General features: G+C 43.6%; 4 protein-coding genes across 9 annotated transcripts; 3 read left to right on the plus strand and 1 right to left on the minus strand.

Annotated features, from left to right (window-relative positions):
- The first annotated feature begins 19,888 nt into the window (after positions 1 to 19,888).
- fastkd5 (FASTK mitochondrial RNA regulator 5) lies at positions 19,889 to 33,313 on the plus strand. Of its 3 annotated transcripts, none has more exons than XM_087991400.1 (2): positions 19,889 to 20,022; positions 30,504 to 33,313. In XM_087991400.1, the coding sequence occupies exon 2, from the start codon at positions 30,542 to 30,544 to the stop codon at positions 33,053 to 33,055; it is 2,514 nt and encodes an 837-aa protein (XP_087847526.1). In that variant the 5' UTR covers positions 19,889 to 20,022; positions 30,504 to 30,541; the 3' UTR covers positions 33,056 to 33,313. The 3 variants fall into 3 exon arrangements, with proteins under 3 accessions (XP_087847526.1, XP_043557319.2, XP_087847521.1); XM_043701384.2 differs by lacking the exon at positions 19,889 to 20,022 and adding an exon at positions 20,052 to 20,184; XM_087991395.1 differs by lacking the exon at positions 19,889 to 20,022 and adding an exon at positions 25,992 to 26,101.
- ubox5 (U-box domain containing 5) lies at positions 20,046 to 67,304 on the plus strand. Of its 4 annotated transcripts, none has more exons than XM_043701621.2 (5): positions 20,046 to 20,184; positions 45,470 to 45,566; positions 48,853 to 50,020; positions 59,176 to 59,319; positions 64,887 to 67,301. In XM_043701621.2, the coding sequence occupies exons 2-5, from the start codon at positions 45,513 to 45,515 to the stop codon at positions 65,093 to 65,095; spliced, it is 1,575 nt and encodes a 524-aa protein (XP_043557556.1). In that variant the 5' UTR covers positions 20,046 to 20,184; positions 45,470 to 45,512; the 3' UTR covers positions 65,096 to 67,301. The 4 variants fall into 4 exon arrangements, with proteins under 4 accessions (XP_043557556.1, XP_087847535.1, XP_043557436.2 ...); XM_087991409.1 differs by lacking the exons at positions 20,046 to 20,184; positions 45,470 to 45,566 and adding exons at positions 46,233 to 47,329; positions 59,944 to 60,074 and having other exon boundaries at positions 64,887 to 67,304; XM_087991426.1 differs by lacking the exons at positions 20,046 to 20,184; positions 45,470 to 45,566 and adding exons at positions 48,430 to 48,764; positions 59,944 to 60,074 and having other exon boundaries at positions 64,887 to 67,304.
- Positions 67,305 to 98,012: 30,708 nt separating this feature from the next.
- Positions 98,013 to 108,659, plus strand: LOC122555282 (vasotocin-neurophysin VT-like). Its single transcript, XM_043701121.2, has 3 exons — positions 98,013 to 98,133; positions 103,886 to 104,090; positions 108,119 to 108,659. The coding sequence occupies exons 1-3, from the start codon at positions 98,014 to 98,016 to the stop codon at positions 108,280 to 108,282; spliced, it is 489 nt and encodes a 162-aa protein (XP_043557056.2). The 5' UTR covers position 98,013; the 3' UTR covers positions 108,283 to 108,659.
- A 10,083-nt stretch (positions 108,660 to 118,742) lies between these two features.
- LOC122555273 (neurophysin 1-like) lies at positions 118,743 to 126,999 on the minus strand. Its single transcript, XM_043701108.2, has 3 exons — positions 126,865 to 126,999; positions 123,340 to 123,544; positions 118,743 to 119,016 (listed from the first exon to the last, which is right to left on the minus strand). Exons 1-3 carry the CDS (start codon positions 126,982 to 126,984, stop codon positions 118,961 to 118,963), a joined length of 381 nt encoding a protein of 126 aa, XP_043557043.2. The 5' UTR covers positions 126,985 to 126,999; the 3' UTR covers positions 118,743 to 118,960.
- Positions 127,000 to 135,648: the final 8,649 nt, after the last annotated feature.

Raw genomic sequence — 135,648 nt, forward strand, 5'->3', positions numbered from 1 at the left:
TGGATAATTATCAGTCTAGGAGAATCAATGGCTGCTAATGGGGTCTATTAATGCCCGAATTAATGCCCGTCGATTCTCCTACTCCTCGGATGCTGCCTGGCCTGCTGTGTTTTTCCAGCACCACATTTTTCAACTCTGGTCTCCAGCATCTGCAGTCCTCACTTTCTCCTCTATTAATGGCTAACAATATAGAACATAGAACATAGAACATAGAACAATACAGCACAGAACAGGCCCTTCGGCCCACGATGTTGTGCCGAACTTCTAACCTAGATTAAGTACCCATCCATGTACCTATCCAAATGCTGCTTAAAGGTCGCCAATGATTCCGACTCTACCACTCCCACGGGCAGCGCATTCCATGCCCCCACCACTCTCTGGGTAAAGAACCCACCCCTGACATCTCCCCTATACCTTCCACCCTTCACCTTAAATTTATGTCCCCTTGTAACACTCTGTTGTACCCGGGGAAAAAGTTTCTGACTGTCTACTCTATCTATTCCTCTGATCATCTTATAAACCTCTATCAAGTCACCCCTCATCCTTCGCCGTTCCAACGAGAAAAGGCCGAGAACTCTCAACCTATCCTCGTACGACTTCCTCTCCATTCCAGGCAACATCCTGGTAAATCTTCTCTGCACCCTCTCCAAAGCTTCCACATCTTTCCTAAAGTGAGGCGACCAGAACTGCACACAGTACTCCAACTGTGGCCTAACCAAAGTCCTGTACAGCTGCAACATCACTTCACGACTCTTGAATTCAATCCCTCTGCTAATGAACGATAATACTCCATAGGCCTTCTTACAAACTCTATCCACCTGAGTGGCAACCTTCAAAGATCTATGTACATAGACCCCAAGATCCCTCTGTTCCTCCACCTGACTAAGAACCCTACCATTAGCCCTGTATTCCGCATTCTTATTTGTTCTTCCAAAATGGACAACCTCACACTTGGCAGGGTTGAACTCCATCTGCCACTCCTCAGCCCAGCTCTGCATCATATCTAAGTCCCTCTGCAGCCGACAACAGCCCTCCTCACTGTCCACAACTCCACCTATCTTCGTATCATCTGCAAATTAACTGACCCACCCTTCGACTCCCTCATCTAAGTCATTAATAAAAATTACAAACAGCAGAGGACCCAGAACTGATCCCTGCGGAACTCCACTTGTAACTGGGCTCCAGGCTGAATATTTACCATCTACCACCACTCTCTGCCTTCGACCGGTTAGCCAGTTTTCTATCCAATAGGCCAAATTTCCCTCTATCCCATGCCTCCTGACTTTCCGCATAAGCCTACCATGGGGAACCTTATCAAATGCCTTACTAAAATCCATGTACACTACATCCACTGCTCTACCCTCATCCACATGCATGGTCACCTCCTCGAAGAATTCAATAAGACTTGTAAGGCAAGACCTACCCTTCACAAATCCGTGCTGGCTGTCCCTAATCAAGCAGTGTCTTTCCAGATACTCATAAATCCTATCCCTCAGTACCCTTTCCATTACTTTGCCTACCACAGAAGTAAGACTAACAGGCCTGTAATTCCCGGGGTTATCCCTATTCCCTTTTTTGATCAGGGGCACAACATTCGCTACTCTCCAGTCCCCTGGTACCACCCCCGTTGCCAGTGAAGACGAGAAGATCATTGCCAACGGTACTGCAATTTCCTCTCTTGCTTCCCACATAATCCTAGGATATATCCCGTCAGGCCCGGGGGACTTGTCTATCCTCAAGTTGTTCAAAATGTCCAACACATCTTCCTTCCTAACAGGTATCTCTTCTAGCTTACCAGTCCATTTCACACTCTCCTCTTCTATAATGCGGTCCCTCTCGTTCGTAAATACTGAAGAGAAGTACTTGTTCAAGACCTCTCCTATCTCTTCCGACTCAATACACAGTCTCCCACTACTGTCCTTGATCGGACCTACCCTCGTTCTCGTCATTCTCAGGTTTCTCACATACGCATAAAATGCCTTGGGGTTATCCTTGATCCTATCCGCCAACGATTTTTCATGCCCTCTCTTAGCTCTCCTAATCCCTTTCTTCAGGTCCCTTCTGGCTATCCTGTATCCCTCCACTGCTCTGTCTGAATCCTGTTTCCTCAACCTTATGTAAGCCTCCTTCTTCCTCTTTACCAGACATTCAACCTCTCTCGTCAACCAAGGCTCCTTCACACGACCATTTCTTTCCTGCCTGATAGGTACATACATATCATGGACACGTCGTATCTGCTCTTTGAAAAGGTTCCACATTTCCACCACATCCTTCCCTGACAGCCTATGCTCCCAATGTATGCTCCTCAAATCCTGCCTTACAGCATCGTAATTTCCCTTCTCCCAATTATAAAATCTACCTTGTTGTGCGCACCTATCTCCCTCCATAACCAAGGTGAAAGTCACAAAATTATGGTCACCATCACCAAAATGTTCACCCACTAACAAGCCCACCACTTGTCCCGGTTCATTACCGAGTACCAAATCCAATATGGCCTCCCCTCTGGTTGGACAATCTACATACTGCGTTAGAAAAGCTTCCTGGACACACTGCACAAACACCGCCCCATCCAATCTACTTGATCTAAAGAGCTTCCAATCAATATTTGGGAAGTTGAAGTCGCCCATGACTACGACCCTGTGGCTTCTGCACCTTTCCAAAATCTGTTTCCCAATCTGTTTCTCCACATCTCTGCTGCTATTGGGGGGCCTATAGTAAACACCCAACAAGGTGACTGCACCTTTCCTATTTCTGACTTCAGCCCATACTACCTCCAGAGGCAGATCCCCCTCAAACTTCCTTTCTGCAGCCGTTATACCATTTCTAATTAGCAATGCCACCCCCCCCTCCTTTTTTCCCACCCTCCCTAATCTTACTGAAACACCTGTAACCAGGAACCTCCAACAGCCATTCCTGTCCCTCATCTATCCACGTTTCCGTGATGGCCACAACATCATAGTCCCAGGTACCGATCCACGCCTTAAGTTCACCCACCTTATTTCTGATACTCCTTGCGTTGAAGTATACGCACTTGAGCCCATCTCTGTGTCCGCAAGTAGTCCCTGTCAGTGCTACCTTCTCCACAGCCTCCCTACAGTCTTGGGCATCCTGACACACAGCTAGCTTACTTGCTGGACTACAAGTCCGGATCCCATCCCCCTGCCAAATTAGTTTAAACCCCCCCGAAGAGTGCTAGCAAACCTACCCCCCAGGATATTGGTGCCCTTCTGGTTCAGGTGCAACCCGTCCTGTTTGTACAGGTCCCACCTTCCCCAGAATGCAGTCCAATTGTCCAAATATCTGAAGCCCTCCCTCCTACACCAGCCTTGCAGCCACGTGTTCAACTGCACTCTCTCCCTATTCTTTGCCTCACTGTCACGTGGCACCGGCAACAACCCAGAGATGACGACTCTGTCTGTCCTAGCTTTTAGCTTCCAGCCTACCACCTTCCAGAGGATAGTGTTGTGTTTAATAGCAGACCATGTGATAACAAGGCTTGGTGCGTGAGGACATGGGAGAAGGTGCCCCAAGCCCTAGCATTGATTGATTGATTTATTGTCACAAGTACCTAAGTACAGTGAAAAGCTTTGTTTGCAAGTAGTACAGGCAGATCATAGTAAGCAAGGACACACAGATCACAGGGTGAAAACAATCTTTGTCAGAGTAAGGCATGCAGGTTACACCACACAGGATGTGCGCTCGGCAAGATCAACATTAAAAAGTTCAGTATTATTTGAAGTTAGAGAGTCCATTCATCAGTATAATAACAGCAGGGAAGAAGCTGTTCCTGAACCTGCTGGTGCATGTGTTCAAGCTTCTGTATCTTCTGCCTTGGAGATTGGGGTGGGGATGGGGTCTTTGATGTTTTTGGCAGCCTTTCCACAGCAACGGAATATGCACATGGAGTCCATGGATGGAAGGTTGGCTTCTGTGATGGTCTGGACTGTGCACATAACCTTCTGCATTTTTTTATGGGCCTGGGAAGAGCAGTTGCTGTAAAAGGCCGTTATGCACCCAGACAATATGTTTTCCATGGTGCATCAATAAATGTTGGTGAATGTCCTTAGGACATGCCAAATTCGCTGAGCTGCCTGAGGAATAAGAAGCATTGTTGTGCTTTCATGACCATTGCATTTACGTGGAAAGTCCAGGACAGGTTGTTGGTTATCGTCATTCTTAGGAACTTGACTCTCTCAACCTCTACTCAATTGATGTAGATGGCGGGGGGCGGGGGGGGGGGGGTGTTCTATTCCTTTCTTTCTGAGGTCAATGGCCAGTTCTTTAGTTTTGCCAACATTGAGAGAGAGATTGTTCTCATTGCACCACGCCACCAAGCCCTCTATCTCCTTTCTGCAGTCTAACTCAGAATATTCTTGAACTCGATATTGAGTCTAGAAGACTGTAGAGTTCCTAAACAGAAAATAAGGTGCTGTTCAGCTTGAGACAGAGATGTTAACCAGGGAACATGGTGGTGTGTTGAAGTAACAGGCAAATGGAAGTTCAGGGTCTTTTTTGTGAAAAGAATGGTAGTAATCTGCGAAGCAGCTGTCCAGTCTATGCTGCATTTCTCCAATGTAGAGGATACCACGTTATGAGCAGCAAATGCAGTAAACTAGCGAGAAGTGCAGCTTCACCTGGAAGGTATGTTTGGGCCCTTGGACACTGAGGAGGAGGAAGCAAATGGAAAGTCTTACACCTTCTGTGGTTGCAGGGGAACGTGCTATAAGGCTATCGGGATGTGTTGAGAGTGAAGGAGGAGTAGACCAGGGTTCCGGAAAGAATAGTCCTTATGGAAGGCTGACAAGGAAGGGGAGTTGAGAAGTGTGGTGCTGGAAAAACACAGCAGGTAAGGCAGCATCTGAGGAGCAGGAGAGTCGACGTTTCAGGCATAAGTCTTTCATCAGGAATGCGGTGTGGGATGGTGGTGTTGGAAGGGGGCTGAGAGATAAATAGTAGGGTGGGGGTGGGGGTGAGGTACCTGGGAAGATGATAGGTAGATGCAGGTGGGGGTGATGGTGATAGGTCATGAGGAGCGTGAAGGATAGGTGGGGAGGAAGATGGACAGGTAGGACAGTTCAAAGGGCAGTGCTGATTTGGAGGGTTGGATCTGGGATGAGTGGGTGGAGGGGAGATGAGGAAATTGGTGAAGTTGACAAGGGAGGGGAAAGGAATATGTGTCTGGTGATAACATCCATCTGGATCCATATGCTGATGGGATGATAGCTGAGGATAAGGGAGACCATATCGCTGTTGTGGGAGGGGATAGAGCGGGGCTGAGGGCTAATGTGCAGGAAATGTGCAGGTTGGACTGGCTGAGGGCCCCGTTAACTACGGTGCTGGGGAATCCTTGGTTGAGGAAGAAGGTGGATATTTCGGAGGCCCCCTTGTCAAAGTTGGCATCATCAGGACAAATGTGACAGACATGGCAGTCTGGGAAAATGGAATTAAGTCTTACAGGGAGCAGGGTGTGAGAGTATATGGTTAAGGTGACTGTAGGAGTTGTTGGGTTTATAGTGGATTTTGATGACCAGCCTATCCCAAGGAATGGAAACAGAGATGTCGTGGAAGGGACGGAAGAAGTCAGAGATGGACCAGGCAAAGGTGAGAGCAGGGTGAAAACTGGAAGCAAAGTTGATAAATCTTTCCAATTCTCGATGAGAGAGGGAAGCAGCACTGATGATATCATTGATATACCGGAGAAAGAGGTGTGGATGAGACCTGGAATAGGACTGGAACAAGGAATTTCCACATACCTCACAAAGAGACAGGCATAACTAGGGCCCACACAGGTACCTTTGGCCACCCCTGTGACCTGAAGAAAGCGAGAGGAATTAAAACAGAAGTTATTCAGAATGAAGACGAGCTTGGCCAGGTGGAGGAAAGTGGTAGGGGAGAGAGTTCAGGACCCTTTTTCCCAGGAAGAAACTGACAGTCTTGAGACCATCCTGGTGGAAGGTGGATGTGTAAAGGGATTGTATTCCTGTGGTTAAAGAGGAGAAGGTTAGAGTCTGCAAACTAGAAATTCTGAAACTGATGTAACGTGTCAGAGGACGTAATGGATGTAAGTGGGCAGGGACTGGACAGTGGGAGAAAAAAAACCAAGTGAAGGGAGGAAGGGATGAGTTCTGTAGGTCAGGAACTGACAGAAACGATGGGTCTGCTTGGGCAGTCCTGTTTGTGGATTTTGGGAAGGAGGTAGAAGTGAGCTGTGCAGGGTTGGGATACTATCAGCTTGGAGGCAGTGGTTGGAGGGCGGAGAGGATCGCCAGTTGAAATGAGGTTAGTGACAGTTGTGGACACAGTAGCCTTATGTTCCATGGTGGAGTCATGGCCCAGGGGAGATAGTCAGGTATCTAAGAGCTGGCACCTAGCCTCTGCAACGTAGACCACCACCCTTAACTGCAGGCTTAATTACAAAGGAGAAAGTGACGACTGCAGATGCTGGAGATCAGAGTCGAAGTGTAGTGCTGGAAAAGCACAGCAGGTCAGGCAGCATCCGAGGAGCAGGAGAATCGACATTTTGGGCATAAGCCCTTCATTAGGAATGAGGCTTAATTAGGGTTAAAGTCAGGGTTGGATCTGAGAGCACTGAGTACAGTCAGGGCAGGGGGAGATAGGTTGGAATCGGTAAGGAAGGCAAAGAAATTGAGGCAATTGATGTCACGTTGACAATTCTTGATGAACAGGTCAAGTGCAGGTAACTGGCCAGAAGGAGGGGTCCAGGTGAAGGGAAAGTGTTGGAGGTAGGCGAAAGGGGTCTGTGGGATGGGGAGACAATTGTTATTCAAAGAAGTGGGCACGGAGGCGAAGAAAACTGGAGAAGAGTTCAATGTCATGTCGTGCCCGAAATTCATTAAGGTGGGGACGCAGAGGGATTAAATGATGATTGTTGCAGTCTGATTCTGGTGAAGTGTCCAGATGACAGTAACGTCCTTCCACTGGGAAGTACAGACTATTTGGGATTGGGGATGTAATGCTTCTTAATAACTAATTACCAATATCCATCAGAAACTGCATTCATACAGTACTTTTCACATCACCCCAAAACATTTTTCAGCCAATTATGTGTTTTTGAAATGCAGCCACTGTTGTATTGGAAGAAATGCAGCTGCCACTTTGACGCAGCAAGGTCCCACAAACAGCAGGATTGCAGTGATGCCAATTCAGATTCAAGGACTCTTCTTCAGAACTGACAGCAATACTGATTTCAATGGAAATAAATATCAGGCAAGATGAATGGTGGATGACAGATCTTGCCCAGTTTAAGCTCTCATCTGTAACAAGACTATAAATAATCCGGATCACTCCTGATATTTTGCGTTCCAGGATACATACTTAATTTTTAAAAATGATTCGCAACATTAAGCCACTGGCAGAGATCTTTGCTTCCTCAGTTTCCACGGGAGTCGTGCCAGACGATTGGAGAGAGGCGAATGTTGTTCCTCTTTTCAAGAAGGGTAATAAGGAAATTCCTGGCAATTGCAGACCAGTCAGTCTTACGTCTGTGATCAGCAAGGTTTTGGAAAGAATTCTGAGGGATAGGATTTATGACTATTTGGAAAAGCATAGTGTGATTAAAGGCAGTCAGCATGGCTTTGTGAGGGGCAGGTCATGCCTCACAAATCTTATTGAATTCTTTGAGCAGGTGACGAGACAGGTTGATGAAGGTCAAGCAGTGGATGTAGAATATATGGACTTTAGCAAGGCATTTGATAAGGTTCCCCATGGTAGGCTCATTCATAAAGTCTTGAGGTATGGGATACAGGGACACTTGGCTGTCTGGATTCAGAATTGGTTGGCTGACAGAAGGCAGAGAGTGGTTGTAAATGAAAAGTATTCTGCCTGGAGGTCAGTGGTGAGTGGTTCCCCACTGGGCTCTGTTCCTGGGCCTCTGCTCTTTGTAGTTTTTATAAATGACTTGAATGAGGAGGTTGAGGGTGGGTTAGTAAATTTGCCAATGACACAAAGGTAGGAGGTGCCGTTTATAATATCGAGGGCTATTGTTGCAGGCTGCAGCACGACATAAACAAGTTGCAGAGCTGGGCTGAGAAATGGCACTTGGAGTTCAACCTGGATAAATGCAAAGTGATGCATTTTGGAAGGTCAAATTTGAATGCTGAATATAGGATTAAAGACAGGATTCTTGGCAGTGTGGAGGAACAGAGGGATCTTGGTGTTCAAATGCATAGATCCTTCAAAGTTGCCACCCAAGTGGATAGGGTTGTTAAGAAAGATTATAGTGTTTTGGCTTTCATTAACAGGGGTTTTGAGTTTAAGAGCCGTGAGGTTTTGCTGCAGCTCTACAAGTCCCTGATGAGACCACACTTGAAATATTGTGTCCAGTTCTGGTCGCCTTATTATAGGAAAGATGTGTAGGCTTTGGAGAGGGTGCAAAGAAGGTTTACCAGGATGCTGCCTGGACTGGAGGGCTTGTCTTATGAAGAGAGGTTGACTAAGCTCTGACTTTTCTCTCTGGAGAGGAGGAAGAGGGGTGACCTGATCGAGACTTTTCCCCAGAGCAGGATTGACTGCCACAAGGGGTCATAGCTTTAAGATATAAGGAGGAAGGTATAGAGGAGACGTCAGAGGTAGGTTCTTTATGCAGAGAGTTGTGAATGCATGGAATGCGTTGCCAGCTGTGGTGGTGGAAGCAGAGTCATTGGGGACATTTAAGTGACTGCTGGACATGCACATGGATAGCAGTGAATTGAGGGGTATGTAGATTAGGTTATTTTATCTTAGATTAGGAATAATCCTTGGCACAACATCGTGGGCCATTTGGCCTGTTCTGTGCTGTACTTTTCTATGTTCTATGTAACCTGCTGAGGTTCTCCAGCAATTTCAGTCTTAATTACTATCACGGTATCACTTCCTCGAAATGTTGATTTCCCTATTGCCACCACATTTCTGGCTGTCCTGTTAATCCCTTTCCTGCAGTCATTACTTGTTTGGTACAGACACGGATTTTTATTTCATGGTCATGCCCAGTGTCCCTATTTCCACTGCAGCTACAACTTCGATAGCTGAATGGCTTTGCTAACTTTGAGCTCTTCTCACATTGAGAATCAGTGTCAACTGGTGGTTCTATGATGAGATTACAAGTGTGCTATTTATGCCCACACGATAATCTTCTTTTTAAGTATATATTTATTGAAAGATTTTCCCTTTCTTTTACAAAAACACAAACCAAAAAAATAAAATTAAAGAAGTACAAAAGTACAGAAAAGTAGAAATGATATCATTCTATATTATATTACAGTAACGTTAACAATAAATTGCCTATTATTCTCCAAGATACAGTCGACTCATATTTACTTAAACCAAATTAGCACAGACTCAAATTACATAAAATAACATTAAATTAAATTACAATCCACTAAAATTAAATTACAGTACATTGTACTAGATTACATTACTCCACTCGTTGCACCTCCATCAAGGCCCCCGTCCACAGGACCAACAGTAATTATACCCGTATTTACTAGTCCTCTCCCCACCCAGGTGCCCGGACTGCCATATACAGCCCTCATGGCTTAATAAAGGCCCTAATCAGTACCGCCGACAGATCCATGTCTGTATAATTTAGAAAGAGCTGCCATGTCTTATAAAATTGCTCCACCCCATGGTGCACCATACTTGTCAGGTAATCCTGAGGGACGTGCTCCACCACATGTCTACGCCACCCTGCAAGATCTGGAGGCTTTTTTGATATCCAGTTCATTAGGATGTTCTTCCTCATATGGTACGTTAGGATATTAAACCACATCTTCCCATGCTTATCCAGAGAGGGAAAATTCAGTAGTCCCAAGAGAAAGGACACCGGATCCCCCTAACTTCCACTCCCAGGAACCCCTCCAGCTCATTCACTGAGGCCCCGCCAGTATCTGGGGATCTTGTAACAGGACCGGAAACAACGTATAAGGTGCCAACACTGTTTTTACACTTGGGACATTTCGGGAAGGACCCTTTCTTAAATTTTGCTAATCTCTCTGGCGTCATATGGGCCCTCTGGAAGATCTTCAATTTCATCACTTACGCCTATTGCACATTGAAATCTTCTTTACATTCCCCCATATATCCTCCCATGTTTCTGATGAGATTTCTTCTCCTAACTCCTGATTCCAAATGTCATGGAGTCTCTCCGTATCCCCAAAGACATTCCCTCTCTGCAGATGGTATATGTAATAACTGAGAGAGCGCCCTGACATTGGAGCACTCTACATTCTATATCCAACTTGTAGGGCTGAGTCAACAGCATGGTTTTCTTCTGTATATAGTCCCTGACTTGGAAATGTTGGAAAAGGTCCCTATTAGGGATTCTGTATTTCTGACCTAATTCACTAAACGACATCAAGACCGCTCTCTCAAATAGATCTCCCAGACACGAGATTCCTTTGCCCTCCCAAGCTCTGAAGCTGGAGTCCGTTGACCCTGGCCTAAATCCTGGGGCTCCCACTAACGGGGTAAACGGCGATGTCTTAAGCAAATTGCCCTTACCCTGCCGCATTATCCTCCATGCTTTTACCGTATTTATGATAATCGGACTCTCACAGTGCTCAACTACCGACCTCATCTTGTCCATAAACAGTAAGCTTATGAGGGGACACTTTGCCTGTGAGACCTCCACATCAAGCCATATTGATTTCGGGTCATTGTGCACCCATTCGCCCCCATATGATGTCAGAGTGCATATTTGATATTTCTTCAGGCCTGGGAGGTCCACCCACCCCAATATCTTGCAGAAGTTGCAACTTGGTAAATTTAATTAAGGGGTGCCTATGTCACCAAATAAATGATTCAAGCCATCCCACAAGCCTCCGCTGTACCTGTTTGGGTCGTAATAGCGGGAGCATCCTCACAGGATATAGCAACCGAGGGAGAACATTTATTTTAATCAAGGCTATATGGCCCAGCCATGACATGCAAGTCCTGCTTTACCCTCTCAAACAGCTACACAAAGTTAGCTCCGTACAGCTGCTGGAAGTCGAGGGGTAATAAAAATTCCCAGATACAGAGAACCTTTCTGTGATCATCTAAAGGGAAATTCCACTCCACCTTCCAGCTTCAGTACCTCCACCAACCCCCGCCACAGGCATGACTTCCGATTTTGTGAAATTTATCTCGTATACTGTAAAGCTACCGAATAATTAAACATTTTGTATTGACTGGGGTATGGATTTTTTGGGGATAGCTAAAAACAAAAGGACATCATCTGCATAGAGAGTGATTTGTGTTCCACAACTCCCACTTCCGGTACTATTATTTCAGGGTCTTTTCAGATAGCCTTCGCCAGTGGTTCAAGTACCAAGGTAAACAGTAGTGGCAACAGGGGACTTGCTGTCAGTTGCCCCTCTCCACACCAAGATTGCTCAACTTAACCCCATTCGTAATAACCAGCGCCTTAGGGTTTTTATATAACACTGCCACCCACCTGGCGAAGGCCCCTCCCAGACCAAAACGATTTAGAATGGCAAAGAGATATGACCATTCCACCCAATCAAAAACCTTTTCTGCATCCAGGGAGACCACCAAATCGCTCTCTGTTGACATATTTGCACTAAATTCAACATTCTTCGAGGAGCTGCGACCCTTGATAAAACCCATTTGGTCCTCTTATATAATAATGGGCAGCACCTTCTCCAATCTCAGAGCCAACACATTTGATAAGATTTAAAAATCAACATTCAGCAACAAGACGGGCCTATATGATGTGCAATCTTCGAAGTCTTTCCCTTTTTTTAAGATAAGGGAGATATTAGCCTCCCTAAGAGAGTGCGGAAGACAGTCTTGGTTATATAGATCAGAGTGGTGCTGGAAAAACACAGCAGGTCAGGCAGTATCCAAGGAGCAGGAAAATCCTGCTCTTCAGATGCTGCCTGACCTGCTGTGCTTTTCCAGTACCACTCGGATCTAAACTCTGGTTTCCAGCATCTGCAGTCTTCATTTTTGCCTAGTCCTATTTATATAAGTGACTATACATCCCCAGTAATGGATCAGCCAACTTGTGTATGAACTCCTTGTAAAATTCACAAGGGAATCCATCAGGACTGGATGCCTTACCACTTTAGAGCTGTCTTACCACCTTTTGCACCACCTATGCTGTTACAGGTGCATTTAAAAGGAAGGCCTGATCTGCATTTATTTAGATTTAGATTAGATTACAGTGTGGAAACAGGCCCTTCGGCCCAACAAGTCCACACCGACCCGCCGAAGCGAAACCCACCCATACCCCTACATTTACCCCTTACCTTACACTACAGGCAATTTAGTATGGCCAATTCACCTGACCCTGCACATCTTTGGAAGGTGGGAGGAAACCGGAGCACCCGGAGGAAACCCACACAGACACAGGGAGAACGTGCAAACTCCATACAGTCAGTTGCCTGAGGCGGGAATTGAACCCGGGTCTCTGGCGCTGTGCGGCAGCAGTGCTAACCACTGTGCCACCGTGCCGCCCACTGAGGTCCAGGGAGGTCCAAGTTTTCAAAAAAGGATTCCATTCTCGCTTCTCATCCCCACAGCCCTCTGACCGGTATAACTCTGCATGGAACTCCCAGAATCTGACATTGATCTTCCTCAGTTCACAAGTGACATTGCCAGTTCTCTCCCTGATAGACACAATGGACTGTGGCGTACTTTTCTTCCTAGCCAGGTAAGCCAGGGATCTACCTGGCTTATCCCCATGTTCAAACAGCCTTTGCTTTGTAACAGAGACCCCTCTCTTTGCCACTTGTGTGAGCACTGAGTCCAGAGCAGCCCAGAGAGCCATGACCCGTTGCAATTTGACCACGGATGGTCTGGTATAATATGCCGATTCAGCTGCCTTCAGCCGGGCCTCAAGCATCCACTGCTGCTCTCCTCTCTGCCTCCTTCTCGTTGTCGAATATGAAATAATCAGACCCCTTAAGAATGCTTTGGTGGTCTCCCAGAGCACTGATGAATTACTAGGCGTATCCCGATTGATGTCCAAAAAAGCCCTGAACTCCCTTGATATACGATACAAAGTTGTAAAAACAATGACTGCAGATGCTGGAAACCAGATTCTGGATTAGTGGTGCTGGAAGAGCACAGCAGTTCAGGCAGCATCCAAGGAGCAGCGAAATCGACGTTTCGGGCAAAAGTGCTTCATCAGGAATAAAGGCAGAGAGCCTGAAGCGTGGAGAGATAAGCTAGAGGAGGGTGGGGGTGGGGAGAAAGTAGCATAGAGTACAATAGGTGAGTGGGGGACGGGATGAAGGTGATAGGTCAGGGAGGAGAGGGTGGAGTCTTTAGGTGGAAAAGGAGATAGGCCACGCCCCCCTACAACCCACCCTCCCATCCTGGCACTTTCCCCTGCCACTGCAGGAACTGTAAAACCTGCGCTCACACCTCCTCCCTCACCTCTATCCAAGGCCCTAAAGGAGCCTTCCACATCCATCAACGTTTTACCTGCACATCCACTAATATCATTTATTGTATCCGTTGCTCCCAATGCGGTCTCCTCTACATTGGGGAGACTGGGCGCTTCCTAGTAGAGCGCTTTAGGGAACATCTCCGGGACACCCGCACCAATCAGCCACACCGCCCCGTGGCCCAACATTTCAACTCCCCCTCCCACTCTGCCGAAGACATGGAAGTCCTGGGCCTCCTTCACCGCCGCTCCTTAACCACCAGACGCCTGGAGAAAGAACGCCTCATCTTCCGCCTCAGAACACTTCAACCCCAGGGCATCAATGTGGACTTCAACAGCTTCCTCATTTCCCCTTCCCCCACCTCACCCTAGTTCCAAACTTCCAGCTCAGCACTGTCCCCATGACTTGTCCGGACTGGTCCTACCTGCCTATCTCCTTTTCCACCTAAAGACTCCACCCTCTCCTCCCTGACCTATCACCTTCATCCCCTGCCCCACTCACCTATTGTACTCTATGCTACTTTCTCCCCACCCCCACCCTCCTACTTTACAAAGTTGTCATCCTTCAGCCTACTCCACTACCTTTGGTCTTAACATCTTAATATACTGCCGCATGGTCCAAAATAGTTGCGGTCCCAATTCTGCAGGCCAACGCCAAATCCAAACAAACCGACGGAACAAAGAACATATCAATTCTTGTGTGGCACTTGTGTGGGTTAGAGTAAAAGGTAAAGTCCCTCCCATTCGCATGGAGGCACCTCCACACATCCACTAACGCCAGCTCCTCACACAAGTCCAACTAACTGGGTGGACTGCCGAGATGTACCCGACAACCCTCTTGGCATTCTGTCTACGCCTGGGCCCATGAGACAATTAAAGTCTCCTCCTGTAATCGTACGGTGCACCCCAAGAGCCATTAACTTAGAGACTGCGTTAATTAAAAATTTGAGAGGGTGCGCCGGGGGACAGCAAACGTTCAGGATGCCATACTCTTCTCTGTGTATCAGCACCTTGCACATGACGAACCGTCCATACCCATCCTTGATTTGCTCTATCACCTGAAATGGGAGGTTCTTTCGTACCAGTATGGCCATTCCTCTGCTTTTGGAGTTAAAGGAGGAAAAGAATACCCTATTGTATCCCCCCTGCTGTAACTTCAGGTGTTCCCTATCAGTCAAATGTGTCTCTTTCAACAGCGCAATGCCAACCCTTTCCTTCTTAAGATTTGAAAGCACCTTTTCCCTTTTAATTGGAGAGTGGTTTCCCTTTATATTCCAGGTGCACCACCTGAACAGATCGCTAGCCATGATTGCACACTACAGCCTGCAGTCGCCTGAGAAGTAGAAGCTCAGTCAATGTGCGACGAATGGAGAAAAAGCAGACTTTATCAAATCTGAAAATTATTCCGACAAGGACTACCAAAACTAAAAAAAAACTAATCTCTACCCCAAACTAAAAAAAAATACAGCACAAATTTACAGAGCTCCCACCCCTGACCTTGCCCATAGGGGGCATTCACTCCCATCCTCATAACCATCCTACCAGTTAAAGCCATGCCCCAAACCCAAGCAATGGAAAAAACATTATTATTTACACTCCTACCAGTTAACAATGGATGCCCAACCCTCCGCCCTTCATCTCAACCCCACACATCTTTATATCAAAGGAGTAACCACCCCTCACCCAGCAAAACAGAACAATAGAATAACTAATAACCTCAAAACAGATATAATATAAAACATACCGGATTTTACACCTGAGCAATATCAAGCCTATAGAGCCTGAAACCCTAAAAGAGCAAAGAATAAAGAGAAAGAAGATATTTTTAAAAAGTTCTATTATGCCATTGTCCGCACACGTCTTTTCTTCTTTCCTTCTCAGCCAAAATCTATCATTTCAGTGAGTCCAAAAATTCTTTTACTTTTTCTGCTGAGTTGAAGTAGTAGACAGTTCCCCCATAACTGAAATGTAACACTTTTGGGTGCCTCAGAGAGTACTGAATGTTTAAATCTCTCAGTTTTTCTTTACATCATCAAAGGCCTTCCTTTTCTTAATTATAGTCCCCAGAAAAGTAACGAAAAAACATTATTTTCGAGCCTTTATAAGCCAAAGCCTGTGGATCTTTTCCCAAAGTCTTCTGGCTGTTTCTATTATTAATTGCTTTTCCCTGTAATGCTGGGGTACCACTAGGACTAGGAGGGGGCACTGGACTGGCCCGGACATGCGCATTGCAATCCGGTAGGCCCGCTCTACACTGACCCGACCCGATGCGACCCGATCTCCAGGCCCAGCAGCTCTGGAGGCCATCCTTTGAGGAGGTCAGCTAGGCTTTCACCTTCTTCATGCTCAGGTAAGCCCAAGATCCGGAGATTTTCTTCTCCAACCTCAATTTTCGAGGTCATCTACTTGTTCCTGCAGGGCCCAAACCTGGCCTTCCAAAGTTTGGACCTGCCCCCTCTCCCCATTCCCACCCCCCTTCCCTCTCCCCCCTCCCCATTACCCTCTCCTCCTCTCTCCCCCTCCCCATTCCCCCCTCCATCCCCATTCCCCCTCCTCCTCTCTCCCCCCTCCCTCCCCATCCCCCCTCTCCCCCATTCCCCCTCCCCATCCCATTCCCCCATCCCCCTCCCCATTCCCCCACCCCCTCCCCATTCCCCCACCCTCTCCCCTCCCCATTCCCCCCTCCATCTCCATCCCTACACCCCCACCCCCTACCCTCCCCCACCCCCCTTCCTTCCACTAACCTCCTTCTCCCCAACCCCCCTACCACCACCCTCCCTCCCCCCAGCACCCCCCCTTCCCCCACCACCCCACCCCTTCCCACCACCACCCCACCCCTTCCCCCCCCACCACCTCCCCCTTCCTTCCACCACCCCTCCCTTCCCCCCACCACTAAGCTCATCCTTGTCAATTTGAGAATATAGGTCCAATATACTCAACATTTCTTCATAGATCAATCCTCACATCCTCAGATATCGAGTTCAAAACTGCATACAATGCACCAGGTATGGTCTCACGTACTGTAGTTCTATATAATTTGAGCAAGACTCCTCTATTCTTGTACCCGTCTTGGGATAAAGACCAACAAACTATTTGCCTTCTTAACTGCATGCTGTAACTGCATGCTAACTCTCTGCATTTCCTTTACAAGTACACACAAGTTCCTTTGAACATCAACATTTAGAAACTCTGTGCCTTAAAATAATTCTGCTTTCATCCAAAGTGAATAACCACATACTTTCTTATACTCCCATCTGTCTCCTTCTTGTCCATATGGGTGGCATAGTGATTAGCACTGCTGCCTCACAGCAGTGGAGACCCGGGTTCAATTCCTGCCACAGGCAACTGTCTGTGTGGAGTTTGCACATTCTCCCCATGTCTGTGCGGGTTTGCTCTAGTTTCTTCCCACAGTCCAAAAATGTGTAGGTTAGGTGAATTGGCCATGCTATATTGCCCCTAGTATTAGGGGAATGGGTCTGGTGGGTTGCTCTTTGGAGGGTCAGTGGAGACTTGTTGGGCCGAAGGGCCTATTTCCACACTGTAAGTAATCTAATCACTGAACTGCAAATGTCTCTTTTGTTCCTTGTCAGCATTTATGTTCTGTTCTTTTCATTCCAATTGAAAACTTCCCTTATTTTGTCCATGTAGCTCTCTCTTTTTCCTTGCACTTGCTTAAAAAACTGTAATAATTTAGTGTTGATGGATGATTATTCACAAGATTATCACCTCCTATTGGAGGTGCAAATCAGATTGTAGACTACTGAATTTAGCTGAAATGCTGAACAATATCTCTGTGCCTTCCTGACTCCACACCACTTCCACGTGGCCTTTTCTTAGGTTGGGAAAACCTTTGGTACAAAAATCCACAAGCAACTTTCTGAGGTAGGGACTCCCATTGTGAGGACCACACGAAAATAGTATGACGACTGATAGAAAAATTAAAGGGAACCTGACAAAAAGCGTTTTCACCCAGAGAGTGTTGACATTCGCTGCGTGGTTAGTGGTAGAGGCAGAAACCCTCAAATTGTTTAAGAGAAACATGGATCAGCATGCGAAGGTGAGATCACATGGAATACAGGGAGAACTAGCTTTCTGGATACAGAACTGACTCAAAGGTAGGAACAGAGGATGGTGTTAGAGGTTTGCCTTTCAGACTGAAGGCCTGTGGATTCACTGATTTTTGTCATTTATACAAATGAATTGGATGTGAACATTGGAGGTATAGTTAGTAAGTTTGCAGATAACACCACAATTTGGGGTGTTGTGGATAGTGAAGAAGATTACCTCAGAGTACAAAGGAACCTTGATCAGATGGGCCAATGGGCTGAGGAGTGGCACATGAAGTTTTAATTTAGATAAATGTGAGATGGTAAGACAAATCAGGGCAGGACTTATACTCCTAATGGTAAGGTCCTGGAGAGTGTTGCTGAACAAAGAGATGTGCAGGTTCATTATTCATTCTAAGTAGAGTTGCAGATTAACATGACAGTGAAGGAGGTGTTTGGAAGGCTTGCTTTTATTGGTCAATTAGATTAGATTACTTACAGTGTGGAAACAGGCCCTTCGGCCCTACAAGTCCACACCGCCCCGCCGAAGCGCAACCCACCCACACCCCTACATTTACCCCATACCTAACACTACGGGCAATTTAGCATGGCCAATTCACCTGACCTGCACATCTTTGGACTGTGGGAGGAAACCGGAGCACCCAGAGGAAACCCACGCAGACACGGGGAGAACGTGCAAACTCCACACAGTCAGTCGCCTGAGGCGGGAATTGAACCCGGGTCTCTGGCGCTGTGAAGCTGCAGTGCTAACCACTGTGCCACCGTGCCACCCACATGCATTGAGCATAGCAGTTGGGAGGTCATGTTGCAGCTGTACAGGATATTGGTTTGGCCACTTTTGCAATATTGTGCACGATTCAGGTCTCCCTCCTATAGGAAGGATGTTGTGAAACTTGAAAGCGTTAAGAAATGATTTACAAGGACATTCCCAGGGTTGGAGGGGTTAAACTATAGGGAGAGGCTGAACAGACTGGGGATATTTTCCCTGGAGTGTTGCAGTCTGAGGAGTGACCTTGTAAATATTTATAAGATCATGAGGGGCATGGATAGGGTAAATAGACAAGGTCTTTTCACTGGGGTAGGGGAGTCCAAAACTAGAGGGCATAGGTTTAGGGTGAGAGGGGAAAGATATAAATGAGACCTAAGGGGGCAACATTTTCATGCAGTGTATGGTACATGTATGGAATGAGCTGCCAGAGGAAGTGGTGGAGGCTGGTACAACTGCAACATTTAAAAGTCATCTTGATGTGTACATGAACAGGAAGGGTTTAGAGAGGTATAGGTCAAGTGCTGGCAAATGTGACTAGATCTATTTAGGATATCTGGTTGGTATGGACAAGTTGGACCAAAGGGTCTGTTTGGTGCTGTACATCTCTGTGACTATTTGCTGTATATGTACACTAATCAGTAGATCTATTTAAAAAGCAAAACCTACATTTCCTGTTGGGAGCACAGAAAACATTTTTCTCATCTTGTTTCCTTCCTCCTCCTCGGGCGGAATATTGTGAATTCTCATTTGCTCTCTTTGACCATGCTACTGTTTCATAGAACATAGTACGGTCGATATTACACCTCGATATTGCGCCGCCCTGTCATACCAATCTGAAGCCCATCTAACCTACACTATTCCATGTACGTCCATATGCTTGTCCAATGACGACTTAAATGTACTTAAAGTTGGCGAATCTACTACCGTTGCAGGCAAAGCATTCCATACCCCTACTACTCTTTGAGTAAAGAAACTACCTCTGACATCTGTCCTATATCTATCACCCCTCAATTTAAAGCTATGTCCCCTCGTGCTCGCAGTCACCATACTTGGATCCATTTGGATCATCCCGCCCTTCACCGGGAACTCTAGCGGAATGAGGCGGCAGCAGCAGTCAGAGTACCACAGACTACAGGAGAGGGGAGGGAAGGGGGAGACAGGACTGTATTAAATGTGTCTGCTCCTCGGATGCTGCCTGAATTGCTGTGCTCTTCCAGCACCACTAATCCAGCATCTGCAGTCATTGTTTTTACTGCAGTCATTGTTTTTACCCTGTATTAAATATGTATGGATCCCGATAGCCGCAGCCAGATCCCTTAATAAAAAGCACCCAGGAGAAAGGGAGACATCTATTCGCACTTGCAGAAGGCGATCCAATTGTGGCAGTTGCGCGCATGAGCAGAAGGTGCCGTCCTTTTGGGCAGCAGTGCGCATGTGCAGAAGGTGCCGTCCGTTTCGGTAGCTGTGCGCATAAGCAGAAGGTGCCGTCCGTTTGGGCAGCTGTGCGCATGAGCAGAAGGTGCCGTCCGTTTGGGCAGCTGTGCGCATGAGCAGAAGGTGCCGTCCGTTTGGGCAGCTTTGCGCGTGAGTAGAAGGTGTAGTCTGATTGGGGCAGCTGTGCGCATGTGTGACATGCGCTCTCTGGTATGCGCTGTGTGTGGGACGGGGCCTAGTGCAGTCTGAGGAATCAGTCCTGACTGAGCTCTCAAGTTACCTGTAGTAACTATTTCAGGGCCTTACAGAATGCTCTCCTTGAAATATTTACTCGTTTAGTTTTGCTTTCATCCATAAATCAGGTGGGTTTTTTTTCTGCTTATGATCCTCCCTGGTCTTTCATAGTCCAGGATGCCGGGGATATTAGCAACCAGCTCCTGATAGATAACCGCCCTGGGACTGACTGGGATAAGGTGGAGCCAACCTTTCTGTTCCTAATCACTTGGCTGACGATTAAGGGGAAGGTAAGAACTGTGTGTATGACACAGAGCAAGCTTGAATAGTACATGGATAGCTGGCTGGAAAGAGCAGGTTCAGCCAAAAATGTGCATTTTTATAAAGGGAGAACAAAACTACATACAGTGCTTCAAGTGTGGACTCGTCCAAGGCCTTGTGTAATTACAGTAAGACATCCTGATTCTGAACTCAGATTCACTTACGATGAAGGGCAGTACACCATTTGCCATCCTAATTGCTTGCTGTACCTGTCTTTCTACTTTCATTGACCAGTATACAAGTACACCTAGATCCCTCTGTACATTCACACTTCCCAATGTACCATCATTTGATGATCTTTCTTTCTGTTTTTCGCATATAAGCAGATAACTTCAGATTTAGCCACATCATGCTGTGACTACTGTGCTTTGCCCACTCTCTCATCTTGAACCCTCCTTGTGTCTTCCTCATAAGCCTGAATCCTCCCAGATTTGTGTCATCCACAAACTTGAAAATGTTGCATTTGGTTCCCTCATGCAGGTGTGGCTAGGGCACAAGCACTGATTCTTGTGGCACTCTACTCCTTCCCACTTGAATAGAACTGTTTATTCCCACCCTGATTTCTGTTCGTCAAACAATTATTGACCCATGCCATTATATTAACCCATATCCCACGTGTTTAATAAAAACAAAGAATAGAGACGTTGGAAATCCGAAATTGTTGCAAAAACCTAGCAGGTCTGACAATATCTCTGGAGAGAAAGCAGAGTTAATGTTTTGGGTCCAGAGAAGTTTTGGTCCCATGATGAAGAAGAATCACTGGACCTGAAACATTAACCTTGCTTTCTCTTCAGAGATATTGTCAGACCTGTTGGGTTTTTGTAGCAATTTCTGATTTGTCTGTGCGCTTTAATTTTGCTCACTAACTTTATTTGAAGCCTTGTGAAAATCCCAATACACCACATCCACTGGTTCTCCCCTATCCCACTAGTTATGTTCTCAAAAACCTCAGTAGACTTGTTAAGCATGACTTACCTTTTGTAAATCCTTGCTGACTTTATCCAGTCCCAGTGATGCTTTCCAAATGTTCTTTTTTTTATTTATTTAATCTCAAGATTCTCTCACAGATGTTAGACAAACTGATCTTTAATTCTCTTTGTTTTTCTCTACCTCCCTTTTTAAATAGTGCTACCCTCAAAAGTGTAGGAACTTGTCCAGAATCTATACAGTTTTGTACGATCACCACTAATGTATTTAGTATTTCCTGGGCCATGTCTGTTGGTACTTTGGGATGTAGACTATCATGCTGTGAGCATCAGTCTTTAACCCCATTAATTTCCAAACACCACTTTCTCACTAATCTTGATTTCCTTCAGTTCTATCCCCTCACTGCATCCTCTGTCCCTAATATTTCTGGGAGGTTATTTTGTTGTCTTGTATGTAAACAGAATTAAAGAATCAAATGTGTTTATTCTTCTCCCATTTCTTTGTTTTCCCATTATAATATCCCTGGTTTCTAACTGAAAGGGACCCTTATTTTTACTAAGCTTTGTCACCTCATATTTATGGAAGCTTTTATAGTCCGTTTCTATGTTCCCTGAAATTTTACACTCAAACTTCACCATGATCAAATTTTTTGCTGAATAATGAAATTCTCCCAATCTTTAGGCATGTTTTTTTATTTCTGGAATTTTTTATGTCTGCACTTTGGATCTAATACAGTCCATAATTTATTTTGGAAGCTACTGTTGATCTACGTTTCCTCTGTTATTTCTGCGCCGGTCAGGAATGAACATTTCTTATATTTCATAAACACGTTGTTCCAATATGAACCACTACCTATCCACCATCAAGTAAGGTTCCTCAATCTATCATTGCCAATGCATACCTGGTACCCTCATGGTTCCTGAATCTAAATAAAAGTTTCTGACTTGATTACTTCACTCTCTGTCTCAGTGAAGAACTCTTGCTTATTATGGTCACTCTTCCTCAAGGGACCCCTCATTAATAAGATTATTCATTTTTCTTTACTCGTTGTACAATACCCAGTCTAGAATAATCTGTTCTCCAGTTGGTCCCTCAATGTATTGGTTTGCAAAACAATTGTGAATGCACTCCAAGAAATCCTCCTCCACAGTACAATCTTTCTGTAAATTAAAGTCATCCATGATTACTGTGGTACTCTATTGTATATCTTTATTTCTTCAAAGTTTGTGAGAAGATTTGTAGCTCGGGTGCTCGTTGTTGTGGTTCTGTTCGCCAGCTCAGTGAACAGAACCACAACATCTTTAGTTCTTGTTTAATGCCTTCCCTTTCATTTTCATGACTTTTTGGGGGCCCGTAGACAACACCCAACAACATTTTGTGCTCCTTAATGTTTCTTGTCTCTACTCATACTCTATATGACTCATATAGAGTCATAAAGATGTACAGCATGGAAACAGACCCTTTGGTTCAACTCATACATGCCAACTAGATATCCTAAATTAATATATTTGCATTTGCCACCACTTGGCTCATATCCATCAAAACCTTTCCTATTCATGTACCCATCCAGATGCCTTTTAAATGTTGCAATTGTACCAGCCTCCACCACTACTAGCAGCTGATTCCATACACCACTGTCTCGTGAAAAAATTGACCCTTGGGTCCCTTTTAAATCTTTCCCCCCTCACCCTAAACCTATTTCCTCTAGTTCTGAACTGTTCCACCCTCAGGAAAGACCTAGTCTATCTACCTCTCCATGTCCCTCATGATTTTATAAACCTCTATAAGGCCATCCCTCAGCTTCTGACACTCCAAAGAAAATAGAGGACGATTCAGCCTCTCCTGTAGGTCAAACCCTCCAACCCTGGCAACGTCCTTGTAAATCTTTTCTGAACCCTTTCGGGTTTCACAACATCCTTCCTATAGGAGGGAGACCAGAATTGCACACAATATTCCAAAAATGCCCTAACCAATGTCCTATGCAGCTGCAGCATACCTCCCAATTGCTATTCTCAATACTCTGACCAATAAAGGAAAGCATACTAAACACCTTCTTCATTATCCTATCTACCTGCGACTCAATTTTCAAGGAACTATGAACTTGCACTGTCTACATCATTATTTTCTCTGTCTATATGCTTTCTCGCTATGACATTGATTTATCCTTTACTAACAATGTCATCTCGCCTCCTTTTCCTTTTGGCTGTCTTCCTAAATAATAAGTACTCCTGGATGTTCATTTCCTGTCCTTCGTAATCCTGGTACCATGTCTCTGTAATTTCAACTCTATCATAACTGCTTAAATTAATTTGCCATTCTAATTCCCCAAGTTTTGCAAATGCTCCACACCTTAACACACAAAGGCTTTAGACTTGTCTTTTTAACCCTTGGCTTTGTGTTGCAGTATGGTCCCATTTGTTTTTCATTTTTGTTTCTGCCTTCTACTTTAGCACGTTACATTTCTGTCTTTTGTTTCTATCCTTATTTTTCCTTGCTGAAGTTTCCATTTCCCACCATTCTAGTTTAGATGTACTTTTGAGATGTGTGGTTTGTAACAAATATCTGCAAACATAAGGTGGGACTGCACCGAGCCTATAATTTAACTTGTAATATTTTTCTAACACTTTCACAGATTAGCAAGTTTTGAGAAGATTTGTACCTGGTTGAGGTCCTGTTTGTAAGTTTTCTCGCTGAGCTGGAAAGTTCATTTTCAGATGTTTTGACACCATACTAGGTACCATCATCAGTGAGCCTCCATTGAAGCATTGGTGTTAGTAACCCGCTTTGTGTGTTTAGATTTCCTTTGGCTGGTGATGTCAGTTCCTGTGGTGATGTCATTTCCTGTTGTTTTTCTCAGAAAGTGGTAAATGGGCCCAAGTCGATGTGTTTGTTGAGACAATGGGCATCAACTAGCCACAAAAAGACATGACCCATTCTCACTAGTGTCCTTACATACAGATGACGAAGGGCACCACTTCGACTGGGACAACACATCCATCCTAGGGAAAGTCAAACAGAGGCGTGCCCAAGAATTACTAGCAGCATGGCATTCCAACCAGAACTGTCTCAACAAACGCATCAACTTGGACCCCATTTACCACCCTCTGAGAAAAAGAACAGGAACTGACGTCATCACAGAAAATGGCATCACCAGCCAAGGCAACCTAAACACATAAATAGAAAGCGGATCACTAAGTGCTTCACCGGAGGCTCACTGATGATGTTACCTAGTATGGTGATGAAACGGCTGAAAATGAACTTTCCAGCTCAGCGAGCAAACTTACATACAAAGCTTTCACAGGTTCTTATAAAAGAATAAGGAATCTCAATGTACACTTAACGCATCATTGAAGTTTTAAAAGTAATGTTTTATCAATCTGTTAACTTACTGTAGCCTCTATAGAATTTTACCTTATAATAAACCAGGTCAGTTTTCAATCTGTTTTATGTAATCAATTTTTGGAATATTTTAAAGTGATTCTGAGCTCAAGAATGGATTGAGAATATTCAGTACTACTTTGGACTGAACATTAATTCCAATAATTAGTTATTGGAATTTTCATCCATGTATTACAGCTCAGTAGCTGTTTGCAGGAAGTGATGGTTTCCCTGAGGAGCAAAATGTCTACAGAAAATATAGAGAAAATAGTCAGACTATGACCTGTTCTTCCCAGTATGTAGGGTTGCAACGTCTAGTGGCAGTGTTAGTTCCAGTGTATAAAATATGAATGCTGGCATTTAGTTGAGACTGGACGATGCTTGAAGTTTAGTGATACGTTGAAGGTGGACAGGTTCATGATATGAAATGGGAAAGATTGTCACACCTCTGAGAACGGTCAGATATATAACACTTCATTCCCTTGAAACTCCTGTGATATTAAATGAAGATTCAAAGCTGAAAAGAAAGTTCAGAACTTTTAAAAGTTTACCTAATATTAGAAGAATTTCTACCTATTTGTATTTACAAAGCAGTAATGATATAATGTGAGATCAACATACTGTATTTTCAGAACAGTGATGTGAATGTCAAGCAAGAACCTACCATGATACCCATCCCAAACAAAATCTATCGCGCTGTGTCTTGAAAATTACAATTGCCTCAGCAAACAAATGTGTTACAATGTTTTTCCAAATTGTACAATTTTGTCAGTCATCTAGGAGGAAGGTAGTAATGGTAATATCACCAGACTAGCAATCCTGAACCCCAGCCAAGTATTCTTGATGATCTTGGTTCGATTCCCACCATGACAGATAGGTGATTCTGAATTCAATAAAAATCTGGAATCAAAACTTAGTCTAGTGGTGACCATTTAACCACTGTCGATTGTTATAATAAAAAATCCTTTAGAAAGGGAAATCTGCCATATTTGGTCTACACTACGTGTAACTCCAGACCCACAGCAATGTGTTTTTTTTTATTCACTTGTGGGACAAGGGCATTGCTGGCTGGCCAGCATTTATTACCAGTCTTTGTTTGCCTTTGGGAAGGTAGTGGTGAGCTGCCTTGGGGAACTGCTGCAGTCTATATTCTATAGGAAGACACACAATGATCTGAGGGAGGGAATTCCAGGATTTTGACTCGTGACAGTGAAGGAACAGAGATATATTTCCAAGTCAGGATGGTGAGTGGCTTTGAGAGAAGTTGCACATGGTGGTGTTCCCATATATCTGCAGCCCTTGTCCTTCTAGATGGAAGTGGTCGTGAGTTTGGAAGGAACTGTCTAAGGATCTTTGGTGAATTTCTTGTAGATAGTACAAACCGCTGGGCTAGTGAGCATCTGTGGTGGTTCGAGTGGATGCTTGTGGATGTAATGGCAATCAAGCGAGCTGCTTTGTCCTGGATGGTGTCAAGCTTCTTGTGTTGTTGGAACTGCACTCCGGCAGGCAAGTGCGGAGTATGCCATCACACTCCTGACCTGTGCCTTGTCAATGGTGGACAAATTCTAGGGGAGTCTGGAGGTGAGTTACTCACTGCCGTAGTCCTAGCCTCTGTCCTGCTATGGTAGCCACTGTGTTTATGTGGCGAGTCCAGTTGAGTTTCTGGTCAATGGTAACCTGAGAATGTTGATAGTTGGGGATTCAGTGGTAATGCCATTGAGTGTTCAATGATGATTGCCTGGTATTAGTGTGACACAAATGTTACTTGCTACTTGTTAGCTCAAGCCTGGATGTCATCCAGATCTTGTTGCATTTGAACATGAACTGCTTCAGCATCTGAGGAGTCTGAAATGGTGCTGAACACTGTGCAATCTTTGAACGTCCACATTTCTGACCTTATGAAGGGAAGATCATTGAAGCAGCTCAAGATGCCTGGGCCTAGGACACTGCCCTGAGGAACCCCTCAGATGTCAAATGTCCTTGATGATGACATCTGCTGGAAGTTTGTCTGATTTCAGGTCCTGTCAAACTGTATGAATTGGATGGAACAGTGGATGAATACAGTAGGAACATGCAGGAGGCAGAAAGCAACTTAGGCAGGAAATGTAGAGATGTAGTCACACGCAAGGTTCAGGATGATAAATAGATGACCACTAGAAAGGCAGGCAAGCAGTGTAGGAGTCTCCTGTGGCTATCCCCCTCTTTAAAAAGTAAACAGCTTTGGATACTGTTGGAGGGGTATGGCCACATCAGCAGCCAGGATGGGTGCACCACCTCTGTAAGGTGGGTGAAAGTGCAGAAGAGTGGTAGTAATAGGAATTCTATAGTCAGGGGCACAGATAGGCACTTCTGTGGCTGGAAAAGAGACTGCAGGACGGAGTGTCGCTTCTCTGATGTGAGGACCAAAGATGCCTCTGAGCAGATGTGGGGCATTCTCAAAAGGGAGGATGAGCAGCCAGAGGTTGTGGCACATACTGGTATGAATGACATAGGCAGGAAGAATGACAAGATCCTGCAAAGTGAGTTCAGTGAGTTAGGTAGTAAGCTGAAAAGCAGGACCTCTAGGGTTGTAATCTTGGGATTCTCCCTGTGTCATATTTCAGTAAGGACAGACAGGAAGATAGTGCAGCTGAATGTGGCTGAACAGCTAGTGCAGGAGGGAGGGCCTCAGCTATGTGGATCTTTGGGAGTCTTCCAGAGTAGGTGGGATCTGTACAAGAAGGAAGGGTTGCACCTAAACTGGTGGGGCAGCAATATCCTGGCAGGGAGGTTTGATAATGTCACTCGGGAGAATTTATTGTTGAGCAGATGCTACTTAATAGCATTGTCAATGACACCTTCCATCACTTTACTGATGATTGAGGCTAGACTAATGGGGCAGTAATTGGTTAATTTGGATTTGCCCTGCTTTTTGTATAAGAACACCTGGGCAATTTTCCATAATGTTGGGTAGATGGCAGCGTGGGAAGATCTTGGCTGGGGGTATGGCAAGTTATGAAGCACAAGGTTTCAGTACTATTGCTGGAATGTTGTCAGGGCCCATAGCTTTTGCAGTATCCAGTGCCTCCAACCATTTCTTGATAACACGTGGAGTGAACTGCAATGGCTGAAGACTTGTATCAATCATGCTGTGGGCCACTGGAAGTGCTGAAGTTGGATCATCCACTGAGCATTTCTGGCTGAACATTATTGCGAATTTACAGTGATGTGCTCGGGTCTCCCATCATTAAGGAAAGAATATTTGACTCTTTACTCTTAACGGTTTACTCTTAAATGTCCTCTGGACAATCAAGGTGAGCAATAAATGCTGGCCTCACTTGCAACACCAATAATGCATTTGAAATTTAAAAACAGAATCTCTATACAGGTGTTCTTGATTTACATACGTCCAACTTACGAACATGATCTATACAGGGGTGTGATATTACAGGTTGGCATACAGATATTTCCTCATACTTATGAGGAAATATCTGTATGTTGCATATTGTCCTGTGTTGTGTTCCAACTTATGTGCAAATCGACTTGCAAACGACCTCAAACAGAACCCATTCACAACCCGAGGACTGCCTGTAATACCCACAACTCTCCGAGATATCAGGGTTCCTCCAATTCTAAACACTTCCACATTCTCAATTTTAATTCCCCCACTACTGGGGTCCTTGTCTTTGGTGCCGAAACCCTAGGCTTTGGAATCCTTTCCCTGCAATTCTCTGTCTCTCTACCCCACTTCCCTCTTTAAGACACTCCTTAATACCTACCTGTTTGACCATCTGAACTAAGATATTCTACATTATAAAGTCATTTTACTTTATAATGTTTCTCTCAAGCAATTTAGTACATTTCATTACGTTGAAGGTGGTATTTAAAAGTAAGTAGTTGTCATTTCCCAACACATCAACATCAAGCTGAAGGTGTTAATTTCTACATCCTGAGCACACTCAACGACATTCAAATTGTCTCCAACTAATCTCATGCACATGGCTGTCAGGGTGAGCTGAATGGAGTTCTTTGGATACAGTTATCAATGCAGTGCTTGGTGACAGCAGCTATTATGGGAGTAGACAGTATCTTTAGCTCTCAAAGACACAGTAACTGCTCCAAGATCAGCTTTTTTTTCTTGGGTTCCTCCTCTAACAGGAAGCAGATACATTTCACATGCCTGCTCTTCCAGTGTTTGAGTAAGTGAGGGATCATTAGAAGAAGCAAGTTACCATTTGTTACTTTTTGAGAGATGTCTTGAAGTTGAGGTTTGGTCCATTATTTTGCCTCCTATTTTTTTGCCTATTAGTCCCCAGGTCTTGACAGTGTTGTCAGAAATGAAGTGGATTCCAGGGATCTCCTTGCTCGCAGAGAGGGAGGAGGTGAAACTAATAGGGCAGGTTAGCTCTGGAAATACTCAGGTGTACAAAGTTAAAGTATTCAAATTAAAACAGCTTTGTCTTGATTGTTACAGTAAAAGCTTCTTAGTAAACTTTCTTGATCCTTCTGCAGATGTTCGCAGCCAAATGCTCTCGAATCAAATCAAATCTAATCTAATGACTATTGGAATATCTCAATTCCAGTGAGTTGCTGAGCTGGATCACTGAGATGTGTAGAATGGGTGCTGGTCAATGGATTTTAAAAAAAGAAAAAAGGATGGCATGGTGGCTCAGTGGTTAGCACTGCTACCTCACAGCGCCAGGGATCCAGGTTCAATTCCCGCCTCGGATGACTGTCTGTGTGGAGTTTGCACATTCTCCCCGTGTCTGCGTGGGTTTCCTCTGGGTGCTCCGGTTTACTCCCACAATTGAAAGATGTGCAGGTCAGGTGAATTGGCCATGCTCAATTACCCGTAGTGTTAGTTGCATTAGTTAGTGGTAAATATGGGGAATGGGTCTGGATGGGTTACTCTTCGGAGGGTCGGTGTGGACTTGTTAGACCGAAGGGCATGTTTTCATCCTGTAGGGAATGGAATGGAATCGAATGTTTATCAATAATTGAATTGCTTATTTCTGTTCCATCGGAATGGCAATTGTGAATAAGGGATCCCAGCTATGCAGGATTTTTAAAAATGTTGCACTCTGAAAGTGCTATTGTGTGAATGTCTTAAACCTTACTGTTTGTTGTAGTGTCCCTGAATGCTTCGACTAGGTTATTCTGGAGAGAATTACTGTGGCTAGTGTTCTATATTAAGTGTAAATAGCTGGTACATTTCAATGACATTGTTGCTGTGGGTAGTTCAGTGTCCTTTCATTTGAAGCCTCCATTGAAAGCTTGTACCGTGTGTCATTTTAAAATTAGTTCTCTTGGATGTTGTTTGATAGGCAGATAATTAGCTTATTTAGATTTTTTTCAATGTAACACAGTAATAGACTAATCTTTATTAGGTTTGACCTGTGCAGAAGGCCGAACTGTCTTTGATATCTTCCTTTGTACAGACGTTGACAGTCACATAGTCATTCACGACTGAAAGAGAGAAAATTTCACTGGCATTATTTGGTCGTTGATATTTTCATACACTATCCATATAATTCCCTGTGATGGAAGCGGGGAGGCTCTACAGTCTCTCCACTCTCTGGGTAAAGAGATTCCTTCTGAATACACTGTTGGATTTCTTGGTGACTGTCTTATATTGCTACCTTCACACTTCCCCATGGCAAATCGTGTTAGTTAGTGGCAAGGATAGTGGGCTAGTTAAGTGTTCTGGTGATAAGTGCTAAATGAGGAAAATTTTATCCATTTTCACAGCCCATAGGACCAAGGATGGTGTACCACACTGGGAAGGTGGTATCCTACTAGAACTTTGTCCAAAATAAATTGTGTAGATTTTGAGTGTGAATTTTAACTCCATTTGTTCTACAGAAACAACTTCATTGTGTGTCTTGACTTTACCAAACCTGTTGGATGTGAACTGTGGTTGCCAATCCACCATTGAATAATAAATGCAGATGATCTTGAAAACTCTCTAGGCATCAAAGTTACTTGTTCTTCTACCCTTTTTCAGTACCAGATACAATCTTGAGTCCTGCACGTTCGGTGAACATGGCTGCTGTCATCTGGCGTAAGCTGCGCAGAAGACTCTGCGACTGCCGAGCATATTTAAAACCCAGTGGGTGTGGTGAAGTGAGAAATCCTGAAGAAAGGATCAAGGGAGTTAACAACAAGCAAGATGCAAGGTATGGGCAGACCACCTTCTGCTTGTCCAAGGATGCCTCTGTGTTAGTGGACTATAAAGTGAATTCTGACCCAGCAGCTTACAGCAGCACCAAAAGGAGGCCAAAGCAGAGTGTTCCCAGTGAGGTGGATGATTACAGTGATGCTTTCTCCCTTTTACTGGAAAACATTCCATCCAACGTGGGAATCAAACAAGTGCGTAATGCTTACACAGTGATATGCTCTCGCCGCCTGTCCAGTGTGAGGAACACTCTGCTGGAGCTGGTCTATAATAAATCTGATGAGGTGCAGTACACTGCTGGTCACTGGCCTGCCAGCTCAAAGCAGAAGCTGGATACTGACATTGTAGAGATCTATGACACGAAAGAAGACCCTCGGGGCTTTCAGAAACTTAGGGATGCTTACAGGGATCTCTGTTTCGACAGCTCAGAGCAGGGGGAGCCACTGTCTGTGGAAGAGGGCCAGAAGATTCTGCGTGATGTCTCCTTCCTGAAGAGCAGCCTGACCCCAGAGAACATTGTGGATTTTTTTTGCCGGCTCAGCCGGCTGTCGGGTGAGCAGCATGCAGCAGTAAAGGCCGATTCTCGGTTTGCAATGCTCTGCCGGTACAGCGTCGACAATCAGGCTGCATTCACGCTGCAGCAGCTCCTCCAGCTTTTTGATGCAGTGGTCCGCCTCCAGGTTTCCTCATCCCAGGCGCTGCTGAAGAGCTACGAGTCGGAGTTTTGCCGCCGTGTGTGGGACATGGGGTTCAGCCAGCTCCTGTTGGTGGCTGACCTGTGGCGCTGCCTGGGGCGTGGAGCACCGCACTATGTGGAGATCCTGTTGAGCTACACGGCACTGCGGTGGAGGGAGCTGACCATGCCCCAACTGGTGCAGCTTCTGTACGTGATCGGGGAGAACCGCCGGGCCCCTCCCGAGCTGATGCAGAAGCTGGAGATGCTGCTGTCCACACATTTGGAGCAGATGAACCTGGAGGAAGTGGGAGCAGTCTGCCTGGGCTTCTTCAAGTCCAAGAGCGGGTTTTCTGAGCAGCTAATGAAACGGATTGGAGACAAGGTGGCAGCAAGGATGGGGAATGTTAGCAATTACAGCTTGGTGAATGTGATGAAAATGTTCCGTTACACCCACGTGGATCACTTACCTTTCCTACAGCAGCTGGGAGAGGTGGTGCCACAGAGGATTCCCAGTATTGGTACACAGGGGGTCATGCACATTGTGCTGGCATGTGCATCCCTACACTTCCGGGATGAGCGTCTCCTGGAGGCCGCCGCCTCTAAGTTCCCTTCCAAGGTGCACTACTGCAGGAGCAAAGATGTTGCCAAGTACCTGTGGTCTTTCTCCAGTTTGAACTATGAGCCTGAGAATGCTGAGGTCGTCTTCTCCAGCCTGACCGAACAGATGCAGCGCAAAATGCATGAGTTCCAGCGCTTCCCGGAGCACCTCCTCACTGGCCTGCTGGCCCTGGCGTTTACCGGGAGGTTCCCCCACCATCTCATTGACATCGCTCTGAGCCCACCCTTTGTCCAGTTGGCGACCGAAGAGAGTCCCTTTGAATTGAAGAAAGATCTCTTCACGCTGGACGGCTCAGTGGCCATCGAGTGCCCCGATTACAGCGGGCACCGCCTCCCCCTGCAACTGCAGCAAGAGGTGGCACAGATGCTGTGGGATTTTGCCAGGCAGGACATCTGTGTGAAGCCGGAGGTGCTGGAAGCCGCTGGTTTGCTGCAGGTCATGCTGGGCGGCCCTCAGTTTGTCAAGAACCACCTGATACTGCCTCACACCAGGTCGGCCGACCTCGAGGTGCACTTTGACACCTCTGGTCAGCCACTGCCATTTAACCCGGAGGCACTGAATGAAAAGGCACAGAAACCCGAGTTCAAATTCAGTGGGATCCCTGTCACAGACCAATTAATATCCCAACTCGCAAAATGCAGAGCTGGCGGCTCGACATTAAAAAGTCAGCCTGACCTTGTGACTGAGGCAGAAGGTGAAAGGACCACTCAAAATGTGCTCAGAACTGGGGTCGAAGGTGGTGTTCGAACAGGGTTGAATCTAAAGCTGTTTCGAAGTGGAGTGCCCCTAACAGACAGTCTCTTAAACTCATTAACTAATACAAAAATTCCAATAGAAAGAGCTACCACCCAGCCTCAGGGCACATCAGAGATTCGAAAACTCGCTATTCAGATAACCAACCGCAATCAATACTGCTATGGTACCCACATCCTCCTGGGGTTGCATAGTATGAAGAGGAGACAGCTAGTTAAAGCTGGCTATGTGGTAGTAGAGCTGCCCCACTGGGAATGGTTTCCTTTACTCAAACGAACTCGGTCTGAGAAACTCTCCTATTTGCATCAGAAACTCTACAATTCACTGGATTGAATTAGAGGGGGTGCCTTCCAGAGAGTGGACATGTCTTTTTTCTTTAAAAGCTAAATTTAATTACTGAATTTAATACAATAAAAACAGCTTGTTTTTCATCAAACTCATTTCACTGATTTATAGTGAAATATTTGTTTTTTGGGAGATGCTGCCAGAACATGTATTTGAATTGCACAATGTAATTTAGCCTGTCTGCCAATTGAGTCTTGGATGCAAATAATTAGCTGTTCGGTTCCAATAAAAAAGGCATTAAGACTTTTTTTTAAAAGTTTTTGTTTTCTTTTCTGCATACGTTTTACAATGCTTGGTTTACTTCTCTCCTATCTCGAAGGAGGCTATATCTGTTCATTTAGACTGTTTGAACCGTGGGCAGCACAGTGACACATTGGCACTGTGAGGCAGCAGTGCTAACCAAAGACCCGGGTTCAATTCCCGCCTCAGCTAACTGTATGGAGTTTGCACATTCTCCCAGTGTCGTGTCTGCGTGGGTTTCCTCCGGGTACTCCGGTTTCCTCCCACAGTCCAAATTCACAGCTTAGGTGAATTGGCCATGCTAAATTGCCTGTAGTGTTAGGTGAACGGTAAATGTCGGGGAATGGGTCTGGGTGGGTTGCTCTTCGGAGGGTCGGTGTGGACTTGTTGGGCCGAAGGGCCTGTTTCTACGCTGTAAGTAATCTAAGGAGAAAGTGAGGACTGCAGATGCTGGAGATCAGAGCTGAATAATGTGTTGCTGGAAAAACGCAGCAGGTCAGGCAGCATCCAAGGAGCAGGCGAATCGATGTTTCGGGCATACGCCCTTCTTTAGGCTGAAGAAGGGCTTATGCAAGAAATGTCGATTCTCCTCCTTGGATGCTGCCTGACCTGCTGCGCTTTTCCAGCAACACATTTTTCAGTTGTAAGTAATCTAATCCAATCTTAACCCTAACCAGTGTGTTGCTGAAGTATTTGTTCTTCCAATGTGAAATTGAGTTTAGAGTGCGATTCTATCAAGAAGGTGGAAATGTCCTGTTAACGTTGGAACTTTAAAAACAGAACAGGAGTAGACTGCATTGTCCATTGAGTCTGCCACACTGTTTCCGGGCTTCAACTTCACTTTCCTGACTTCTATCCAGTTTCCCTTGATTCCAAGAGGCACAAAAATCATCTGTCTTATCTCAACCTTAAGTTTATCCTAATGATGGAGGAACCAAACTACTCGGAGGCAAAAATTTCAAAGATTTTTGGGTACCTTTTGAGAGAATGTATTTTTCCTCCGCATAGTTCTTGTTTATTGTCCACATACATGCAGATACAAATGTTCCTGAGAGACACGGGACAGCAATTGGGAGCAGGAACACTGGCTACTTTCTTTCCCTTTCCCAGCTAAGAAATATTGTGGTGGTTCATGCAATCCTGTTGCTGCCTGATTGTGCTCAGCAGGACTTGCGTTTTGAAAACAATTCCCTTTTCAATCTTGGCAATAGCCTTGTACAGTCAGTCATTATTTTTAGTACCAACAACTTTTGTGAAACAAAACTAATAAATGTCATACTACAAATATAGTACATGTCCATTAAATCATCGACACCTGAATTATTATGGAGGGTATACATGTAATGTTATAGCATGCTAAGTAGCTTAGATGATAGTATTTGCACATGTGACCTCAAGGTTGCATTGTCAGCTCAATCTGGAGACGTGAGCACAGGAATCTAATTCAACTCTCCTGGTGCAGCCCTGAGGGACTGCTACGTTGATCACTGTCATTCTAACAGAGCATTAAACTGAAACTTTGTCTGTTTCTCAGGTGGGTGTAAAATATCTCCGAAACTACTTCAAAGCAGCATATGGAAGTTTTTCTATCTTGGTCAATATTTATCTTAAGAGCAATGTCAATAGAAATTCTATCCCAGGTGACCAGGGAATATGTGAGTAGTGAGGACTGAAGACAGTAGTTTTGGCCTTGCCATTATTTAGTTGGAGGAAACCTGTGCTCAGCCAATACCCGATGTTGATCAAGCAGTGTGACTAATCTAAGATCATAATAATGTCAAGAGAGATGGCATTGGCTTAGTCCTGAGTGCTACTAGTGTATTTGTGTTGTACATGCTGTGCTTTTGGGGGATTTTGCTGCAAGACACACATTGGACAGGGCTAAGGGTCTCTCCTGGGTATTGGTGCAACAATGGGAAGATAATGTAACCAGGCCAAGACACCCCCAACCTACTGAATGATGGAGGTGAGAGGCATTGGAGGTAGGTAGTGTGGTCAGCTTTGTTAAAGATTACTGACTGTGATGAGATAAGATTACAAGACAATAAGAATTAGAAACAGGAGTAGACTATTTGACCCTGAAGCCTGCTTTGCATTCAGTAGGATCTTAGCTGATCTGACATTCCTCATTTCTACTTTCCTGCCTTTTCCCTGTAAGTCTTTATTCCTAGACTGAGCAAGAAAATCAATCTCAGCTTTAAATTTATCCAAGGACTCTGTCCCACAACCCCCAATGGCATCCAAAGACTGTCAACCCTCAGAAAAATTCCTACACAGCATGGAATAATTTATTTTAGTTACACTCTCATACCATGTTGCATTTGTAACATTGAGAACTGACTGGAGTGATTCAAATATGAAGTTGAGAGAAAGAAGGACATGGATTTGGAAAACCTGATAGAAGTAACCCTCGATGTAGTGTGATAATGCTGCTCCTTTAACAAGGTTATGTTGTCCTTGGTTTTATTCTAGGAGGTCGTAAAAGCACAGACTGGGCAATCTAGGTTTGAAGGGTTTTAAGGCCAATTTGATTAAATATAACAGATACTGCCTCAGGCAAAAGGCTTAAAATAAACATTTGTATAATGAAAGGGCAGTAGACAGTTCTCCCAGCTCAGCTTTTCTTTGGTTTGATTTTAGCAGTCTGGCTGTTCAGTGAAAGCAGTTGGTCAGTTTTGAGGCTGCTGGTCTTAGAAACAGCTACATGGAAGAAGGTGTTCCATGCTAAATCTCTCTCTCGCGATTGTTGCAAGTGTTTGGAATAGCACCATTAAGTTGGGATAATCAGTAGGGGTTTCAGATAGGTTACGTTTTTTTCTATATTCTGTTCAACTTTTGTGTTTAATTCGGTAGTCTGTAAATCAATTGTAGTTTGACTGGCTGCAGCCCTCCTGGAATGTCCACTGTACACCAGCTTAAAACAAGTAGCAAAGTTAGATTCCAGGCTACTTTCTTGCAATGTTTTGAGGGGGTCTAGTCTGGTCCGTAACACTAGAGGCTTGTTCAGGATTTGTTCCATAGTTCCAAATTGGGATTAGGGTTGTTGGACTCAAACCTGCAAGAGTGGTAGGTATTAGTGTATTTTGTTCTGGGTGTTGAATTTGGTTGGTTTGAACAGTGCTTGGGATAGCAATGGCTCTTTCAGTCACTAAGTTTCCTGGGAGTGGAAGAAGTGACTTCCACCGTTTTGCAAAAGGTGATTAAGGCCAAGCTGTTGGAATTAGCTGGAGGAAAGGAGAGATAGTTTAGCATTTATATTTGTTGGGCCGAAGGGCCTGTTTTCACACTGCAAGTAATCTAATCTAATCTAATCCACAAAAAAAGAATCTTTGGAGATGGCTAAAATTCAACAGAAAATGAAGCAGCTTGAGTGAGAGGCAAAAGACAAGGAAAGAGCAATAGAAATGAAACGGTTTGAATTCCAATTAAAAGCGGAGAGAGAGAGGGAGTTTGAACATCAGAAATTGGCAGTTAGAAAAGTCAGCTTAAAAGGATGGCAATGAAAGCTGAAGGTAAGTTTAATGGAGGGTGAGCAAACTTATAGTAGCCAAAGGCCCGGTACAAAACTGTTTACATGTATCCAAGCATTGCCTAAATTTGAGGAGAAGAATGTGGAAGCCTTCATCTCACTTGAAAAGGTGGCTAAACAAATGCGGTGGCCAGTGACGGTGTGGGTTTTGTTGATCCAGGTAGTGAGGTCTCTGGGTGTGTGAGGAGGTGAAGAAAGCCATCGTAAGTGCATATGTGCTTGTGCCAGAAGCTCGCAGACAACGTTTCAGGAATCTAAAGAGAGACCCTGGTCAAACCTACATTGAGTTTGAAAGGATCAAGCAGAGTAATTTTGATAGGTGGATAAGGGCATTAAAAATAGAACAAAACTGTGATGCTGTTAGAAAATTATTTTGGAGGAGATCAAAAATTTGCTTCCTGTAGTTATGAGAACTTATGTGGAAGAGCTAAGAGTTAAAATGGCATGATTAGCAGCTGAAATGGCTGATGATTGAGTTGATCCATAAATCAAAGTTTGGATTCCAATATCAGTTGCAATCCGTGAGGGATAGAAATTGGCGAAAAGAGAAATCCTCATGTGGAAAGGGAAAGGTAGATCTCGGTGAGGGTCATAAGGATAACTTACCACAGAGTGAAAAGGGAATGAAAAAGCTCCGGTGTTTTCACTATAATAAAGTAGGCCACATGAAATCAGCAGTGGGTTAGGAAAAGCACTGGGAAGCCAGATGGAAGAAAACAGGATAAGGCAATGAATTTTGTTGGAGTGGTAACAGGAAGCACAGTAGAGGCTAGAAAGCTGCATCAGAATGTACAACCTGGCCAGAGGTTGGTTAAGGAGGAAGTGCCAGATCTTCTTAAACCATATACCTGTGAAGGTAAAGTTTACTTGCCTAGGCCAGGAGCAACAGGTAAAGAGGTTACAATATTAAGAGATACAGAGTGTCCAGTGAAAAGTGGGGAAGTTGTGATAGGAATACTGGACAAACCGTCAGCTCCAGGAATACAATTTGTCCTTGCTAACAGTATTGCTGATATAACAGGTAGAAGTGCTATCGACTGTGGTTGAAAGGCCAGTGGAAACTCGGGCAAATGAACTATTGCAGGACACACATTCTGGGATTTTTCCCGACTGTGTGGTAACGAGGTCACAAAGTCACTTGTTGAAACAGATTAAAGAGTACAAATAAGAATGTTGAAGTGCGATTAGCCGAGATCCTATTTGATTAGATGGTTGACACAAACCAGGAGCAAATAGATGACAAAGCAGACATCTTTGGCTCAGATAAATTAACTGAGTTACAGCAGAAAGATGAAAACTTTAAAGCGTTGTATCAAAAGGCATACATGGAAAAAGAATCCGATGCATCCCTGAATACTACTGTCTTAAAAATGATGACTTAATGAGGAAATGGAGACAGATGAGAAATGGGCAGAAGTTCATCAAGTCGTATTGCCAGTGGGTTTTAGAAAGGAGTTGTTGCGAGTGGCAACGCCCAAGGATGTAATTGTGTTCTGCCAGACATATCATACGTGAGGTAATTGGAAACCCACAGGCGGTAATAAAACCCACACCTTTAATACCTATTTCTACATTTGAGGAACCTTTTACAAATGTCCCTACCTAAAACAAAGAGTGGGAATCTGTATTTGTTAACGATAACGAATATGTCTACTGGACTTCCAGAGGCTTTTCCATTACGCTGTACCACAGTTAAAAGGATTGTAGACGAATTACTCAAGTTTTTCACTAGGTACGGACTACCCACAGAGATACAATCAAATCAAGGGTCAAATTTCACATCAAAGTTATTCAAGGAGATTATGGACAGTTTAAGAATAAAGCATTTCAAATCTACTGCGTACTATCCCGAATCCCAGGGAGGGCTAGAAAGGTGGCATCAGACATTAAAGACCATGTTGAGGGCTTCTAGTGAAGACTATCCAGATAAGGGAATTCTGTCTGTACTTTTTGCGATCAGATTGAACAAATTCAGTCTGTTTGAATTAGTTTTATGGGCATGAAGTGAGAGGACAGTTAAAATTGATTAAGGAGAAATTGGTAAGTCAGAATTCAGGGACCACAGATTTGGACTGTGTGTTAAATTTTCGGGAACAATTAAATAGAATGGGAGAATTGGCTAGACAGCTTTTAAAAGTATCACAACATACAATGAAACAGACAAGAAATCAAAACCTTGCAATTTTGCTGTCAGAAATATGGTGTTAGTGTTACTTCCAGTGATTAGATTAGATTACTTTACAGTGTGGAAACAGGCCCTTCGGCCCAACAAGTCCACACTGACCCGCCGAAGCGCAAACCACCCATACCCCTACATTTACCCCTTACCTAATACTACGGGCAATTTAGCATGGCCAATTCACCTGACCTGCACATCTTTGGACTGTGGGAGGAAACCGGAGCACCCGGAGGAAACCCACGCAGACACGGGGAGAATGTGCAAACTCCACACAGTCAGTCGCCTGAGGCGGGAATTGAACCCGGGTCGCTGGCACTGTGAGGCAGCAGTGCTAACCAATTTCTCCTTAATCAATTTTAACTGTCCTCTCACTTCATGATAGGTGAACCTTTAAAAGTAAGATTTAGCGAACCTTATCAAATCAAAAGGAAATTGAGTGAGCTCTACTATTTGATGAGGACTCCAGATAGAAAGAAATCTCACAAGAGTGTGTCATATGAATGTGCTCAAAAGGTAAGAAAGCCAAACGTTTTTATTGGTTACAACACAGAAGGAAGAACCGAGTTCAGAGCATTCCTCAAATTAAATTGGCCAATGAGTAAGTTGCTGAAAATGTGTTGCTGGAAAAGCGCAGCAGGTCAGCAACACATTTCCAGCAACACATTTTCAGCTCTGATCTCCAGCAGCTGCAGTCCTCACTTTCTCCAATGAGTAAGTTGTCAAAACTTAGGATAAATTATTGAGTTACCTTTTAGAGTAAAATCGAAATGACCCGAAAAATTTATTACTATTGGATGGGGAGAAATGTGGAAATAAACTGGGAAGTACTTACCTAATTATGCATGATGTAGATATAGGAGACACTGTTCCAAATAAGCAACATGCTCATAGGCATAACCCTCTAAAGTTGGCACAAGTTCAGAAGGAGATTGTACACATGCTCCAAAACAACATAATTGAAGTAAGTTAGTGACTGGAGCACACCCATAAACCAGATGGCATGCAGTGGTTATGTGTGGACTATAGCAAAATCAATGCTGTTACAAAGACTGATGTATATCTGATTCCGCATTTGGAACATTATGTTGAAAAGATGTGACAAGTTTATATTTCTAAGTTGGACTTGCTTAGAGGGTACTGGCAGGTACCTTTGTCAGAAAGAACAAAGATAATTTCAGCTTTTGTAATGCCAAATGGACTGTATTAGTTTAAAGTCATGCTGTTTGGTATGAAAAATACGCCAGCCACATTTCAGAGACTAACCAATATGGTCTTCTCCGAATTACCCAATTGTGTAATTACCAGATGACCTGGTAATTTATGCCCGAAACGTCGATTCTCCTGTTCCTTGGATGCTGCCTGACCTGCTGCGCTTTTCCAGCAACACATTTTCAGACCTGGTAATCTTCTCAGTCACACGAGGAAGGAACATTTGCAACTTTTTGCAGATTTGTTTGATCAACTTCAGAAAGCAGGCTTGGTGATAAACCTGGCTAAAAGTGAATTTGCCAAAACCCAAGTCACCGTCCTGGGCCATGCTATTGGGCGTGGACAAATGGCCCCAAGGAATGCAAGAACAAAGGTATTTGGGGAGTTTCCCACACAATTGAGAAAAAGAACAGTACCACAGTTCCTGGGATTGATTGGACTTTATCGAAAATTCGGACCAAATTTTAGCAGCATGGCTGCTGCACTGACTGAATCGCTAAACAACAGCAAGACGTTTCGGTGGACTGTCAGAAGGCAATTGGCAACCTGAAAGCTGTATTAACTACTGCCCCAGTGTTAGCCGCACCTAAGTTTGCAAAACCATTCAAGGTAGCTACAGGTGCAAGTGATGTGTGGGTGTTGGTGCTGTGCTCTTACAGGAAGATGACAAGATGATAGAATTACCTATCATGTATTTCTCCAGGAAATTCATTGGCAGAAGTATTCAGCGTTTGAGATGGAGACTTTGAGCTTGGTGTTGGCATTACAACATTTCACTGTTTGTTACCAGTAATGTATCTGAGGCAATCATATACACTGATCATAACCTATTGAAATTTGTGGAGAAGTTTAAGGATAAAAATTTAGATATAGCTTGTTGTTACAGCCATTCATTTAAATAAAATTGTGCATGTGGCAGGATGAGAATGCGTGATTGCCAACACATTATTGAGACTTGAACGAGAAATGGAGGCATTTGGTGGCAGGAGTAAAACAGTTTGAAACAGAATGTGATAGTGCATGTTTGCATGATTATTGTCAATGTAATGTGTATTGGAGTTGTGGAATACTATCAGTTGAAGATTAAGTTGAAGATTAAAATGAAGCCATCTTTGGATATTGATGATTCTTTTTTTAAGGGGGTAGGTGTGATGCTGCTGCTCCTTTTAGCAAGGTTATGTTGTCCTTGGTTTTTGTTTTCAGAGGCTATAAAGACACAGGCTCTGGGAGGTATAGGTTTGAAGGGTTTTAGGGTCAGTTTGATTTTAGCTAACAGGTACTGCCTCAGGCAAAAGGCTTTCAAGTTTAAAATAAAACTTGTGCAATGAAAGGGGAGTGGCCAGTTCTCCCAGCTCAGCTTTTCTCAGCTTTTCTCTGCTTTGGTTTGGTTGTTATCAGTCTGGCTGTTCAGTGAAAGCAATTGGTCAGTTTTAAGGCTGCTGGTCCAAGAGAAACAGCTACATGGAAGAAGGTGTTCCATGTTGAATCTCTCTGCCATCGCTCTCTCTCTCACTCCATTCTTCAGGAATGGAGGATTCCTGAAAAGGGCTTATGCCCGAAACGTCGATTATCCTGTTCCCTGGATGCTGCCTGTCCTGCTGCGCTTTTCCAGCAGCACATTTTCAGCTCTGATCTCCAGCATCTGCAGACCTCACTTTCTCCCCATGTTACCATGTGATATGGTTTGTTTTCAGCCCAGACTGTTCATTCTCTGCTACCCTCAACTCTCATCATTTAATCAGCTACTCTGTCCTGGCCTGCCATCCATATCCCTTCATTTACATTCTTCTTTCATAGCTCTTGTGCCAGCTCTCTGTTTGGAGATGCCGGTGTTGGACTGGGGTGTACAAAGTTAAAAATCACAGGTTATAGTCCAACAGGTTTAATTGGAAGCACTAGCTTTTGGAGCGCCGCTCCTTCATCAGTGGTTGATTTTGAGATGCTTCTTTGATCATTCTTTCAAAGGAGCAATTTGCTATCACTCTGAACTCAAATGACATATTTTTCATGAAGGGGAAAGAGATCGGCTGGGCAACTTGTTCTTGGCAGGCTTTCCACCAACAGCACCAGATAAAACAAGTATCTCTCTAAGCCAGTCTCTATTCAAAACAGCTTGAGGAGGGGTTTTTGGAAAAGCAAACAAATCCATCAGTCTTGTGATTTCTAGGAAGTCTTGTTTATTTTGCCTTAATGATCTCTTTCAATAAATTTCTTCAGGTATTTCCACAAAACTTGAAATAAATCAATTTTCCACAATCATCAAAATCTAAGCAATATTGAACATAAAGGAACTTCATAACACCTGTGTGACCATCTTCTGAAATATATTTGATGTATTGTTGTCACGTGTGGAGAGAGTGAAAAGTTGTTTTGCATGTTATACAGGCAGATTGTACCATACAGAGTGCAGCATATATAGTGTTACACCTACAGAGATAGAAATCAATATTTATATTCGAGAGATCCATTCAAAAGTCTGATAACAGTGGGGAAAAAGCTGTTCTTGAATCTATTATTTCTTTGATATCTTCTTCCTGGTGGAAGAGAGTATAACTGAAGTAGGAGGGGTCTTTGATTGTGTTGATTGCTTTCCCAAGGCAGTGGGAAGTGTAAATGGAGCCAATGGATGGAAGGCTGGTTTGCGTGATGGTCCACGTGGTGTTCATAACTCTCTGTAGTTTCTTGCGGCCTTCAGAAGAGCAGTTTCCATACTAAGCTGTGAAGCATCCAGATAGGGTGTTTTCTATGGTGCGGCTAGAAAAATTGGTAAGAGTCATTGTGGGCGTGCGGAATTTCCCCGCCCTCCCTGAGGAAGTTGTGCTTTCTTGACCACCGGGTGGACGTGGGTGAACCAGGACAGATTGTTTTGATTTCACTTACTTTCTTGAAATTCGAAAACTCAAATTTATCCCTGTTAATTTAAACTGCCCTTTCTAACCAAATAAACTAACCATTCATTCCCCTACTTTTTTTCTCATGATTTCAGGTCTTCTCGCTCTTGACCTAAGTAGGGTAACACCACTTGCCTTGACCAACTGAGTTTCCATTTTAAAAAAAAATTCGATCCATGTTTCTCGATGGAAAGCTAATATCCCTATCTTGTTCCCTGGGGTAAAATTTATTCCCCTGAAAATTAGCCACTCACCCACCCCAACCTGATAACATTGTGTTTTGTCATGTTCCTATAAATTCGACCAAAAAATAGTCACTTGTGGCACAAAAGGAATCCATTTGGCCCACTGAGCTTGCTGGCTCTCTGCAGAGAAATCCCCCAATCAATTCCACTCTTGTTCTCCAAGCTCTGAAAGTTTATTTCACTCCTACCTTGTCTAGACCTGTCATAATATTTCCACTTCTATCAAATATCACCTTAATCTCTTTTACTTGACACCATCTTTTTCAACCTAACCTTGTAGCTAAAATCCTTCATTGCTTGAAGTAATCTAGTAAATGTCCTTTACACTCAAGGGCCTTCACACCTTTCTTAAAGTGTGACCAGAACTGGATGCCATCATCTGGTTAGGGCCAAACCAGAAGTTCATAAAGATTAAGTAAAAATTCACAGCTTTTGGTCCATATCCCCTGTTTGGTGATATTTAAAATCCCATTTGTTTTGCTAACCATGTTTTCAATGTCAATTTGCCCTCTTCCAATCTAGATGCTATGCTTTAAATTGTTCCTTGCTCATCTGTGCTAGTATACTGAAACTTATGATCACCTGTACCAAGTATCCCCTACACACAATCCATGTGGTCCATCTCATTTCCCAGTCTCAGATCCAGTAATGTTTCCTTTGAGTTGGGCTATGAACATTCCTGAAGAAGGGCCTGTGCCCGAAACGTCGAATCTCCTGTTCCCTGGATGCTGCCTGACCTGCTGTGCTGTTCCAGCAATAAAGTTTCAACTATGAACATCCTAACCTAGAAAGCTCCCCTGTCACTGTAGTGACTGTAAAAAGGTCAGCTAACTAGACCTCATAGAATAGGAGTTCCCTGATTGGGGCTGTTAATTTGGTCCAATGAGGAGCCCTGACTGACATATAAAAAGGGTGAGTTCAGAGGCACTGACACTCTGTTACCTGACTAAATGAGGCAGTTCTGAAATCAAGGGCTATTCATGTGTAAATAAAGGGTGACTTGTTGACAGATACCAGCCTCTGAAATTATTTCAGTCACCTTCAAAGGTCAGTCCATGTACATCCCAAATTCCTTTTCTTCACATGCATTTTGAACTGTCATGAAGTTGCCTCATTGTGTTCCTTCTGCCAAACTGCATCACCTCACCCTTCTCTGTATTAAGTTCCATCTACCACTTGTCTGCCCATTAACCTAGCCTATCAATATCTAGTTGCAGATAATTCATATCCACCTTTCTGTTTGCTACTCGACTATGTTTGGTATCATCTCCACCACTTGCATATACTTCCAGATGCTTTTCTTTCAGCAAGTTTTCAATAAATAGGTTGGCTTTTGACTATATGTTTGAATGCTTTCCATTGGTTGAGACAGAGTCAATACAAAATGCAGGTATGTTACAATTAAGTCCTAAGTGGTTTCAGTAAAGAAACTTGGCAGGTTCAGTGTGGCTCACATTAGGACATACAGTACAACCACCCAATGTAAACTTCACAAAATGTCTAGATTTATCAAGCAATTTTGTACCAGATGTTATGGAAGCACCAAGGTATGATTTTTCTGTGTAAATCTGAGCAACAGCCAATCGTTGTTGCAACAAATTCACTTGACCTGGTTATTGTACAGATCCCTGCTTTAGGTTTACCACAATGTAGGGATAAAATGTCATTTCCTGGAAGGTTATATGTGAAGATCAAGAACTGCAAGGTGTAGGAGCAGAAGTAAGCCATTCAGGCTGCCATAGAGTCTACTTTGCCATTCAAACAATCAAGGCTAATTTGATCATCCTGAACTTTACTTTGCTGCTGTTTTCCTCATAAACCTTAACTCCCATACTAATTAATCTATCTGTCTCAACCCAGTCTCAACAGGCCTCTGTGGTAAAGAATTCTACAGATTCACCACCTTCTAAGAGAAGAAATTCCTCCTCATCCTTGTCTTAAATGTGTGACCTCTATTGTGTGATTATGCTGTCTGGTCCTAGATTCTCCCACAAGAATAGGGAAAATCTGTCACATCTTCTAAGAACCTGCACTTAGCTCATTCAATACTGTTGTGCACACAATTATACGACTGCAGCTAACTTACTGATGTACTTTCCCCTGTTACAGAAGAATCTTCGGTTAGAACTTGCTCTTGCTTCAAGTATAAGGAATGGCATTAAACTTCTGTCTCCCGCACTTCAGCCCAAGGGTTCAGTGCAATAAGGTAAAGAGTTATTTTGATCTGTAATCAGCTCAATTTGCAAAGAAAAGTAGAACCCTTCTTCCTAATAGCTTGTAAAACAGCTCTGCTTATCTGAGGATTTTTTTCTTAAGTTAACAGGATGGGAAGGGGAATGGTGTTTGAGGAACAGCCAGTTTCCCTGACTGAATTTCCAAAATAATTCATTCATTTACAAAGTAATTATTTTCTCCTCCATGACCACAGATTAAAGCACTGGTTAATTTGACCCCAGCATGTAACTCAGTCCTTTGTTTTGAGTGGAAGTGGAATATGCTGTAATATTTTTCAAACTGGAGCACAGATTAGAGATCTACCAAAGGGAATGGCTAAGGAAAACAACTAAGATAAAGCTAACTAAACCCATGAGGGAGAAAGTCATAAAATATGCCAATAGGATGAAGATGACAGGGAACTCATGCAGAACATAAGTTGTGGCATGGAGAAATTGGGCTAATTGGTCTGTTCAGGTACTCTCGATGGTATTTAACTCTATGTTCCAATGTAACTGTGTTTTCAGAAACAAAAGGACATGATCCCAGCACTGATACACATCACATTTACCATGTAAATTACGACTGGAGAACAAAGCAGATCACATTTTCTTGTCTCATCTTCAGGAGAAGATGCATCAGTCATCCAGGTGTATGCTGCTTGAGAGAGATTACCAAATTAATATCAGTTGTGCTGAATTGATTGCCGCCAAGCATCCGTTCCCTCCACCACTGATGCTCAGTAGCAGCAGTGTGTATGACCTACAAGATGCACTGCAGAATTTCACCAAAGATCTTTTGACAGCACCTTCCAAACCCATGACCACTTCTATCTAGAAGGACAAGAGCAGCAGATACATGGGAACACCACCCTGTGCACATTCCCCTCCAAATCACTCACCATCCTGATTTGGAAATATATCTTTGTTCCTTCACTGTCAATGGGTCAAAATCAGTTTACTGCTCAACTGAGGCATTATAAACACATTGTTTTGTATAGCCTTTCTGTTTCCAATTATCGCATGAACTGGAAACCTGAGCAAACTGATATTATAAAAATCACTCAGTAATTTAACTGTCTCCCCACCCTGATTCAACTTCTAGCGAGGCAGGGTAGATAGGTAAAGTGAGGGCTAGGGGTATGTAGAGTAAGCCGTTTGTACCAGAGTTTTGTGCCATTTATCACATCAATTTTTATTTTAAATATTTATCTGTTTCCCTTAAAGCTGTTCCCACACTGTGTACGGGAAGGTCTTGCATTGCATTCCATTACACAGTACCAGACCACAGCATTTAAACAACATTGTTTCTCCCTCCGTTCTTTTCAACTTTGTTCCCCAGTCACTGAATCACCAATCAGTTGGAAGTTGTTACTCTCGTGATTCTTTGCAAATCTATTGTTGCTTTGGACACTTGAGCTTGTTCACCACGAGGTGGGGCATTTGGAACAGTGAAGCACTCTTGTCAAAGTGGAGCCCACCAGCTGAGAGCTCAGTGTCACAAAGTTGTGGTGATCAGGCTCTCTGATTCAGCAAGAAGCAGTGTACCAAAAGCTGGGAAGACAAACTGGTATTGAAATGGAAGTTCATTCAATCAATATTTCTGACTATGTAGTAAATGTTTTTGGCTTCACAAATTACATTGAATGTACAGCACAAAAATAGGAGATTCGGGGGTAGGAGAGTTGATGGATTAACTACCAGGAGGACGTTTCACTTTATGAGGGCATCAGTAACTACGGGCACAGTTGATTCAGTACGTTGAGTATAAACATGGTTGATCCTCTGTCTCGATACCATATTCTCACACTCCATCCATGCCCCTTGATGCCTTTAATATCTAAAAATATGTCTCTTTCTTGATAGCTTTCTATGATAGTTAATTCCACAGGTTCTGTCCTCTTTGAATGAAGAAATATTCTCATCTGAGTCTCAAATGGTGTACCCTGTCTCCAGAGAGTGTCGCCCACCTCTGTCCTTGATTCCCCAGTGAATAGACAACAGCTGTATCCCTTGGACAAATGGGTCAATAATAAAGGGACATAACTTTGTAGTGAAAGCTAGAGGTTTAGATGGGATCTGAGGAAATACCTTTTTTACGCAAAGGGTGGTGGGAATCTGGAATGCACTACCTGAGAGGGGAGTCAAGGCAGGAAACCTTACAACCTTTAAAAAGTACTTGGATGACTACTTAAAAGTGTCACAACGTTCAAGGCTATATGCCTAGTGCGGGAAAGTGGGACTAATGATATCCAGTCATGCCCCCGTACCCACGGCGGATACATTCTATGACCCGAAACTGTGGATAGGAGTGAACCAAATAATTTAAATGGGAAACACACCTTTCCGGCAGCCCCGGGTCCCTGGTTCTGGAACATTCCCTGTAATATTTTCGGGCCATGGAAACCGGACCTGTGGATTCCGAGGTCAGCCTGTGTAGTCATAGGAGTTATATAATTTTAGTAGTACAGGCTTGAGGGGCCTCTCCTAGACCATATAATTCTATGATTCAGGGAAAGCATTTTCTCTGCATCTACTATGTTCAACCCTGTTAGAATTTTGTGTGTTTCAATCAGATTCACTATCTGGGGTGGCACCCGGGTTCGATCCTAGCCTCAGGTGACTGTGTGGAATTTGCACATTCTTTCTGTGTCTGCATGGGTTTCCTTCCACAATCCAAAGATGAGCAGATTAGGTGAATTGGCCATGCTCAATTACCCATAGTGTTCAGGGATGTGTAGATTAGGTGCATTTGTCAGTGATAAATATAGGATAATAGGGTAGGGGAATGGGTCTGGGTGGGTTACTCTTTGGAATGTCGGTGTGGACTTGATGGGCCGAAGGTCCTGTTTCCACACTGTAGGGATTCTATGATTCTCCTCCTTCGATGTTCCAGTGAATATGAGTCAAGTCTGTCTTCATAGGATAGTGTTGCCATTCCTGATAGCCTAGTGAACCTCCACTATATTCCCCCTGTCAGAAGTATATCCTTGGCACCTGGGCAGTCCATTTCTATAGCTCCCCCAGTGGTTTCTTTGGAAGACAGCTAGGAAGCAAGAATGGAGACCTAATAACTTCTCTCCCTTTACAGAGAGAAGTTGCAGCTATTGTCCAGTTCCTACCTGTCCAGTGCTGCTCGAATGAGCAATTAGATCTGACCCTTCATGCTGCTTGGCCCAACAACTCTGATGGTGATTTAACTGAAAGAGGTTTTTTTTTAAATATGTCAGATGCGCAGTGACAAAAAATGCTCCATCTTTTATCATCATTTTTGCCCAGGTCTGTGCTGACGGCTATGAAGTGAGCAATCTGATATCTGCGGACCCTGTGAAAAGAAAATGTGGCTTCCGTGCTGAATACTTCATCAAGCCTCCTGTACATGTTACCATTTCATTCCCATTTAACGTGGAACTATGTAAGATTGACATAGATGTGTCGGCCAGCTTACAAAACTCTTCAAGGTTGGATATTTATACATGTACCACACACAGTAAGGATATGACATGGAATGGAGCTCCCTCACACAGCTCTCCATCAGCAGACCACGCCTTTTCTGACAGTGATGTTTTCACATTGGTGGGGAAGGCCATGTTGAAAAACCAAAACAAAGTGTCCTTCAGACATAAAGCCTTTAAAGCCAGGGCTCCTTTTCGTGAATTTACTGAGCATTCTGTTGTTGCTGATGGTACCTTTGTGCAGGATTTGTGGAATAAGGGTCAGTTTTCACTGACAAATATAAATCACCTCAGGATCTCCATTGCTTATGTGTCAGGTGGCAGTTTGCCGTGCTTAAGGAAGGTTGACATCTGGGGCCAACCATCGTGGTCTTGCCCTCGTAATATCATAGAATGTGCCTTCAGAGTTTATCAGAAATACAAAGCTGAACCATCAATTCCAATACTCACTCAGGAAAATGTTTCTGTCACCCAGTCTAGTAATGCACCGAGAGACGGCCTGCACCCAGATGTTAGCAGCTCTTCAGTGACCAGTGGGAATGTTCCAGAAGAATTTCTGGACCCCATCACTTCTGAGATCATGATCCTCCCAATGTTGCTTCCCTGTGGGAAAGTGATTGATCAGAGTACTCTGGACAAATACAATCAGTGTGAAGCCACATGGGGCAGAGTGCCAAACGACCCCTTCACAAATGTTCCCTTCAGCCGGAATTCCAAACCAGTCCCACACTCAACTCTGAAAGCAAGGCTGGATTATTTCCTGCTGCGGACCTCGATACCGGATCGTGCCGTTGTGGGGAGGACTCATGTTGGATTTGTTGCCTCATCTGCAGTGAAGAGAAAGTCAGACTCCCCACAGGGCGTAGTCACAAATCCTATCTTGGAAGGACTAAATGCTGGCATTAGTGGGAACTCCACTGCTGTGCTAGACTGTGGTGAAAAGCGATTCAAAACAGGAATGAGAAAACCGCAAGAGCCTGTACAAGATTTGGGTATAACTGTCTTTCATTTTCTCCTTTTGTCACTTATAGAAATAGGATAGCACAACACAGCAATAAGGAATTTAGCAGAAAATTATTTATTTGTTGAGTTGTCAGATATGGAACTCAGAGGTCATTGAACAATTAGATTAGATTAGATTCCCTACAGTATGGAAACAAGCCCTCAGGCTCAACAAGTCCCCACTGACCCTCCGAAGAGTAACCCACCCAGACTAATTTCCCTACCCCATATTTACCCCTGACTAGAGGTATTTAGATAAATACAAGGGGAAAAGGAATAGAATGACAGGTTAAGATGAAATAAGCTGGAGGAGATTCATGAGGAGCATTGACACTGCCGTAGACAAATTGGACTGAATTCCCTGTTTCTGTGCTGTAAAATGCTATGTAATTAATCTCCAACAGAGCCAGAAGGGAAATGAGGGAAACCCTAAGGGATTGAGAGATTGGAAGCCAAATTCTTTCCAAGCTTGCTCCAATTACTGTATGTCATGTCAACATAGTTGGATAATATCTTTCTTAATTTGAATTGGATCAAACTGTCACCTCCACTCGGGTACAGTTTCCAGCAGGGACAATGAACTGAAATCAGGAATTGTAACCTGAGTTGATTTTTCATTTCTCTTCTCAGATGGTATGTAATATCCATACCACCACCCCAACTAAAATTAGGTCACACAAGTGGGGAATTGTATCTTGTCTCTCTAGACCCAGATGTCTTCCTTGCTTCTCCCTCTGGTCTGTGGCTGAGTTTTTATTTTGCCCTTTTGATTTAACTGCTGTAATATAATTTTCATGGGTGCATCTGTTTTTTTTACCTTCCATCGGTGACTGGGTATTTTAACACTTCAAAGTGTCACACTTTGTTATACATATGAAGTTAAATATTTACAATAGAAAAAGGCGGATGATTGTTTCAGGCTACTTTCTTCTGACTTGTAGGCAGGATTTAACATTGTTTGTGCTTATATTCATAAAATCTTAAAATGACACAATATGGAATGGAATGATTTGATCCATGCTGTCTGCTGGTTCTTTGAAAGAACAGGACGAGCAGAGTAGTAATCTCAGGATTTCTACCGGTGCCACAGGCTGATGAGGCTAGGAATAGAGAGTGAGTGGCTGCAAGGCTGGTGTAGGAGAGAGGGCTTCAGATATGTGGATCATTGGGATTCTTTCTGGGAAAGGTGGGACCTGTACAAGAAGAATGGGTTGCATCTGAACCGGAGGGGTACCAATATCCTGGGTGGGAAGTTTGCTACAACTCTTTGGGAGGGTTTAAACTAGATTGACGAGGGAGTGGGAACCTGAGCTTCAGATCAGGTGATGGATAGGTAGTGGACAGCCAGAGAGTCTGTGAGGAGGGATGGGCACTTGATAGGGAAAAGGTGCAGTCAGTGTGATGGGTTGAAGTGTGTATTTTAATGCAATAAGTATCAGGAATAAGGGTGATGAACTCAGAGCATGGATCAGTACTTAGAGCAATGATGTTATGGCTACTGCGGAGACTGGATATCACAGGGGCAGGAATGGTTGTTGGATGTTCCACGGTTTAGATGTTTCAAAAGGAAGTGGGGGAAGGTAAAAGAGGTGGAGGAGTGGCATTGCTAATCTGGGATAGTATCACAACTGCAGAAAGGGAGATCATCGAGGATGGTTTCTGTACAGAGTGAGTATGGGTAGAAGTCAGAAATACGATAGGAGTGGTCACTTTTTTGGGAGTTTTCTCCAGGCACCCCAATAGCAACAGAGAAACGAGGAGCAGATTGGGAGGCAGATTTTGGAAAGGTGCAGAAGTAATAGGGTTGTTGTCATGGGTCACTTTTAACTTCCCAAATATTGATTGGAACCTACTTAGTTTAAATAGTTTGGATGAAGCAGTTTTAATCAGGTGTGTGCAGGAAGGGTTCCTTTATGTAGATAGGCTGACTAGAGGAGAAGTGCAAAACTTGCGCCCACACCTCCCCCCTCACCTCCCTTCAAGGCCCCAATGGTTCCTTCTATATCCGTCGCAAATTCACCTGCACCTCCACACACATTTACTGTATCCGCTGCACCCAATGTGGTCTGCTCTACATTGGGGAGACAGGCCGCCTATTTGCAGAACATTTCTGGGACACCCGCACCAACCAACCCAACTGCCCAGTGGCTGAACACTTTAACTCCCCCTCCCACTCCGCCAAGGACATGCAGGTCCTTGGCCTCCATCGCCAGACCCTGGCCACACGACGCCTGGAAAAAGAGCGCCTCATCTTCTGCCTAGGAACCTTCCAACCACACGGGATGAATGTAGATTTCTCCAGCTTCCTCATTTCCCCTCCGCCCACCTTATCTCAGTCTCAATCCCCGGATTCAGCACCGTCCTCTTGACCTGAAATCTTCTTCCCGAAATCTCCGACCCCACCCCTTCTCTGGCCTACCACCCTCACCTCCTTCCACCTACCATATTTCCAGTGCCCCCCCCCCACCCCCAAACCTTTTATCTCAGCCTGCTTGGCACACTAGCCTCATTCCTGAAGAAGGGCTTTTGCCCGAAATGTTGATTTTCCTGCTCCTCGGATGCTGCCTGGCCTGCTGCGCTTTTCCAGCACCACAATTTTCAACTCTGACTAGAGGAGAAGCCTATCTGGATTTGGTGCTTCACAACGAACCACGCCAGATGTCAGATCTCTCGGTGGGAGGGCATTTCAGCAATAGTGATCACAACTTCATGAACTTTACTGTACTCATGGAGAGGCATGGGAGCAGACAGTATGGGAAGGTATTTAATTGGGGGAGGGGGAATTACAATGCTATTAGGCAGGAAGTGGGGCGCCTCAATCAGGAACAGATGTTCTCAGGAAAATGCATAACAGAAACGTGGAGGTTGTTTTGGAAGCACCTGCTGATGGTGCTGGGCAGGTTTGTCCCACTGAGACAGGGAAGGGATGGCAGGTTGAAAGAACCTTGGGTGACAAGGAATGTGGAACATCTAATCAAGAGGAAGAAGAAAACTTGCTTAAGGTTGAGGAGGCAAGGATTAGACAGGTTTTAGAGGGTTACAAGGTAGCCAGGAAGAAACTGAAGAATGGACTTAGGAGAGCTAGAAGGGGACATGATAAAGCTTTTACGGACAGGACTAAGGAAAACCCTAAGGCTTTTTACACTTCTGTGAGGAACAAGAGGATGGCCAGAGTGAGGATAGGGCCGATTAGGGAGAGTGGAGGAAGTAGGGAGGTCCTTAATGAATACTTTGCTTCAATATTCACTACCTTGACGTTTGTGAGGACAGGGTGAAACAGACTAATATGCTGGAACACATTGATGCTGGTAAGGATGATGTGCTGGAAATGTTGAAAAATAAAAGGATAGCTAAATACCCTGGGCCAGACGGGATACACAGGAAGTGAGGGAAGAGATTGCTGTGCCTTTGGTGATCTTTGCATCCTCACTGTCCACGGGATGGCTGTCAGATGATTGGAGAGTGGCAAATACTATTCCCTTGTTCAAGAAAGGGAATAGAGATAATCCTCAGAATTACAGACCAGTCAGTCTTACGTCAGTGGTTGGCAAAGTATTGGAGAGGATTCTGAAAGACAGGATTTATGATTACTTGGAAAATCATAGTTTGATTGGAGATAGTCATATGTCTTTGTGAGGGGCAGTTCATACCTCACAAATCTTATTGAATTCTTTGAGGATGTGACAAAACACTTTGATGAAGTTGGGGAAGTGGATGTGGTGTACATGGATTTTAGCAAGGCTTTTGATAAAGTTTCCCATGGTAGGCTCATTCAGAAAGTAAGGAGGCATGAGGGATACAGGGAAATCCGTCTACCTGCAAACAGAATTGGCTGGTCCATAAAAGACATGGAGTGGTAGGAGATGGAAAGTGTTCAGCCTTGAGCTTGGTGACCAGTGTTGCTCTGCAGCGATTGGGATCTCTGGGACCTCTGCCCTTTGTGATTTTTATAAATGACCTGCATGAGGACGTGGAAGGGTGGGTTAGTAGAAGGTTGGTGGAGTTGTGAATAGTGTGGAGGGCTGTTGAAGGTTGCAATGAGACATTGACAGGATGCAGAACTGGGCTGATAGTGGCAGATGGAGTTCAACTAGGAAAAGTGTGAAATCATTTCCTTTGGAAAGTCGAATTTGAATGCAGAGTATAGGGTTAAAGGCAGGATTCTTGGCAGAGTGGAGGAACAAAGGGATCTTCGGGTCCATGTCCACTGACTCCTCAAAGTTGTCACCCAAGTTGATAGGGTTGTTAAGAAGGCATAGGAGCCTTTCAGGGGGATTGAGTTTAAGAGCCGCGAGGTTATGCTGCAGCTGTTTGGAGTCCTGGTTAGACCAATTAAAAAATACTGCATTGGACCCAAACTGTGTGCTTAAGTACTGCTCCCCTTTAAGATACACTGACACACAGCAACATTAAAGCAACTGCCACATGCTGCAAAGAGAAGATAGAGGGAATACCTCATAGTCCTACTAATCTGCTTTTTTTTTTGTCAGTGATCCTGTAAGTTACTCAGCCTCCGACATTGTTTTGAAATTGTTTTTGGAATTAGCTTCCACCACCAGTTAATGTTCTGAATGAAAAATAATTCTCCTCCCCGCCAAGCTGACTTACTCGAAAGGGGGAGATAAAAAGGGACACTATCATGGGACGGAGGGGATTCACTGGTAAGTCGTGACAAGGGGAAAAGGGGGAATCGCTGTTGAGGCTAAATTAACAGTTCTGTCAGTCTTTTAACAGGGGAGGAGAGTGTGGGTCAGTACTGCACAAGCACAAAGATCTTTAGAGAGTGAAGGGGAGACTCAATCTCTTGAATTCCAGATAAAGTGGAGTAGTAAAGAAAGTCATGCAGTCTGCATTGACTTCTGTTTAACAGCAAGTCTGGATGACTTGGTTACTGTGGGGTCAGCAAGGCTCCGACTAAGACTCACTGGGAGCAGATGTAGGAAGTATGGACATTCACACCCGAAAACAAAGGCAAGAGCAGTCTACAGCCTGAAATGCAGGCAGAAAGACTATCCCTTTAACCAGAGAGAACTTCAATATAAATCGCAGGAATCCTCCAGATTCATCTTGCATGATCATGGGAAACAGTTGCCAGAGTGGGCCTTTATTTGCTGGTATTTTGCTCAAGAAATCTCTAACACCTGTGTGATGATCTCCATAGACACCAATAACTTCGAGTAAAAAGCTGAAAGGATGCCACAACAGGAGGGCTTCCCAGGCTCCCAATGCCTTATCACACCTATGTTCGGGACACCACCCACGCCCTCCACCTCCTCCATGATTTTCGCTTCCCCGGCCTCCAACGCCTTATCTTTACACCTCCTCCCAAACGCCACCCCATATTCCCAATTCCTTCACTTCCGCCACATCTGCTCCCAGGAGGACCAATTCCAATACCGAACAACCCAGATGGCCGCCTCCTTCAAAGACCGCAATTTCCCCTCAGACGTGGTTGATGATGCTCTCCACCGCATCTCCTCCACTTCCCGCTCCTCTGCCCTTGTACCCCACCCTTCCAATCGCCACCAGGACAGAACCCCACTGGTCCTCACCTACCACCCCACCAACCTCCAGATACATCGTATCATCCTTGGTCATTTCCGCCACCTCCAAACAGACCCAACCACCAAGGATATATTTCCCTCCCCTCCCCTATCAGCATTCCGGAAAGACCACTCCCTCCGTGACTCCCTCGTCAGGTCCACACCTCCCCATCACCCAACCTCCACTCCCGGCACCTTCCCCTGCAACCGCAAGAAATGCAAAACTTGCGCCCATACCTCCCCCCTCACTTCCCTCCAAGACCCCAAGGGATCCTTCCATATCCGTCACAAATTCACCTGCACCTCCACACACATCATTTACTGCATCCGCTGCACCCGATGTGGCCTCCTCTACATTAGGGAGACAGACCGCCTACTTGCGGAGCGTTTCAAAGAACACCTCTGGGATACCCGCACCAACCAACCCAACCGCTCCGTGACTGAACACTTTAACTCCCCCTCCCACTCCGCCAAGGACAGGCAGGTCCTTGGCCTCCTCTATCACCAGACCCTGGCCACTCGACGCCTGGAGGAAGAGCGCCTCATCTTCCGCCTAGGAACCCTCCAACCACAAGGGATGAATGCAGATTTCTCCAGCTTCCTCATTTCCCCTCCCCCCACCTTATCTCAGTCCCAATCCTCGAACTCAGCACCGCCTTCTTGACCTGCAATCTTCTTCCCGACCTCTCCGCCCCCACCCTCCAGCCTATCACCCTCACCTTAACCTCCTTCCACCTACCTCATTCCCAACGCCCCTCCTCCCTACCTTTTATTTCAGCCTGCTTGGCACACCCTCCTTATTCCTGAAGAAGGGCTTATGCCCGAAACATCGATTCTCCTGCTCCTTGGATGCTGCCTGACCTGCTGCGCTTTTCCAGCAACACATTTTTCAGCTCTGATCTCCAGCGTCTGCAGTTCTCACTTTCTCCAAATACAAACTCAGCCAATCATTTTGTGTGATGACCCATAGAGACATTTGGCCTCTAGTTGCTTTCTTCCCAGATCCTGGCAGATATCTTGTCTCATAATTTTGGGAAAAATTTAGGAGCCTTTGCACTTCCAGGACCAATCTCCATGGCAATGTAAATTGCATAGGCTTTATACCCAGATTAACAATACTGATTAGCTCTGTCTTATCTTGGAAGTGGGAGGTTAGTTTAAAAATATATTTGAGTATGACCTGATATTCTCAACGTTTTTTCTGGGACATGGGGATACTTCAGTTTATCCACTGTTAGCACATAGACTGCTGTCTGCATCATCGTCCCAGTAAATCAGTCTGAGACTCTTAATCTTTAAGCTGTCACACTCTGGCTTGCTATCAGGCAGACTTCAGGACAGGTTACATTTTATCTATTTTATCTTAATGACCAACCAAATCAAATGTAAAAATCTTACAAACTGCATATGAATTGTAATTTGTTGATAGATATTTGATGTCACAACATGGCAAAATGAAACCCAACAAAACCATTGGAGAGCAGGTGTGATGTTGGACTGGTTCCTAAAAATATGGAATTCTGCAGATAGGATGTAATAGTTAACTATGACGTAGCATTTCCAATCTGTTACAAGTTAAAGAGTGATATGTTTTCTGAGTTTGAACATTATGCTTTGATATTCCTTCTAGTTTGTTACAGTAAAAGTCTTTAAAGCTTGAAATCTTGTGATATCCTTTCAGTCAGTCATTTGGTTTTTAAAAGTTATTGATTTATGTGGGTCATGTTTCAAAAGGTTGACACAACCTTGAACTGCTGCAGTCCATGCGATGTAGTCACACCAACAGTGCTGTTAGGAAGGGAGTTCCAGAATTTTGACAGTGAGCAAATGGTAATATGGTTCCAAGTCAGGATGGTGTATGGCTTGGAGGGGTACTAGAAGTTGTGTTTGTTACACTTATTCTTCTCTGGTCATAGAGTGGTACAGCACGGAAACAGACTCTTCAGCCCAACTCTTCCATGCTGTCCAGATAGCCTAAATAAATCTGGACCCTTTTGCCAGCATTTGACGCGTATCCCTCTAACCCCTTCCTGTTGCCTTTTAAATGTTGTAATTGTACCAGCGTCCACCATTTCCTCTGGCAGTTCATTCCATACACGCACCACCTCTGAGTGAAAAGGTTGCCCCTTAGAGGTCCCTTTTTTACCTTTGCCCTCTCACCTTAAAGCTATCCCTCATGAATTTATAAACCTCTGTAAGGTCACCCTTTAGCGTCGATGCCCCAGGGAAAATAACCCCAGCATATTCAGTCCCTCCTGATAGCTCAAACTCTCCAACCCTGACAACATCCTTGTAAATCTTTTCTGAACCCTTTCAAGTTTCACAACATCCTTCCTATAGTGGGAGACAAGAATTGAACACAGTATTCCAAAGTGCCCTAACTAATGTCCCGTCTGGCCATAACATGGCCTCCCAACTCGTATGCTCGATGTACTGACCAATAAAGGCAAGCCTGAAAGGTGCTTTTATAAGAGCCTTGAGTTGCTACACTTCATCTTCTAGAAGTTACATACTGCTACTAGAGATTCGCCAGTGGTAGAGGCAGTCAGTGTTTAAAATGCTGGATTGGATATTAAACAATTCAACACCTTTGTCCTGGATGGTGCCAAGTTTCATGAGTGTTGTTGGAGCTGCACATATCCAAGCAAGTGGCGGACTATTCCATCAAACTGCTTACTTGTGACTCCTTAGAACATGGAACATAGAACAATACAGCACAGAACAGGCCCTTCGGCCCACGATGTTGTGCCGAACTTCTAACCTAGATTAAGTACCCATCCATGTACCTATCCAAATGCCGCTTAAAGGTCGCCAATGATTCCGACTCTACCACTCCCACGGGCAGCGCATTCCATGCCCCCACCACTCTCTGGGTAAAGAACCCACCCCTGACTTCTCCCCTATACCTTCCACCCTTCACCTTAAATTTATGTCCCCTTGTAACACTCTGTTGTACCCGGGGAAAAAGTTTCTGACTGTCTACTCTATCTATTCCTCTGATCATCTTATAAACCTCTATCAAGTCACCCCTCATCCTTCGCCGTTCCAACGAGAAAAGGCCGAGAACTCTCAACCTATCCTCGTACGACTTCCTCTCCATTCCAGGCAACATCCTGGTAAATCTTCTCAGCACCCTCTCCAAAGCTTCCACATCTTTCCTAAAGTGAGGCGACCAGAACTGCACACAGTACTCCAACTGTGGCCTAACCAAAGTCCTGTACAGCTGCAACATCACTTCACGACTCTTGAATTCAATCCCTCTGCTAATGAACGATAATACTCCATAGGCCTTCTTACAAACTCTATCCACCTGAGTGGCAACTTTCAAAGATCCTTATTTGTGCCTTGTAGCTGGTAGACAGGCTTTGGGAAATCAGGAGGTGAGTTAACTCCCTGTAGAATTCTCAGCTTGGGTTTGAACCCACAGTGCTTTTGTCGTTAGTCCAGCCTCTAGTCGTGTATATGATCAGGGATTCAACAATGATTGAATGCCAAGGGGAGATGGTTAAATTCACCAGTTGGAGATAGCGATTGCTTGCCACTCGTGAGATGCATGTTTACTTGTGTGTAAGTCTTTTGTATTTTGTTTGTATCTTCATCAGGTCCGGTTTCCCATGAGCAGAGGTTGTCTCAAAGTCTGGATAATGCTTTAACTTCTGCCTTAAGTACACTGCCAACCTTCACAGTTCGGCACAGGCAAGACCAGCAACAGCCAGTAGCCGGCAGCATCTCTGACTGCACACAAGGTACTGCATGTGGGTCAAAGCTAGCTGTATAGCTGGAACATTATCAGCTCAAATTCATAGTACCTTTTAAAGCAGGAGTCACATGTGGAAAGAGACAGCATGTTGCAAAATCAGAGCTGTCCTCTTTTCTTAGAATGAGACATTAAATAATCAAGATCCCAGTGACGTGTTAAGGTGATAGCAGAATTCAAGGATTAGAAAATTTTCTGGCCAAAATCCCACCCCATCAAAAATTACCAACATAAGCAGATTGTTTGAGCATGTACCTGTTTACAAATTGACTACTTCATTTGCCAGGTTGAACAGTCATGCCTATACCTCAGAAGTATTTCATTCATAGTAGGGTTTTGAAGGTCCTGAGCATTTAATAAGATAGTTTATGTGGAGTCAGGTTTACCAAGCTAGTTCATAAAGTTTTTAAGTAGGAAGGACACAAAATTGGTTGTTCACTTTCCAGGTACACACACCTAGAGGTCAGGAGTAGAAGACAGCAGAATGACAAAAAAACCTCTTAAAAAGTGTAGTGACTGCTGTGAAATTCCTGCCTGCAATGTGCATTTTATTCTCAACATCAAGAATCAATTGCCTCAGTTCCTTTGGATAAAATGGTATTTTGTTTTGCAGTTTGTCTCATTGAAACTTACAGAATACTGATAGGTCTGGAGAGCGTGGATGTGGAGAACATGTTCGGGTACAGCCTCAGAGTGAAGGCACAACCCTTTAGAACTGAAATTAGGAATTTCTTCAGCCAGAGGGTGTGTTGAATCTTTGGAACACATTACCACAGAGAGCGATGGAGGCTAATTCTCAAGTATTTGATTCATCAGGGGATCAAAGGTTACAGAGAGAAGGCAAGAGAATGGGGATGAGAAACATATTAGCCATAATCAAATGGCAGAGCAGACCCAATGACCTGACTGGCCTAATTCTGTTCCTGCATCTTATGCTCTTAGGGTCTACAATCAGAAACTGAAGGGAAATGTTTAGAGAAATTTATTGTAAATCTGAGCTGCCGGAAAATTGGATTTATCTGATTGTGAATTGTTATGACAATTGGAGCAAGTGCCAATACAGGTCGTCTTCTGCCAAACTAAATTGGGAATCAGCTTCCTTTTTGTAGAATAGTCTACAGAAAGTGTATCTGATACAACTTACTGTTGATATTTATGAAGATGAATACTTTTTTTATTGTTGAAATGGCTTTCACCTGAATTGAACTCACTATTGTCATAATTACCTAGGTCATGATTCATCTGAATATTATAGAAGTGACTTTTGGTTTGGAGAAGATTAAATTTATACGGGAAAGGTAATTGAAATGCTAAATTTGAAAAATTTCCATGACATCTCAAATAATATCAGTGCAAGGGTTCCATGTGAACTTGTCAGGTCAAGGTCAGGAAAGAGGGAAAGTCATAAAAGCGAGGTAAAAACAATGACTGCAGATGCTGGAAACCAGATTCTGGATCAGTGGTGCTGGAAGAGCACAGCAGTTCAGGCAGCATCCGACGAGCAGCGAAATCGACGTTTCGGGCAAAAGCCCTTCATTCCTGATGAAGGGCTTTTGCCCGAAACGTCGATTTCGCTGCTCATTGGATGCTGCCTGAACTGCTGTGCTCTTCCAGCACCACTGATCCAAAGTCATAAAAGCAGCATGTGACCTCCATTTCCCTGAGCAAAGGCAGTCAAGATTCGTAGAATCCCTACAGTGTGGAAATAAGCAATTCGGCCCTTCGAGTCTGCACAAACCCTTCGAAGGGCATTCTACCCAGACCAGCCCCCTACCCTATCCCCATAACTCAACATTTTGCATGACTAATCCATCTAGAATAAGCATCCCTGGATATTATGGATAATTTAGCATAGCCAATCCATCTGACCTGTATGTCTTTCGACTGTGGGAGGAAACCCGTGCAGATTTGGGGAGAATGTGCAAACTCCACACAGTCACCTGAGGCTGGACTTGAACCTGGGTCCCTCATGCTGAGAGGCAGCAGTACCTACCACTGAGCCACCATGCTTGTCTGAACAGAATTACCTTCACCTCTATGGAAGTTTTATTTGAGATCAAAGTGTTTGATTTTAAAGCTAAAGTTAATTAATTTGAAAAAAATATATTGGACATCTCAACTAACTTCTGCAACCATAGAGTGTTATAGTGATTGGGGTTGAGCATTGGTTGGGGTTCTGGGAAGGTGTCTCCAGGACTTTTCCAGAAAGCCATCTTGGATCGGAACTAAAAACATCCAGTTGGTCCATGTAAGTCTCAAATTCAACAGGCAGGGAAAGAATTAGTCTGTTAAGAGCTGACAAGCATTTGTAAACTGGAAATAAAAGGGCTATCGGAAATCAGGACTCCTCATCAGTGATCACTCACTTTTAAATGAGCCCCAGGTGGACAGAGGAAGTGCCTCAGTGTTGCCCTCTCAAGGCTTCACTAGTGAAGTGCAGCATTCTCACAAACACCTGGCCCGAGACCAGAGGAGGAGCATCTGGCAAGGCGTCGAGTACCTCAAGATTTGCTGCCGAGACAATGCAGAATCCAGGTGAAAACAGTGAAAGGAGCGTGCTGCTGCACCCATTCCCCACCCACCCCTCCCATGACCACCACCTATCCCAAGTCTAACAGAGCTGGCGGTAGCCACATTGGACTGTACAACCATCTGTAGACTCACCCTGAGAGTGGAAGAGAGGCATCTTCGTCTGTGAGGGACCGCCAATGATGATGGTGATGATTGTACACCTCAGAAATTCCATGTCACTGGTCATGGACTCTGTGGGTCCTTGTGTGGCTAATGAGCTGATCCAAGAGCTACATCTGAATGAGACCATACGTTTGCTAGGTATTTCTGGGAGGTGGGATTGGTCCTTGACCTTGAGATTGTTGGCATTTCTCTGGTTCCTTTTCCATACTTTCTCTTGCCAACTGGTGTTTTTAAAGAATTATGTTCCTTCATTCAGGAGCTTCCTCTAAGTCAGTTTCTTTTGAATGAGGGTCTCCCATGCATTGACATTTTTGTTGCATTTCTTAAGGGAAGCCTTCAGGGAGTCTTTGAAATAGTTCCTTTCTCCTTCTGTCATTTGAGTGCTTTTTTTGAGCTGGATGAAGACGATCTGCTTGGTAGTCGGGACTCGAGCATCCGAACCATGTGGCTGGCCCAATGGACTTGGCTTCTCTGCACAAGCTGGGAGGACAGGTGTACTAACATCAGCGTTCTTGAAGCAGCTAACAGCACCAATATGGAGGTCACAATCATTCAAAACTAATTCCACTGTCAGAAGCCAGCCAACTCTCAGTTCTCTTGAAGTCATATCTATAAGTAGCCCATGTTTCAGAGCCATATAGAAGATTCTGAAGGATGACTGCCTTGTACACAAGGATTTTGGTATCAGCACAGATGTCACATTTATCAAAGATGCTCATCCTTAGGCATCTGAAGATGGTGCTCACAGACTGTGATGTTGAATCTCTTATTGATGTCAGCCTTAGATGAGAGGTACTTCCAAGGTTCCATGTTTGGGAAGATTTTCTCCTTTGATCTTAATGGAGAGATAGACCAAAACGTGACCTAGCACAGGTTGGTAAAGACTCTGTCTGAGGTGAAAGCACAAAATGGTTGCCTTGGTAAATGCAATGAAGCTCAAGTTTGAGCTGAGAATCCACCGTTGTAAAGTTTTGAAGAAATGTTTAAGCATCACTTAACCAAAAGCTAATGAAAGGATACCCATTTACTTTCATACATCAAAAAATAGTTTAAATGTTTAGGAGAGATCACAGTGAATTCCTGAGAGTTGTGGCAGTTTGGTCTCAGAAAATGAAGAAACCTTCAAAAGCCTGATAAGTAGTCACAGACATTCTAGTGGTTGGGGTGTGGGAGGGGATAAAAGAGTCTCAAGTAAGAAGTGAGGGTCAAAAGATAATTCTGGTTTAATATATAAATTATCATGTTTGATTAGGCTTTTTGATTAAATTTTAAATAGTTGTCTCAGGCATTGTTTATTTAATAGGTTTGCTTACCTGTTATGTGGTAAAATTCAAGGAGCAGGAGAATTGGCGTTTCGGGCCCTCCACTCCCTCCGCTCCAACCCCAACCTCACTATCAAACCAGCAGACAAGGGAGGCGTGGTAGTAGTTTGGCGCACCAACCTTTACACCGCTGAGGCTAAACGCCAGCTCGCGGACACCTCCTCCTACTGCCCCCTTGACCATGACCCCACCTCCCACCACCAAACCATCATCTCCCAGACCATCCATAACCTCATCACCTCCCATCCACTGCCTCCAACCTCATAGTCCCACAACCCCGCACCACCCGTTTCTACCTCCTGCCCAAAATCCACAAACCTGACTGCCCCGGCCGACCCATTCTCTCAGCCTGCTCCTGCCCCACCAGGACAGAACCCCACTGGTCCTCACCTACCACCCCACCAACCTCCATATACATCGTATCATGCGTCGCCATTTCCGCCACCTCCAAACGGACCCCACCACCAGGGATATATTTCCCTCCCCTCCCCTATCAGCATTCCGAAAAGACGACTCCCTCGTCAGGTCCACACCCCCCCACCAACCCAACCTCCACTCCCCTGCAACTGCAAGAAATGCAAAGCTTGCACCAACACCTCCCCCCTCACTTCCCTCCAAGGCCCCAAGGGATCCTTCCATATCCGCCACAAATTCACCTGCACCTCCACACACATCATTTACTGCATCCGCTGCACCCGATGTGGCCTCCTCTATATTGGGGAGACAGACTGCCTACTTGCAGAACGTTTGAGTGAACACCTCTGGGACACCCGGACCAACCAACCCAACCACCCTGTGGCTCAACACTTCAACTCCCTCTCCCACTCCACCAAGGACATGCAGGTCCTTGGACTCCTCCATCGCCAGACCATAGCAACATGACGGTTGGAGGAAGAGCGCCTCATCTTCCGCCTAGGAACCCTCCAACCACAAGGGATGAACTCAGATTTCTCCAGTTTCCTCATTTCCCCTCTCCCCACCTTGTCTCAGTCAAATCCCTCGAACTCAGCACCGCCTTCCTAACCTGCAATCTTCTTCCTGACCTCTCCGCCCCTACCCCCACTCCAGCCTATCACCCTCACCTTGACCTCCTTCCACCTATCGCATTTCCAACGCCCCTCCCCCAAGTCCCTCCTCCCTACCTTTTATCTTAGCCTGCTGGACACACTTTCCTCATTCCTGAAGAAGAGCTCATGCCCGAAACGTCGATTCTCCTGCTCCTTGGATGCTGCCTGACCTGCTGCGCTTTTCCTGCAACACATTTTCAGCTCTGATCTCCAGCATCTGCAGTCCTCACTTTCTCCTCTATGATAAAATTCATTTGTTTTAAACTATGGAATCTTTTGGCACACACTTTCTTCTGTTGATCACAGCATGTTCAAATTTCTCTTTAAATGTTTACTATCTCTACCAGGATTGTAACGCTAGAATTCGATTCTAATTACATTTGCCTGAGAGACCAGAATTGAACAGGAACAGATGCCACCTTAAATCCTGTTTGAAATGCTTTGGAAATAATGTACTGTTTGTATCTCCACAGAGTGGACTCCAGCCAGTTCTGACGAAGTGTGCATCTCCTGCAGAAAGTCATTCTCTGCGTACTCCCAGAACGTGGTTGTGTACAGACTGCTCTGTGGGCACCTGATCTGCAGAGTCTGTCTGTCAGAGAGACAGAAATCTTCAGCACTCTCCTGTTTGAAATGCAACCGTGCAATCTGTACTCGCGATGTGGTGCGGGTTCATCTTTAGAGTTCAGGCACTTTGAGCCATCCTGAATGTGTTTGGCAAAGTCTTATGTCGCTTGCATTCCACTACAGCTAGCAAAACTCAAATAAAGAACATTTAAATGTAAACCTTTCTGATGTTTGAAATGTGTTGTTTACAATATTGATGTGCTATAACAGATTTCAATTGCATTCATATCTGGGATCATACTTCATAACACACCAATATTTGGTTTCTAGCTGAATTAAATGATGTGAAACCTTTAAGAGTAAAAATCCAAATCAGTAAGAGGAATTCCAGAGAACAGTAAAAGTGGCAAAAAAAGTGGTAGGAATTAATGAGCCCAATCTCAACCTTTGTGGTTTTAGTGTGATTATGTATTTGGAACCGTCTCAGGCCTCTGTCCATCTGATCTGTCTGTTGACAAAGTTAATGATTGTTCCCATCAAAATGCCTGTTCTCCAGTGAGGCAACAAATCAGCCATGATAATAGACAATAGGTGCAGGAGTAGGCCATTCTGCCCTTCGAGCCTGCACCACCATTCAATATGATCATGCTTGACTAAAAGATGTAGTGTACCTGGACTTTCAGAAAGCTTTTGATAAAGTCCCACATAGGAGGTTAGTGAGCAAAATTAGGGCGCATGGTATTGGGGGCAAAGTCCTAACTTGGATTGAAAGTTGGTTGGCTGATAGGAAACAAAGAGTAGTGATTCAGCTTACACCCGACATCCAGACTACTGTTTGGGGGCCTGTAGATAACTCCCAAGAGGGTCTTTTTACCCTTAGTATTTCTCAGCTGTATCCACACTGACTCTACATCCCCTGATTCTAGGTCCCCCCGCGCAAGGTACTGAATATCATCCCTTACCAACATGGCCACCTCACCCCCTCTGCCTGTCAGTCTGTCCTTACGATAGCATGTGGAGCCTTGAATATTTATTTCCCAGGCCCTGTCCATTTGAGGCCACACGTCTCAGTTATCCTCACAATATCGTATCTGCCAATTTCCAAAAGAGCCTCAAGCTCATCCATCTTAATTCTAATGCTTCGTGCATTCATGTATAGTATTTTTAATTTGTTACTGCCCTCACCCTTCCCATCAACTCCTATTTCACTCAACATTACAGCATGATCCCTTTCTGAGTTTTTTGCCTCATTGATACAGTTGTCTTTCTTGATGCTGTATTGTTGTTCTAGGTTCTTTGAGCTGAAGCATATTTCTAGGATGGGTTGCTCCTATTCTACAGTGGTATTTAAAAGAAAAAAATGCATTGATTATTAAGGTCCATTAAGATAAATATAAAAAGAGAATTGGAACAGTGAGAATTGTATGAGTTGTATTAGGATATCAAGCCGTCAGATATCTCATATTGTAGCAGAAATTGGATTTTTAATTTTGTGAACTAAATAATGCTGAATCTATTAGTGACAGCTGACCTGTTGCTAACTTAACACGAAGACTAACATTAGAAAGGTCAGTTGGGGTTCTACCCAACCTTTTTTCTGCAAATAAGTACATGAACATTTTTGATGCAATTTTTTTCAGCAAACCTGATGTGATGGAAAAAATTTATTTTTCAGTGTTGCAAATTATCCTGAAAAGCCATGAAATAAAGTATTCAACATTAATTTCATGTTTTCAAAAGATGACTGTGTTGGGTGTTTTAATGAATAGCATCTGTGCAAAATTGATTTTATTATTAAGAGCTGTGTGTAAACCTCATACTCATAATGCGGACATCACCTCGTGTGAGAAGATGGGATATCGGAGTTCCCGGTGGTTAGGTGACATTAATATTGGGCTTTACTGTAAATTGTACATTTTCCTGTTTTGCATTGCTCCTTATCTGTGGACTTAAACTTTCAAAGGAACCCAGTACTGATCCTCAAAATGCTTCCTCTTACTGGAGGTTAAATTGCAAGTTTATTGGCAGTTAATCTGAGCTCATTATGTGACTGGGGAGAATTTAAGTTTTTAAGGTTTTGAGGTCTGCAGATCAGACAAAAGGTGTGAAAACTGAGGGAGAAGAGGAGGAATATAGAATGGAAGACTGTCAAACAGGTTGCATTTACAATGGTGAGAATTGCAGGAAAGATAATGTTTTGTCCTTTTGAAAATTGGAGCAATAAAGTCCCAAAATTAAATGAAACAAGAACCATAGCGGCTTAAAATGAGGAACTAGAAAGGTTGAAGGTTAGTGATGAGTGAATGTTGGGTATTGAAAGGCATCTGGATGGGTACATTTACGGGGGGGTGGGGGGGTTTAGAGGGAAATGGGCCAAATGCTGACAGATGGGGCTAGATTAATTTAGGATATCTGGTCAGCACAGGCAACTTGGACCAAAAGGTCTGGTTTCTGTGCTATACATCTCTATGACTCTAAAACTTAAAAAAATTCAATCTTGAAATGTGAGCATTACTACAAGGTCAGTATTTGTTTCCTGTCTGAAAGTGGAGATGGTGAACCGCCTTCTGGAACTGCTCCAGTCACTGTGGTGTTAAATGGGGAGTTCTAGGATGTTCAAACAAGATGACCTGTGATAAATGTAGAAAGCAGTCAAGGCCAAACATTCTATGATTTCAAAATGGCGTTGAATATAGCACCTGGGGCTAAATGGATTAACGGATGTGGAGGGTAAACAAGTACAGGCTATTGAGTTGGATGGTAATGAAAATTGGAGCAGGCTCAAAGGGCTTTAGGACTTACTCCTGCTATTTTTTGTTTCTACAAGTTGGGATGATGTCCATTGCATTTGCTGTCTTTATTCTTTTCAGTCTTGAAGGTAGTAGGTCAGGAAGGTTTTGGAGAAGCAGGTTATAGCAGTGCAACCTGTAGATGCATCAAGGACAGAAATGACCCAGATTCATTCTACCTTTCCTCCTCTTTGTTCCCCAACAAAGTCTTTTGCCTCCTGTCCTACCTATCTTTTCTTATCTGCCTTATCACAATCACCTTATAACCCTCTTTTTCAGGGATTGATTTCAAATATCCTTAAGAATGTGATAAAAGAGAGTCTTACTAGTTGCAGTTATTACTTGCCCTTCAACTGAGTTTGTTGGTAGGATGTTTCTGACAGCAGTTAAAAGTCACCCAGATGCTGTTGAATAGCATGTTGACTAGACCAGGTAAGGACAGCAGATTCTTTTTGCTGAAGGACATTAGTGCACTAGATTGGTAGTTGGTAGTCAAATAATGACCACAAAACTAGCTTTCAATTACAGATTTATTAACTGAATTTAAATTCCATCAGTTGCGCAGTCAGATGTGGACTGTACCCACAGCATTAGCTTCTGCTGCTGATATACGTCCAGTGCCAGGTCTACCACACCACTGTCTCCCCATTAATAAGTTTAAAAATCAATTAATGTGAAAATTGAACAATCTCTTAACTCCTGTGGAGGTTGAGGCCAAGTGTAATTTTACAAAACTGATGGTGGAGTGCCACATATTATCCAGAAATTTGTGATTATTCACAACTCACATGGTCTCTTTCCCTCACCATGATGTTCTGGGGAGTGTTACACACTGATGTGAGCATTAACCTTGGAACTATTTTAACAGCAAACTCTGATCAGTGGAAAAGGTCGGATTCAAAACTTGTAACCATTTTACTACCACACAAATGCTTGGCCTATTCATACTGATTTGAATTGCTAAATATAAAATAATTTTCTTTGATAGGACAAGTAGGGCTGTTGAATTGTGAGCAACAAAGATTTCATAAATGCTTTTGTGGTACATGAGCATCTCTGGCAAGGGCAATGTTTCTTCCCTTTATTGGGAAGTTGGGATAGAATACTTGTGGATTGGGAGGCAGGAAGTTAGAATTTGGTGTTTGTAAAATGCTGGGTGTGGGGGAAGGAATTGTTGACTAAAAGATCAGATGCTTTGTGCTTAGAGATTTAACATGGACGTCTATGAGCAGCTCGAGTGTTTGCAAGTAAAGAAAGCACTGGTATTGAAACATTTGTATCGAAAGGCCGTACAGTTAGCAGGCCAAGCAACAGGTTTTTGAATTTAACCAATCAATTTGAACTAGGTACTTAGATACCAAACACCTATTAAATTTAAATCTGATGGTTTTGATAATATAGGACCAATCAAAATATTAATACGTCATTAAGGGTATAAAAGGAAGGGGGCAGTTGGACAAAGCCCCAGAGCTAGCTACCATCCACACCAGCCTCTATGTCTTAGAGAAAGCACCATCTGAATAAAATTGGTAGCAACGGCACAACTAGTTAATATTCCTGACAGAAGAATTGACTGGAAAGGCACAGAACATTTCAGCAGACACGTAACCTGTAACTTCAAGAGTGCTAAATTCTATGTGTTTTTATATAAGTGGCGTTTGTAATTATTGGAACAGCATACTGTTAGAATCTTGCTTTATTTGGGGATAGTTAGTAGTTAGACGGGATTTAGTCTGTTTGTTAATAGTTCATTTAATTTGTTCACCATAAGAGTTGGATCAATAAACTGTTACTTGTTGATTTTAAAGCGAGTGTCAAGGATTTATTTTATTTAACCACTACAAGTTGCTCAAAAGCAGGTTGCACCACTTTTCACTCTCTTTTTACAGATTATAAGGCAAGGTGCTCCACTCTGGGTATTTCTGTTTTAGTTCTCAAAGTAAGAGGTCACTCTCTGCTTTATAACACCTTTCTTTCATGCATCAGGTTTTGTGCACATTTTAAATTGCAGACACCCTTTTCACCACATATGTTCCATGATACATGGCATAAGCTTGTTCTTAAAATTATTTTGCAGCAAATAAAAATCAGAAGTTGTAGGAATTACAATCAGGTGCAAATTAAGGAAAGGTTCTCTTTTAGAATTTCCAGTAGCTGGACTAAACTGTGTGAATTGGCTGTCAATCTCTCCATTCAATCCCAGCGTACTTTGCAAAGATTTTCATTAATTTAAAAGTTACTTTTTGGAATATAAAATCCAATCTGAACTTGGTAATTTTCAGATAGATGTGCTGTCGCCTGATATTGTTTCCTGTGCCCGTATTTTGCACTGAGCAGTCTTAGCTAATTGGAGCACTGGGGCTGGGGTTGGATGTCATTGATTGATAAACTAGAGCCTAGTCTGGACTATCTTGTTGAAGTTTCCAGTCTGCAGTGAACTGTCTTCCCCATTATCTTATTGTACATTCTGTACTGTATGAAGATATCAGGGAGGAGGTAAGGACTGCAGATGCTGGAGATCAAACTGTGTGGTGCTGGAAAAGCACAGCAGGTCAGGCAACATCTGAGGAGCAGGAAAATTGACGTTTTGGGCATAAGCCCTTCATCAGGAATGAGGCTTGTGAGGTAGCGGGGAGGAACTGAGAGATAAATGGGAAGGATATGGGGCTGAGGGAAAGGTGCCTGGGAATGTGATCGGTAGATGAAGGTGTGGGTGGAAGTGAAAGATCGTAGAGGAGGGTGAGGCGGATGGGTGGGAAGGAAGATAGACAGGTAGGACTGGTCAAAGGGGCAGTGCCAAGTTGGAGGTTTGGGACTGGGATAAGGTGGAGGTAGGGGAAGTGAGGAAACTGGTGAAATCCGCATTGACCCCGTGTGATTGTGGATCCATACACCCCAGCAGCCCACCCCCACACCTGGCACATGCCCCTGCCACCACAGGAAGTACAAAACCGGCACCCACACATGCCCCCTCACCTCCATCCAAGGACCAAAAGGATCTTTCCACATCTGACAGAAATTTATGTGCACTTCCATGCACATGATCTACTGTATCCGTCACACCCGATATGGTCTCCTCTACATCAGCGAGACAGGACTCCAACTTGCGGATCGTTTCAGAGAACATCTCTGGCATACCTGCACTAAACAGCCCCACCACCCCATGGCTGAACATTTTAATTCCCCCTTCCACTCTGCCAAGGACATGCAGATCATGGGCCTCCTTCATTGTCAAACCCTTACCACCTGACGCCGGGAGGAAGAACACCTCATCTCTGCTTGGGACCCTCCAACCATACAAAGTCAATGTGGATTTCACCAGTTTCCTAATTTCCCCTCCCCCACCTTATCCCAGTCCCAAGCCTCCAACTTGGCACCGACCCCTTGGCCGGTCCTACCTATCCATCTTCCTTTCTTTCTACCCATCCATTCCACCCTCCTCTACGACCTATCATTTACACCTGCACCTTCATCTACCTATCACATTCCCAGCGACATTCCCAGCTACCTTCCCCCAACCCCACCCCCTCCCATTTATCTCTCCACCCCTCTGGCCCACAAGCCTCATTCCTGATGAAGGGCGAATGCCCTAAACCTCGAGTCTCCTGCTCCTCAGATGCTGCCTGACTTGCTGTGCTTTTCTAACACCACACTCTCGAATATATTAGAAACTTTGCAGAAAACCCAAAATACAAATTGAAAAGAACCAAATGGCACTTCTCTCCTGCCTTTCACCTTCACAGGAGAGCCCAGCAGCCTATAACCTTTGAAAAGAAAGTGAGGTCTGCAGATGTTGGAGATCAGAGCTGAAAATGTGTTGCTGGAAAAGCGCAGCAGGTCAGGCAGCATCCAGGGAACAGGAGAATCGACGTTTCAGGCATAAGGGCTTATGCCCGAAACGTCGATTCTCCTGTTCCCTGGATGCTGCCTGACCTGCTGTGCTTTTCCAGCAATACATTTTCAGCTATAATCTTTGAAATACAGGTGTCCCCCCATATCCATGGGTAATATGTTCCAAGATCTACCCCAGATATCTGAAACAAAGAATAGTAGCATTTAAGTGGGAAATTTAACTTCCTGGTAGCCCCCTGGAATTATTTCTGGAATGTTCCATGCAATATTTTCGGGCCACGGTCAGCTGCAGATAACTGAAACTGTGGAAACTGAATCCACGGATCCGGGAGTTCTACTGAACTGATGAAGGATAACCCCTATTGTGGTGCAGGAAATGTGGCAATTAATATGGACACATCAAGATCCTACAAACAGCAATGGTATAATGACAAGATAAAATAGGGATGTTGGCCAGGAGTCAACATTGATCAGGAGTCAATATTGGTCAGGAGTCAATATTGATCAGAAACGTAATGCTGTTCTTTGAAATAGTGCTAGATGCCTTGGATTCTTTGTTTAACAACCATCCCTTGACAACTCATCAACTCTTATAAGAATGAAGCTTGAGGTCCTAGATCAGGTTCACTTTGGACTACATCCATTCAGCGACTCCATGATTTCTAAGTCACATTTAAAACATGGTCATAAATTATGGACTAATTCATGTGCCAACATTATGTTTAGCCTAATAAATGAATATTGACAACTACCAATTTAATTGCCTCATGTAAAATATAACCCTGGAAAGTAAAAAGTCAAAGCTTTAACTTTACAAAACATTCTAATGCCCACTTCTAATTTAGCTACTTTGACATGTATATTCTGTCAGTAATATAATCATTGAAAAGCATGGATCAGAAGAAATCTGCCCTTAGATAACACCATACATTCTCAGGATGGTTAAAATCCTTAACAATTAATTAGTACTTGTAATGTGTAATCTGTGTTGGCAAATGCAGCATCCACTTTCAACAAAGTAAACTTCCAGAAACAGCAAAGAAGATAAGTGACCATTTTGTAATAAGTTTATGGGTTATGGATGTCACTGACGAGGCCATTTCATTTTGCACATCCCCAACTGCCTTGAGAAAGTGATGAGTTTCTGCTTTGTACAACTGCATCTGTAGCAGCATAGGTTCACTTATATGTAAAAGTGCTGTTGGAAAGGGAAGGGAAAAAATTAATTTGTTTTTTTGTGATATGCTTATGGTGCATGCTCAGGAAAGCTTCCGATACCTTTCTTTTGAAATAGTGCCATAACATTTTTTGTCTTCATCCAAATGGGCAGGTGGACAGTTGATTTTAATGACTGATTTGAAAGATTACACCTAGAGCTATAGAGTCATGGAGATGTACAGCATGGAAACACACCCTTCGGTCCAACCCGTCCACGCCGACCAGATATTCCAACCCAATCTAGTCCCACCTGCCAGCACCCGGCTGATATCCCTCCAAACCCTTCCTATTCATACACCCATCCAAATGCTTTTTAAATGTTGCAATTGTACCAGCCTCCACCACATCCTCTGGCAGCTCATTCCATACACATACCACCCTCTGAGTGAAAAGGTTGCCTCTTAGGTCTCTTTTACATCTTTCCTCTCTCACCCTAAATCTATGTCCTCTAGTTCTGCACTCCCCGACCCCAAGGAAAAGACTTTGTCTATTTATCCTATCCATGCCCCTCATAATTTTGTAAATCTCTATAAGGTCACCCCTCAGCCTCTGACGCTCCGGGGAAAACAGCCCCAGCCTGTTCAGCCTTTCCCTATAGCTCAAATCCTCCAACCCTTGCAACATCCTTGTAAATCTTTTCTGAACCCTTTCAAGTTTCACAACATCTTTCCAATAGGAAGGAGACCAGAATTGCACGCAATATTCCTCCAACAATGTTACACCTAATCTCTGCACTGACTCGTCAGTGATACTAATTGAGCAATAGGAGTGGGCAATAAATATTGGCCCAGCCAGCCATAATTTGAAAATAAGACCAGAAGTCAGAGGTGCAGATTTGTGCCATTCAGCCCCATAGGATCTGCTCCATAATTCAATCATGGCTGATAGTTTTGCAACCCCATTCTCCTGCCTTCTCCCTCTCACCTTTGATTCCCCTTGTTACCAATCAACAACCTATCAATCTCTGTCTTAAAGACATTCAATGACTTGGCCTCCATACCCCTCTGTGGCAATTAGTTCAACAGATACAACATCCTCTGGCTGAAGAACTCATTCATTTTCAGTTCTAAAGCTAGATTCTTTACTCTGAGGCTGTGCAGTTGGGTCCTACTGGTGGAAACATCTTCTCCACACCCATTCTATCCAGGCCTCTCAGTGTTCTGTAAGTTTCAATCCGATCCCCCTCATTCTTCTAAACTCCATAGAATACAGACTCAGAGTTCTCAACTCACCTCATCTGACAAGCCCTTCATCCCCAGGATAATTTTTTTATACTTCCGCTGGACCCCCTTTAAGGCCAGCAAATCCTTCCTTAGTTATGGAGTCCAAAACTGCTCACAATATTGCATATAGAGTCTGACTAGAGCCTCAGCAGTACATCCCTGCTCTTGTATTCTAGCCTTCTCAAAATGAATGCTGACAATGCATTTGCCTTCTTAATTGCCAACTGAATCTGCGTATTAACTTGAAGAGAATACTGAACTAGGAGTCCCAAGTCTCTTTGTGCTTCAGAGACTTCCCCCATTTAGATAATAGTCTACACTCTGTTCTTCCTACCAAAGTGCATAACCTCACACTTTCCTACATTGTATTTCATCTGTCACTTCTTTGCTCACCCTCCTAGCCTGCCCAAGTCCTTCTACAGCCTCCCCACTTCTTCATCCTGTCTGTCCCTCCATCTTTGTGTCATCTATAAACTTTGCAACAATGCCCTCAGTCCTTTGTCCAGCCCATTAATGGATAACACGAATAGTTGCAATCCCGACACAGATACCTGTGGAACTCCACTGGACACTAGCTGCCTTCCTGAAAAAGATCTCTTTGTCCCCACTCTGCCTTCTGCCAACAGCCAATCCTCTATCCATGCCGGTACCTTGCCCCTGACACCACAGGCTCTTCTCTTATTTAGCTGCCTCCTGTGCAGCACCTTGTCAAGTGCCTTCTGGAAATCTAAATAGATCACGTACACTGGCTCTCTTTTGTCTAACTTGTCTGTTATCTCCTCAAAGAATTCCAACAGATCTGTCAGGTATGATCCCCACTTGATGAGGTTTAGCTGACTAAGCCCTATTGCACCACACAATTTCAAGTACTCTGCAATCTCATCCTTAATAATAGACTCTAAAGTCTTACCAATAACCAATGTCAGACTAATCAGCATATAATTTTCCACCTTCTGCCTCCCTTTCTTTAACAGGGGTGTTACATTAATTATTTTCCATTCTCTGGGACCCTCCTTGACTCCAGTGATTCCTGAAAGGTTATAACCAATGCCTCTACAATCTCCTCAGCTATCTCCTTCAGAATGCTGGGGTGGAGTCCATCCTCTTTTGGGTGAAGAACTTCAGTGACTGATTTACCTAACAGATCAATGGCAATTCTTTCAGAAATGGGTTCTTGTTTAATTATCCATAGTTGAATGACTTCAATCATACATGCAGGTCATTAATGAGGTTATCTGCAGTTTCTCCAGGGTGCTGGTATTTGCTACTGAAACCTGAAGAGTGAACATGCTAGTATCTTCATTGTTCTTTAGTGCAGTATATTAGTGCAGAGTGTTGACAACTGAAAGCACAGTCGACCACTTGACCAGAGGAAACAAAACTCTCATTTTAAAAATGTTAAATGAACTAAAAAATATAGTGTATGTGACAAAATCAATATGAAGTTATAAACAATCTAGTGCTACACTACCTTGTTTCAGGAGCAGTTGCAAAATCCCACATCAACAAATTGTCCAGCTTTGCACCAATGAAAACTTCCCAAGTAGAACAAAGCTTCACAAAGACATTCTGGAGTGAATATGCCCAGCAGTAAACCAAATAGCTTCCAAGCTCTAATGCCTTCAAACAGAACCTTCAAAAGTAGGTCAATATTGCAATGGAGAAAGATTTGTTTTATAAGAGGAACAATTACCTATGGATGACAGTATCATCAGAAAAGTAACATCATGCAGATACGAGTGATGGAGTCAAATGACAGTCATCACCAAACGCACAACAGTATCTCATCATTGCAAGGATCAAAAGCACTGTGAAAGAAAAAGCATTTTCCACATTTTGCTCTGCACTTCTAACCTTCATATTTCTTTACCCTTCCATGCATAATGTCTCTATTAAACCAGCATTCTATTGTAGACCTTAATAACAAATGTGTGTGTGGGTGTTTTGGACTTTGAACGAGTATAGTTTAAATTGCATAAATTAGAAATTCTTTCTTTTCACTGTTCTTGTTAAAGTTAAGTGTGTTGCAATAAATAGAGTTATTATTTTTGCCACTGAAAGAATGTGATGTAAATTGCTTACTTAAATAGCATTGGTAATTTAGTATCTTCATTGGGATTTGTGCATTTATACATTTTGTGATAACTTGTAGAATTGTGGGGCATGACTTATCAATTCATTTTTCCCAGTTAAGCCATTATAATATAATTGTGTCCCCCTTCTACCCTCACTCTACTAGTCTCATGGAATGCATTATTCATACAGTAAAATCTATATAGCTATGTACTTACAGAAAGTGATGCTGCTTCAGAATTCATTATTGTTCAAAGCTGTTAGCCAATTGATCTTCAATTAGTTTTCCAAATATCTACTACAAAGATATTGGAATCTTTTAAAAATGGCTATGACTGCTACAAAATTTCAGAGAAACTCAACAAATCTGGCAGCATTTGTGGAGGGAGAAACAGAAATAATGTCTAATTTGAGTCTTCTTTGGAACTGACCTTGTGACTTGTTATTTGATAGTACTTTTGAATTAGGAGCAAGATCAAATTTCTGGACCCAGGTGTCATTAGAGATTAAAGTTGATCCACTATATAGGACATAATGAGACATCATGAATCTGAAACATTGAATCTCTTTCTCGACCCACAATTGCTCTCATTGGTATACAGTCTGTCTTAATTACATGATGCACTGCAGCAATGATCCTTCAGCAGCAGCTCAAGAACTATGACCTTTGGCATCTGGAAGAACAAGGGCAGCAGGGACATGGGAACATCACCACCTCTCGGTTCCTCTCTAATTCACCGCTACGTCATACAGTGCCGTGACTTGAAGCTCCTGGAACTCCTACCCATTGCCAACACCAGATGGTTGGCAATAGTTCATAATGGCGGCTCACCACAAACGTCGATTCTCCTGCTCCTCAGATGCTGCCTGACCTGCTATGCTTTTCTAGCCCCACACTCTCGACTCTGATTCCAGCATCACTTTTTCCTACCATTTTCTCAAGGGCAATTAAGGATTGGCAGCAAATATTCGTGCTGTCAGTAACATTCGCACCCCAAGCTCAAATGAGTCTTTCCTTTATTTACTGGGTTTATTTTATAACTGTTTGAAAATGAGGAATTTACTTTCAGCAAATATTTGACTAGAAAAACAAAGAATTATTAATATTTTTCCCTTGGGTGATATGTCATTAAAGTGTTTGTTAGCTGCACACTAGCCATTGTACAGCATGAAGTTGAGTGGATTAGTTACATAAAAGTTTCTTTACATAAATGAATGCATTTATATTCACCATCAACTGTTGAGTTTAGAACTTCTATTCTTTCAATCTTAGGTAATACATTAACTCCCCTGACAGGAGCATTTTTACTAGATTCTGTACTTCTAAACAGTACCTCTGATGCATTGAGAACATTTTCCAATGACTCAATGTAATTTCCCAGAGTGATTCTCAGGACTGTAGGCAAGCAGGTGATTAACAATTCATTGCTACATTTGATCATGTTGATAAGCTTTCCCTAGTGATGGCTAATTTGTATTTAATGAATATCACATTTCAACCATTGATAAACATTTAAACTGATTACCGGATAAGTAGGGAGCATGTTGCTTCAGTGCAATTTAAAATTCATGTACAGTAGAGTGATTGAAGTCATTGATTTTCTTTTGAGGTAGTTAATTCTAAAATCATGCGGATGCAAAGAATGGGCTGATCTTTTCCAAGAAACTCCCTGAACTGCATTTAATTTGCTGAGACTTACTAACTTGTTCAGTGATATCAACATTCAGTGAGTGAAGTGACAAGATTACAAACCTTCAATCCTCATTAAATTTATCGCTTGAAATTAATGCTTGGCAAGATGACTGAGCAAATGAATGCAATAACATTTAGTAGCGGGGGGGGGGGGGGGGAGGGGACAAACTGGATGTTTAAGAAGGAAATTGAAGGGAAAGTTAGAACAAGGGAAGTCAAGAAAGACAACTGTATCAATGAGGCAGAAAACTCAGAAAGAGATCATGCTGTAAGGTTGAGTGAAATAGGAGTTGATGGGAAGGGTGAGGGCAGTAACAAATTAAAAATACTATATATGAATGCACAAAGCATTAGAAATAAGATGGATGAGCTTGAGCCTCTTTTGGAAATTGGCAGATACGATATTGTGGGGATAACTGAGACGTGGCTTCAAGTGGACAGGGCCTGGGAAATGAATATTCAAGGCTACACGTGCTATCATAAGGACAGACTGACAGGCAGAGGGGGTGGGGTGGCCATGTTGGTAAGGGATGATATTCAGTTCCTTGCACGGGGGGGATCTAGAATCAGGGGATGTAGAGTCAATATGGATAGAGCTGCGAAATACTAAGGGTAAAAAGACCTTCTTGGGAGTCATCTACAGGCCCCCAAACAGTAATCTGGATGTCGGATGTAAGTTGAATCAGGAGCTGAAATTGGCCTGTCGCAAAGATGTTACTACAGTTGCTATGGGGGATTTTAACATGCAGGTAGACTGGGAGAATCAGGATGGTATTGGGCCTCAAGAAAGAGACTTTGTGGAGTGCCTCAGAGATGGATTCATAGAACAGCTGGTGTTGGAGCCTACCAGGGAGAAGGCAATTCTGGATCTGGTATTGTGCAACGAACCAGAATTGATCAGGGACCTCGAAATGAAGGAGCCATTGGGAAGTAGTGACCATAATACAATAAGCTTCAACCTGCAATTTGAGAGGGAGAGGGTACAATCGGAAGTGACAATATTTCTGTTGAATAAAGGGAACTATGGAGCTATGAGGGAGGAGTTGGCCAAAGTTCAATGGTGCAATACCTTAGCAGGGATGACAGTGGAGGAACAATGGTGGATATTTCTGTGTATAATGCAGAAGATGCAGGATCAGTTCATTCCTAAAAGGAAGAAAGATCCCAGGAGGAGGCATGGGTGGCCGTGGCTGATGAGGGAAGTTAAGAGACATATAAAGTTAAAAGAGAAAAAGTATAACATAGCAAAGATAAGTGGGAAAACAGAGGACTGGGAAGCTTTTAAAGAACAACAGAGGATTACTAAGAAGGAAATACGCAGAGAAAAAATGAGGTACAAAGGTAAACTGGCCAATAATATAAAGGAGGATAGTAAAAGCTTTTTTAGGTATATGAAAGGCAAAAAAATGGTGAAGACTAAAATTGAGCCCTTGAAGACAGAAACAGGGGAATATATTACGGGGAACAAAGAAATGGCAGAAGAGTTGAATTGGTACTTCAAATCTGTGTTCAATGGGGAAGACACAAGCAATCTCCCTGAGGGAACAGTGGCTGAAGGACCTGAACTGAAGGGAATTTATATTTGCCAGGAATTGGTGTTGGAGAGACTGTTAGGTCTGAAGGTTGATAAGTCCCCGGGGCCTGATGGTCTACATCCCAGGGTACTGAAGGAGGTGGCTCGGGAAATCGTGGATGCGTTGGCGATTATTTTCCAGAGTTCGATAGATTCGGGATCAGTTCCTGCAGATTGGAGGGTGGCTAATGTTGTACCACTTTTTAAGAAAGGTGGGAGAGAAAAAACAGGAAATTATAGACCAGTTAGTCTGACCTCAGTGGTGGGAAAGATGCTGGAGTCTATTATAAAGGATGAAATTACGACACATCTGGATAGTAGTAACAGGATAGGTCAGAGTCAGCATGGATTTATGAAGGGGAAATCATGCTTGACTAAAAGATGTAGTGTACCTGGACTTTCAGAAAGCTTTTGATAAAGTCCCACAGAGGAGGTTAGTGAGCAAAATTAGGGCGCATGGTGTTGGTTGGCTGATAGGAAACAAAGAGTAGTGATAAACGACTCCATTTCGGAATGGCAGGCAGTGACCAGTGGGGTACTGCAGGGATCAGTACTGGGACCGCAGCTTTTTATAATATATGTTAATGATATAGAAGATGGTATTAGCAATAACATTAGCAAATTTGCTGATGATACTAAGCTGGGTGGCAGGGTGAAATGTGATGAGGATGTTAGGAGATTACAGGGTGACCTGGACAGGTTAGGTGAATTGTCAGATGCATGGCAGATGCAATTTAATGTGGATAAATGTATGGTTATCCACTTTGGTGGCAAGAACAGGAAGGCAGATTACTACCTAAATGGAATCAATTTAAGTAAAGGGGCAGTACTGAGAGATCTGGGTGTTCTTGTACACCAGTCAATGAAGGTAAATATGCAGGTACAGCAGGTAGTGAAGAAGGCTAATAGCATGCTGGCCTTCATAACAAGACGGATTGAGTATAGAAGCAAAGATGTTCTTCTGCAGCTGTACAGGGCCCTGGTGAGACCATACCTGGAGTACTGTGTGCAGTTCTGGTCTCCAAATTTGAGGAAAGACATTCTGGTTACTGAGGGAGTGTAGCGTAGGTTCACGAGGTCAATTCCTGGAATGGCGGGACTACCTTACGCTGAAAGACTGGAGCGACTGGGCTTGTATACCCTTGAGTTGAGAAGACTGAGAGGGGATCTGATTGAGACATATAAGATTATTAAAGGATTGGACAATCTGGAGGCAGGAAACATGGGACTGGTTTGGGACTCACCCATCCGCTGATGGGTGAGTCCCGAACCAGAGGACACAGCTTAAAAATACATGGTAGACCATTTAGGACAGAGCTGAGGAGAAACCTCTTCACCCAGAGAGTGGTGGCTGTGTGGAATGCTCTGCCCCAGTGGAGGCCCAGCCTCTGGATTCATTTAAGAAAGAGTTGGATAGAGCTCTCTAGGATAGTGGAATCAAGGGTTATGGAGATAAGGCTAGTAACAGGATACTGATTAAGGATGATCAGCCATGATCATATTGAATGGTGGTGCAGGCTCAAAGGGCAGAATGGCCTACTCCTGCACCTATTGTCTATTGTCTATTAAAACAAGATGTAACCAAGTTGCTGGTGTTGAGCAGAGCTAACACCTTAAGTCCTGGAGTCTGGAAAAACTGTCAGCACAAGTGGAATGTATTTTCATCCTCTTTGCCGTCACGCTTATCTGAGATTGCTTTATTGTGATTGATGAACATTGACACCACCATTCATTTGCTCATCCACAGCTCTCGTCTCCCCATATTAAGAACGTTTGGGAATTTGTCTTTAGTGGGTGACCTCCCAATCCCCCAATTGAACTCCACCTCCTATAGCTAGTGGACAGCTACAAAATTAACTAAGTCTATGAGATTAGTGTCATCTTTAGGTATGGCTAGATAAGTCACAATAATTGAGAGTGCACTGAGCAAGCTACTGCTAAGCAGGTGCTGCTGGATAGACGAATAGGTTGGTAATTGGCCGGGTTGGATTTGTCCTACTTTTTATATACAGGTCATACCTGGTCAATTTTCCACATTGTCAGGTATATACCAGTGTTGTAACTGTACTGGAAGAGCTTGGCTATGAGTGGCAAGTTCTGGAGCACAAGTCAGTTGCCAGAATGTTGACAGGCCCCAATGCCTTTGCAGTATCTAGTACCTCCAACTATTTTTTGATATCACGTGGAGTGAATTGAATTGGCTGGAGATTGGCAACTGTGATACTGGGGGCCACTGGAGAAGGCTGAGATGGATCATCCACTTGGCACTTCTGGCTGAAGACTACTGTGAAAGTTTCAGCCTTATCTTTTGCACTTACCTGGTGGGCTCTTTCATCATTGAGGATGAGGATATATGTGGAGTCTCTTCTTCTAGTGAGTTGTTTAATGGCCAACCACCATTCACAAGTGGATGCGGCAGGACTGTAGAGCTTAGATCTGATCTGTTGGCTGTTGCATTTGGATGTGGACTTAGGAGTTGCAAATGGTGCTTCATCATTCATTCCTGATGAAAGGCTTATGCCTGAAACGTCGATTCTCCTGCTCCTCGGATGCTGCCTGACCTGCTGTGTTTTTCCAGTACCAGACTCTCGACTCTATCTACAAGGGCACAAGTCAGGACTGTGATGGAATACTCCCCACTCACTTGGATGGGTGTAACTCCAACAACACTCAAGAAGCTTAACACCATCCAGGGTAAAACAGCCACTTAATTGGCACCACATCAAAGCAAATTATTTGCAAAATTACCGATTAAAACACAAACAAAACACAACACCGAATAACTTAACCTATGCGAAAACCTTAACAAATCATCCAAACTTAATAATGCTGTCCAAATACTTGAAACAATCCCCATAAACACCCCTTGGTACAAAAAGGTAAAATCAAACACAGGGTCTTACAGGAGAGATGTCGGAGAGAGGGAGGTTCAGCATGAATCTGCTTCTTTGGGTTCAGCAGCTTCAAAACTGCCTGACTGCTTTCAGTGAGTAGCCAGACCAAGCCAAACCAGAGAAAAGCTGAGCTGGGAGAACTGGCGACTCCCCTTTCATTGTACAAGTGTTATTTTTAAACTTGAAAGCCTTTTGTCTGAGGCAGTATCTGTTAGTTATAATCAAACTGGCCCTAAAACCCTTCCAAGCCCAGACTTTTTGGAACCTGTGTTTTTACAAATGCCTGAGATAAAACAAGGACAACATAACCTTGTTAACGGAGCAGCATCATCACACTGGAATGAATCGAATTGGTTGCAGACTGTTATCTGTGATGCTGGGGACCACTAGAGGAGACTGAGATGGATCACCCATTCGGTAACTCTGGCTGGAGATTGCTATGAATGCTTCAGCCTTATCTTTTACACGGATGTGCTGGGCTCTTCCATCATTCAGGATGATTATTAATGAAGCCTCCTCCTCTTCCAAGAAAATGTTTACCTATCCCCCAACATTCCCTGGATCGGCAAAACTTTGATAAAGGGGAGGTATTAGAAGGAGTGGCTACCTTTTAAGTTGAAAAGTCACCAGCTCAGGACAGGAGCATCTGAGCCATAGGAAGTTGGAGTGGTAATAGCAAATGTTCTGGCTATAATGTTCCAGTCCTCCTGAAAGGGGAGGATCCAAGGTTGGAAACATATATAAGTGATAGCCTTGTTCTTATCTGTGTACAAGGATTGACACACCAATTGCTTTATACCTCACAGTTTAACTCCATTGGTGAGAAAGGTTTTAGAAATGATAATGCAGGACAAAGTTAACAGTCATTCAGTCAAATACTAATTTATTAAGGAAGTATGAACTTGTTAAAGACCAATAATTTTTTAGTTAAAAGTCACACAACACCAGGTTATAATCCATTGCTTTATTTGGAAAAACGCTGCTCCTTCATCAGGTGGTTGCCATCTTTTATGAACTTATCTTTCAACAAAAATAGTTGATGATGGTAACGGTACTGGACATTGTGCATATGAACTTTCGAAAGGTGTTTGTTAAAGTGACTAACAACAGACTTGACAACAGCATTGAAGTCTGTGAAATAATGGTTGCAGGATGTACACAAAGTTGGCTGAAGCAGAATCTGTACATCAGGGCTCCATGGGGGTCAGTACAATGTTCACAGCCTTTATTAAGGTCTTGGGTCTGCAGGACAGTTTCAACATTTGAGATGATACAAGTCATGGAACACTGATCATCTTCAACATGAGCTGGTGCAATGGTTGGTCAATGGACAAGTGAAGTTTAAAGTTGGTCAGAAAGACAAGTAAATAATCTAAACTAAAGTACATTTCACTAAATGGGGTGCAGGAACAGTGAGGTCTGGAGTTATATGTGCATGAATTATGCAGATTATATCTTTCTATTTTAATGGGTTATTTTGACTGTGGACAGAAATAGGAAAAGGACTGTTTTAAAAACCAAGGACTATTGAAGGGATTGCTTCAATTTTTAAAAGCCTGTTACGTGATAGTCTTTAGAAATGCTGTTTACATTGCTGTTTGTTCAAGGATTGTGGAAGGGCTAGAGTCAGGGAGTACATATGGAAGGAGATTCAGCTAGTAACAGGTAGATGATTGGTCTGTGGAATGGTGACCACTTGTCAGTGACAGTGGGATTCTGCCTGCCAACAACTCTGTGATTGGTTTCCAAGTTGCTGAACACTTATGTGTATGAATAATTGATCAGAAACAATTGGACTTCTGGATAGGAATTACTGACTTCTCTGCTTTAAAAACACCTCAATTCTGAAGAATATAGAACATAGGAAGGTACAGCACAGAACAGGCCCTTTGGCCCATGATGTTGTGCTGAGGGTTAATCCTAATGTAAAATAAAATAACTTAACCTACGTACCCCTCAACTCACTGTTGTCCATGTGCATGTCGAGCAGTCACTTAAATGTCCCCAATGACTCTGCTTCCACCACCACCGCTGGCAACACATTCCATGCGCGTAAAAACAAAGACTGCAGATGCTGGAAACCAGATTCTAGGTTAGAGTGGTGCTGGAAAAGCACAGCAGTTCAGGAGGCATCCGAGGAGCAGGAAAATCAATGTTTCAGGCAAAAGCCCTTCATCAGGAATAGAAGGGCTTTTGCCCAAAACATCCATTTTCCTGCTTCTCGGATGCTGCCTGAACTGTTGTGCTTTTCCAGCACCACTCTAATCTAGAAATACATTCAATGCATTGACACTCTGCATAAAGAGCCTTCCTCTTACATCTGCTTTATACCTTCCTCCTAATATCTTAAAACTGTGATCCTTCATATCCGTCAATCCTGCCCTGGGGAAATGTGTCTGGCTATTGACTCTATCCATTCCTCTCATTATCTTATATCCTCGATCAGGTCACCTCTTTTCCTCCTTCTCTCCAGAGAGGAAAGTCCGAGCTTAGTCAACCTCTCTTCATAAGGCAAACCCTCCAGTCCAAGCAGCATCCTGGTAAACCTTCTTTGCACCCTCTCCAAAGCTTCCATATTTTCCTGTAATAGGGCGACCAGAACTGGACACAATATTCTAAGTGTGGTCTCACCAGGGACTTAATAGAGCTGCAGCAAAACCTCGCGGTCCTTAAACTCGATCCCCCTGTTAATGAAAGCCAAAACACCATATACTTTCTTAACAACCCTATCCACTTGGGTGGCAACTTTGTGGGATATATGTATTTGAACACCAAAATCCCTCTGTTCCTCCACACTGCCAAGAATCCTGTCTTTAATCCTATATTCAGCATTCAAATTTGACTTTCCAAAATGCATTACTTCACATTTATCCAGGTTGAACTCCATCTGCCATTTCTCAGCCCAGCTCTGCATCTTGTCTATGTCACGCTGCAGCCTGTAATAGCCCTTGATACTATCTACGGTACCTCCAACCTTTGTGTCATTTGCAAATTTACTAACCCACCCCTCAACCTCCTCATCCAAGTCATTTATAAAAACTACAAAGAGCAGAGGCCCAAGAACAGAGCCCTGCAGGACCCCACTCAACACTGACCTCCAGGCAGAATACTTTCCATCTACAATCAACTCCCTGCCTTCTGTCAGCCAGCCGATTCTGAATCCAGATAGCCAAATCTCCCTATATCCCAAACTTCCTGACTTTATGAATGAGCCTACCATGGGGAAACTTATCAAATGACTTGCTGAAGTCCATATACACCACATTCACTGCTCGACCTTCGTTGACCTGTCTTGTCACCTCCTCAAAGAACTCAATATGATTTGTGAGGCATGTCCTGCCCCTCACAAAACCATGCTGACTGCCTTTAATCTTGCTATGCTTTGCCAAATAGTCATAAATCCTATCCCTTAGAATTCTTTCCAAAACTTTGCTGACCACAGACGTAAAACTGACTGGTCTGTAATTGCCAGGGACTTCCCTATTACCCTTCTTGAAAAGTGGAATAACATTCACCTCCTTCCAATCCTCCAGTACGACTCCCATGGAGAATGAGGAGGCAAAGATCCTCGCCAGTGGCTTCGCAACCTCCTTTCTCGCTTCCCGAAGCAGCCTAAGATAAATCTGGTCTGGCCCTAGGGACCTATCAATCTTAATATTTTCCAAAATTTCCAGTACATCAACTTCATCAATCTTGATCTGGTCAAGCCTGTATCCCAGCTCCTCAAAGATCTCATTCACAACAAGGTCCTTTTCCTTAGTGAAAACCGAAGCGAAAAACTCATTTAGGGCTTCCCCTATCTGCTCAGACTCCATGCACAAGTTCCCTCCGCTATCCCTGATCAGCCCTACCTTCTCCCTGATCATTCTCTTATTCTTCACGAGTGAGTAAAATGCCTTTGGGTTCTCCTTAATCCTTCTTGCCAAGCCTTTCTCGTACCCTCTCCTAACTCTCCTCAGTCCATTTCTGAGCTCCTTTCTAGTAAGCCTGTAATCCTCTAAAGCTGTGCTAGATCTTTGCTTCCTCCACCTGACGTAAGCTGCTTTCTTCCTTTTGATGAGAAGCTCCTCTGTTCTCATCATCCAAGGTTCCTTAATCTTACTCCTTCTTACCTGTCTCAGAGGAACAAATTTGTGCATCACTCACAACAACTGCTCCTTAAATAGTCTCCACATGTCTGCTGTGCCCTTTCTGTGGAACAATTGCTCCCAGTCTGTACTTCCCAACTCCTGTCTGATAGCGTCATAATTTCCTATTCCCCGATTAAATATCTTCCCTCGGTAACTGCACCTTTCCCTCTCCAAGAAAGCAAGTTTGTCTCTGGCACCATCTTTTTTATTTTTTGTAATTATTAATCAGACCATAGGTCATCCCTTCACTTGCTATTCAGCTGTTGACACTTTTCTCACACCATCTGACACTTCCGATAACCTGCAAAACCTTGTTATTCAACCTGTTGACATTTCATTCACACCATTTGTATTGTGCTTATCTTTTAACACTCTTAATTACCTGGAATTATTTTACCATCGTCTCTCTGCATAAAAATCCTGTGCCTGTGTGCTTCCCACCATTTCACCTGATGAAAGACCTGCACTCCGAAACCTTGTGAGTTCAAATAACCTAGTGTCGTGTGACTTCTGACTTTGTCCACCCTATCCAACACTGGCATCTCCACATCAAGTTTATCTTTCTCATTGGATGCTGAGGGCTGTGGCTTGAAACCAATAAGCCTGAGACTTTAGTCATGTAAACCAGTTGCTCTCTACCTCCTGCAAGCAAGTGAAACGCAAGATCAAGAAGCACCAAGGCCTGACAAGTGAATCCTGTGGGCAAGACCCATTCCCAGTCTTTACCTTCAAGCTTTGATTTGTTTTGGTTTGTTTCTGTCTGTATATGTGTGTGTGTATCTGTCTCCGTGTGTGTGGGTGTGGGTATGTGTGTATGTAGATGGCTGTGCATTGTGTGCGTGTGTGTGTGTGTATGTGTGTGTGTTTATATATATTCATTTGTGCATTGTGGGTATCACTGGCTGGCCAACATTTATTATCCATCCCTAGTTGCTCTTGAAAAGGTGGAAGTGAGCTGCCTTCTTGAACTGCTGTAGTCCACCTGCTGTGGGTTGACCCACATTGCCGTAAGGAGGCAATTTCAGGACTTTGACTCAGCAACAGGAACAATGGTATATTTGCAAGTCAGGATGGTGAATAGCTTGGAGGGAAACTTGAAGGTGGTGGTGTTCCTATGTACCTGCTGCTCTTGTCTTTTTATATGGAAGCGGTCGTGGGTTTGGAAAGTGCTGCCTGAGGATCTTTGGTGAATGTGTCTTGTGTCTGTGTATATGGTCTTTTGTGTGCGTGTGTGTATGTGTCTGTGTGTGGGGGGAGTGTGTGTGTGTGGGGGGGGAGTGTGTGTGTGCGTATGTGTGTGTGTATGTGTGTGTGTGTGGAGGGGGAGTGTGTGTGTGTGTGGGGGGGAGTGTGTGTGTGTGGGGGGGGAGTGTGTGTGTGTGCGTGGGGGGAGTGTGTGTGTGTGGGGGGGGAGTGTGTGTGTGTGGGGGGGGGAGTGTGTGTGTGTGCGTATGTGTGTGTATATGTGTGTATGTGTGTGTGTGTGGGGGGGAGTGTGTGTGTGTGGGGGGGAGTGTGTGTGTGTGTGGGGGAGTGTGTGTGTGGGGGGTAGTGTGTGTGTGTGTGGGGGGAGTGTGTGTGTGTGTGTGGGGGGGGTGGGGGCGGGAGTGTGTGTGCATGCGTGTGTGTGTGTGTGTGTGGTTGGTTTATATGCTTTATCTCCACTGTTTTAACAGAAGCATTTTATGTTGATGGTTCGCAACTGTTTTTCTGTAAGTAGAATCTAATTCTTTGATCTTCTTAAGTACAGAAAGCTGGATAATACGTCGAACTATGTGATGACTCCAGAAACAGCAGTGAGGTTTAACAAAAATTATTGAATGTGGGAAGTCGGATAGAAGAAATTGGTTTAAAAGGCATAAGGGATCTTTGACTTTAGAGCCATACAGCGCAAAGGCAAGGAAATTATTACGTTCCTGAATAAAACTCTGGGTCAGACTCAACTGAACTATTGTGAGAAGTCCTCGCACTTTTCAAAAATAAAAGTCTCAGATAGGCTGCAGATATGGTTTATGAGAATGATTGACACCAGGAACTTTTCCTTTATCAAATCTGTTTCATGCTGAGTCCCTCTTTTTAGGAACTATTCTGATAAAACATTTCAACAGGACATTGAGGGAGAACAGACTGGGCAGGTATGTGGCTGATAGAATTTAATGCAAAGAAGTAAGAGGTGATGAATGTTGGCAAAAGGAATAGGGAGAAGCCATGTGGGCTTAATGTCAGAGTTTGAAAGTGTGCAAAGGTAACTCATTGGGTTACAACCCAAAGATGTAAAAAGTGTTTTATATCTCAGCATCAGTAACATCTTCTCTACGAGTTTTACTGAGATATAGTTTACTGAACAATTAATATGTTATCTGATGAGTCCTCTCCACTTTAAAAACATTTATTTGCTACATATCCTGCAAAGTTACAAATAAAGTAATCTATGCCAGTGATCAATTCTTTTAATATTGATGGCTAATTATACATGTTTTGTCATTGTTCACTTTGGGTAAATTCCCCATTCCCTGTTAACCATGCAAAATGTATTGTCTCAAAGTCATACCTCAAAGTTTAATTAACTTTATTATGTGGCTTTTAAAAACATATTTGGACTTCTGAAACCTTAAGTTGATGTTCATAATCTGCTGTATCAATGTCTGGTAAGGAGAAATAATTCTTTACTAATTCCTAGCAGACTGTATTATGGCTTTATTTTGCCAGTTAAAGTACTAATTGAATTTTCTTCTTGAAATTATGCTGTTTTGAGTTAGAGTTAGAGACTGCTGAGGACTCCATGACATTTTCAAAACAATGTCTAGAGGCTAAAAACAAATTATTGAATTAACCCTTTTTAAACTAACTGCATTTCAAGTAAACTTGACTTTAGTACTTGTTCTGTGTATTGTCAGTGTCCTCCTCAGTGTCATTGTGGGTCTGAACATGAATTGAAGCAGTTCAATAAAGCAGCTCATCACCACCTTCTCAAGGGCAACTAGGGATGGACAGGAGTTAGTGACGCCCACTTTCCATGAAAGTATTTTCTTGCACATGGATTGGTTACACTTACAGGACTTCCAGTTTGTAGAGATTGAATTAGCAGCACAGTCCTCCTGATGTTATACTGCTTGTTCCCCTTATAGGGATCCCTCCGATTCCAGTGTTGCCCTTCATTTATTTGCTAAACCCAGATTCATACCTTTTCACCTTCACTTACTTAAGATGAAAGAAAATGACAAGTGCCCAATGCTGGATCTGTTTAAATGAAATAGATCTTCATGATATTACAGTTACAGATTACCTCAAAATTGTGACCTCCTAACAAACCAAAGCTCTTAAATGTCAATAAATGTCACTGAAAGCTATTAATTTGGATCATTTTCTACATTTCATGGTTAGGTTTGATAACACTCTAGTCCTTTTTATCTGGAAGTCCCCAGTGGATGATGTGAGGAAACAAACTTTCAATATGGTAGAGTCAACAGATAATGAAATGCAACAGCTTGACATTTCTATCGCTTTGTATTCAAATAGATATTCATGAGAACCATATGTGTCACAAAATTCAAACTTGAATTTTCTCCCCCTAGTTGTAAGATGAATTAAAGAGCAATAACAACTTATCTTCATGTCGTACAGCAATATATCTCGGGGCACTTAACAGAAGAGTGCTATACAACAAGATGACAAAGGGATATTAGGATATCTAAAGATAAAGGGAGCGACTGAAAGAAGGAGAAATAAAGAGATTTGGAGAGGGACTTTCAGAGCTTACAACCAATAGGGCTAACAACATGGCCACCAATAACAGAGCAAAGGATGCCAAGTAGTCTTGAATTGGGGGAGTACCCAAGATCATGAGACTGAAGAAGCCAATAGAGAAAGGAAAGGCCTCAGTATGTTAGTTTTAAACAGAAGTTCTCTGTAAAGCTGGAACTAGACATATGGTGAAGCCAATCTAGGCTTATGAAATGATTTAAATGTGGATACAGAATATTCCTATTCATTCATGCCAATCTAAACAAATATGCAGCTTAAAATAATTCCACAGAGGCTGGTATCCTGTCATCAAGTCTCCTTTTATTTACACATGTATAGTACTTGACACTGATTCAGCTCCCTCAGAGCCAGCTCTGAGTGAACACAACATCTGACAATCCTATATATATCTGTCAGCCAAAGCTCCTTGATTAGACCAGGTTAACAGATGCACTTAGGGAACTCATTCTATGAGATGCACCTGGCTGACCTCGTTACAATCACTACATCCTTTTCCCTCTAAGTCCAGGAAAGTTATTTTTCTTGTAGCCTCTCCTGGCACGTTTTGCTGACTCTGACTCAGCTTCTGATCCAGGCAACCTGTACTGAACCATAGCCTGCCTCTTGCGCTCTGAGCGACTTGAAAGAAATTCTTCCTCTTGTACAGGCAGTAAAGACATTAAGTCTGGGACATCTGCCATGTCAGTTTCAGACTCCGAGGTTTCTTCGATGCTAGATGGAGTGGGTGAACCCATAGGCTCCTGCAGCCTTTCCAACTGTTCTGAGGGGCTGGGTATGTTTTGCTCCTGCCTTGTTTGCGACTTTGCAGCTTTCATGTGGTCCACCTGCTTGTTCAAGACCACCTCACCTACCCAAACTTTGTATATCTCAAGACCTCACTTCACATTGACCATGTCTCTTCCACATGCAGGGCTTTTTGTTTGTGGTTTTGGCACCAAACTTCGTCTCTTGAAGTAAACTGTCCCTCTCACTTCAAGGAATCTTGTGTCTGGCACTGGCATTCCTGATGCCGTTTCATCCTCATCCCAATTTCCAGGAAGATCAGATTTAACTTGGTGCAGCATCTTCTCCCCATTAGCTGGACCTATTAGTGTAGTTGCATAAAGAGTGATCCAATAGGGTCAAATAGGGACCAGGACAGATTGGTATTGAGTGAAGCTGTAGGCTGTTTCTTTAAGCCTGCCTTCAAAGGCTGCTCTTTCCTCCAGATCATTGGATGATGGATGGTATGGAACTGTGCTTATATATATTAAATGCCATTCAACATCAGGAAATACTTGAATTCCGTGCTGGTAAACAATGGCCCGTTGTCTGTGTCTAACCTTTCTGGGAGTCTGTGTATTGCAAAAAATGCTTGCAACTTTTCAATCATTGTTCCCTTTTTTCACAAATGAACTCTATGCATGTCCAACCACTTTGAATGAGCTTCTACAATGACTAAGAACACCAAGCTCATGAAAGGACCAGCATAGACGATATGTAACCGAGTCCTGATTTACCTGGCCATTCCTACTGATGTGGGAGAGTTGCAGGTGATAATCTTTGTCCATGTTGGCACTGCAGCCATTGTCCGGCCAATGCAGCTATGTCTGCATCCAATCCTGGCCTCCAGACATACCTTCTCACCAGTATCTTCATCTTGGAAACACCTGGATGATCCTATTGGAGTTCAGGATAATCACTCATGCGCCTGATATGCCATCTTATGTGGTGATCTGGTCTCGCCCGGTCCAGGAAGGCTTCACTTCTGGTTGTGATACCCCTTTGTTTCCCCATCACCACCAGCTGTGATAGTTTTGCCAGGACCGAATCTTTTTGTATCCATAGTCTGATATTGTTAGTGGTGACCAGAAGGTTGTCCAGAATGGACTGTTCCAATAGCAGCATCGCCAGTGGTGTACCTGCCAATGGGAGGTGTCTCAAGGCACCCATGTTTGCTACTTGGCCTCCTGCTGTAATTGTACGCACTTAGAATGAGAGCCCACTGCTGAAGCTCTGGGCGGCACAGCCTTGTCCTCTTTAAATAGCTCTAGCAGGGGTTTGTGGTCTATTATTGCAACAAATGTACATCTGTAAAGATGTTGGTGGAACTTTCTCGCACCAAAAATGGCTGCCAAACCTTCCTTTTCTCTCTGTGTGTATTGTGCTCTACATCAACCAAAATTATGGAAGCATACGTGATTGGGCATTCCGCTCCATTGGACCATCTGGGAGCCAACACCTTTCTGATACCATACAGGGAGACATTGGATGTCAGCATCACTTCTTGCTTGGAATCATAGTGTGTCAACAACTTAGGCAATGATAGCTGTTTCTTCACTTCCCTAAAGTCTATGTCTTGGTTACGAGACCATGTCTAAGACTGACACTTTTTCAGGAGCAACTGTAAGGGAGCCAAGATGGAGGCTAGGTCCAGTATGAACTTTCCATAATAACTCACCAACACAAGGACAGACCTAGGCTCCAGTACAGACATTGGTATCAGGGCACCTTTGATCACCCTGGAGAAGGTGGTGGTGATTTGCTTCCTTGAGACACTGTAGTAATCGGTGTAGGGTGTCAAGAAGGGCACTCCTGGATATTGATCCAGTGACAGTGGAGAAATGGCGATACTGTTCCAAGTCAGGATGTGAGTGGCTTGGAGGGGAGTGAGAAGCTGGTGATATTCCCATGTATCTGCTACCCTTGCCTTTCTAGATGGTGGAGACCATGGATTTGGAAGGCCCTGTCGGAGGCATCTTTATGAGACTGAATTACAACTTTTAGTTGGTACATGCTGCTACAACTTGTGTTGATAGTAAGGCGAGTAAGTGATGTTTGTGGTGCCAATCAAGCAAGCTGCTTTGTCTTGGATGGTGTCAAGCTTCTTGAGTATAGTTGGAATGGTACCCACACAGGCAAGTGGGGAGTACTTCATTATACTCCTGACGCGTGCTTTGTAGATGGTGCGTAGACTTTGAGAAGTTAGGTGGTAAGTTATTCATCACAGAGTTCCTAGCCTGTGACCTGCTATTGTTTTTGTATGATGAGACCAGTTCAGTTTCTGGCTGGTGGCAATCTATAGGCTGTTGATAGTGAAGGATTCAGCAATAGTAATGGGAGTTTCAGTGCTGCTAATTCCACTGAATGTCAAGAAGTGGTGGTTAGATTCTCTCTTGTTAAAGATAGTCAGTTTCTAGCACTTATATGGTGCAACTGTTACTTGTCATTTATCAGCCCAAGCCTGGATATTGTCCAGATCATGCTGCATTTGGACATGAACTGCTTCAGTATGTGAGAAGTCATGAATGATGTGTGATCATCGTGTAATCATCAATGAACTTTCCCACTTCTGACCTTGTGATGGAGGGGAGATCATTGATAATGGTGGGGCCTAGGACATTATGCTGAAGAGTTGGGTACTGCTGTAGCATAATGATTGTGTCTCTACCCCTGATCTAAGAGGTCTGGGTTCAAAGACCCACCTGTACCAGAGGGGGTTTGGTACGTTTTGGCGCAGCCGTTTCGGCATGGGTGTTTTGCCATGGCCGTTTGGGCGCCAAACCTATTTGGCGCCAGCTCATTTGGTGACGGATGTTTTGGCGCTAAGAACATTTCTTTATTTGTAAATCTGTCTGTATGGACAGCTTTAGTGTAACAAAATTACAATATATCTGTTATATAACCATCTGTTATGTTGAATAATTATTGAATGGTTTAATTTCAACATAAATATACTACTTGTACATATGAACATATAATTGCATGCATTTCTTTGTACTAAGTTTTTTGTATATAGTAGTTGAGCATTCAGCCTCAAAAAGACCAATAGGTATGTTGCTGTTTGCACTTCCTTTGTATAAATTGAGCTAGTACATATTTGGAAACAGGAAAACTAGCTCTCTCCTCGTTTAGCTGTTTGCTCAGGCTACAGTTCATCCTTAGCCTTAGTTGAGTTAAGTGCGGGTGCGCTGCCACAAGTGTTTCGTTCTTTTGCCATCTTTTTATACTTTTTTAATCGTTTTATCCATATGGTGGCTGAGGTGGTAATAACAAAATGTGGTAAAGAAAAGTTTGCGCATAATGGATTCCTCTATGTCTTTGACAAAACAAGCAAAGTTGACAGCGACTTGAAACTTTGGCGTTGTGAGCAAAAACATCGGTGCAAAGCACGGCTCCATACTAAAGTTGGAGAGGTGGTGAGGGAGCTGAACAGCCATTCACATGAAGCTTCTGCTGCACAATTAAAGGTTACACTTGTGAAAACTAAAATAAAAAAGAGAGCAGAGGAGACTCTTGAGTCACTGGCTGTAGTTGTTAATGAATGACAGACATAACCTAACCTAGTCTAGCCATCATTCCTAATCTGTCTGCTTTGAGGAAAATACACAGAAGGGTAATTCAGTCATGAACGCCCTCACCTATCCAACTGATTTGCAACAATTATTTGTGCCAGAATGCTACAGAATATATGTCCCTCAACCAGGTGTGGAAGAAAATTTTTTACTGTGTGATAGCGGACCAGGTCCCAACCAGATATTAATCTTCGTGACATCTCATATGGCACATTCAGCATTGCTCCAAGCCTCTTTTCTCAGATTTATGTAATTCTGGCAAAAAAACACGGAGGTGTTCACCCTATAGTGTAAGCTCTTTTGCCCAAAAAGCAATGCATGACATATGTGAGAATGTTCAAGTTATTGAAAGAAATGGAACCCAATTTGAAACCCACTTCAATCGTCTGCGATTTTGAAAAAGCTGCGTAAAGTGCTATGAAGGACATATTTCCTTATGTTCAAATAAAAGGTTTTATTTAGCTAGATTGGGGTTCACTAGTTTGTATAACACTGATCTTGATTTCAAGTTAAAAGCTAGAATAATTATTGCCCTTGCCTTTGTACCTTTGAACAAGATCGATGAATATCTGGATGCTCCAGCGACCAAACTGCTGCAAGAACTTCAAGGTTTACTCAACTGGTTTGAAGATACATACGTTGGTCGTCAAAACAGACAAGGAAATGGAAGACGAACTCCTCTATTTCTCCATGAGACTTGGCACCTTCAACAGAGAACATTAAACCGGGAAGACTGCACAAACAATCATGCGGAGGCAGCCCACCGTCGATTACAATATGAACTTAGCATGCAACATCCCACCAAATGGAAATTAATAGATGGCCTGTGGAAAGTACAGAAAGGTAGAGGTGCATATTATGAAGGGTTACTAGCTGGGCATGAACCACCACAGAAACTAAAAACGTATAGAGATGCAGATAGAAGAATACATGAAACTGTTCTTAGATTTGAAAACATGGATGTTATCGAGTACTTGAGGAACCGTGCTCATAATTACTAAATGAACTAAATAAAGCTACGTTACAGTTGTTAGTGATTAACAGGTTTAATGTTTTTAGTTATTAACAGATTTAATGCTTTTATTTTTCAATAAAGTTACAGTTTTAAAACTTTTTAAAGTTCTACCTTTGAATGATGATGAATCAATGAACATTTCTTTCCTAGCACCAAAGCATCTGTCGCCAAAGGGGCTGGCGCCAAATCAGCTGGCGCCCAAACAGCCGTGCCAAAACACTGGCACCCGGATGGATGCGCCCAATCGTCCCATCCCAGCCAGAGGTACGTACCCTGGGAAATTCCTGCAGAAGTGGCCGACAGCCAAGATTACTAATCTCCAGAATCACAGCATCTTCCAATGTGATAGGCATGACTCCAACCAGCACAATGCTTTCTCCCTGATTTCAGTTTTGGCTCCTTGATGCCACACTCAGTCAAATACAGCCTTAATGTAAAGAGCTGTCACTCTCACCTCTGGAATTGAGTTCTTTTGTCCAGGGTTTGCTGCAGAGAACCAGAGCCAAGTGGTTCTGGGCAGGTTTTGACTCCACAAGCACCACTCAATTACAACATTGACAACACCTTACATCATAATGCTAATGCTAAGGAAAGACAATAAGGTATTAATTGGCCCAGTTCAATTTCTCCTGACTTTTATGGGCAGGACATAGCTGGTCAATTTTCCATATTGTCCAGTAGATACCAGTGTTCTAACTATACTGGAACAGCTTGGATGTAGACATAACTAGTTCTGAATTGACTAGTACTATTGCTGGAATATTGTCAGGACCCATAATCTTTGCAGTCTCGAGTGCCCTCAGCCATTTCCCAAATTCACATGTCGCAAATCACATTTTCTGAAGACTGCCATCTTTGTCACTGAGGACCTCGGAAGGAGGCTGAAATGGATTAGCTCAGCAATTTGATTTAACATAGAGTCAAAGAGATGTACAGCATGGAAACAGACCCTTTGGTACAACTTGTCCATGCCAACCAGGACCATGCATGGATTGTGCCCTGAGGTTCTGCTGTATGGTGACCAACATGGAGGCTATTTGCAGTGATCTGGAATCTACTCTGACTCCTGCACTAAGAATTCTCAGCACCCAGTGTCTTCCTAGCGGCTTGTACAATGGGAAGCTGCTTCTTGATCAAGGCAAGATTGTTAACACGCAATAATCCACCTTAATCATCAACTCATTGCAGCCTGACAAGAATCTCACCCTGACACCTGGAATGGAGTTATAAGATGCGACATCAGGATAGAGTCCTCACATAATTTGCATCATCTCCTGGACCCCTGTAAGGGTCCACCATGATTACATCAAAGTAGTTGTTAATTTCAGATTTTATTGAGTTCAGTTTTTCACCAACTGCTGTGGTGGGATTCAGGCTCCCAAGGTGCTAAGCTGGCATTTTGTGTTATTAACCTTATGACATTCCCACTACAACCCCCACCTTAGATGACCGTGGCTGTCTGAACAGAAGGTTTCATAACACTGAGTCGGCAGTCCAATTAACATCCATCTGTGCCTCTTAACAGTGAATGGGGAAGTGGGTTAAACGTTGCAAAGTGCCACTCCTGGTGCACCTACAGGCCTCAAAGCTGTACCCTGCCAGCCATGATTGATTGTTTGCACTAGGCAAAAGTGAGGACTGTGGATGCTGCAGATCAGAGTCTAGATTAGAGTGGTGCTGGAAAAACACAGCAGGTCAGGCAGCATCCGTACTGTCAGTGCATGCATTGGCACTGGAGTTGTGAAATTCTAATCCAAAGTGTTACTGAGGATTAAAAGCAAAACTCAACTCAAATGCAGCTTCAGATTTTTTTTGTACAGGATATCTGTTAAAATTGAGATGTTTTCACTTTATTTTTCTGCACTCGAGGTCATTCAACAGACACAGCCGTACAAGATAAAATTCAGGCCCTTTACCTTGAGACTAATTGGCTAACAATCTCAAGTTAACAATCTTTGAGAGAAGGTTGTGAAAAGTAACATTGAAAAAGGCAAAAGAGCATTTAGGACATTTGACTATTCTGTGACATTGGGGCTGTATTGATCACGGACTTTCTTCTGTATTATAAGCAGAAAGCTCCCACTGACAGGTCACACTAGCTATTTACAAGAAGCAAAGAGCAATGGAGCTATATCTACCCCCACCCAAGACAGGCAACCTCCTTCACAGTCTCAGATTATTTCCTTTTCTTTTGTTGCAAACTGTCATTCATTTTCTTTGGTTATTGAAACTTTAAAAAGTTCTTACTAAGAAAGTGATGGATGACTTTAGCAAGATATACGTGCTTGACAGTGGGAGGAGGCAATTAAAGTTGACATTTCAATTTTGTTTCTTTTAAAAAAAAAGCAATTTATGCAGAAGATGAATTGGCAGAATGCAATGACGTCTGCCATAGGTTTGCTTGAGAATATAAAGCCAGCCGAACTCCTCACTGCAGCTCACGCTCAGTAAACAGCTGATTGCCTGTCAACAGCATGCCTCAGCCCTCGCTCCCAGTTTGCCTGTTTTGCTTGCTGACCTTCACTTCAGCATGCTACATCCAGAACTGCCCCAGAGGCGGGAAGAGATCTTTTCCAGATGAAGATGTCAGGCAGGTAAGGTCCATTTATTCTCAATCTCTTTCTATAGCTTTATAAAACTCCTACATATGACATAAACATAAACTTGCATTCTTGTACCTTTAAGTTTAAACAGATTGTTGTTAGCTAATGTCAAACATTTACCTTGTTCAGAGTTGTAGCTGACTGTGTGGGTTAATAATATATGTAACGAATTCAGAACTAGGTACTTTTCACTAAGTTTGCTCCCCAAGTCAGAACAGAGGGCTTTCTAAAAAAAAACAAATATTCTCCCTGTGTTTAAGGTTATTTTGCAACTCTTTTAATTTTCTGGTACCTGGTTCAACATTCAATTCATATGAAAGATAAATGTTTTTGTTTTTCCAAGAAATGTGTGTTAACAAGTGTCACTTGGATCTAAAAATTAAATAGCTAACTAACAGCACAAACTCCAGTTCTACGATAGACTAATGGAAACAAGAGGAAAAAGATCAAGAACGTAAATAATTGCCAATGTTATTCAAATAGCTGAGATTGTGGCATAAGCAAAATAATGTCAGATTGAGGGAGAACCTGTTCCTGCTTATTTCAATTTTCTTTCTCAACTAGCTTAACTTTAGTAAGCTGACAAAAAACTGGCAGGATTTCTTAGTCTGTAAGGAAATATTGAATCTGTCAACAAGCATTTTACTTTGAAACAATTCACTTTGTTTCACTAAATAAATGCATGGCAATATCAAAGGCATGACAGAAATGTGAAGTTAAAACGCTTTATCAAAATTAGCTGGAGTCACATGCAAATAAGGTGTAGCGAACATGTAGTGAGTGCATGGAATGTAAATTGTGGCACATCATTTGTCTTCATAGATTTCATCACTTGTAAATGAAGCATAGCTTTCACGATGTCAGAGTTACAGTGCAGCACTCAAATCCACTGAAGAATGGTTCAAATCTTTCAAAGAAAAACCCTTTCTTCCCTCAGGACATCTTCTAAATTTCAAAACAAAAGGTTTATGCAAACCCTTCTGAGTCAGAACATTAGTGTTATTGGAGAGAAATCATGTATTTCTTGTGTTGGGCTGTTTGATGTTTGATGTTTAAGACCATAAACTTTCCTGTTTTGGTTTCCATTTGTCACAGTTCTGTCCGCACACAGGTATTATTGAGGAGCCAGGAGAAGATTGATTTGCAGAAAGGGAAAGGATTGAGGGCAGGGCAACAGTAAGCACACAGAGTTGAATGCGTTTGGCTGTTTGGAATCAGCTTTACGATTTTCAATGTTGTCTTTTGGGTTTGTTTGAATTGCCCAGGGAGGCAAAGATAAAGGCTCCATCTCTCAGGATCTTGGCACAGAGTGTTCTTTTCACTTTCCCAATTTAGTCCAGCATCAACTTCTAATAAATTACTTTTGGCAGAATAAGATGATAGAGGTTTTAAAACAAATTATAAAATATTTATTGCACATATTATAATTTATAACATATTTGGGATCCCTAGCTTTATAAGTAGATGTGTAGATTAGTAAAGAGGCTTTGCTAAACTATTACTAGTAACTGATTAGTGAAGTATTATTTTGAATTCTGGGCACCAGACTGTAGGAAAGCTATCAAGACCTTTATAAATGAAGAGACCCTTAAGTGCAAAAGCAGGGAAGTTGTACTGAACCTTTTATAAAGCTCTGGTTAGGATCCAACCTGTGTCCATTCTAGTTCCTGAAGAAGGGTTTATGCCCGAAACGTCGATTCTCCTGTTCATTGGATGCTGCCTGACCTGCTGCACTTTTCCAGCAACACATTTTCAGCTCCAGTTCTAGTTCCCACAATTTAGGAAGGATGTGAGTCCTTTTGAGATGTTGCAATGGAGATTCACCAGAATGGTTCAGGGATGGAGAATTTTCACTACAAGGTTGGCTGGAAAAACTGGGGTTGCTGTGCTTGGGAGCAAGGCGATTGCGAAGAGATTTATTTGAAATGTACAAGATTGTGACAGGTTCAGGTTAAGAAGGCAAGAAAGACTGTTCCTAGTAGGTTTTTGGATGAGTGGTTCAGAATATGTGAAGAACTTTTTTATGCACAAAGTGGCAATGAACTTGACACAATGCTCACAAAGGTGGCAGAAGCAGAGATGGTGACCGATTTCAAAATGAAACTAGGTGGGTACTTGAAAATAAACTTATAAAGTCATAGAGTCATAGAGGTGTACAGCACGGAAACTGACCCTTCAGTCCAACCCATTTGCCAGCACCCGGCCCATATCCCTCTGAACCTTTCCTATTCATATACCCACCCAGATGCCTTTTAAATGCTGTAATCGTACCTGCCTCCACCACGTCCTCTGGCAGTTCATTCCATACGTGTACCACCCTCTGTGTGAAAACATTACCCCTTAGGTCCCTTTTATATCTTTCTCCTCTCACCCTAAACCTCTAGTTTTGGACTCTCCCACCCCAGGGAAAAGACCTTGTCTATTTACCCTTTTCCATGCCCTCCCATGCTTTTATAGGCCTCTATAAGGTCACCTCTCAGCCTTCGATGCTCCAGGGAAAGCTCCAGTCTATTCAGCCTCTCCCTATAGCTCAAACCCTCCAACCCTGGCAATATCCTTATAAAGCTTTACTGATCTCTATGATTCATTCTCTAAAGTTTCACAACATCCCTCCGATAAAAGGGAGACCAGAATTGCACGCAATATTTCAACAGTGGCCTAACCAATGTCCTGTACAGCCGCAACATGACCTCCCAACTCCTGTACTCAATACTCTGACCAATCAAGGAAAGCATGCCAAATGCCACCTTCACTATCCTATCTACCTGTGACTCCACTTTCAAGGAGCAATGAACTTGCACTCCAAGGTAAGCAACACGCCCCAGGACCTTCCCATTAAGTGTAAAAATCTTGCTCTGATTTGCCTTTCCAAAATGTTGCACCCTACATTGATTTAAATTAAACTCCATTTGCCACTCTTCAGCCCATCTGATCAAGATCCCATTGTACTCTGCGGTAACCTTCTTCGTTGTCCACTGCACCTCCAATTTTAGTGCCATCTGCAAACATACTAACAATACCTGCTAGATTGATATCCAAATCATTTACGTAAACACATGACTACAGGGTCAGCGCAGGAGAATGAGCTGCCTAGGTTGCTCCATGGAGAGCTGGCATGGATTCAGTGGGCAAATAATCTCCTTCTGTGCCAAACATGAGTCCATAACTCGAAGATGTTTAATGTAATTGTGGAAAAATGAAAGGTGAGATGAGGAGAAATGTTTTCCTACAGCAAATTGTTATAATCTGAAATCTACTGCCTGAAAGGGTGGGACACATGTGTCTAATACTGAAAATGTGTTGCTGGAACAGTGCAGCAGGTCAGGCAGCATCCAGGGAACAGGAGAATCGACGTTTCGGGCATAAGCCCTTCTTCAGGAATCCTGAAGAAGGGCTTATGCCCGAAACGTCGATTCTCCTGTTCCCTGGATGCTGCCTGACCTGATGCGCTGTTCCAGCGACACATTTTCAGCTCTGATCTCCAGCATCTGCAGTCCTCACTTTCTCCACATGTGTCTAATAGTAGCTGTTAAAAGGCGCTTAGATTAAATGATTGAAGAGGAAAGAATACAGCACCATGTAAACAGCAAGGGAGGATTAACTGATTGACCTTTCAAAGGGCTGGTATATTGATGATAGGCTGACCTAGGATTCCATGATCTGCTATTAAAAGTCTTTTCACTTGATCCATTAAAATCTTCAGCTAATTCAGCTGTAAAAGTTCTGTAGACCATCTCCTGTGTTGAATGTTGCTAGTAAAGTGGCTTCACGATCCTGCTGCTCAGCTTCAAATCTCTCTTTACCCACCCTGACTCTCATTTATTCTGAGAATGGTCTTAAAGCATATATCCTAACCTGCACCAACAGTTTCTTCAGTCGCCTTCTCTACCGTCTGAAGCCTTCAGTTTTTCTCTGTTGCTTTTCTCAAAGTTAAGCTTCTCTCCTCCTCTCCTCCCTCATTTGATCCCTTTACTTTTTTTCTCAGAAGGGCCTAGTGGCACAATCACTAGACTATTAGTCCAGATTCCAGGTAATGCTCTGGGGACCCAGGCTTGAATCCTGCCATGGCAGTTGGTGGAATTTGCCTTTAATAAAAGTCTGGAGTTGAAGGCTTAATGATAACCATTTATTGATTGTTGGGAAAAACCCATCTGGTTCAGTCATGCCGTTTAGGGAAGGAAACTGCCATCCCCCTTACCTGGTCTGGCATACATGTGACTCTAGTTCCACAATGAGGTGGTTGACTCTTAACTGCCCTCTGGGCAAATAGGGATGGTTTAGCCAGTGCTGCCACATCCCATGAATGAATTTTAAAAAAGGATCTCTTCCAAAGCACTTTGACATCTTGGAGTATCCGAGGCTGATGGGTGACTTTATAGAGGTTTATAAAATCATGAGGGCATGGACTGGGTGAATAGCTAAGGTCTTTTTCCTAGGATGGAGGATAGGGCATAAGTTTAAGATGTTAGGGGTAAGATTTAAAAGGACCTGTGGGGTAGCTTTCTCACACAGAGGATGGTGCGTGAATGGGATGAGCTGCCAGAGGAGGTGGTGGAGGCTGGCACAGTTACAACATTTAAAAGTCATCTGGATGGGTATATGAATAGGAAGGGTTTAGAGGGACATGGGGCAAATACTGGCAAATGGGACTGCGTCAGATTGGGATGTCTCATTGGCGCCGAAGAGTTGGACCAACTGATCTATTTCGTGCTATCTGACTCTATGACTCTTATTTCGCGAATGTAAGTTGTTGCTGCATTTTCCTATGATACAAAAGAGATCATTTAAGAGTTTGACTGAGGTGGGTTAGTTACAGAGAGCAAACAGGAAGACCATGGCTCTAAGTGTATTAGTGGTTCCTCAGGTTTTATCCTGTCATGTATAACAAGTAGTCCATTGGTGTACCATTATACTGTAGAGAAGCCAGGTTTGTATCTGCAGGCACTTATTCTGCTGAACTGTGAAGATACTGTGAAGATCCTCTCACTCATCTGTTATAGCTAAGCCCTTATGGGTTGTGTTACAGTCTTATCTCTGAAGTAATAAAAGAAATTGCTCATTGACAAACTGTGAACCTTCAAATTGCTTGAACAAGTTTTTAAGAGAAAAGGCAATTTCAAAAATTGCAAGAGTGTATTTGTTGACACGAGCTGGAATGAAAGGGGGACAAATCACCCGAGTCAGTCTAGAGATTAAGGTGGAACTGTGTTCCTCTCATAAAGGAGTTCTTCATTTAACATATGCTGCTGCTGAGTGACGGAGGTGATTTTCTGGCGAAGTGCTGCAACGTGTATGGGGAGGAGCTTTCTGAGCGTTTTACACCATCAGTAGCCATGTTAAAGATTCCTCCATTGAAGTTTAATAGAACAAGTCAATCCCTCCCAGTACTGTACAGGATTCGACAACAATAGCTGCCTAACATGTGTGGCTATGTCCAAACTAAGCAAGGGTGAAGACACATGAGATCCCAAGCATATGCAAAATGCCCTCTTGCAGCTGCCATGTTGTGTCCAATGGATGAACCTGTGAGTATAGTCTATGAGGTGAGTAATATTTGTAGGTAAATTTTAGCAGCAATCTTAGCAGCTCACTTTGTCCCGAGTTTTAATTGAGGGCAACGGATAAAGTAGAACCAGAGCTTAGTGCCATTGACATGCTACTGAACTTTCTCCATGGCTGTAGTCAAAATTAAGTTTTCTTTTCAAAGACCTTTCCTGTTTCCCTTTTTTCTAACCTTTGCCAGTGTATGCCTTGTGGCCCTGAGAACAGAGGTCGCTGTTTTGGAGCTAACATCTGCTGCGGGGAGGAGATCGGCTGCTACATCGGAACCTCAGAGACCTTGAGGTGTCAGGAAGAGAATTACCTGCCATCACCTTGTGAATTTGCTGGAAGACCGTGTGGTGGAAATGGTGGGAAGTGTGCCTCAATGGGAATCTGCTGCTCTGATGGTAGGATATGGATTAGACTGCTCAGTGATTTGATAAGATCAAGTCTGTATTTTCCTTTTGACACCCTAATCCTTTTAACTCCCTCATCAGTCAAGAATATCCAACTCAACTTTAAGAATAATCATCGATTTTATCTTCTGTGTCAAAGAATAGGGCCATCCATAATATTAAGGGATGTAAAAGTGCTTTAAAAAGAACAGAGCCAATAATGTATGTTTATGGAAATGATTTATATCATTCAAATGCTCACTACCCCACACTCTTAATGCTTGACTGTCCTGTTCATTACTTCCCTGGCCATCCTGCTCCTGACTGCCTCCCACACTCTGCCATTCTTTCCTGTTCTCCATGTGTAAGAGAGCAAGGTGCTAGAGGGAAAGGAACAGGAGAGTTCTGGAGTGGGGTGTTCTGCATATGGCCAGTGAGATGGTGAAAGTGACTGGGTACACAATCACTATGTCAGTGGGAGCACCAGTGTGCTGATGGGTAGAATAGGTGCCATCTTCTGTTCTTGGCACAAGTTGATGCCAGCAGCAATGACGTCATGAGCTAGGAGATACACTGTTATAAACAATAGGGAGTCTTTTCAGGAATACGTTAGGAAACACTTTGTATGCAGAAAGGAAATTTCTTCTCAAGCAAAACAAAATAAAAGCTTGGAAGTCTCTTCCACAAATACAATTGATCAGGAATCAATTTCCAACTTTAAACTTGAGCTTTCTACTTTCTGAAGATGTCAAGGGGATATGGTGAATAGGCAGTTATATGGAGTTAATAATTTCATTGAGTAAGAGGTCAAAAAGCAAAATGGTTGACTCCTTTTTGGACGTTCCTGATGTAACAGCTGGCTCTCTGCTCACATCAAGCCAAACTGGTGGGCAAAAACTAAAACCCAGAAACGTCTGGTGAGCAAGCTCAGCAAGTCTGGCAGTGTTCTGTGGAAGGAGATTTTCTTTGCTTTGTCCCAGAATGCTGCCAGACCTGCTGAGCTCTCTCACCAGATATTTCTGGTTTTGTTTCAGATCTCCAACATCTGCAGTCCTTTGTTTTATTTGGGTGAAAAAAACGTAGTTTGAACTGAAAATTGGGTTCGGAGTAGATGGGTTAAATTTTTTTTTCAGGGTAACTTTTACCTGTGGTATCAATGGATAAAATAGGCCTTTTGCAATTTACCTTTAAAGGTTTAGATTACTTACAGTGTGGAAACAGGCCCTTCGGCCCAACAAGTCCACACCGACCTGCTGAAGCGCAAATCACCCAGACCCATTCCCCTAACACTACAGGCAATTTAGCCTCGCCAATTCACCTAACCTGCACATTTTTGGATTGTGGGACGAAACCAGAGCACCTGGAGGAAACCCACGCAGACACGGGGAGAACGTGCAAACTCCACACAGAATCGCCTGAGGCGGGAATTGAACCCGGGTCTCTGGTGCTGTGAGGAAGCAGTGCTAACCGCTGTGCCACCGTGCCACCCATTTGAAGTATATTTTTGTTTTTTTTCACTCATGGGATGTGGGCATTTATTACCCACACCTAGTTGCCTTTGAGAAGGTGTGGTGAGCTGCCTTCTTGAACCATTGCAGTCGCTGAGCTGACCCACAATGCACTTAGGGAGGAAACTTCAGTATTTTAACTCAGCAATCATGAAAGAAAGGTAATATATTTCAATGTCAGGTGGTGAGTGGCTTGGAGGGGAGCTTAGAGGTGGTGATGTTCCTTTGTATCTGGTGCCCTTGACTTTCTAGATGAAATTGGTCAATGGTTTGGATGGTGTTGTCTGGGGATCTTTGGTAAATGTCATAGTTGACATTATGGAAGACAGGCTTTCAATATTTTTATGAATTAACTGCATTTAAATGCCACCAACTGCTGTTGGGGTGTGAAGCTGTGAGCCTAGAGCATTAACCTGGTCTCTGGATCACTAGTCCGGTGATATTACAACAATACTAATATCTCCCACTGACATTACCACAATACCAATATCTCCCAGTGATATTACCACAATACCAATATCTCCCAGTGATATTACCACAATACCAATATCTCCTAGTGACATTACCATGATAGCAATATCTCCCAGTGACATTACCACGATACCAATATCTCCCAGTGATATTACCACAATACCAATATCTCCCAGTGACATTACCATGATAGCAATATCTCCCAGTGACATTACCACGATACCAATATCTCCCAGTGATATTACCACAATACCAATATCTCCCAGTGACATTACCATGATAGCAATATCTCCCAGTGACATTACCCCCCACCAACCCAACCTCCACTCCCGGCACCTTCCCTTGCAACCGCAGGAGGTGCAACACTTGCGCCCACACCTCCCCCCTCACTTCTCTCCAAGGCCCCGAAGGAAACTTCCATATCCGCCACAGATTCACCTGCACCTCCACCCACATTATCTACTGCATCCGCTGCAGCCGGTGTGGCCTCCTCTATATTGGGGAGACAGGCCGCCTACTTGCGGAGCGATTCAGAGAGCACCTCTGGGCCACCCGGACGAACCAACCCAATCACCCTGTAGCACAGCATTTCAACTCCCCCTCCCACTCCACCGAGGATATGCAGGTCATTGGACTCATCCACCGCCAAACCACAACAACGCGACGGTCGGAGGAGGAGCGTCTTATCTTCCGACTGGGAACCCTCCAACCACAGGGGATGAACTTGGACTTCACCAGTTTCTTCATCCCCCCTCCCCCCACCTTGTCTCAGCCGAATCCCTCCAGCCCGGCACCGCCTTCCTGACCTGCAGTCTTCTTCTTGACCTCTCCGCCTCCACCCTACTCCGACCTATCACCTTCACCTTGACCTCTTTCCACCTATCACATTTCCAACGCCCCTCCTCCAAGTCCCTCCTCCCTACCTTTTATCTTCTCCTGCTGAACACTCTCTGCTCATTCCTGAAGAAGGGCATGTGCCCGAAACGTCGAATCTTCTGTTCCCTAGATGCTGCCTGACCTGCTGTGCTGTTCCAGCAATAAAGTTTCAACATTACCACGATACCAATATCTCCCAGTGATATTACCACAATACCAATATCTCCCAGTGACATTACCATGATAGCAATATCTCCCAGTGACATTACCACGATACCAATATCTCCCAGTGATATTACCACAATACCAATATCTCCCAGTGATATTACCATGATAGCGATATCTCCCATTGACATTACCACGATACCAATATCTCCCAGTGACATTACCACAATGACATTATCTCCCAGTGACATTACCACAATACCAATATCTCCCAGTGATATTACCACAATACCAATATCTCCCAGTGATATTACCACGATAGCAATATCTCCCAGTGATATTACCACAATACCAATATCTCCCAGTGATATTACCATGATAGCGATATCTCCCAGTGACATTACCACAATAACATTATCTCCCAATTACATTATCACGATACCAATATCTCCCTAGACATAGGAATTGCTGGATCAGAAAAGAGCAAGTTCCACCTGGCTCAACTTTTACCATTCTGGTTGGCGTGTAATCATGCAATATTGGGGTTGTAAACCAACTGAAGCAAAAATCAATTCATCGCTAATAGTCCTCAAATGGGTGGTGAGGAAATCCCCCAATGCAGAGGACTTGATGTGGAAAATCACATTTCCTCCCAGTGTGCTCTGCCTGCCATGTCATATCTCAAATTATCTGTGTACTGTATACCAAAATGTTTCTTATACATACACTGTAACTTCTATCACCCTTTCTGTCTCAACAGCATTTCTTCATTGCAAACATTTCACTGACCTATCAGCAACCAACAAGCAGTTCTGGTCTGGGAATTAACCCTCGGTCCTGCTGAATGTAGCACCTTGCAAAACTGATCGGGTCCTTACATTTATCCTCCTACTTCTCCTTAACACATAGATTGCAGAAGAAATAGATATGATCTTTCTGCTAGATGCTTTCTAATCTACTTAATAAAGCAAGAAACAAAGAAATGAAAATCTTGCTTATGTTTTTCATTTGTTTTTCTAGAAACCTGCACTGCAGACTCGACATGTCTGGGAAATGAGAATAAAGGGAAACACTCACCCATGGAAAGAAACTTAAGCCCCTTAGACAGTGCTGCAACTGACCTCCTTCTGAGACTAATACATCTTTCTAACAGGCAGCCTGCAGAGAAACAGCAGCTAATATAATATCATGTATTCAAATGTGCCCTCTCTTTGCTGCCTTTGAGAACATGCAACACTTGGAGTATAGGCAGGAGCTAGGTATGGAGCAGGGGGTTTTAATAAGAGGGCCATAAACAGTGCATGTTATTCTATGACAACGATATATCTGAATGCTATCGAGTGTACTTACCTAATACTAACAGTATGTCAATCTCAATATTTATTTTGAAGGTAGTAACTATACTTTGTCAAATGTCACTTCAGTTAACTTTTCTTCAAGTAAATTTTGTTAATAGTATCAAATAGTTTAAGCTGCTTTTCATTTCTTCAGTAACTTGTAATCATTAAAGAAGCATGTGTATATACATAGCAAAATAAACTCCTATTTGCTAATGGTGGAACTGCAATTCAAAATGGTGGTATTTTGTATTGTCTTTGAGTGTTTATTTATCTGAGAACAAGATTAAAGATCGAGTACAAGGCAGATAAAGAGCATAAAGCGTATTCTGAAAAGCATTCACTGATTCACATCAGTGGGCGGCACGGCGGCACAGTGGTTAGCACTGCTGCCTCACAGCGCCAGAGACCCGGGTTCAATTCCCGCCTCAGGCGACTGACTGTGTGGAGTTTGCACGTTCTCCCTGTGTCTGCGTGGGTTTCCTCCGGGTGCTCCGGTTTCCTCCCACAGTCCAAAAAAAGATGTGCAGGTCAGGTGAATTGGCCATGCTACATTGCCCGTAGTGTTAGGTAAGGGGTAAATGTAGGGGTATGGGTGGGTTGCGCTTCGGTGGGTCGGTGTGGACTTGTTGGGCCGAAGGGCCTGTTTCCACACTGTAATCTAATCTAATCACTTTTGTATCGCTATGTTAGTGAGAACATTGTCACAAATTTAGAGTAAACGGAGCACCAAGGATGAGTTATCTCACCAAGTGACTCTGACCTTCTTTGAGATGGGGGTGAAGATGAGGAGGAGGCACTGGGGGAGTTTAGTTAGAACTTCTCTTTTGAATTAAACTAGATAAGAAAATTTATCAGAGACAAATTTTGATCATGTCACTGATTTGTTCAGAAAGTATTGTGGCCTTGTAGATATAAAGGGGATAAAGAATTCATCTTGTTGGTAGAAAAGTTGAACCAATGGTTGAGAGGTTTTATGAGAATAGATTGGATTAGATTCCCTACAGTATGGAAACAGACCCCTCAGCCCAACGAGTCCACAGCGACCCTCCAAAGAATAACTCACCCAGATCTATTGCCCTACCCTATATTTACCCCTGACTAATATAGGGGCAGCACAGTGGCTCAGTGGTTAGCACTGCTACCTTACAGTGCCAGGGACCCACATTCAATTCCAACCTCGGGCGACTGTCTGTGTGGAGTTTGCACATCCTCCCCATGTCTGCATGGGTTTCTTCGAAGTGCTCTGGTTTCCCCCCACAGTCCAAAGATGTGCAGGTCAGGTGAATTTGTCATGCTAAATTGCCCATGGTGTTCAGGTTGGGTGCATTAGTCAGGGTAAATGTGGAGTAATAGGGCAATGGGTCTGGGTGGGTTACTATTCAGAGGGTTGGTGTGGACTTGTTGGGCCTGTTTCCACATTGTAGGAATTCTAATTCTAATGCACCTAACACTGTGGGAAATTTAGCACAGCCAATTCACCTAACCTGCACATTTTTGGATTGTGGGAGGAAACCCACGCAGACACAGGGAGAATGGGCAAACTCCACACAGATGGTCACCTGTGGCAGGAATCAAACCCAGGTCCCTGGCACTGTGAGGGAGCAGTGCTAATCACTGAGCCACTGTGCCACCCAGTAAAAAATGCTAACCTGATTGACACAGAGACATTGGCCTTATGAACTGTCCTTCCATAGTCCTGTTAAACTCGAAATAATCCAACGTCAATGCTGCATTTCGTGCCTCTAACTACCATGTGGGCATCAAGATTCACTATCTTGGCTTTTAGATTAGATTAGATTAGATTACTTACAGTGTGGAAACAGGCCCTTCGGCCCAACAAGCCCACACCGACCCGCAACCCACCCAGACCCATTCCCCTGCACCTAACACGACAGGCAATTTAGCATGGCCAATTCACCTAACCTGCACATTTTTGGTCTGTGGGAGGAAACCGGAGCACCTGGAGGAAACCCACGCAGACACGGGGAGAACATGCAAACTCCACACAGTCAGTCACCTGAGGCGGGAATTGAACCCAGGTCTCTGGTGCTGTGAGGCAGCAGTGCTAACCACTGTGCCACCATGCCGCCCTTTTACTCCAGCACAGAATCAGTGGATCGAATGGCCTTCTGCTGTGTGGTGCTATTCTATTATTGTTTAATGTCAACAACCTATTTAATGTTTTTTGACTGCTAACAGACATCAAAATCCAAATACTACTTCTTAATAACCTTAGATGCTGTCCTGTTCAATTCTTGTCATGTCTTGCATTGTAAGATTTAAAACTTAAATTTAATTCTGTTATTATAACAAAATGCCAGTTATAGCATAAAATGTCATTCAATATTTTGTGCCCTGTGGGAAAAAGAAGGACCAGTGATTCATCCAAAACCATAGAGCATACTTCAGTCTCTCAGGCCTGTGCGCTAACTGAGCACAGTTCTCATTTGGATGGGGGAAAGCAAGCTCCTAAGTTGTACAAGGAGATTAATTCTAATAAATCCTGAGACCCAGTGACAAATAAATGGAAACAAAAATCTGGAAAATTCAATATAGTCAATTTAGTCAATTGGAATATTCCTGCTGTTTTTGAGTGATTGCAGTTCTGGTATAATCTGATCAATGAAAGTGACCATTACTGATATCAGGAATATTGCCTTAAATTAGGAAGCACTCCATCATTGCTAGGCTATCACATAAATTCCAAATAGTTTCTTTTCATTCATTATGGATTGTGGGCATTATTGGCATCTATTGCCCTAAGAAGGGTCAGGTTCTTCTGAAAAGCTGGTTGCAACTGAGAGTCTTGCTAAACTTGGTTGGAGGGTAATTAAGAATCAGCCAGCTTAGACTGGAGTCACATATAAGCAAGACTGTTTCTTTCCTTTAGTCATGTTATTATACCATATTCATGATCACGTCTTGAGACCAAATCAAATCAATCATTTGCACAGAGATAACTCCCATTTTGTGATAAATCAATTCAGTTATCTTTCTGAAAAACCCTTCCATCCTTCATCCTCCGAGTAGCTAATTCTCAGCATGGTTTTAAACTCTTTACCATTTAAAATGTTTGTGCACAAACCCTAGTGTTGTGGGAACACTCGGTCATGAGCTACCGGGAAGAGATTAATCAGCACTGTTCTGCCTTAGCTGAAGGAACATTATGATCTGGAAAACAAATAACGATACTGCACTCAAAACATGTGGCTCAGCAAGTCTGCTTTCAAAAACAAAGATATAATCTAACCGTTTTGAGGTCTTCTGAAACAATCACCATCATTGAGAGCTGCAGGTTAAATGGAAAGATGCAGAGCGCAGTGCCCTATGGACCAAGAAGCTTCAAAGATCAGCAGTAATCTTAAGGGTTTCCAGCCAAGTACTAAGAGATATTGCGCAACTTTTTATTTCCCTATTTTCTAAGATCTTGTAACTGAAGATGCTATGTACCTTTGCACCTAAGATGGTGTTGTGAGTGGTGACATATAAACTCCTTAGTGCACTCATTTGAGTGCGCATGCCAATAAAACTAATTCAATTCAACTCAACAGTAACAGGAGAAAGGATAGAAATCAGCCAGGTGAAGCCTGCTGCTTATTATAGACTGATCTTTGCGGAAAAATATTGGCAAACTATTGGAAATGGAAGTTGAATTGGGACACAATAAAAACCAGTTTTGTCGTTACCTCAAAAATCTGCTAACGTTTGTGCTGCAAAGTGCTCATTCATGTCCTCACCTCAATGAAGAGGTCTCTTTGGTTTTTGCTCCTCATCATCCCACCCCTCCTCCTAACATCATTTGGTTATTTATATACTCACAGAAGACTTTGAGTTCCCTTTTATCATATTCTTGAGTCAACAGAGTAGAAATAGGCCCTTCAGCTCACCACGTCTATACTGACTGATATTCACCAAACTATATTAATCCGGTTTGCCTATACTTGGTTCGTATCCTGCTGTGTCCCAATATTTTAAGTGCTTATCCTGATGCTCCTTACAGTTTGCGATAGTACCTGCCTCAATCACCCTCTCAGGCAGCACATTCTATATTTCTACCATCCTTTCTAGGTGGAAATTCTTTTCACAGAACTCATCTGAACCACTTGCTCCTCACGTTAAACTTATACCCTCACACCTGTCTTAGCCATTAGTCTCTTACTTCTTTGTTCCTCTTATTTCTTTCCTCACTTCCCCACTGAACTTGAATTGAATTTATTGCCACGTGTACCGAGGCACAGTGAAAAGCTTTGTCTTGTGAGCAATACAAGGGGATCACAGAGTTTCGGAGCATAGATAGTAAATGATAGGTAAACAGCAGCAAAAACAAAAACACGGGTACAGGTGAATGTTAAGAGTTTGTGAGTCGTTTCAGTATCCTAACAACAGTAGGGTAGAAACTGTTTTGAAACTGGCTGGTGCGTGTGTTCAGGCTTTTGTACCTTCTCCCTGATGGTAGAGGTTGTAGAAAAACATTGCCAAGGTCGGATGGATATTTGAGAATGCTGGTGGCCTTTCCTTGACAACGGGCCTGGTGGATGGATTTGACAGTTGGGAGGTTGGTGCTTGTGATTGTCCGGGCTGACTTCACCCCTCTCTGTAACTGAACTTGGAGATAGTGAGCATTGCAGATACTGGAAAATTGGAGTCGATAAAATGTGGAGCTGGACAAACCACAGCAGGACAAGCAGTATCAGAAGCACGAGAGTCGATGTTTCAGGCAGGACCCTTCATCAGGACTGAACTTATTGTGTTCAGCCTGGAACTCACATACATTAGCAATCTGGAACCTGGCATGCATTTCCTTCATCTGCTTCATCTTGCCATTTGGCATCCAGAGAGCTCTGGGGGTTTTTTTTGTCTCCTACCTTTGCCACTCATGGAATTGCATCTCAACTGCACCAGAGCTGCTTCCACTTCCAAAACAACTCATTCTTCAATTAGAGATTTACCAACAATGGTTCATTCTAGCTTGCCTGGGTCAGACCTGCTCTCATCCTGGGAAAATTGGCCATCTCCAATTCATAATTTTTACTCCAGATTGACCTTCTGCTTTTCCATAGCTAATCTAAACTTTATCATATTATATCACTGTTCCCTACATGTTCTGTGGATTCTGGATCCATTTAATCTATCCTGCTTCTCTGAATCATATTCAGCAATGCCGTCTTCCTCACTGGTGAGAAATGTCCTGACAAAAAAAAGTTCTTGTAAACAATTCAGAAACTCATTCTCCTTCTGCCCTTTGCACTATGACTAATCTATTCAAAGTTTGTGAGAAGATTGGTAGCTCGGGTGCTCATTGTTGTGGTTCTGTTCGCCGAGCTGGGAATTTGTGTTGCAAATTGTGTTGCCTCTAGGAATTCCCTGGCTGTTTTCTGTTTGGGGACAACACTACTATTATAGGACAAGCCAAACAGAGAACAGCCAGGGAATTCCTAGAGGCATGGCACTCATCCACAGATTCAATCAATAAGCACATCGACCTGGACCCAATATACCGACCACTGCAGCAGACAGCTGGAACTGACAACCGGAAGCGGCAGGGACAGGCCACTATAAATGCCGGAGGAAACATGACAGAAGCGCTTCACAGGAGGTTCCCAAGCACTGAGGATGTCACCTAGACAGGGGACGAAACATCTGCAACACAAATTCCCAGCTCGGCGAACAGAACCACAACAACTAATCCATTCTTTAAATAAAAGTTGCTACAGTATTACCAAACCATAGAGAGACACGACTGTAGTGGTTAAATCTGACAGTCACCACACCAACAGGCAAGGGGAGGGATTGAGCAGAAGAATCTGTCATGACAACCTCAGCTGGTGAGGGAATTGAACCCACAGTCTCACATAACTGTGCATCACAGAGCAGCCATCCAGTCAATAATCCAACCCACCTGCATGTTCCCCTCCCAGCCACTTGCTATCCTGGTTTGGAAATGTACCACCGGGTCCTTCACAGTCTTTGGGTCAAAATCCTGGAAATCCCTCCCTACTTGCATTGTGGGTTAACCCACAGCAAGTGGACTGCAGCGATTCAAGACGGCAGCTTATCACCACCTTCTCAAGGGCAAGTAGGGATGGGCTATCAATGCTGGCCAGCCAGCAATGTCCAAGTTGCATAAATAAATAAAAAAATAATTAATTTCCCCTATCACCACTTCTCTGTGGTTCATGCACCATTCTATAATTTTACTGAGAATGTGCTTTTCAAAATTTTTCCCATGAGTTGTTGGTGTTGATGGGACATTACCACTGTGTCATAACAGTCCTCTATCCCCCTGGCTTGTAAGATGATGAGTTGCACTTTGGTGGTCACGACCATTTTGAACCTTCACCAGTAACATTAGCACCATGCCCGGGGTAACATTGCTCTCAATTCTGATAAGGGGCAACATGTACAGCCATACAGGCCCTATTTCCCTCTGAACACTTCTCTGGTGAGCAACAACTCCTAGCTTCCGGTGATGACTCCAAGCCTTATGCTGACTCCCAGCCTCCGCTGACAACTCCCACTCTCCAGCGACGAATCCCAGTGTCCAGCAACAATTAGCAGCGTCTGGTGACAACTCCCGGCCTCTGGTGGTGACTCCTAGTCTCCGGCGATGACTCCCAGTCTCTGGTGATAATTCCCCATAGGTGCCTCCTCATCTATCTTGGCAACCTTCCAGCTTCCCGTAGCAGTCTCCCAGCGTGGTGTGGTACCAGGGCCCAGTGTGGGCTGGAAGCTAGGTGCCAGTGAAGCCTGTTGTACTGACCCTTTATTTCTGGACATTTTATTTCTCTATTATCTAAGACCTTGTAACTGAAGAATCTGTGCCTAGGTACTTTGGTATCTAAGTTGGCAATGCAATTGGTGACGTATACATTTTTCACTGTACTCATTGACCACATGTAACAATAAAGGCTATACTATTCTATTCAATGTCCTAGGAACCTAAAGATCTCCCAACTGCAACCCACCCCCACCCCTTTCCAGGACCCCTTTACTCTCACTCATACTTCAGCATACAGGAGCAATTGGCACCCAGAGCAATCCAGTAACTATTACCATTTGAGGTTTACTTAGTAATCTCTTCCTGAGCTCTATAAAATCTGCCTGCTGGTGCTCACATATGCCATTATGGATTTTATAAACATCCCCCCGTTCCTCAGAATACTCTACAATCTGTTCATTATGTCCTGAAATGTTTTATCAAGGAAGCATTGCAGCTAAGTCAAAGTCAGCTGTGGCCCTGAATAGTTTACAAACTCTGCTCTGTTCATCTTTTGATTATGTTATTACTGCGCAGAGATGCAGCACAGTCCTCATGTAATGGAAATTTCAGAAATCTATTTTGTCTGAAAGATCTCCTTTGCATAATAGGTAGTGAATTGGAATAGAATTTGAGGGGAGGGATCAATTATTGACATTTTGGAATCAACAACAGGACTCATGAATCTCGATTTACTTATTCCACTTCAATCTAATAGCTCTTCTTCTTTGATCAGACCTAATTTCCCTGTTTGCACTGCAGTGAATGTACAGGAAAATAAATTTAGTCGATAAAAATCAAATACTACTAGGATGCACATTTGATGGTAATTGTGCCTTTCCAAGTGGAACCTTGGAATGCTAACTTTGGGCAGAAACATTTTTTGTTTGTGCTGGTGGTGAACTTGAAGGTGTGAAAGGCATTTGATGAAATTGTGACATATCTAAACCTCATTACCTGCCCACCTCTTTCACAGTGATGTTCTGGAGGGGAAAACCAATGGTCATCCTCCAAACCAGCTGGGGCTCTTTAAATAACTAATTGGGAGAGAGGCAGAAGATGGGAAGCTATAGGCTGATTAGCCTAACCAGCTAAGATTGGTAAAATTTTCAAATCTGTTACAGAGTATTTCGGAATGCATGGTAAAATAGGCTGGGTCAGCACATCTTCATCAAAGGGAGATCATGCCTGACCATTCTGCCAGAATTGTTTGAGGAAATAATGAGCAAGTTAGATAAAGGAGAGCCAGTGGATGGGATCTATTTGGATTGCCAGAAAGCCTATGGCAGATGATGATGTGTGGAGTTCCTCAGGGCTCCATGTTGGGACCGCAACTATTCACGTAATACATCAATGATCTGGACAAAGAAACTGAGGGCATTGTTGCTCAGTTTCCAGATGACACAAAGACAGATAGAGGGGCAGGTAGTGATGAGGAAGTGGGAAGCTTCAGAAGAACTTGGGCAGGCTAGAAGAATGGTCAAGGAAGCGGCAGATGGAACATAATATGGCAATGTGGGAGGTTATGCACTTTAGTAGGAAGGATAGAGGCATTGACTAAGTTCTAAATAGTGAAAGGCTTTGGAAATCTGATGCACAAAGGGACTTGGGAGTCCTAGTTCAGGATTCTCTTAAGGTTAACATGCAGGTTCAGTTGGCAGTGAGGGAAGGTAAATGCAATGACAGCATTCATTTCGAGAGAGCCAGAATACAAGAGCACAGATGTGCTGAGGCAATATAAGGCTCTAGTCAGACCACATTTGGAATATTGTGAGCAGTTTTATGCTCCATATCTAAGGAAAGATATGTGCTGGTTTTGGAGGGGATCCAGAGAAAGTTTACAAGAGTGATCCCAGGAATCCTGGGAGAAATGGTTGAGGACCCTGGGTCGGTACTCAGTAGAGTTTAGAAGGATGAGGGGACATCTGAATGAAACTTACAGAATACTGCAAGGCCTGGGTAGAGTGGATGTGGAGACGATGAATCCAATAGTTGGAGAGACTAGGACCCAACTGCACAGCCTCAGAGTGAAGGGATGACCCTGCATAACTGAGATGCAGAGGCATTTCTTCAGCCAGAGGGTGGTGAATCTGTGGAACTCTTTGCTATAAAATATTGGAATGGCCAGGTCACTGAGTGCATTTAACACAGAGAAAGAGAGGTTCTTGATTGAAAAGAAGATCAAGGGTTACAGGGAGTGATTAGGAAAACGGGTTTCAGAAACATTTCAGGCAAGATTGAATGTGGGGTAGACCCAATGGGCCTGAATTGCCTAATTCTGTTCCTATAGCTTATGGGTTTGTGGTCTAATTAATGTAATTTTTAACAGTCAGGTCACTGTTTTGGAGAGCTGGACACCTTGAGGCTGTGATTGGGGATCCTTTACAAGGATCAGATGACAATCCAGGAACGGGGTGGGAAGGGTCATACGTCCATTGGGATGGGTCAGTTATCACTCAGGAAAGGCCAGGTGACCATCGGGAAGGGTCAGGTGACTGTCCAGGATCAGGGTGGGGGGTGACCAAGTGACCATCCAGGACCAGAGTAGAATGGGTCAGGTGATCATCCAGAGTCAGGGTGGGGAGGGTCAGGTGACCATCCAGGGTCAGGGTGGGGAGGGTCAGGTGACCATCCAGGGTCAGGGTGGGGAGGGTCAGGTGACCATCCAGGGTCAGGGTGAGCAGGGTCAGGTTCCACTTGGGGACTGCTCACTGTGGAGAAACTGAAAACTGAAAACACTTTGGAACTCTATAACTTGTTAATAAATGCCAAACTCTTAAGAAATGTCTCAAAGTGTCTAAACGTTTTTTACTCGATATCATTTAATCTATAGAAACACATAAATGTTACGGTGCAGGAAGAGGCCATTTGTCCCATTGCGTTTGCACCAGCCCCTCAATGTGCGACCATGAGAATGCAAAAGGAAGCCTGGGAGTGCGTGCATACACAAGGGAGAGGGCATCTGAGAGACATACTACACACTGAAGAGAAACAGAGAGAGTGCGCAGCTGTAAGTGAGACCATGCGTGTATGCATGAGCAAAAGGAGTGCAACATTGCTGAGACTGACACACCCATACTCAAACATGCACACACATGTTCTCTCACACACAAACATGCATACACACATGCTGTCTCACACATACACACATGCACTCTCACACACACAAACACACCAAACACACACACAAACATGCACACACATGCTCTCTCACACACAAACACACATGCTGTCACACACACACATGCTCGAAAACATGTTCTCTCACACAAACACACATATACACATACTGTCTCACACATGCGGTCTCACATACAAACACACCAAATACACACACAAACATGTGCACACACACACACAAAAACACACACAAATACGTCCGTATATACACACACACACACACACACAAACAATACACACACACACAAATGCCCTTAGGAAAGGAATTCTAGGATTTTGACCCAGCAATAGTGAAGTAACAGCAATATATGTCCATGTCAGGATGGTGTGTGGCACATCTTTGAAAGAAATAAACAGTTGGTGGTGTTTTATTTATTTAATTATTGTTAGGTATTATTCCTAGATTATAGCATTATTTCATATTAAGCTTAAAACACCTGCACGTGTCTGAAAATTGTTACAAGTCATCATTTCTATTTAGCGTTAAAAGATGTCTGTATTCAACATTTATAGATATCAAACGTCAGGTAACAATTCAGGACTTCAGATCTTGTAACAGTGATCAGGATTATCCAGAGGCACAGATTAATCTGAAGAGAAGACACTTCTTGTATCACAAATAGGATCCAGGACACAGCCCTCTGTAATAAGAATACATGATAGAATTAGGCAGAATATATAGCGTTGGAACAGGGCATTCAACCCATCTAACCTGTTCTGATGTTCTTACTCCACAGGTTTTCACTCTACCTCAGAATATTTCCTCTCCTGTTCTGGCAAACACTTGTTCACGTTCCTTTGAAAGCATCTAAGTCAGCCTCATGCTGTGTGCTGACCAATCTTCAAAAAGATATTTCTCTTTATTTCCTGGGACCTAACCAGAGAAACAACTGTAAAAGTGATATGAATTTAACCTTTATTTGAGAGATTGAGAATAGTGGGCCTTTATTCTCCAGAGTTCAGAAGAATGAGAGATGATCCCATTGAACTGAATACAATTCTTCAAGGACTCGACAGGGCAGATGCAGGAAGGGTGTTTCACTTGTCCTGTTTCTTAAGTTCCCCTGTTCTGTATTTTGGGAAACAAATGAATACCATATAAGTAGTTTCTGATTAAGTAGTCTATAATAGAAACACAGTATCCTGGTAGATTGAGTATTTGGCCCCATTATATCTCAGTAGGAGTTCCTCAGGGTAGCATTCTAGGCTCAACCATCTTCAGTTGCTCCATCAATGACCTTCCCTCCGTCACAAGGTCAGAAATGGGGGATGTTTAACAAAGGTGCACAAAGTTCAATACTATTTGTGATTCCCTTGATATTGAAGCAACCCATATCCAAATGCAACAAGATTTGGACAATATCATGGTTTGGGCTAACAAGGAATAAGTAACATTCACACCACACAAATGTCAAGCTGTAAACGCCACCAGTAAGAGACAACCTTGACAGTCAATGGTGTTGCCATCGGTGAATGCCCCACTATCAACATCTTGGGGGTTATCATTGATCAGAAACTCAGTTGGATTCACCATATAAACACAGTGGCAACAAGAACAGGTCAGACTCTAGCAATACTCCTGTAAGTAACTCACCTCCTGACTCCCCAAAGCTTGTCCAACATCTACAAAGCAGAAGTCAGGAATATAATAGAATACTCCCCACTTGCCCTGGGTGGGTACAGCCCCAACAACACTCAAGAAGCTTCACCCACCATTCAGGACAAAGCAGCTTGCTTGATTGGCTCCATATTCAGTGTGTATCATCTGTAAGATGCACTACAGAAATACACCAAAGATCCTCAGACAGTACCCTCCAAACCCCTGACCATTTCCATCTAGAAAGACAAGGGTAGCAGATACATGGGAACACCACTAACTTCAAGTTACCCTCCAAGCCACACACCATCTTGACATGGACATAAATTGCTGTTACTTCACTATTGCTGGGTCAAAATCCTAGAATTCCTTTCCTAAGGGCATTGTGAGTCTATCTAAAACCACATGAATTGCAATGGTTCAAGAAGGCAGTTCACCATCATCCTCTCAAGGGCAACTAGAGACAGGCAATAAATGCTGACCCAGCCAGTGATGCCCATATCCCATGAATGAGTAATAAAAACAAAAGAGAGTAATTTTAACTTTGGGCAGAGGACGAAATCAGGCAATGTTGGGTCAGCTACCTATTATACATTCTGCTGGGTCTTCCTCTTGGTCAAACTGATAGCATCAAATTAGACCAAGACAGAGGAATGGAGTAAAGTGCATTGTACAGATGGACCATCTACCACTGCCAGTTTCCTGCCTTCACTGACGGCTGAAAGTGATCAGCATTCTCTTTACAAAACTCACGCACATTCATAGATCCATCGATAACTTTGCTGTCTGGGAATGAAACATTACTCTTAGTGGGATGGTCCACACAGTACAGACTTCTTGCTCCTCATAAGCTGACTTTCCCTCTATGGAAGAAAGTTTATCCCACTGTCATTTGGGATAAGCTGGAAGGGGTTAATTTCTTGGTATCACTGCTATTTAAGAGAGTAAACAATACAAGGTGAGTGAATGCAGTGCGACACTTTGAACCTAAACTAAAACTTTAAGACAAAATGTCATGTTGAAGTTGTACGGGATGTTAGTGAGGCCTCTTCTAGAGTACTGTGTCCAGTTCTGGTCACCATGTTATAGGTTGGATGTTATTAAGTGTTCAGAAAAGATTTCCCAGGATATTGCTGGGAATGGATGGTCTGAGTTATAAGGAGATGCTGGATAGGCTGGGACTTTTTTTCTCTTGAGTGTAGGAGGTTGAGGGTTTATAAAATCATGAAGGGTATAGATAAGGTGAATGACAGATGTCTTTTCCCTAGGGTGGGGGATTTCAAGACTAAGGGGTACATTTTTAAGGTGAGAGGAGAAAGATTTAAACAAGATGAGTAGAAACTTATTTACACGGAGAATGGTTTGTGTGTGGAATGAACTTCCAGAGAAAGTGGTGGATATGGGTATAGTTACAACATTTAAAAGACATTTGGATAACTACATGAGTAAAGAAATGTTTGAGGAATATGGGCCAAGAACAGGTGGAACTAGTTTAGTTTGAGATTATGGTCGGCATGGAGTAGTTGGGCCGAAGGGTCTGTTTCTGTGCTGTATGACTCTATGATTCTATGAGTTTAGATTGGAGTGGTGCTGGAAAAGCACAGCAGGTCAGGCAGCATCCAAGGAGCAGGAAAATCAACTTTTCGGGCAAAAGCCCTTCATCATGAATGGAGCCCCCAGAACCCTGATGGGAACATCCCCCCTGCTCATGACTCCACCCCCATTCTCCCACCACCACACCCACTCCAGTTACAGGCTCTGCCCCCACTCCAAGCTCCACACCTACACCAGCTCTGCCGAGTTTTCACCATCACCCCAGACTTCCCCCTCGCTGAGAACGAACAATCAGTCCTCAGCAAAGGCCTTACCTTTATCCCCCTCCTCCCAAGCATCAATGAATTTAATACACGCCGTGAGGTCGAACACTTCTTCCGCCACCTCCGCCTCCGAGCTTAGTTTCACAATCAGGACTCCCGCCCACCTTCCGAGGACCCCTTCACCCGCCTCCAACACACTCCATCCACCTGGACACCCCGTGCAGGCCTATTACCCGCCCTCGACCGCTTCATTTCCAACTGCCGCTGGGAAATTAACCGCCTCAACCTGTCTACCCCCCTCCCTCACTCCAACCTCTCACCCTCACAACGCGCAGGCCTCCACTCCCTCTGCTCCAATTCCAACCTCACCATCAAACCAGCGGATAAAGGGAGTGCAGTGGTAGTTTGGCGCACTGACCTCTACACTGCTGAAGTCAGATGCCAACTCGAAGACACCTCCTCCTACCACCCGCTCAACCATGACCCTAACCCCATCACCAAACCGTCATCTCCCTGACCATACAGAACCTCATCACCTCAGGAAATCTCCCACCCACAGCTTCCAAACTTGTAGTCTGGGAACCCCACACCGCCCGATTCTACCTCCTTCCCAAGACCCACAAGCCTGACCACCTTGGCCACCCCATTTTTTTCAGCCTGCTCCTGCCCCACTGAACTCATCTCTACCTACCTTGGCACTGTCCTATCCCCCCTTAGTCCAGAAAATCCCCACATTCATTCAAGACACCACCAATGCCCTCCACCTCTTCCAAGACTTCCGTTTCCCCGGCCCCCAACGCCTCATCCAATCCCTCTACACCTCAAGGACCTCCAAGCCCTCCGTTTCTTCCTCTCCTGACGTTCCCAACAGTACCCTTCCACTGACACTCTCATTCGTTTGGCTGAACTGGTCCTCTCCCTTAACAATTTCTCCTTTGAATCCTCCCATGTCCTCCAGACCAAAGGGGTAGCCATGGGCACCCGTATGGGCCCCAGCTATGCCTGTCTCTTTGTCGGCTATGGAACAGTCCATCTTCCTAGTTACATCGGCACCACTCCTCACCTCTTCCTCCGCTACATTGATGACTGCATCGGCTCCACCTCGTGCTCCCGCGAGGAGGTTGAGCAGTTCATCAACTTCACCAACCCATTCCAACCCGATCTTAAAAAAGTAAAAAAAAAGCTCCATTCCTGATGAAGGTCAATTTTCCTGCTCTTCGGATGCTGCCTGACCTGCTGTGCTTTTTTAGTACCACTCTGATCTAAACTCTGGTTTCCAGCATCAGCAGTCCTCACTTTTGCCTCTATGATTCTATGCCCTCTAACTGGTGCCGTGATGGGAGCACTGCATGTTCCACCTTCATAGTTAATCGTTCACAATGACCTGGGATTCATTTCCTCTAAACAACTCCTTCGCATTCATAATCGGTTTCAAAGCACAACTTCAGAAAATTAACCTTCTTGATCCCAGAGTGAGCTCCTTTCCCTTTTCATTGTGATATTGAAGGCATTGTTTTGAGACAATGTGAAATGAGGAGCCAGTTACTCACCCTGTGTACAGCAGATTCCAGATGAAGCACATTTCCCGCCGTTGCTGCCGCAGACTCTGCCACTGGGTTCACAAGGAGACAGCAGGTAATCTTCCTTCTGACACCTCAGGGTCTCCGAGGTTCCAATGTAGCAGCCAAACCCCTCTCCACAGCAAATACTGGCTCCAAAGCAATGGCCCCTGTTACCAGGACCACACGGTATACACTAGGAAGGATCAGGAATAGGGGTTATGCCAGTGATGTTCCGAAAGCTCCATTCTCACAATGTCACTGGTCATCCAAAGAAAACGTTAAATCTACAATGTGGCTTCAAGGGCTGCCATTGTGCAGTACTAATGCAGCTGTATCTTTGAACTGGAATGACTAGGCTCCAGTCCCATTTGCCCACAATCTATGCCTGAATAGGTTAAAATAACTATAACTTCCTCATTAAAACTTCATGATGCGGTTCTACCAAAACCTCACTAGTGTTCCGAATACCACGTAATTGGAAAGGACTAATGTACCATTGGTTCCATCTTGTGGAAATGTATGAAGCAAGGTACAAAGATTTTTGGCTATTGTAGCAACAAGTATCAAACCTAAAATGTATCAAACTAAATCTCAAACTCCTTTCAAAATCAAATCCACATAAAGGTTTCCCTGGGTCTGATGACATATGAGGCACATGTTCTCTCTGTTCTGTAGATAGGTTCCTTAATTAGGGCTGTCAGCAGAGTTAAGGGCTGCCCCACCCCACATAAAGCCTGACTGGCCAGGAGTTTCTCTCACTCTTGCTGACTGCCACAGGCTAATTTACAGATTGACAATCAATCTGTTTAGCTGGTTTATAAATCCACCTTCCCCCCAAGGTCCCGTACTTCCCGCGGGAGCCTGTGCCCCACAACCTGAGCCGCCTCCGAAATTTTAACTTTGTTTCGTTTAGGGAGGTGAACAGGAGAGCCCTGTACAGACTGCTGCTGCACACCGTCCACCTCTTCTCCCTCATCCACCGTCCGGACACGCCTTGGCGTGCCCATTTGCCACCGGGCGGTGGGGATCCCCAGTGGAGGGCTCTCTACGCGGGAGTCCTCCCCCTTTCTCTCGGGGATCTGGGGTGGAGGGTGCTGCACGCAGCAGTCCCCTGCAACCGCAGATTGCGGTGGTTCACGGACTCCCAGCCCAACTGCTTGTTCTGTGGCGCTGTGGAGTCCGTGGACCACGTGTATATTGGGTGTGGGCGTTTGCACTCCCTTTTTGATTTTCTGAAAAACCTTCTCCTCTGTTTTTGGCTGCACTTCAGTCCCACGCTCCTGATCTTTGGGCACCCGGTACGGAGGAAGGAGGGCAGGTCTGAAGACCTCCTCGTGGGTCTGCTCCTGGGCCTGGCCAAACTGGCCATCAACAGGTCCAGGCAGCGGGCCGTGGAGGGGGTCGTTAGGGCCGACTGCCTGCCCCTCTTCCGCGGTTACGTTAGAGCCCGGGTGTCCTTGGAGAAGGAGCACGCGGCGTCGACCAACACCCTGGAGTTGTTCAGGGAGAGGTGGGCGCCGCAGGGAGTGGAGTGCATCATTTCTCCCTCCAATTCTATTTTGATTTAGTCCCTACCCTCCCCTTCACTGTTTTGATCACACAGCACTGTCCTTTGATGTGAAGGGCAGTGCTTGTCACTGGCCACCCGGGTGTTTTCCTGTCTTCCTGGTGGTGGAAACTGAATAAAGATTCGTGCACTTTGTGTCTTTCACAGTGTCTCACGCCTGCACACACACACCATGGGTGCTGGGGATAAAATAAGCACTACCGCAGTTAGGTGGTAGTGTAGGGTAAAGAAAAAAAAGAGAAAAAAAAAAAAAAAAAAAAAAAATAAATCCACCTTCCCCTGCCATCTAGTCCCAGAAAAGGACTCAAACCCAGAGCTTCTGGCATGACCCATTGCAATACAAAACCTCTAAGGTCACATTACAGCATTTTTAGTGTGGTTGCATGCGACTTGCGAATCTTTCGGAAAATAATGAATTCATTAGCCCCATAGTCTGTTCCTTTTCAATATCACACCCAACTATCATCTTATCGTTACCAGTCTGCTGCAAAAAAGAAAACTGCAAGCTCATTCAATCCATCGAGATTTTGCCTTCCATCATAGACTATTACACATGCTTTTAACTGCTTGAGTCGACCCTGAGTCTTGAACTATTATGAAAAATTTCCCAGAAATATCTTTGATAATGTGAAATATTCAACAACCTCACATTCAACCAGCATACAAGGTCAATGTCCTTAATTTTGTTTCTGGTGTTCATAAATTCCCAGTTATTACAATAACCTTTGTGGTCCTGGAAGATTGTCAGTACCACTGCCTTGCAATTTTGCCAGGTGCAGGCAACATGAAGATTTTTACATAATATTTTCAGATTTGACTTCAAGGTGACTTGTACCTGTGTTGGTGAGAAACCTTTCAGAAAATCTTTAATAAATGTCCATTTAAAAAATAAGTATGATCTTCTGCCCTTACATTCATTTTACTGTTTATTTTTTAAAAACAAGCCACCAGATTAATTAAACATATAAAATACAGGTTCTATTAACTTTTCCCTGAGTTTCACTGAGAAGCCATTTGTCTGTCTTTTTTCCCATTCTTGTTTTTGAGGGGTTGCCTGCAGACTTCTCTCGGATTGTTCAATGCTCATGGATGAAGTATTGACAGTCGTTCGCTATCGTCCCTTGCATGTTGACTCTTCCTCTCCCACTCTTACTGCCTGCCATCAGGCCTAATGACAGGATTTACCGACTGAAAATCAAATCTCCTTGACCACGTTACAAATGTACCTTCCATGGCCAACATGTGCTTGGTGTCGGACTCAGACACTGCTGGACAGAGGGAGGGACACTGCCATTGTTCCCCAAGCTCTCCTCACGGATGGTACCACACCATACATTACCTCAGGGGAGTAGCCTCAAGGTTTAGGATGAAATTGGATCATGGACCGAAGTCGCAGGAGGGAATTGTGTTTCTGCTGACCATGTATTTGTTCAGTAATGGAATCTAGTCCTACTCCAGGAAGGGTTAGGTTTAGCTCAGTTGGGCTGGATGGTTAGGTTGCGAATCAATGTGATGTCAACAGCCTGGTTACAATCCCCACACTGGCTGAGGTTACCATGAAGGACTGTTCTTCTCAATATCTCCACTCAGCTGAGGTATGATGCCCTTCAGGTTCAATCACCAGCAGTTGTCTCTCTCTAATGAGAGAGCAGCTCCATGGTCTGAAAAGATCATGGTGACCACTACTACTACCTACTACTCCAGGATCTATCTAACCAGCTAGTGCAATACCTATACATGAGCCATTGTGAAAGTTTTCAATATGGAGCTTCTCAATATTGTATGTGAAAAGAAGAGTTCTGGGGTATTGTGTGGATTAACTTGTTGCGCCACTTATCTTGGTTTACAATTTGAGCGCAGCATTGAAGGAGCAGCCAGTATTTAAAGATCATTTCAAATGACAGCTATTTACTGCAAACAATGTCACAATGAGAGTTGCTCCTTACCTGTCTGATCTCCATGTCCATGATCGATCGCTTGCCTCCTACAGGGCAGTTGTTAATGTAACAAGCTGAAGTGAAGCAGATGAGGCAGAGCAGGCAAACAGCTAGGTAGACAGACTGCATGGTGTTCTATCTGTTGGAGCTAGAGCCAGGAAACCTTCCAAACTGCACTGAGCATCTCTGAATCCTCACCTTATTTATACTCTCCAACAATCATTCCCAGTACGGAGATGCTATCGTCTTGCTAATTTAGCACACGCTGAATATATTTTCCAAACTATTTTAATGAGCAGATGTATAGTGCCACACACGATTCACCTGAGGTCAGTTATAACCTGAACCAATGCTTTATCTTTATAATTGAGCTTAATTTATTCAACAACATGAGTGAGGCCATTGCAACCTGAATACCATTTTTCAATTAAATGTTCCTTTGTAGGTTTAATGCAAAGAGAAGATTGCAAGATTAAAATTAAAAGTAGAAAAGTTTCTGAATTCAGGAAACAAAGTTTTAATGTGAAGGGCTGATTCAGGTCTGAGGATGATTCTGCAGGAAAGTGGCTTAAATAGCGGAGAAATGAAACTTCAGGGCTTCATTGTACAAGGACATAAGAAATTGAATTAGGAACAGACCAGAGGATCCAATGGGACAGCTCTGCCATTCAAACTGATCATGGCTAATCGTCTCCGATCGTGAATGGTACAATTACCATACCAGGTAGTGATACATCCAGACAGAATGCTCTCGATGGCGCACCTATAAAAGTTGGCAAGGGTATTCGCCATCATGCCAAATTTCCTCAGCTGCCTGAGGAAGAAGAGACGTTGCTGGGCCTTTGTAACTGGTGCATTCACATGAAGAGTCCAAGAAAGTTTGTTGTGGATGACCACTCCCAGGAGCTTGATGCTCTCCACTCGTTCCACCTCGGTGCTGTTAATGTGTAGAGGCGCATAAGTAACATTCCGCCGAATGTCAATACTGAGTTCCTTGGTTTTGCCGGCATTGAGAGCTAGGTTGTTCTCAGTGCATCATTTTTCCAGGTCTTCCACCTCCCATCTGTAGTCTGTTTCACCAACATCTGAGATTCGACCTACTATGGTGGTGTCATCAGCGAACTTGTAAATGGCATTAGTCTGGTATTTGGCGACGCAGTCATGGGTATACAGTGAATATAGTAGGGGGCTGAGTACGCACCCCGGGGGGCTCCAGTGTTCAGTGTTAGTGAGGATGAAATATTGTCTGATTGTGGCCTGTGGGTCAGGAAACTGAGGATCCAGTTGCAGAGAGTGGGCCTTAGTCCGAGATCACTAAGTTTAGTAATCAGTCTCAAGGGGATAACAGTGTCGAAGGCTGAACTGTAGTCAATGAGTAGGATTCTTATGTAGGTGAAAAGGTGTTCTAGGGAGGAGCGAAGGGGAAGTGATATGGCATCTGACGGGGATCTGTTGGTCCGATAGGCAAATTGGAGTGGGTGAAGAGTAGTGGGGAGGCTGGAGTTGATTAATGCTATGACCAGCCTTTCAAAGCACTTCATGACCACCGATGTTAGGGTCACTGGGCAGTAGTCATTGAGACATGCTGCATGAGCCTTCTTAGGTACAGGGATGATGTTGGCCCTCCTGAAACAGGCAGGGACGGTGGCCTGCTGCAGGGAGAGGTTGAAGATGTCCAAGAAGACCTCTGCCAGTTGATCTGTGTATGCTCCGTCTGGTCCCATCACTTTCCTTGGATTCACACGAAGGAAAACTGATCTGACCTCTGATGCAGTGACTGTTGGGATAGGTTCATCAGGACTTGTCACAATAGGTGTTACCTCTCTGCTGAAATTCTGTTCAAAGTGAGCATATAGGGTGTTGAGACAATCTGGGAGGGATATGTCATTGTCTGCTATCTTGCATTGTCTCTTTTAGAACCTGTGATGTCATTCAGCCCTTGCCATAATCGCCGGGTGTCTGTCTGGGTCTCTAGTTTGGATCGGTATTGGTCCTTGGATGTCTTAATGGCTCTGTGAAGGTCATACTTGGATTCCTTATATTTGAGTGGGTCTCCTGATCTGAAGGCCTCACGCCTGGTTTTTAGCAGGTTCTATATGTCCTGATTTATCGAGGGTTTCCTGTTGGGGAACACCGGGATTGACTTCCTCAGTATGCAGTATTCCACACACTTGCTGATAAAGTCTGTGATGGTGGTGGCCAAGGTATCTGCGGACTGTTTGAATGTGGCCCAATCAGCCAATTCCAGGCTGCACTGGAGTTGATCCTCTGCCTCCTCCGACCAGCACTGGTCCCGCATCTGTGAGGGGGTCTCCTGCTTGAGCTTTTTCCTGTAAGCCAGGAGAGGAAACACAGCATTATGGTCGGAGTTCCCGAAATGAGGGCAGGGGGTGGAGCGGTAGGCATCTTTCACAGTGGTGTAGCAGTGATCTAAAATGTTCAGGCCCCTGATGGGGCAGGTAATGTTCTGCTGGTGCTTGGGCAACACCTTCCTTAGATTGGCTTGATTGAAGTCACCAGTTACAATAAACAGGACCTTGGGCTGTTCCATCTCCAGGGTGTTAGTGGTGGAGTACAGCACATCCAGAGCTTCCTCGGTAGTTAGTATAACAGCACTAAATGGATGGTCAGTGTGAGTGAATGGAGGTTGTGTAGGCACAAAGGAGTTACAGTAAACTTTTATCTGTCTAATTATAAATATTCAGCTTTTTACTAGACAACTGCCCATAGTCTCCAACTTGGAGACTTTTGCTAAGTGTGCCAGGGAGCAGGGCAATTGCCCAATCAAAGTTCATACTTCCAGACAACTCCAGTGGAGCTCAATGCATCGGGACATCTAAGGGGTCATGACACCCGGATTGGGTTGTATGGACAGCCTTTGACAATCAGTAGGCTGGAAACTCTGGACCAATGGATCTGTGGTGTTTCAGCTGAGAGCTTTTTGTTAGGTCATGACATTGGCAGCATCTCCTTCCTTGTCAGATTGGCGGGCTGTGAGGTCCGTAAGGATTAGTATTTGGACTCTAGCTGGTCACAACATTTATCAAGGTAGGGGTTGGGATGAAGTGCAATATTTCCAAGTGTGCAGCTTGCACAAAACGGGCGGCACGGTGTACAATGAAGCCCTGAAGTTCACATCCAAATCATTTATTTAAATGACAAAAAGTAATGGACCCAGCACCGATCCTTGTGGCACTCCATTGGTCACAGGCCTCCAGTCTGAAAAACAACCCTCCACCATCACTCTCTGTTTTCTTTCTTCGAGCCAGTTCTGTATCCAAATGGCTAGTTCTCCCTGTATTCCATGAGGTCTAACCTTGTTAACCAGTCTCCCATGGGGAACCTTGTCAAACACCTTACGGAAGTCCATATAGATCATGTCTACTGCTCTGCCCTCATCAATCCTCTTTGTACTTCTTCAGAAAACTTAATCAAGTTTGTCAGACATGATTTCCCATGCACAAAGCCATGCTAAGTATCCCTAATCGGTCCTTGCATTCCCAAGTACATGTAAGGCACCAAAATAGGGGTGTAGTGGACTGCAAAAAAGGTTACCTCAGAGTACAACGGGACCTTGATCAGATGGGCAACTTGCTGGGGAGTGCCAGATGGAGTTTTATTTAGATTAATGTGAGGTGCCGCATTTTGGAAAGGCAAATCAGAACGGGATTGACAGAGGAAATTCGATTATCTAAATGAGATGGGCAGGCACTATTTCGTTCGGATAATTGATTATTTGGTTAGTTGATTTCCTCTGGGGCCTGGAGCCCCTGCCTACCCTCAAACCCCGCCCCCGATACCCCGACTGTCCCTCCACTCGCCCCCTAAATCCTGCCCGTCCGCTCCCACCCCTGATTATGCCCCTGTGCCCCCCTGGCCAACTGTACACCAACAGACTGCTACCACCTCTGTGGGTTTTCCCTAGAGCGTCGGAGGCTGAGGGGTGACCTTATAGAGGTTTATAAAATCATAAGGGGCATGGATAGGATAAATAGACAAGATCTTTTCCCTGGGGTCAGGGAGTCTAGAACTAGAGGGCATAGGTTTAGGGTGAGAGGGGAAAGATATAAAAGAGACCTAAGGGACAACTTTTTCACACAGAAGGTGGTGCATGTACGGAATGAGCTTCCAGAGGAAGTGGTGGAGGCTGGTACAATTACAACATTTAAAAAGCATCTGATTGGGTGTATAAATAGGAAGGGTTTGGAGGGATATGGGCCAAGTCATTGCAAATGTGACTAGATATCTCATCAGCATGGACAAGTTGGACCGAAGAGTCTGTTTCTGCGCTGTACATCTCTATGAATCTATGACTGGAGACTTTTGCTAAGTGTCCCAGACAGCAAAGCAATTGCCCATTAGAAGTTCATACTTCCTGACAACTCCAGTGGAGCTCAATGCATCGGGACATCTAAGGGGTCATGACACCCAGATTGGGTTGTATGTGCAGCCTCTGACAATCAGTATGCTGGAAACTCTGAACCAATGGATCTGTGTAGTGGTACTTTGTGGTCCATTCTGCTGAGAACTTCCTGTTAGGTTATGACATTGACAGCATCTCCTTTCTTGTCAGATTGGCGGGCTGTGAGGTTACTGTAAGGATTAGTATTTGGACTCTAGCTGGTCACAACACTTATCAAGGTAGGGGTTGGGATGAAGTGCAATATTTCCAAGTGTGCAGCTTGCACAAAATGGGCGGCACGGTGGCTCAGTGGTTAGCACTGCTGCCTCATGGTACCAGGGACCTGGGTTCGATTCCTGCCTGTCTGTGTGGAATTTTTATATTCTCCCCGTATCTGCGTGGGTTTCCTCTGGGTGCTCCGGTTTCCTCCCACAGTCCAAAGATATGCAGGTCAGGTGAATTGGCCATGCTAAATTGCCCACAGTGCATTAGCTAGGGGTAAATATAGGGTAGGGGAATGAGTCTGGGTGGGTTTCTCTTCGGAAGGGCGGTGTGGACTTGTTGGGTCGAATCTAATCTAATCTAAAAAAAAACAGGTGGGAGTTGTAGTTGTGAAGAGGATGCAAAGATACTTCAAGGGCACATGTAGTAGTCAAAATGAGCAAAAATATGGTGGTTGGATACCATACAGCGCAATATGTAGATATTTACTTTAATAACATAAACAGATGGACAGAATAACATGGGAATGTGGAACAGGAGTAGACCATTCAGCCCCTCAAGCCTACTCTGCTATTCAATATGACCGTGGCTGGTCTCATTCTTGGCATCAACTCCACTCTCTATAACCCTTTCACTCATTACTAGTTAGACATCTGTCTAGATCCTCCACAAACTTACTCAAAGTTCCAGTATCCACCACACACTAAGGGGCAATGATTTCTCCAGATTCATTACCCTTTGAAAGAAATAATTTACTCTCATCTCTGTTTTAAATCTGCTACTCCTTACCCTAAACCTATGATCTTTTATTCTGGATTTCCCACATGAGGAAACATACTTTATGGAGTATTAGGTGAGTGGCTCTGAAGTATTGAACTTCAAAGGGACTTGAATAACTTAGTTCGTGAATCACTGAAAGTTCACATGCAGGTAGAGCAAGCAATTAAAAGGAAAATGATATATTGGCCTATGTTGCAAGAAAATTTGAGTATATACATAAAGATATTACTGTAATTTTGTACAGTGTTGTGTGTAGTTTTGGTCTCTTACCTGGAGCAAGTTACACTTGCCAAACAGGGAGTGCAACAAAGGTCCACCTAATGCCTGAAGTGGAGGGATTGTCCTATGAGGAAAGATTAAATACACTGGACCTTTATTCCCTTCAGTTTATGAAAAAGAGAGATGATCTCAGTGTTCTTATTTAAACCCAGAATATTCTTACAGGGCTTAACAGTATTAACACAGGAAGAATATTTCCCCTGTTTAGGAGTGTTCCTAGAATCCAGGGAAACAATATGATGCAAGCCATTTAAGACGGAGATGAAGAGGAATTTCTTCATATAAATTATGGTGAATCTTTGGAATTTTCTGCCACAAAGAGTTATTTGATTTGACTTATTATTTGATTTATTATTGTCACATGTATCTAGATAGAGTGAAAAGTTTTGTTTTACGTGGAATACAGGCAGATCATTTCATTCAAAATGCATTTGGGTGATAAAATAGAGAGAAGAATACAATGTTATGATTGCAGAGAAGGTGCACACAGACAGACCAGCCTCGACATTAAATTTAGGTTGGCCGTGTTAAATTGCCCCATAGTGTCTCGGGGTGGCCTGGAACAGTAGAAGCCAGTGATCGAGTACATTCAATTGTTCTCTACATGTTAAAAACATCAGGCAGTACAAGGACAGAACAGGCAATTGATGTTGAAGTAAAGATTTGTCATGTCTCATGGACTGGCTTCAAAGGGCTGACTGGTCTTCTCTTGCTCCGATTCCTTATGGATGTAAAATATACATTCAGTCCATCCTTCTAGTCAGAGTTTGTTACTGATTTGCGTATTTCCAGTATTTCAGATTACAGTTTCAGTTATAGTTTCATAGATTTATCACAGAATTATAAAGGAAAGTTGAGGCTAATTGGCTCATTGTGTGTGTGTGATTGAAAGATTAGTTAGGTCTACTCTCCTGTTCCTGTGATCCTGATGCCAGGTAGTAATAGAAGGTACTGCAGCACAGTCAAACTACATCAATATAAAAGGTAAGTTGAGTCATCAGTCCAATTATGTGTATCATTTCATTAGCTCCTGTTAATTGTCTGCTTGTTGGTTAACAACACAGCTCTGATTGCCTTTAATGAAAAATATGAGTTTTTTCTCAGAACCATCTGCAAAATTTATGTCGTTATTGAATTAACATTAACTCATTGTATATTAATTGATGTGATTTGCTCTGAAACCAAAGGTTGTGGACTTATTAAGTCATGTAGTTGGAACGAATGATTCACTGCTGGTCTCTGAAGCCCCAACCTACTCAGAAATCTCATATTCATTTTTGATAACTTTTTTTTCTTCAGAAATCCTGTGTTTTTGAATGAAGTAACATTTTCTTGGTTGCTTTCCTTATTCATTTTGTGGGATGTGAGCATCGCGGGCTGGGCCAGCATTTATTGCCCATCCCTAGTTGCCCTTGAGAGGGTGGTGGTGAGCTATGGGCATTATTTTTAAGATGCTCTTTAAAGTCTGCCAATTTGATCAAGTTATTTGTCACTTTTCCCAGTATTGACTTAATGTAACTTGGTGTGAAACTTTGTGAGAAAATGGTCCTGAGAAAAAAGCTGGCAATGACTTATGTATTAAAGATGCCAAATACATACAGGTCATTGTTTTTATTGAATGCGTTCACCCTTTCTCTTCGACTGACCTTGTAGGTTATCCATTCAGCCAAAGTTGGTGTTACTTTTGAAATAATTAAGTCAGTAATAATCAAGTGAGACTGGTTAAGGATATAAATCAAAGGTATTCAGTAAGGAGAAACAGCTTCAGTAAGGAGAAAGAGTATTTAAGTTATATCTCTGTGAAGTAATTAGAACAATATGTTCAGCGTTAGCACAGGAGATAATTAAAACAGGAACATTAAACATAAGAAATCTGTATTTTATAAAGGAGATTGGAATGGTTACTAAAAAGTATGGGTGGAAATGAGGAAATGCAGAAGGAGCACGACAGAGGGCTTTCTCACCTTAGGGGTAATAGGAGATACAATGAGAGTAAATAAAAATGTAGGATGCAAGAATTACAGGCCCAAATTCATTATTTTGAGTCTGTCTCGTGGAGGAGATTTTATATTAGAGGGAGATGCCTATGATGGTGGAGAGGTGGGGTGGGGGGCAGGATTGATGCTGACAAATACAGAAGGGATAAAGGATCAGGCACTGAGATGGAGTTTGGAATCAAACAGAATGAGGAAACTTTCGACGCACACTCTGACAAATCTGCTGAGACATCAGGAAGATCAGAGGAACAGAGGGATCTTGGGGTGCTTGAACCTGAATGTAGCAGGACAGGTTAATGGGGTGGCTAAGACAGCATCAGGAAGCTTGCCTTTATCAGTCATGACATAAATGATCAGACCAGAGAGGCTACGTTGTGCCGCGCAGGAACCTGGTTCGGCTATATCTCGTGTACTGTGTGCAGTTCTGGTCACCATACTATAGGACGGATGCTTTTGCACTGGAGGAACGCAAAAGAAGATTCACCAAGATGTTAAAAACTGAAAGAAGTGTAGATGCTGTAAATCAGAACTGAGGAAGGGTCACTGGACCCAAAACGTTAACTCTGATTTGTCTGCACAGATGATGCCAGACCTGCTGAGCTTTTCCTGCAATTTATGTTTTGTTTCGCCAAGATATTACCTAGGATTTTAACTATGAAGTGAGGTTGGATAAGCTCAGTTTGTTTGCTTTGGAGCAGGGAAGATTGAGAGGGGAGCGGATTGAGATGTTGAAAATAATGAGGGGCATGGACAGAGTGAACGTTAAACAGCTGCTCCCAAAGAACAAAGAAAAATACCCACCAAGCCTACGACAATATATGACATTGTTCTAAACTAAAACCCTTTTGCCACTACAGCGTTGGTATCCCTCTATCACCTGCCTATTCATGTATCTGTCAAGATTCCTTTTAAACATTGCTATTGTATCTTCTCTGGCAGCACATTCCAGCACTTACCACCTTCTGTGTAGAAACCTTGCCTCTCACAACCCCTTTAAACTCACCCCTTTTTACCTTAAACCAATATCCCTGACAAATTAATATTCCTATCCTGGGAAAAAGATTCTGACTATCCTTTCTATCCATGCCCTTACATAATTTTGTCAACTTGTAC

Source organism: Chiloscyllium plagiosum, unplaced genomic scaffold, assembly GCF_037043375.1.
Source record: "Chiloscyllium plagiosum isolate Xiang-an unplaced genomic scaffold, Cpla_swu_hap1 HiC_scaffold_1, whole genome shotgun sequence".
Classification (NCBI taxonomy): domain Eukaryota; kingdom Metazoa; phylum Chordata; class Chondrichthyes; order Orectolobiformes; family Hemiscylliidae; genus Chiloscyllium; species Chiloscyllium plagiosum.

Excerpts from the sequence above, each read along its gene's own strand:
- fastkd5 (XM_087991400.1), top strand. The coding sequence starts at position 30,542 with ATGGCTGCTGTCATCTGGCGTAAGCTGCGCAGAAGACTCTGCGACTGC.
- LOC122555282 (XM_043701121.2), top strand. The coding sequence starts at position 98,014 with ATGCCTCAGCCCTCGCTCCCAGTTTGCCTGTTTTGCTTGCTGACCTTC. Across the intron at positions 98,134-103,885 it reads CAGATGAAGATGTCAGGCAG|TGTATGCCTTGTGGCCCTGA; the intron begins GTAAGGTCCATT and ends AACCTTTGCCAG. Across the intron at positions 104,091-108,118 it reads GGGAATCTGCTGCTCTGATG|AAACCTGCACTGCAGACTCG; the intron begins GTAGGATATGGA and ends TTGTTTTTCTAG.
- LOC122555273 (XM_043701108.2), bottom strand. The coding sequence starts at position 126,984 with ATGCAGTCTGTCTACCTAGCTGTTTGCCTGCTCTGCCTCATCTGCTTC. Across the intron at positions 123,545-126,864 it reads TGGACATGGAGATCAGACAG|TGTATACCGTGTGGTCCTGG; the intron begins GTAAGGAGCAAC and ends GATCCTTCCTAG. Across the intron at positions 119,017-123,339 it reads TGGAATCTGCTGTACACAGG|AGGGCTGTGTCCTGGATCCT; the intron begins GTGAGTAACTGG and ends TTCTTATTACAG.
- ubox5 (XM_087991409.1), top strand. The coding sequence starts at position 47,192 with ATGTTTTTGGCTTCACAAATTACATTGAATGTACAGCACAAAAATAGG. Across the intron at positions 47,330-48,852 it reads CTACGGGCACAGTTGATTCA|GTCTGTGCTGACGGCTATGA; the intron begins GTACGTTGAGTA and ends ATTTTTGCCCAG. Across the intron at positions 50,021-59,175 it reads AGAGCCTGTACAAGATTTGG|GTCCGGTTTCCCATGAGCAG; the intron begins GTATAACTGTCT and ends TATCTTCATCAG.